The sequence below is a fragment of the Lolium perenne genome, chromosome 4 (genome assembly GCF_019359855.2).
Source record: "Lolium perenne isolate Kyuss_39 chromosome 4, Kyuss_2.0, whole genome shotgun sequence".
Taxonomy (NCBI): domain Eukaryota; kingdom Viridiplantae; phylum Streptophyta; class Magnoliopsida; order Poales; family Poaceae; genus Lolium; species Lolium perenne.
Window position 1 is genome coordinate 341124562 of NC_067247.2, and position 144179 is coordinate 341268740.

Genomic DNA, 144179 nt, shown 5'->3' on the forward strand with positions numbered 1-144179 from the left:
CACGATGTCCTTTGTTTCATTTGTTGGCTTGAATGCCGGTGAGCCCATGTTTTCACTCATTGCCGCTAAGCTCAATTGTGAGGACTGAGCCAGCGCAACAGCTGTTTGCATTCTTTTCTTTTCCTCCGCGATCACCAGCGATTCCGCTAGGTTCGATCCGGCAGATGCAGTTTCCAGTGAGACCTTATAGTTTCCCACCACAGTCAGCGGTCCACGAGGTGCCGGCATCTTCATCTTGAGGTAAGCCGTATGAGTTGTGGCCATGAAGGCTGCCAACGCCGGTCTTCCCAGCAATGCATGGTAGGGACTGTCTAGATCCACCACCTCAAACTCAACATTTTCAACCCGGCAATTGTCACGTCCTCCAAATGCCACGTCCACCCGAACTTTTCCTATCGGGGCACAGGACAAGCCAGGAACGATCCCGTGGAACGTTGTGCGCGTTGGCTGAAGCATGTTTTCTGTTATGCCCAACGTACGCATGGTGTGCTTGTACATGATGTTTATGCTGCTGCCATTATCGATCAGCACCTTGCTGAATTTTACTCGAGCTTGCGGCCCCTTCATGATTGGGTCCACAAAAAGAGCATATCCACCCGGATTCGGCATGATCTTAGGGTGATCCTTGAATGACCAGGTAATTTCCTGATTGGACCACAACATGTACTTGGGGACTGCCGGCATCACAGCATTGACCTCCATGGAGCGGCGGTGCACACTTTGCCTGTCTGTTGGCTCAGTGACAAAGACAACACAGCACATATGCGGGTCTTCGTAAACATTCCGGCCTAAAGGTGCCGGTGGAGGTGGTTGATCATCTTGCTCCACCCGGTTAACTTGCTGGTACTGCTGCCGGTTTGGCTGCACCGGTAAGGCGTTTGCCCCGGTAAGTGGCGGTGGTGGTGGTAGCTGTTGCTGCCGCGGCATGTCTTGTGGTGGCTGTGCGTCTTTTACCGTTCCCTTTTGCATCAAGTACTTGGTCCAGGTACAATCCTTCGTCAGATGATTTGACGGGTGTGCCGGATTCGGTGTGTGCCACCGGCAAGGTTGGTCCATGGCAGCTTCCATGGTGTATTTTGCGGGTTCTTGCCAGTTTCTTTTCTGGACCCAGGGTTTCTTTTCCACCCATTGTTTCTTAGGACCTGCCCATGGCTGCGATCCGGTTTTTTGCCTCTGACTGCCGCTGGCCTCAGAGTTTTCCTGCACAGCAGCAACTTGCTGCGGACCGTACCTTCGATCCGGAAAATCTTCCCTTCTTTTGTTACTCCGGTTGTCCCGGTGTTGTTCGTGGCGCAGCTGTTCCGGCTCAGGTTGCACTGCCGGCTGCGTTGGGTCTCCCAACGCATAGCTATCCGCCACACGTATCATCTCTGCCAACGTTGTCGGCATGTTGCGCTGCAACTTTTGCCACAACGGTGAACCTCTTCTGCATCCACTGCTAAACCAAGCAATGGCCTGTGCCTCGATTACTCCTTCACAGGAGTTCCTTGTGGTGTTCCACCGGGCCAGATAATCCCGGTCTGTTTCGTTCGGGCGCTGCACGCACAGAGCAAGTTGCTGCGGCCTGTTTGGCCTCTGATAGGTGCTGCTGAAATTGCTCACAAAAGCCTCCTCAAAATCCAGCCAGCCATTTATGCTTCCTGCCGGCAAGTTGTTTAGCCAGATTCTTGCCGGTCCAACCAAAAACGATGGTATGATCCTCACGGCCCAACGCCGGTTTCCTCCTCCTGCTACGGTTCCTCCACCGCCTGCGACGTATACCGCAGTCACGTAATCCGCGAGCCAATCTTCCGGCTTCGTGGTGCCATCGTATGTCTTTGTGTCACGGGGCAACATAAAGTTGCGAACTGGTGGTTTTTCTTTCATGATCCTTGGGCCAAAGCACTTTGGACCTGGAGGACCTTCCTCCTCGATCATTTCCGACAAGTACACTCTATCCAGACGGTGCCTTGCATCCCGTTCCGGTAAGTATCTTTCTCCCAAGCGTTCTCCCAATGGGTTCCGGTATGCTGCCGGTCTTGCAGAGTCAGCTTCATCATAACATTCCGGTGCCGCGGCCCTTGCCTGCCGGTACCTCGGGGGATCTATTTCCTCCTCATCGTACGCTGCCCTTGCAGCTCGATAGTTTTGCCCGGTCTCATATCTACCGGCATGATTGTTTCCGGCATAGCCGCCTCTGGCGTAGCCTCGCTCTGCCCCTTGGCCCTTTCTACCGGCATCATGTTGCCCGGCTTGTTGCTTTCCGGCAAGAACCGGATCGTACACAGTCATCTGCTGCGCATTCACTTCTTTTTCTCTTCTTCTATCCGGATGGGGGGACGAAGCCTGCCCATGGGACTTGCTACCGGCATTCTTTGTTGAACGCGCGGACTTTGAGGCCGCGGCCTTGTTCAGCTTAGCCAGCTGCTCAGCGTTCTGCTGCTCAATAGTTTCCAGCAGCTCTCTAACACGCTCTTGCTGTTTTGCCAAAGCATCTCCGGAAAGCGACTCGCACAGCTCTACCGCAGCTTTAGCAGCTTTTATAGTTTTATCCGGGCTGCTATACTTAGGCTTTTCCACGATGCTAACAGATGCAGAGGTACTTTTGCCGGCATGAATCTCTTTGCGCAAATCTTGATCTAGGTTGCGAGCTTTTAGCCGGTTTTCCGGCATCCTAGCAGCATGCGCGCTAACAGAAGCAAAGCCATGGGCAGCGTTGTACTCACGTGCGGTTAGGTTCAGCTCGCGCTGCGCCCTGACGATGTCCTTGCCGCTCTCGAGCATCTTCTGGCGCTGCGCCTCCAGCTCCGCCTGAGCCGCTGCCGGGTCGATGTTCTGCGCGATGGGGGTGGCGAGGACATTCATCGCCGCCTGGAGGGGTGTCTCCGGTGGCGCGGATGATGCTCCTGCTGCGCCTGCGCCGCGCTCCAGCGGTGGCTTAGCCGCATGGGTCGAAACCGCGTGACCAACACCTTCACCCGCAACCTCCTTTCCTGCACCAGCCACACCGGTCATCATTACCTCGACGCTGCCGGCGGCACGACCAGCACAGAGCCATCTTGGCGGGTCCGGCGCCACCAGCACCGGCGAGAGGCGCTGGCGCACGGGGACGGTGCCGAGGTAGACGCGGTGGCTGCCAAACTCGATGATGCGGCCGTTCTCGGGGAAGACGCCGCCGTTGGCGAAGCAGCTCGCGTTGTCGTTGATGAAGTCCATGGCGTAGATGCGCTGCACCAACACGGACACCGTACGCTCGCCGGAGATCTCGAGGACGCCCGCCCGAATGTGAACTCCATCAAGCGCCACTTCATGCCCCACGGTGGGCGCCAACTGTCATCGTGGTGAACGAGCAGATGCCATAGGATGGCTTAGATTGGGGCCGAATGGACGCTAGAGGATTCGGGGGAGGGTTTGCGATTAGATGGGAAGAACTTCCGGATGCTTTCCTCAAGAACACAGCCAGAGACCGGTATACAAGAAGAGAGACAAGAGGAAGAACTCTTTACTAGATCGCTAGCTTCATTGATCACAACATGGTTACAAGTTTTATTGCCTAAAACTCTCCTGTGGTCTCGCGCGTACATACATCCCCGTGAAGAAGGGCTGCCCCCTCTCCTTATATAGGGGAGAGGGTGGCTTACAGTGCAAGAAACCCTAATGGCATCTTTGACTAGACAAACTACTTTACAAGGCTACTTTAATCATGGGTGACGCCGGAGTCCTCTTTAATCAGGGATGCTGATGTCCTCCGGCTTCTTTGGACGTCACCCCTCTCTTTGGTGCCAGGGCTCTGATTAAAGCCACTTTGCTTAGCTCATCCTTGTCTTCTTGCTCAGAAGAGAATCTTTGACCAGTCCTGCCGTCAGGCCCTCCTTTTCGGTACCTTCTTTACCGGGTTCCGGCATACCCCTTTGGGGATACCGGCCTAGCTTTGCTTTCCCAAATTCCTACCAGGCTTCCGGTAAGAACATTAAACCGGTATCTTGATGGCTCAAACCATCCGGTTTGGCATGCCTTTGGCATACCGGGGGTTATTCCCCCAACACTTAATCTTCCTTTGTGTTGCTTCAATACCTTTACTTTGAATTATTGCTTTGTGAGTTAACTCTTATGCAAGACTTATTGATACTTGTTTTCAAGTACTATTCATGAAAAGTCTTTGCTTTATGATTCAATTGTTTACTCATGTCATTTACCATTGTTTCAAATCGCTGCATTCATTACATGTGCTTACAATAATATTGATCAAGATTATGTTGGTAGCATTGTCACTAAGAAATTATCTTTGTTATCGTTTACCTACTCGGGACGAGTAGGAACTAAGCTTGGGGATGCTTGATACGTCTCAAACGTATCTATAATTTCTTATGTTCCATGCTACTTTTATGATGATACTCACATGTTTTATACACTTTATATGTCATTATTATGCATTTTCCGGTAATAACCTATTAACGAGATGCCGAAGAGCCAGTTGCTGTTTTCTGCTGTTTTTGGTTTCAGAAATCCTAGTAAGGAAATATTCTCGGAATTGGACGAAATCAACGCCCAGGGGCCTATTTTCACACGAAGCTTCCAGAAGACCTAGGGGGAGACGAAGTGGGGCCACGGGGCGCCGCCACACTAGGGCGGCGCGGCCTACAGGGTGCCCGCGCAGCCCTAGCGTGTGGGGCCTCCGTGACTCCTCCGACTCTGCCCTTCCGCCTACTTAAAGCCTTCGTCGCGAAACCCCCAGTACCGAGAGCCACGATACGGAAAACCTTCCAGAGACGCCGCCGCCGCCAATCCCATCTCGGGGGATTCAGGAGATCACCTCCGGCACCATGCCGGAGAGGGGAATTATCTCCCGGAGGACTCTACACCGCCATGGTCGCCTCCGGATTGATGAGTGAGTAGTTCACCCCTGGACTATGGGTCCATAGCAGTAGCTAGATGGTCGTCTTCTCCCCATTGTGCTATCATTGTCTGATCTTGTGAGCTGCCTATCATGATCAAGATCATCTATCTGTAAAGCTACATGTGCGTTTGTTGGGATCCGATGGATAGAGAATACTATGTTATGTTGATTATCAATCTATTACCTATGTGTTGTTTATGATCTTGCATGCTCTCCGTTATTAGTAGAGGCTCTGGCCAAGTTTTTGCTCTTAACTCCAAGAGGGAGTATTTATGCTCGATAGTGGGTTCATGCCTCCATTAAATCTGGGACAGTGACAGAAAGTTCTAAGGTTGTGGATGTGCTGTTGCCACTAGGGATAAAACATTGATGCTATGTCCGAGGATGTAGTTATTGATTACATTACGCACCATACTTAATGCAATTGTCTGTTGCTTGCAACTTAATACTGGAAGGGGTTCGGATGATAACCTGAAGGTGGACTTTTTAGGCATAGATGCATGCTGGATAGCGGTCTATGTACTTTGTCGTAATGCCCAATTGAATCTCACAATACTCATCATATCATGTATGTGCATTGTCATGCTCTCTTTATTTGTCAATTGCCCAACTGTAATTTGTTCACCCAACATGCTATTTATCTTATGGGAGAGACACCTCTAGTGAACTGTGGACCCCGGTCCATTCTTTTAATCGAATACAATCTACTGCAATACTTGTTCTACTGTTTTCTGCAAACAATCATCATCCACACTATACATCTAATCCTTTGTTACAGCAAGCCGGTGAGATTGACAACCTCACTGTTTCGTTGGGGCAAAGTACTTTGGTTGTGTTGTGCAGGTTCCACGTTGGCGCCGGAATCCCTGGTATTGCGCCGCACTACATCTCGCCGCCATCAACCTTCAACGTGCTTCTTGGCTCCTATTGGTTCGATAAACCTTGGTTTCTTACTGAGGGAAAACTTGCTGCTGTACGCATCACACCTTCCTCTTGGGGTTCCCAACGGACGTGTGTATACACGCTATCAAGCACGCGGAGTGTACCATATGTCTGGTGTGCGGCGTCAGTCGGTACAAGAAGGGGAAGAAAGCTCCTCGGAAGGTGGTGTGGTACTTTCCGATCACTCCTCGTCTGCAGCGGTATTTCGCGGATCCTAAGCAAGCAAAGCTAATGCGCTGGCACGCGGAGATGAGGAAGGGAGAAGATGACGCAGATGATCCGGACAAAAATAAAAAGGACAGGATGTTGAGACACCCTTCGGATGCTAGCCAGTGGAATGCGTTGAACCTCGAGTACCCAGAATTTGGGGACGATCCTAGGAACATAAGGCTGGGCGCGAGCACCGATGGAGTCAATCCGTTTGGCAGCCAGAGCAGCACGCATAGCACCTGGCCCGTGTTTGTGTGGATGTACAACCTCCCCCCTGGTTGTGCATGAAGAGGAAGTACATTCAAATGAGTATGCTAATTGAAGGGCCGAAACAACCAAGGAACGACATCAATCTGTATATGGGGCTTCTGAAAGAGGAGCTAGCCATGCTATGGGACACGCCTGCCAATATGTGGGACGCCGCCGCGGAAGAATATTTTCCTATGAGAGCCGCACTGCTCACGACGGTGCACGACTTTCTCGGTTACGGATATGTCGCGGGGCAGGTGGTCCACAGATTCAATGCATGCGTCAGGTGCATGGACGACACAACGTACCACCAGCTAGATAGAGATCCCGGGTCCTCGAAAACGGTGTTCATGGGACATCGAAGGTGGCTTCGCGAGGACGACCCATGGAGGAAACGCAAGGATCTGTTCGATGGTCAAGACGAACCCCGAAGACGGCCACGTACGAGAAGCAGCGAGCAAATAGATGAGCTATTGAAAAATTGGAAAGAGTGCCCACCGCCGGGAAAGAAGCGAAAGGCGCCGGAGCCGCTGCTTAAGGTATGGAAGACGAGGTTTCTGGGACTTGCCGTACTGGAAGATCCTCCGTGTGCCTCATAGCCTTGATGTCATGCACATCACGAAGAACGTGTGCGAGAGTCTACTTGGTACCCTCCTCAACATGCCAGAGAAGACCAAAGATGGGCCGAAAGCAAGGTACGACTTGCAATCAATTGGGATCAGGGAGGAGCTTCACGTGGGACGCCCTAATGATGATGATGATGACGATGACGATGATGAGGCGGAGGACACGCAAAGTCATCGCAAGGGCAAAAATGCCAAAAAGATTGAATATGACTGCCCCCCGCGTGCTTCACTCTAAGTCAGAAGGAGATCGAGCAGTTTTTCGACTGTCTCCTAGGAGTAAAACTTCCTTACGGTTACGCGGGGAAGATAAGCAGGTACCTAGACAAAGCGAAGCAGAGGTTCAGCGGGATGAAGTCTCACGACTGTCACGTGCTGATGACGCAGATACTTCCGGTTGCAATCCGTGGGATCATGGACGCACACGTCCGTGAAACGCTTTTTGGCCTATGCAACTTTTTCGACGTCATCTCTCGGAAGTCTGTTGGCGTGAGGCAACTTAGAAGGCTACAAGAAGAGATCGTGGTGATACTGTGCGAGCTTGAGATGTACGTCCCGCCCGCATTCTTCGACGTTATGGTGCATCTGCTGGTACATATCGTGGAGGATATCATCCAACTGGGGCCGACGTTCCTGCACAGCATGATGCCGTTCGAAAGGATGAATGGTGTCATCAAAGGGTACGTTCGCAACAGGGCACGTCCAGACGGAAGCATAGCCAAGGGCTTTCTGACCGAAGAGTGCATCTCCTTCTGCACGAGTTATCTAGAAATCGAGAACCCCGTTGGCCTGCCCGTAAACAGGCATCTCGGGAAGCTCGCTGGATGGGGTCACCGCGACGGCAGCCGCGAAATGCATGTCGACTTCAAGGGTCGAATCGCCGACTTTGAAAGAGCAAACCTAGTCGCGCTACAACACATAGACGTGGTCGATCCTTGGGTGGTAGATCACAGAACCTTCATCGCAAAGACGTACAGTGATCAGGGCCAACAGAGGACGGACGGAGATATAATCAAAGAGCACAACTCAACCTTCACGCGGTGGTTCAAGGACAAGATGCTGACGTACCCTATAGACGAGGATTCTTCTGCGGAAGAAAAACTCATATTCTCCTTGTCACAGGGCGCCGAACACAACCTGATGACATTTCAGGCGTACGATATCAATGGCTACACATTCTACACCGAGGAAAAGGACATGAAGAGCGATTATCAGAACTCCGGGGTAACGATGGAGTCCTACACCGGTGACATCAAGCAGAGATACTACGGAAAGATCGAGGAGATCTGGGAGCTGAGCTACGCCGGAGAGAATGTGTCGATGTTCCGTGTCAGGTGGGCCAAGAACGTCGTAAAAGAAGACCGGCATTTCACCACCATGGTTATACCCGAAGCCAAATCCAAGACATCGGGCGCAAAGGTCACCGCGAAATATGAGCCATGGGTACTAGCTTCCCAAGTGGACCAATGCTTCTTCATTACCGACCCGCAAAAGCCCAGCCGTGTTGTCGTGAGGAGAGGCAAAAGGAGCATCATCGGAATGGATGGAGCCGCCAACGAGCTAGACTTTGACCAGTACGGCGATCCGAAGATGGAAGATGACGACGACGATCATACACAACAAGAAGAAGCAGGACCACCCTACCTAAAGGCCGTCCATTCAAGAGAAGAAGTCTAGGAGTTCCGGGGCTAAATTATTCAACCGCGAGAAAGAAGGGCAAGAAGATTGTGAAAAGATAATTATGTATCATTTTCTTGTATGAATAATGGATGTCATATTGTTAATCTACACATTGTACCGATCAAAATAGACATATAATTTATATTTTTGGATATTTTCTAGATTCTATAGTATTTTAAATATTCCACATAATTATAATTATTTATGCCTTTTATTTTGGTGTATTATGCTATTTATTATAGTGTTAAATCAATTTTAAAAAAAAGGGAAAAAAATGGGGCCGCCAGGGTTCGAACCTGGCCGGCAGGGTTAGGCATAAACCAACCAAGGACAGAGCCAGTGCGGTACTAATCGGGATATGTCAAACATTGGTTTGTCTTCGTTTTGACCCAAACCTAAACTGGTAGTGGCGCACCCCTAGAGGTGCGCTATTGCTAAGCCTCATAGTGGCGCACCCCGAGAGGTGCGCTATTGCTAAGGCATCGTGGGACTTAGCCAAATTTCCCCTTCTTCCTCGTCCCGACCAGATCCCACCTGTGCAACCTCCCCTTCTGCCTCGCGACGCCGCCCCGTCCCTCGATCTGCCTCGCGATGCTGCCCCGTCCGTCGATCTGCCTCGCGACGCTGCCCACCGGTGGCCGCCACCCCTCCACCGCTCCTCTACCGCTTGCCGTGCCCCCGGAGCAGGAGTAGAAGCAGCACGCCGCGGAGCAGGAGCCCCTGAGCACGCCGCGGAGCAAGAGCCCCTGAGCACGCCGCGGAGCAGGAGCCCCACCCTCCCACCGGCGCCTCTCTCCACCGACGAGCTTCGACGTCGCACTCATCTCCCCTCGGCGCCCACGTCTCCAGCCAGGTAATCCCCTCCTCTCCCGCTCGAGCCTTTCTGCTCTCCCCGCATTGGCACGAACCCTAACCCTAACCCGGCCATGACCTCCACCTCGCCCTGCAGTTTCCTTGCCGCGCCACCGCCTCATCGCACCGCTGCCTCTCGCCTCGCCGCCCACGTCCAGGACCAGGAGGAGGAGCACCACCAGGTGGAGGGGGAGCGCCAAGCACCAGGAGGAGGAGGCGACCTGCACTGCCCCGACCACCTGCACTTCCTCGACCACCTGCACACTGCCTCAAGGTGATGAGCCCAGCAACTCCCCCTGTTAATTTTTAAACTTGAACTGCTCTGTTAATTTCTTATTACATGGCCACTGTTAATTGCTCTGTTAATTGCAGCATAGTCAGCATTATTACTGATATCTGCATGATAGTACCATATGCATGCCTTTAGTGCTTTGAAGCAGATGGGTAGCTCGACAACTTTGGTCACATATTGCTTTGTTGTGTGCATAATATAATTGTTGGATTCTATATAGAAAACTAGACTTCCTTGCTGAGCCCTCTGAGTTCATGGTATGCATCCAAAGAAACATGTTTTTGATGAGGATAATCTTCCCATAGCCTATTGTTTATAAATCAAACCTGTGTCCAGATGTTCACATTTTTTGTAATTCAGTTTGCTGACATTATTAGTAGTAAAATGAAATGTTTGGTGTCGCACCACTTCACCATTCTCCTATTGGAATGGTAAATTGTGCTTATGGATACTTCGTTAGTTTAGCTGGTAGTAGAGCAACAGTCTCTCAGTTGTCTTGAAAGAAATGATTATACAATGTACTGATGTTGATCATCACTGCTGACTGCTGTAAGCCTGTAACTGAGTAGCAAAACTCTCTAATCACAATCTGTCACTTCTACAGATTTTCCAAGTTTTTTATTGGTAGCAACCATGCATTTCATGTTGGTTAGCTTATAAGTGTTCAAAATGTTCTTACATGTTGTAACCCTAAAGATCTGCTGGTAAATATGCTACATTATTTTCTTTTGGTTGAGGGATTGCTTGAAGTCTCCTCTAGATTAGTGTATGAAATCGTTATAGCTTCATCCAAGCTGGTTCTTTCTGTCCTGAAAGCACCAGGAGAGTAAGACCTCTTATAATTGATATTGCCCTATTGTACTTGTGAAGTTTTAGGCTTAATAACAGAAAGAAATAAGGAATTAATAGAGAGAACACCAAGTTAAAAACAATTTGAGATTTTTAAACCTGGGTACCTTACTCTGTCGAAAGCATACAAGTGTCTGTAGGCTTTCAAAACTAGAAGGCTGAAAAAATTGTTTGTGTTCTTGACATTTGGAGTATTTTTGTTGATGATGTGTGTTTTGATTCCAGCCTCTGTACAAGTAAAACCACAATTGTTTTCACTGAAATGAATAACCACCATTGTGTACAGTACATGTACACTCAAATATGAATAACCACCATTTTAGTTGCTAGGTTGATTGTTGTTGCTGCTAGGTTCTTAAAGTTACTAATTTGTTACTGATTTTTCTATTCATTTAATAGTTTACATCATCTTTCACACCCCTGGAACAAGAGCACCTGACCATCGCTGCCGCATCTTCCTCGACCCGGAGCAACAACTCACCTCTCGGAGACTCCACGCGACTCACGGTGAGCAACACCTCACCTCTCCTGGTCCTGATGGTGCTGATGGTGCTTGATGCTGGTGCTCCTAGTGCTTGCTGCTACTAGTGCTTGCTACTGGTGCTGATGGTGCTTGATGTTGGTGCTCCTGGTGCTTGCTGCTGGTGCTATTAGTGCTTGCTGCTGGTGCTACTAGTGCTGATGGTGCTTGCTGTTGGTGCTGATGGTGCTTGTTGCTGCTTGCTGCTGCTTGCTACTGCTGCTGGCTGCTAGCTGCTAGCTGCTTGCTGCTTTCTGCTTGATGATGCTTGCTGCTTGCTGCTTGCTGTACTGCCCATGGTTAGCTGATGCATATGGTGTATATGGAGGAACAATTGTGTATGTGCCATGGTGCTCAGCTGGTGGATTGTTTTCCTGGTGTATATGGTGTCATATTCTTGTGCAGGGATCGACAGAGTTGCCCATTATCGCCGAAATGTTGATTCATTTCCGTTTCGGCGAAAATGGGGCACTCATATGTCCATAAATTAGCATAGGTCATGCCCAATTTTTCCGTGAAATCTTGCGCTAACTTTATGCATTTTTTCCTACTTAGTTCGAACATGGCCAACAACGAAGAGGCCGGCGGCAGCGGCAGCAAGCCATTCTGGATGCTAACCGATGAAATGGAGGTGATGGAGTCACAACCTCGCCGCGACGACGGCGAGGATGATGGCACCGATCCAGAGTACCGAGCGGACGATGCCGCCGAGGATGACACCACTGATGGTGCCGGCGAGGATGACACCACGGATGGTGCCGGCGAGGATGACACCGGCGCACCGAAGAAGCTACGGAGGGAGCGTCGCCCGAATGTGCTCAGCACCGTGTGATGGCGTGTAACTCACACGTTCGTTGGGAACCCCAAGAGGAAGGTATGATGCGCACAGCAGCAAGTTTTCCCTCAGAAAGAAACCAAGGTTTATCGAACCAGGAGGAGCCAAGAAGCACGTTGAAGGTTGATGGCGGCGGGATGTAGTGCAGCGCAACACCAGGGATTCCGGCGCCAACGTGGAACCTGCACAACACAACCAAAGTACTTTGCCCCAACGAAACAGTGAGGTTGTCAATCTCACCGGCTTGCTGTAACAAAGGATTAACCGTATTGTGTGGAAGATGATTGTTTGCAGAAAACAGTAAAAAAGTATTGCAGTAGATTGTATTTCAGTAAAGAGAATTGGACCGGGGTCCACAGTTCACTAGAGGTGTCTCTCCCATAAGACAAACAGCATGTTGGGTGAACAAATTACAGTTGGGCAATTGACAAATAAAGAGAGCATGACCATGCACATACATATCATGATGAGTATAGTGAGATTTAATTGGGCATTACGACAAAGTACATAGACCGCCATCCAACTGCATCTATGCCTAAAAAGTCCACCTTCAGGTTATCATCCGAACCCCTTCCAGTATTAAGTTGCAAAGCAACAGACAATTGCATTAAGTATGGTGCGTAATGTAATCAACAACTACATCCTTAGACATAGCATCAATGTTTTATCCCTAGTGGCAACAGCACAACACAACCTTAGAACTTTTTGTCACTGTCCCAGGTGTCAATGCAGGCATGAACCCACTATCGAGCATAAATACTCCCTCTTGGAGTTACAAGCATCTACTTGGCCAGAGCATCTACTAGTAACGGAGAGCATGCAAGATCATAAACAACACATAGATATAACTTTGATAATCAACATAACAAGTATTCTCTATTCATCAGATCCCAACAAACGCAACATATAGAATTACAGATAGATGATCTTGATCATGTTAGGCAGCTCACAAGATCCGACAATGATAGCACAATGGGGAGAAGACAACCATCTAGCTACTGCTATGGACCGATAGTCCAGGGGTAGACTACTCACACATCACACTGGAGGCGACCATGGCGGCGTAGAGTCCTCCGGGAGATGAATCCCCTCTCCGGCAGGGTGCCGGAGGCGATCTCTGGATCCCAGAGATGGGATCGGCGGCGGCGGCGTCTCGGTAAGGTTTTCCGTATCGTGGCTCTCGGTGCGGGGGTTTCATCACGGAGGCTTTAAGTAGGCGGAAGGGCAAGTCGGGAGGCGGCGCGAGGGCCCGGACCATAGGGCCGCGCGGCCAGGGCAGGGGCCGCGCCGCCCTATGCTCTGGCTGCCTCGTGGCCCCTCTTCGTTTCGTCTTCGGACTTCTGGAAGCTTCGTGGAAAAATAGGCCCCTGGGCGTTGATTTCGTCCAATTCCGAGAATATTTCGTTACTAGGATTTCTGAAACCAAAAACAGCAAAATAAAGAATCGGCACTTCGTCATCTTGTTAATAGGTTAGTTCCAGAAAATGCACGAATATGACATAAAGTGTGCATAAAACATGTAGATAACATCAATAATGTGGCATGGAACATAAGAAATTATCGATACGTCGGAGACGTATCAGCATCCCCAAGCTTAGTTCTGCTCGTCCCGAGCAGGTAAAACGATAACACGAGATAATTTACGGAGTGACATGCCATCATAATCTTGATCATACTATTTGTAAAGCATATGTAGTGAATGCAGCGATCAAAACAATGTATATGACATGAGTAAACAAGTGAATCATATAGCAAAGACTTTTCATGAATAGCACTTCAAGACAAGCATCAATAAGTCTTGCATAAGAGTTAACTCATAAAGCAATAATTCAAAGTAAAAGCATTGAAGCAACACAAAAGAAGATTAGTTTCAGCGGTTGCTTTCAACTTGTAACATGTATATCTCATGGATATTGTCAACATAGAGTAATATAATAAGTGCAATAAGCAAGTATGTAGGAATCAATGCACAGTTCACACAAGTGTTTGCTTCTTGAGGTGGAGAGAAATAGGTGAACTGACTCAACAATGAAAGTAAAAGAATGGTCCTCATAGAGGAAAATCATCGATTGCTATATTTGTGCTAGAGCTTTGATTTTGAAAACATGAAACAATTTTGTCAACGGTAGTAATAAAGCATATGTATCATGTAAATTATATCTTACAAGTTGCAAGCCTCATGCATAGTGTACTAATAGTGCCCGCACCTTGTCCTAATTAGCTTGGACTACCGGATCATCACAATGCACATGTTTTGACCAAGTGTCACAAAGGGGTACCTCTATGCCGCATGTACAAAGGTCTAAGGAGAAAGCTCGCATTGGATTTCTCGCTATTGATTATTCTTCAACTTAGACATCCATACCGGGACAACATAGACAACAGATAATGGACTCCTCTTTTATGCATAAGCATGTAACAACAATTAATAATTTTCTCATTTGAGATTGAGGATATTTGTCCAAAACTGAAACTTCCACCATGGATCATGGCTTTAGTTAGCGGCCCAATGTTCTTCTCTAACAATATGCATGCTTAACCATAAGGTGGTAGATCTCTCTTACTTCAGACAAGACGGACATGCATGGCAACTCACATGAAATTCAACAAAGAGTAGTTGATGGCGTCCCCAGTGAACATGGTTATCGCACAACAAGCAACTTAATAAGAGATAAAGTGCATAATTACATATTCAATACCACAATAGTTTTTAAGCTATTTGTCCCATGAGCTATATATTGCAAAGGTGAATGATGGAATTTTAAAGGTAGCACTCAAGCAATTTACTTTGGAATGGCGGAAAATACCATGTAGTAGGTAGGTATGGTGGACACAAATGGCATAGTGGTTGGCTCAAGTATTTTGGATGCATGAGAAGTATTCCCTCTCGATACAAGGTTTAGGCTAGCAAGGCTTATTTGAAACAAACACAAGGATGAACCGGTGCAGCAAAACTCACATAAAAGACATATTGAAAACATTATAAGACTCTACACCGTCTTCCTTGTTGTTCAAACTCAATACTATAAATTATCTAGACCTTAGAGAGACCAAATATGCAAACCAAATTTAAGCATGCTCTATGTATTTCTTCATTAATGGGTGCAAAGCATATGATGCAAGAGCTTTATCATGAGCACAACAATTGCCAAGTATCACATTACCCAAGACATTTATAGCAATTACTACATGTATCATTTTCCAATTCCAACCATATAACAATTTAACGAAGGAGAAACTTCGCCATGAATACTATGAGTAGAGCCTAAGGACATACTTGTCCATATGCTACAGCGGAGCGTGTCTCTCTCCCATAAAGTGAATGCTAGGATCCATTTTATTCAAACAAAACAAAAAACAAAAACAAACCGACGCTTCAAGAAAAGCACATAAGATGTGATGGAATAAAAATATAGTTTCAGGGGAGGAACCTGATAATGTTGTCGATGAAGAAGGGGATGCCTTGGGCATCCCCAAGCAAACGCTTGAGTCTTCTTGATATATGCAGGGGTGAACCACCGGGGCATCCCCAAGCTTAGAGCTTTCACTCTCCTTGATCATGTTGCATCATACTCCTCTCTTGATCCTTGAAAACTTCCTCCACACCAAACTCGAAACAACTTATTAGAGGGTTAGTGCACAATAAAAATTAACATATTCAGAGGTGACACAATCATTCTTAACACTTCTGGACATTGCATAATGCTACTGGACATTAGTGGATCAAAGAAATTCATCCAACATAGCAAAAGAGGCAATGCGAAATAAAAGGCAGAATCTGTCAAAACAGAACAGCTCGTATTGACGAATTTTAAAATGGCACCAGACTTGCTCAAATGAAAATGCTCAAATTGAATGAAAGTTGCGTACATATCTGAGGATCATGCACGTAAATTGGCTTAATTTTCTGAGCTACCTACAGGGAGGTAGACCCAGATTCGTGACAGCAAAGAAATCTGGAACTGCGCAGTAATCCAAATCTAGTACTTACTTTTCTATCAACGGCTTTACTTGGCACAATAAAACACTAAACTAAGATAAGGAGAGGTTGCTACAGTAGTAAACAACTTCCAAGACACAAAATAAAAACAAAGTACTGTAGGTAAAAACATGGGTTGTCTCCCATAAGCGCTTTTCTTTAACGCCTTTCAGCTAGGCGCGAAAGTGTGTATCAATTATTATCTTAGGGTGGTTCATTCTCAGCGGGGTGCTGAGTTTTCTCAACCAGGCATAATATATTAGATACATAAGTTTTAGCATCTCCCTTTTCATTAGTCTTAGGCGTGCTACTCTCATCAAACAAATTTTCAGGAACAAGCCAAACATAGTTATTTTCTAGTGCATCATTCATAGCTAAGAGTTTACATGGTATTGGTGCTTTGATCTCCCCACCATCATCAATATTATTAGTGTATCTTATTCTATCCATGTCCATCTTTTCAAGGAGAATAACAAAATTAGTATGAGAACCAAGCATATTAAATTTAGCAAAGACCTTTCTAGCTTCTCTTGCTAGACCACCAAATTCTCTAAGAAGGGTTTCTAAAACAAAATCTTTCTTTTCCCCTTCTTCCATATCACCAAGTGTGAGAAACATGTGTTGGATTATAGGATTAAGATTAACAAATTTAGTTTCCAACAGGCGAACTAAATGCGCAGCAGCAATTTCATAAGTAGGCGCAAGGTCTACCAAGTGTCTATCTTCAAAATTTTCAATGGTACTAACATGATTGAAAAATTCTTCTATATTATTTCTCCCAACTATAGACCCACGTCCTACCGGTATATCTTTCGTGGTGAAATTAAAAGGAAACATGATGAAATAAGTAAAGTAAATGCAAGTAACTAATTTTTTTGTGCTTTTGATATAGCAAACAAGATAGCAAATAAAGTAAAACTAGCAACTAATTTTTTTTGTATTTTGATTTAGTGCAGCAAACAAAGTAGTAAATAAAACTAAGCAAGACAAAAACAAAGTAAAGAGATTGAGAAGTGGAGACTCCCCTTGCAGCGTGTCTTGATCTCCCGACAGCAACGGCGCGAGAGAAATCTAGCTTGATGGCGTGTAACTCACACGTTCGTTGGGAACCCCAAGAGGAAGGTATGATGCGCACAGCAGCAAGTTTTCCCTCAGAAAGAAACCAAGGTTTATCGAACCAGGAGGAGCCAAGAAGCACGTTGAAGGTTGATGGCGGCGGGATGTAGTGCGGCGCAACACCAGGGATTCCGACGCCAACGTGGAACCTGCACAACACAACCAAAGTACTTTGCCCCAACGAAACAGTGAGGTTGTCAATCTCATCGGCTTGCTGTAACAAAGGATTAACCGTATTGTGTGAAAGATGATTGTTTGCAGAAAACTTGAGTAAAAACGATATTGCAGTAGATTGTATTTCAGTAAAGAGAATTGGACCGGGGTCCACAGTTCACTAGAGGTGTCTCTCCCATAAGACAAACAGCATGTTGGGTGAACAAATTACAGTTGGGCAATTGACAAATAAAGAGAGCATGACCATGCACATACATATCATGATGAGTATAGTGAGATTTAATTGGGCATTACGACAAAGTACATAGACCGCCATCCAACTGCATCTATGCCTAAAAAGTCCACCTTCAAGTTATCATCCGAACCCCTTCCAGTATTAAGTTGCAAAGCAACAGACAATTGCATTAAGTATGGTGCGTAATGTAATCAACAACTACATCCTTAGACATAGCATCAATGTTTTATCCCTAGTGGCAACAGCACAACACAACCTTAGAACTTTTCATCACTGTCCCAGGTGTCAATGCAGGCATGAACCCACTATCGAGCATAAATACTCCCTCTTGGAGTTACAAGCATCTACTTGGCCAGAGCATCTACTAGTAACGGAGAGCATGCAAGATCATAAACAACACATAGATATAACTTTGATAATCAACATAACAAGTATTCTCTATTCATCGGATCCCAACAAACGCAACATATAGAATTACAGATAGATGATCTTGATCATGTTAGGCAGCTCACAAGATCCGACAATGATAGCACAATGGGGAGAAGACAACCATCTAGCTACTGCTATGGACCCATAGTCCAGGGGTAGACTACTCACACATCACACCGGAGGCGACCATGGTGGCGTAGAGTCCTCCGGGAGATGAATCCCCTCTCCGGCAGGGTGCCGGAGGCGATCTCCTGGATCCCCCGAGATGGGATCGGCGGCGGCGGCGTCTCAGTAAGGTTTTCCGTATCATGGATCTCGGTACTGGGGGTTTCGTCACGGAGGCTTTAAGTAGGCGGAAGGGCAAGTCAGGAGGCGGCGCGAGGGGCCCAGACCATAGGGCCGCGCGGCCAGGGCAGGGGTCGCGCCGCCCTATGCTCTGGCTGCCTCGTGGCCCCTCTTCGTTTCGTCTTCGGACTTCTGGAAGCTTCGTGGAAAAATAGGCCCCTGGGCGTTGATTTCGTCCAATTCCGAGAATATTTCGTTACTAGGATTTCTGAAACCAAAAACAGCAGAAAACAGCAACTGGCACTTCGGCATCTTGTTAATAGGTTAGTTCCAGAAAATGCACGAATATGACATAAAGTGTGCATAAAACATGTAGATAACATCAATAATGTGGCATGGAACATAAGAAATTATCGATACGTCGGAGACGTATCACCGTGAAGCAGGCATTCACCGAAGTGAACGCCAGTGGGCTTCCAACGGCGCCCCCTGATTTAGTCAAAGGGTACGCTGCCCAACTCGGGTGCATCCTCCGGAGCACGGTCTCGATCAACACCGAGAACCTCAGGCATCCTGACCGAGCGAATTTGCGCACCCTCCTCTTCAAGAAGCTGCATGAACGATACGAGTTCCCGGTGGACTGCTCAGAAAAGCGTCTCATGCGGAACAAAGTGCACAATGCCGCCCTCACGAAGATGAGCACCGCCCTCGCTAGTTGGAGGAACCGAGTGAAGAAAATGATTAATAGTGGTGAGAGTTACGAGAAGATCAAGGAGTCAAATCCCTCGATCACCGAGCAAGACTACGCTGATTTCAAGATCAAGTGCGAGAGCGAGTCAACGTCGGATTCTAGTCAGTGGGGGAATGACATGCGAAAACTGAACTTAGGCACCCACAAACTTGGTCCTGGCGGTTTTAGGGTGGCGCAACCGAAATGGGACGCCGCGGACGAGGAGCGTGTGAAGAACGGCCTCGAGCCCCTCTTCTCGCAATACAAAAACAAGCAAATCAGGATGACACCACTGATGGTGCCGGCGAGGATGACACCACGGATGGTGCCGGCGAGGATGACACCGGCGCACCGAAGAAGCTACGGAGGGAGCGTCGCCCGAATGTGCTCAGCACCGTGTGATGGCGTGTAACTCACACGTTCGTTGGGAACCCCAAGAGGAAGGTATGATGCGCACAGCAGCAAGTTTTCCCTCAGAAAGAAACCAAGGTTTATCGAACCAGGAGGAGCCAAGAAGCACGTTGAAGGTTGATGGCGGCGGGATGTAGTGCAGCGCAACACCAGGGATTCCGGCGCCAACGTGGAACCTGCACAACACAACCAAAGTACTTTGCCCCAACGAAACAGTGAGGTTGTCAATCTCACCGGCTTGCTGTAACAAAGGATTAACCGTATTGTGTGGAAGATGATTGTTTGCAGAAAACAGTAAAAAAGTATTGCAGTAGATTGTATTTCAGTAAAGAGAATTGGACCGGGGTCCACAGTTCACTAGAGGTGTCTCTCCCATAAGACAAACAGCATGTTGGGTGAACAAATTACAGTTGGGCAATTGACAAATAAAGAGAGCATGACCATGCACATACATATCATGATGAGTATAGTGAGATTTAATTGGGCATTACGACAAAGTACATAGACCGCCATCCAACTGCATCTATGCCTAAAAAGTCCACCTTCAGGTTATCATCCGAACCCCTTCCAGTATTAAGTTGCAAAGCAACAGACAATTGCATTAAGTATGGTGCGTAATGTAATCAACAACTACATCCTTAGACATAGCATCAATGTTTTATCCCTAGTGGCAACAGCACAACACAACCTTAGAACTTTCTGTCACTGTCCCAGGTGTCAATGCAGGCATGAACCCACTATCGAGCATAAATACTCCCTCTTGGAGTTACAAGCATCTACTTGGCCAGAGCATCTACTAGTAACGGAGAGCATGCAAGATCATAAACAACACATAGATATAACTTTGATAATCAACATAACAAGTATTCTCTATTCATCAGATCCCAACAAACGCAACATATAGAATTACAGATAGATGATCTTGATCATGTTAGGCAGCTCACAAGATCCGACAATGATAGCACAATGGGGAGAAGACAACCATCTAGCTACTGCTATGGACCGATAGTCCAGGGGTAGACTACTCACACATCACACTGGAGGCGACCATGGCGGCGTAGAGTCCTCCGGGAGATGAATCCCCTCTCCGGCAGGGTGCCGGAGGCGATCTCCTGGATCCCCCGAGATGGGATCGGCGGCGGCGGCGTCTCAGTAAGGTTTTCCGTATCGTGGCTCTCGGTACTGGGGGTTTCATCACGGAGGCTTTAAGTAGGCGGAAGGGCAAGTCAGGAGGCGGCGCGAGGGGCCCAGACCATAGGGCCGCGCGGCCAGGGCACTATGCTCTGGCTGCCTCGTGGCCCCTCTTCGTTTCGTCTTCGGACTTCTGGAAGCTTCGTGGAAAAATAGGCCCCTGGGCGTTGATTTCGTCCAATTCCGAGAATATTTCGTTACTAGGATTTCTGAAACCAAAAACAGCAGAAAACAGCAACTGGCACTTCGGCATCTTGTTAATAGGTTAGTTCCAGAAAATGCACGAATATGACATAAAGTGTGCATAAAACATGTAGATAACATCAATAATGTGGCATGGAACATAAGAAATTATCGATACGTCGGAGACGTATCAGCATCCCCAAGCTTAGTTCTGCTCGTCCCGAGCAGGTAAAACGATAACACAGATAATTTCTGGAGTGACATGCCATCATAATCTTGATCATACTATTTGTAAAGCATATGTAGTGAATGCAGCGATCAAAACAATGTATATGACATGAGTAAACAAGTGAATCATATAGCAAAGACTTTTCATGAATAGCACTTCAAGACAAGCATCAATAAGTCTTGCATAAGAGTTAACTCATAAAGCAATAATTCAAAGTAAAAGCATTGAAGCAACACAAAAGAAGATTAGTTTCAGCGGTTGCTTTCAACTTGTAACATGTATATCTCATGGATATTGTCAACATAGAGTAATATAATAAGTGCAATAAGCAAGTATGTAGGAATCAATGCACAGTTCACACAAGTGTTTGCTTCTTGAGGTGGAGAGAAATAGGTGAACTGACTCAACAATGAAAGTAAAAGAATGGTCCTCATAGAGGAAAATCATCGATTGCTATATTTGTGCTAGAGCTTTGATTTTGAAAACATGAAACAATTTTGTCAACGGTAGTAATAAAGCATATGTATCATGTAAATTATATCTTACAAGTTGCAAGCCTCATGCATAGTGTACTAATAGTGCCCGCACCTTGTCCTAATTAGCTTGGACTACCGGATCATCACAATGCACATGTTTTGACCAAGTGTCACAAAGGGGTACCTCTATGCCGCATGTACAAAGGTCTAAGGAGAAAGCTCGCATTGGATTTCTCGCTATTGATTATTCTTCAACTTAGACATCCATACCGGGACAACATAGACAACAGATAATGGACTCCTCTTTTATGCATAAGCATGTAACAACAATTAATAATTTTCTCATTTGAGATTGAGGATATTTGTCCAAAACTGAAACTTCCACCATGGATCATGGCTTTAGTTAGCGGCCCAATGTTCTTCTCTAACAATATGCATGCTTAACCATAAGGTGGTAGATCTCTCTTACTTCAGACAAGACGGACATGCATGGCAACTCACATGAAATTCAACAAAGAGTAGTTGATGGCGTCACCAGTGAACATGGTTATCGCACAACAAGCAACTTAATAAGAGATAAAGTGCATAATTACATATTCAATACCACAATAGTTTTTAAGCTATTTGTCCCATGAGCTATATATTGCAAAGGTGAATGATGGAATTTTAAAGGTAGCACTCAAGCAATTTACTTTGGAATGGCGGAAAATACCATGTAGTAGGTAGGTATGGTGGACACAAATGGCATAGTGGTTGGCTCAAGTATTTTGGATGCATGAGAAGTATTCCCTCTCGATACAAGGTTTAGGCTAGCAAGGCTTATTTGAAACAAACACAAGGATGAACCGGTGCAGCAAAACTCACATAAAAGACATATTGAAAACATTATAAGACTCTACACCGTCTTCCTTGTTGTTCAAACTCAATACTATAAATTATCTAGACCTTAGAGAGACCAAATATGCAAACCAAATTTAAGCATGCTCTATGTATTTCTTCATTAATGGGTGCAAAGCATATGATGCAAGAGCTTTATCATGAGCACAACAATTGCCAAGTATCACATTACCCAAGACATTTATAGCAATTACTACATGTATCATTTTCCAATTCCAACCATATAACAATTTAACGAAGGAGAAACTTCGCCATGAATACTATGAGTAGAGCCTAAGGACATACTTGTCCATATGCTACAGCGGAGCGTGTCTCTCTCCCATAAAGTGAATGCTAGGATCCATTTTATTCAAACAAAACAAAAAACAAAAACAAACCGACGCTTCAAGAAAAGCACATAAGATGTGATGGAATAAAAATATAGTTTCAGGGGAGGAACCTGATAATGTTGTCGATGAAGAAGGGGATGCCTTGGGCATCCCCAAGCTTAGACGCTTGAGTCTTCTTGATATATGCAGGGGTGAACCACCGGGGCATCCCCAAGCTTAGAGCTTTCACTCTCCTTGATCATGTTGCATCATACTCCTCTCTTGATCCTTGAAAACTTCCTCCACACCAAACTCGAAACAACTTATTAGAGGGTTAGTGCACAATAAAAATTAACATATTCAGAGGTGACACAATCATTCTTAACACTTCTGGACATTGCATAATGCTACTGGACATTAGTGGATCAAAGAAATTCATCCAACATAGCAAAAGAGGCAATGCGAAATAAAAGGCAGAATCTGTCAAAACAGAACAGCTCGTATTGACGAATTTTAAAATGGCACCAGACTTGCTCAAATGAAAATGCTCAAATTGAATGAAAGTTGCGTACATATCTGAGGATCATGCACGTAAATTGGCTTAATTTTCTGAGCTACCTACAGGGAGGTAGACCCAGATTCGTGACAGCAAAGAAATCTGGAACTGCGCAGTAATCCAAATCTAGTACTTACTTTTCTATCAACGGCTTTACTTGGCACAATAAAACACTAAACTAAGATAAGGAGAGGTTGCTACAGTAGTAAACAACTTCCAAGACACAAAATAAAAACAAAGTACTGTAGGTAAAAACATGGGTTGTCTCCCATAAGCGCTTTTCTTTAACGCCTTTCAGCTAGGCGCAGAAAGTGTGTATCAAGTATTATCAAAGGGTGGTGCATTCTCAGCGGGGTGCGGAGTTTTCTCAACCAGGCATAATATATTAGATACATAAGTTTTAGCATCTCCCTTTTCATTAGTCTTAGGCGTGCTACTCTCATCAAACAAATTTTCAGGAACAAGCCAAACATAGTTATTTTCTAGTGCATCATTCATAGCTAAGAGTTTACATGGTATTGGTGCTTTGATCTCCCCACCATCATCAATATTATTAGTGTATCTTATTCTATCCATGTCCATCTTTTCAAGGAGAATAACAAAATTAGTATGAGAACCAAGCATATTAAATTTAGCAAAGACCTTTCTAGCTTCTCTTGCTAGACCACCAAATTCTCTAAGAAGGGTTTCTAAAACAAAATCTTTCTTTTCCCCTTCTTCCATATCACCAAGTGTGAGAAACATGTGTTGGATTATAGGATTAAGATTAACAAATTTAGTTTCCAACAAAGTAACTAAATGCGCAGCAGCAATTTCATAAGTAGGCGCAAGGTCTACCAAGTGTCTATCTTCAAAATTTTCAATGGTACTAACATGATTGAAAAATTCTTCTATATTATTTCTCCCAACTATAGACCCACGTCCTACCGGTATATCTTTCGTGGTGAAATTAAAAGGAAACATGATGAAATAAGTAAAGTAAATGCAAGTAACTAATTTTTTTGTGCTTTTGATATAGCAAACAAGATAGCAAATAAAGTAAAACTAGCAACTAATTTTTTTTGTATTTTGATTTAGTGCAGCAAACAAAGTAGTAAATAAAACTAAGCAAGACAAAAACAAAGTAAAGAGATTGAGAAGTGGAGACTCCCCTGGCGGCGTGTCTTGATCTCCCCGAGCAACGGCGCTTGAGAAATCTAGCTTGATGGCGTGTAACTCACACGTTCGTTGGGAACCCCAAGAGGAAGGTATGATGCGCACAGCAGCAAGTTTTCCCTCAGAAAGAAACCAAGGTTTATCGAACCAGGAGGAGCCAAGAAGCACGTTGAAGGTTGATGGCGGCGGGATGTAGTGCGGCGCAACACCAGGGATTCCGACGCCAACGTGGAACCTGCACAACACAACCAAAGTACTTTGCCCCAACGAAACAGTGAGGTTGTCAATCTCATCGGCTTGCTGTAACAAAGGATTAACCGTATTGTGTGAAAGATGATTGTTTGCAGAAAACAGTAAAACAGTATTGCAGTAGATTGTATTTCAGTAAAGAGAATTGGACCGGGGTCCACAGTTCACTAGAGGTGTCTCTCCCATAAGACAAACAGCATGTTGGGTGAACAAATTACAGTTGGGCAATTGACAAATAAAGAGAGCATGACCATGCACATACATATCATGATGAGTATAGTGAGATTTAATTGGGCATTACGACAAAGTACATAGACCGCCATCCAACTGCATCTATGCCTAAAAAGTCCACCTTCAAGTTATCATCCGAACCCCTTCCAGTATTAAGTTGCAAAGCAACAGACAATTGCATTAAGTATGGTGCGTAATGTAATCAACAACTACATCCTTAGACATAGCATCAATGTTTTATCCCTAGTGGCAACAGCACAACACAACCTTAGAACTTTCTCATCCTTGTCCCAGGTGTCAATGCAGGCATGAACCCACTATCGAGCATAAATACTCCCTCTTGGAGTTACAAGCATCTACTTGGCCAGAGCATCTACTAGTAACGGAGAGCATGCAAGATCATAAACAACACATAGATATAACTTTGATAATCAACATAACAAGTATTCTCTATTCATCGGATCCCAACAAACGCAACATATAGAATTACAGATAGATGATCTTGATCATGTTAGGCAGCTCACAAGATCCGACAATGATAGCACAATGGGGAGAAGACAACCATCTAGCTACTGCTATGGACCCATAGTCCAGGGGTAGACTACTCACACATCACACCGGAGGCGACCATGGTGGCGTAGAGTCCTCCGGGAGATGAATCCCCTCTCCGGCAGGGTGCCGGAGGCGATCTCCTGGATCCCCCGAGATGGGATCGGCGGCGGCGGCGTCTCAGTAAGGTTTTCCGTATCATGGATCTCGGTACTGGGGGTTTCGTCACGGAGGCTTTAAGTAGGCGGAAGGGCAAGTCAGGAGGCGGCGCGAGGGGCCCAGACCATAGGGCCGCGCGGCCAGGGCAGGGGTCGCGCCGCCCTATGCTCTGGCTGCCTCGTGGCCCCTCTTCGTTTCGTCTTCGGACTTCTGGAAGCTTCGTGGAAAAATAGGCCCCTGGGCGTTGATTTCGTCCAATTCCGAGAATATTTCGTTACTAGGATTTCTGAAACCAAAAACAGCAGAAAACAGCAACTGGCACTTCGGCATCTTGTTAATAGGTTAGTTCCAGAAAATGCACGAATATGACATAAAGTGTGCATAAAACATGTAGATAACATCAATAATGTGGCATGGAACATAAGAAATTATCGATACGTCGGAGACGTATCACCGTGAAGCAGGCATTCACCGAAGTGAACGCCAGTGGGCTTCCAACGGCGCCCCCTGATTTAGTCAAAGGGTACGCTGCCCAACTCGGGTGCATCCTCCGGAGCACGGTCTCGATCAACACCGAGAACCTCAGGCATCCTGACCGAGCGAATTTGCGCACCCTCCTCTTCAAGAAGCTGCATGAACGATACGAGTTCCCGGTGGACTGCTCAGAAAAGCGTCTCATGCGGAACAAAGTGCACAATGCCGCCCTCACGAAGATGAGCACCGCCCTCGCTAGTTGGAGGAACCGAGTGAAGAAAATGATTAATAGTGGTGAGAGTTACGAGAAGATCAAGGAGTCAAATCCCTCGATCACCGAGCAAGACTACGCTGATTTCAAGATCAAGTGCGAGAGCGAGTCAACGTCGGATTCTAGTCAGTGGGGGAATGACATGCGAAAACTGAACTTAGGCACCCACAAACTTGGTCCTGGCGGTTTTAGGGTGGCGCAACCGAAATGGGACGCCGCGGACGAGGAGCGTGTGAAGAACGGCCTCGAGCCCCTCTTCTCGCAATACAAAAACAAGCAAACCAGGAACTTTCTCCTGGCCCGGTACCGTATTGACCCGGAAACAAAGGAGCTCACCACCACTCCGGAGGTGAAGCAGTTTGAGGCTCTTCTGGTAAGGAATGCACCCGCTTAATTAGCTCCTTTATGGTTGCATTCTTATTGATGAATCCAAATTTCTAAATGGTTCATGCATGTTCCTCCCGTAGGCTAAGGAGGTTGCTGCGGAAAGTGAAAATGAAGCTAGTAGCGGCGCGGGGTCCACGAGCTCCTCGCAGTGTGCCCCTTGGGACAACCCTTTAAATAGGGCATTGAATGCCCACAAGAAGAGGGATCCATTGAGTAAGCCGACGTCGGCTGGTCGTGTGGTCGGCGAAGGATGCTCTATGAAATGGCCAGAATACTATAAGTCGGGGAAAAAGGAGAAAAAGGCCACCATCGATGAGAAGGAGGTCGCACAGCTCAAGGCACAAGTTGCGCAGATCCCGACATTGGTCGAGGAGCAAGTGCGGCAACAAGTGCAACACATCGTGGAGACCCAACAGAGGACGCAACGACAGCAAGTGGAGGACCAAGTGGGCACGACGCTTAGCTCCCTCATCCCTACCTTGGTTGCCGGTCTGGACGCGTGGTATAGGGGAGGACAAAAGGGGGAACCCCCGGTTCCCAGTTTCGCGGGCAGCAACTCCCACAACGTGGAGCCATCGGTGAGTCCGCAGGCGGCAACAATGGTGTCTCCGGTGGCGCCAACCTTGGTGGCTCCCGCGGCGCCAACCGTGGTGGCTCCCGCGGCGCCAACCTTGGTGTCTCCCGCGGCGCCATTACTTCAGCTCAATGCACCCGTCGCTGCGGATAATACGCCGCCCGGCACCGCGCCAACAAGCGGCCACTCCATCAGTTGCACGCCCGCCGCCGGCGGTGCCTCGACCTTAGCCGAGCTGGACGCCATCACGGTAACCAACCCTTGGCCAATGACTTCCATATCCTTGTCTTTGACTAGCTAGCCATCCCTAACGCCCTACATGTTTTCCGCAGAGCTCCGCCGTCGATGTCCCATGCACTCTCCTGGAGTTTGTGAACGGCGAGTTGATCGATGTTGCCAAGGCCAAAATCGTTCAACCGAGCAACCGTTAGTTACACGGTAGACCCATGCAACCCGACGTGTATAGGATTCAACTAGTTCAGGTGCTTAGCGGCTACGACGACGTGCTACCTCCCTTTCAACCCCATGGTGCCGACGAAGATGAGGTCCTTACCCTCCAGCATTGCTTCAATTGGTCCATGGTTTGGCCAAAGAGCCAGATTCGTTTGGGGGCGAGGGACACCACCCCACAGACAGCACCCCCAGCCGTGCCGGCGCCAAGCCATGGCAAGACCACCCCAACGGTGCCGCCATCAGCAGATGTGGACATGCAGATGGCACAGGATCCGAACGATGGTCCGGACGAGGACAGTACGTTCGCCAACCTGGACTGCAACTTCGATTTTGGGGTGATGGACTACGATCTCAGTAGCCAACCCTCTCAAGCTGTCGCCGAGGGGAAAACCTATTGCAACAAGCGGCGCCTATTCTGTTCTCAGGAGACGCCTCCAGCTGCCGACTTCACCGAGACTCAGCCGATAGCCGAGGTGAGAAGTGTTATCAGTCCTAACACACTGAAGAAGGCTTGCGAAGAGGAGAATGCAGTCCCACCAAAAATGAAGCTGAAGGGACGGAAAAGAAAGAAGAAGGACGACAAGTCTGCCAGCCAGCCGGCACCTATCCGTGCTCAGGACGGGCCACCAGTGCCCAAGAATATAGAGGCGAGGATGCATGTGTCGGGTGAGCGGATGCTAATTCAAAGATTGTACGATGCTGTACCCGGTCCTATGCGATCTCTGGTTGACGGTATTATGTTTATGGAGGAGCGGCGTCTCAGGGAGAAAGATCATGGATACCCAGTGTATGTTGCCAAGGTGCCCTCAGGCCATGGCTTTGTCGATAGTGGCTTCGCGGAGAAGATCTTCCTGCGGTATGATGACATCTTTGCCATGCTGAACAGTTATCCGCTGCACTACACCTTCATTCGCCTATACTCGCTCAGCAAGGCGATGCAGATCATTAGACACAACATCCCGGACATCGCGATAGCCGACCCCTTCTACATGCGTGCCGTCCACTTGGCCACCGCCGGAGACCGGGCAGTCGCGAGTGGATACCTCAAAGACTTCTTTCTAGCGAACCAGAAGAAGTGTAACATCCTCCTGCCTGTATTTCCTGAGTAAGTCACCCCCTCACCGTACCGGTCTTAACTCGTGATTTTTTTAGATTTCAATCGTCATGTTCTTAAACATTATGTGTTCTACGCAGAGACAAAACCTGCACACTCATCTCCATAACCCCGAAACATTCTGTTATGACCGGCCTGACTTATTCCAGGAGGGGGCCCAATCATGGGCCCAATTAGGGGCTTAGCCCATTTAGTTTGTTCAGTTTCAGCTCATAAATACTAGATGTAATCCGTACGTGAACAATCAAGCAATAATCAGAATATTATTGCCGACTCCCAAAGGAGTCGGTCTTCTCCAAACCCTAGCCGCCGCGCCGTCCTTGGCCGCCGCCACGGCTCCCTGCCGTCGCCGATCTCTTCCCCGGCCGCGACAGCCTCCCTCCTTCCCCTACAATCTGCGCCCTAGACACGGCAGGACCCGAGCTCCTACCAACTTGGTATCAGATAGCTCTTGTTCGATCATGTCGTCGCCACCGCCAGCGTCTACTTCGTCGGCCGGCTCGCTGCCCGCTTCCACGACCGCCACCACCTCCGTCGCCGCCATCACGTCGCCGTCCGCCCCGCCATCGACCCCCGTCGTCTACACTCCCGAGCAGATGAGCGGGGTCATCAACGACCTCGTCACCGCCGTCCAGGGGATCCGGCTGTACCTGATCAGCTCCCAGGGGCCGCCAGCGCCGATGCAGCCACCCGCCGCCACCACCGCGGCGTCCGCACCCTGGCTGCCCGCGCTCCCCGGCGCGACGATGCTGCCGCCCCCGCCACCGGCCCTGCCCTGGCCGGCGTGGCCGCCTCCCATAACCACTGGGCCGGCCCCCACCTCCGCGAGCGGCGTCCCTATCCAGCAGGTGCGCTTCCCCCCGTCGCCATCACCGCTGCCGGCGTGGATCAACGCGTCGCCATCACCCTCGCCGGTCTACTCCGTAGCCGGGGACCCGCCGAGGCCCACACTCCCGGACACCGCAGCCGCAGGACACGCGGAACCCTCCGCCGGCTGCGTCGCGCCATACGTCCAGGGCGTCGCTGCACCAACACCGCCCCGCTTCGCCAAGCTCGACTTCGCCACCTTCGACGGCTCGGACCAGTGCGAGCAGTTCTTCCGGGGACAGCGCACCCTCGCCTCCGACCGCACTTGGCTGGCCTCTTACCACCTCCGGGGCGCCGCGCAGACGTGGTACTATTCCCTCGAGCAGGACGAGGGCAGCATGCCCCCATGGGACCGCTTCCGGGAACTCTGTCTTCTCCGCTTTGGGCCGCCAATTCGCGGGAGCCGGTTGGCGGAGCTTGGGCGACTGCCCTTCACGACCACGGTCCAGGACTTCGCGGAGCGCTTCCAGGCTCTCGCTTGCCACGCCCCGGGCGTGACAGGCCAGCAACGTGCGGAGCTCTTCATCGGTGGACTGCCGGACCATATCCGGGTGGACGTGGAGCTTCAGGCTCCCCAGGACCTCCAGACGGCGATGCACTACGCCCGCGCCTACGAGCGTCGCGCCCTGGCAATGCCGCCCGGCCCACCGAGCCGCGGAGGCCGTCCGGCCGCTCGACCACCGCCACCGGCCGCGCGGCCAGACCGGCCGAACCCGACCGCGCCACCGGCCCCTGCCCCGGCTGCGACACGGACGTTCAGGAGGCTCACCCTGGCTGAGCAGCTCGAGCGCCGCCGCCTCGGCCTGTGCTTCAACTGCGACGAGCCCTATGCACCCGGCCACATCTGCCCCCGCCTCTTCTACTTGGAGACGGTCGACGACTTCGAGGCAGACACACTTGCCGAGCCACCGGCGCCGCCCGAGCCTGCCACCACGACCGAGCCTGCCACCGCCTTCGTGGTCTCGCTCCACGCCCTGGCGGGTATCCGCCACGAGCGCACTACTGGTGACAATCCGCGGCGAGAAACTGGTGGCTCTCTTGGATACGAGCTCCACGCATAACTTCCTGCCGGCGACTACCATGCGCCGCTTAGCCCTCCAGCCATCGGGCGGTGCTCATCTCCGCGTCACAGTGGCTAACGGTGACCGCCTGCAGTGCCATGGTCTGGCACAGCATGTGCCTCTCACCATCGGCGACGAGCACTTCACCATCACATGCGCCGGCATCGACTTGGGCTGCTTCGACTTCATCCTCGGCGTCGACTTCCTCCGGACCCTCGGCCCCATCCTATGGGACTTCGACACCCTCACGATGACCTTCTGGCGCCAGGGCCGCCGCGTCCAGTGGGAGGGTATTGGGGGCACCGCTCCGGCCCCGCAGCTTCAGCTCGCCACGACCGACTCCGAGGCCGAGCATCCCCTCCTGACACACCTCCTGCAGCAGCATAGCGACCTCTTCGACGAGCCGCAGGGGCTACCGCCGGTCCGGGTGTACGATCATCGTATCCACCTCCTCCCGGACATGGCGCCGGTCGCGGTGCGGCCCTATCGCTACCCTCAGCTGCAGAAGGACGAGTTGGAGCGGCAGTGCGCACTCATGCTAGCCGCTGGTATCATTCGGATCTCCACGTCACCATTCTCGGCGCCGGTCCTTCTCGTCCGCAAGTCGGACGGTACGTGGCGCTTCTGCATCGACTACCGCGCCCTCAACGCGCTGACGCTGAAGGATAAGTTCCCAATTCCGGTGGTGGACGAGCTCTTCGACGAGCTCCACGGGGCGCGCTTCTTCACCAAGCTCGACTTGCGGTCAGGCTACCATCAGGTGCGCATGCACCCGGAGGATATCGCCAAGACGGCGTTCCGGACTCACCACGGCCACTTCGAGTTCTTGGTGATGCCTTTCGGCCTCACCAACGCCCCCGCAACGTTCCAGGCTCTCATGAACGATGTCCTTCGCCCCTACTTACGCCGGTTTGTGCTTGTTTTTTTTGATGACATCCTCATCTACAGCACCTCTTGGGCGGAGCACCTGCAGCATATCGCCATCGTCTTCAACGAGCTTCGAGCGCACCATCCACCTTAAGCGCTCGAAGTGCTCGTTCGGGACGTCATCGGTCGCCTACCTCGGTCACGTCATCTCCGCCGAGGGGGTGGCCATGGATGCGGACAAGGTGGCCGCCGTCGCGGCCTGGCCGGTACCGCACTCGCCGCGCGCCTTGCGCGGCTTCCTGGGCCTCGCCGGCTACTACCGGAAGTTTATCCGGGACTACGGCCTCATCGCGGCACCGCTCACGCGCCTGCTGCGTCACGACGGTTTCGCTTGGGACGACGAGGCTACTGCGGCATTCGAGGCCCTTAAGGGGGCTCTCACGACGGGCCCCGTTCTACAGATGCCGGACTTCACCCGCCCCTTCGTCCTGGACTGCGACGCCTCCGGGGTGGGGTTCGGCGCTGTGCTACACCAGGGCGATGGGCCCCTCGCCTATTTCAGCCGCCCCTTCGCCGCGCGCCATCTCAAGCTCGCCGCTTACGAGCAGGAGCTCATCGGTTTGGTGCAGGCAGTGCGCCACTGGCGTCCATATCTTTGGGGGCGGTCGTTCCGGATTCGCACGGATCATTACAGCCTCAAGTTCCTATTGGACCAGCGGCTATCGACGGTGCCGCAACATCAGTGGATCAGCAAGCTCTTCGGCTTCGACTTCACCGTCGAGTACAGGCCTGGCCGCCTCAACACGGTGTCGGATGCCCTGTCCCGACGCGACGCGAACCAGGATGAGGGGGACGGCGTTCCCGACGGGGCGGTGATGTGCCTCCGCTCGAAACCCTCATTCGCCCTCTTCGACGCCATTCACCGGGCAACTGAGGTGGCGGCCGACGCCCAGCTCCTGCGGCAGCAGTTGGAGACGGGCGAGTTGGCCGCGCCATGGCGCGTGGCAGATGGCCTGCTTGTGCATGGGCGCCGCATATTCGTGCCCGACCACGATGACCTCCGCCATCAGGTGCTGTTGATGGCCCATTCTGCAGGCCACGAGGGCATTCAGAAGACCCTCCATCGTCTCCGCGCCGACTTTTATATCCCCGGTGATCGTACCTTGGTCCAGGATTGGGTGCGTTCTTGTGTGACGTGTCAGCGCAACAAGACTGAGACCCTGCGGCCGGCTGGGATGTTGCAGCCACTGGAGGTGCCTTCCCAGGTTTGGTTCGATATTTCTATGGACTTCATTGAGGGCCTCCCCAAGGTGGGCGGCAAGTCGGTGATTCTCACGGTGGTTGACCGCTTCTCCAAGTATGCCCACTTCATCGCGCTTGGTCACCCATACACTGCGGCGTCCGTGGCTCGTGCCTTCTTTGACGGCATCGTCCGCCTCCACGGATATCCAGCGTCGATTGTCAGTGATCGTGACCCGGTATTCACAGGGCATGTGTGGCGCGACCTCTTTCGGCTGGCAGGGGTGAAACTTCGGTTTAGCACCGCCTTCCACCCTCAGACAGACGGCCAGTCGGAGGTGGTCAACAAGGTCATCGCCATGTACCTACGCTGTGTCACCGGGGACCGTCCGCGCGCATGGGTGGATTGGCTGTCCTGAGCGGAGTACTGCTACAACACCTCCTACCACTCAGCCTTGCGTGCCACGCCATTCGAGGTGGTCTACGGCCGTCCAGCGCCGCCCATTCTACCGGTGGATTTGGCGACAGCCCGGACGGAGATAGCGGGCGAGCTCATCCGCACCCGCGATGAGGTTTTGGCCGAGGTGCGGCAACGCCTCGTGCAGGCCCAGCAGTTGGCCAAGCACTACTACGATGGACATCATCGCAAGGTGGAGTATGCAGTCGGTGATTGGGTGTGGCTGCGTCTCCTGCATCGTTCCACTCAGTCCTTGGACCCGCGTGCGAAGCGCAAGCTGGGCCCCCGCTACGCTGGGCCCTTCGTCATCTTGGAGCGCGTGGGGACGCTCGCGTATCATCTTCAGCTTCCGGCCAGATCCCGCATCCACGATGTCTTCCATGTGGGGTTGTTGAAGCCTTACCGCGGACATCCTCCTGCTGCGCCACCAGCCCTTCCTCCTACTGCGGATGGCCATCTTCTTCCGAGTCCTGCAAAGGTGTTGCGGGCTCAGCTACGTCGCGGTGTTTGGTACTTGCTGGTTCAGTGGGAGGGACTGCCAGAGGAGGAGGCCACGTGGGAGCAGCGCGATGACTTCTCCCTCCACTATCCAGACTACCAGCTCGAGGACGAGCTGTTTGCGCAGGCGGGGAGAGATGTTATGACCGGCCTGACTTATTCCAGGAGGGGGCCCAATCATGGGCCCAATTAGGGGCTTAGCGCATTTAGTTTGTTTAGTTTCAGCTCATAAATACTAGATGTAATCCGTACGTGAACAATCAAGCAATAATCAGAATATTATTGCCGACTCCCAAAGGAGTCGGTCTTCTCCAAACCCTAGCCGCCGCGTCGTCCTTGGCCGCCGCCACGGCTCCCTGCCACCGCCGATCTCTTCCCCGGCCGCGACAGCCTCCCTCCTTCCCCTACAATCTGCGCCCTAGACACGGCAGGACCCGAGCTCCTACCACATTCCGTGGCCACATACCTCGATGCGGACGGTAAGTCAACCACGGACTACACGAATGTCAAGGCCGTACTTGATGATGCTCTCAATGGCTACGTCAAAGCGAAAGGCAACATGCAGAGGCCAAATGTTAGGTATGGGAAGCATGTGTTCAAGCACCAAACAAAGTTTCCCTGCGTCAAGAAGCCGCCTTCTAGTAACAAGGATGCCTACTACGCCCTCTATCACATGGATAAGTTCATACGGGACCAGCAGCAGCTTACGCTACCTGAGCATCTCAGAGACTGGGCCAACAAATTGTCGCGGGTCCCTGACGACGGCATCAAGCAAGACTTCTTCCGCATTCAAGTAGAGTTTTGTGAAATCATCCATCAAGATGTCGCTAGAAGCGCGGGGGAGTTCTACGCCGGCTATCAGCCGTCAAACAGTGACATAGACACAATGCTCCAAATGCAGGGTGACGACTACCGCTCATGGATGTGCTTGAAGAAAGGCGACGGTTTTATCCACGCTCCGAGAAAGTCTTGATGTGCGAGCCTAGTTATGTAGTTGTGAACTAAAGACGAGCTTCTGTTGTAATAAACTTTATCCAGCACTTTACTTGCTATTAATTACTAGTTCGGCTATGTTTGTGAACTTATATATCTGGCTCTGTCGTTTTCCGCACTTGATTTGGTCGTTAATTTTGTTTGCATATGCCGATGATTAGAATGGTTGGTCACTTGTACACTTGGGGGTGGAGCAAGCGAGCCTGGTGTGATGGCACAAATATCCATGTCTTGTGCATCCTACCTGGCCTCGCTTACTCCATCCCTGAATGTTAAAATTTGTTTTGACCAACAATGTATGAGGCCCTCATCATTCCATTTGCTTTGGTTTTTCAGAATGCCGATGATTAGAATGGTTGGTCACCTGTACACTCCGTGAAGGCATCAGCGAGCCTGGTGTGATGGCACAAATATCAATCTCTTGTGCATCCTACCTGGTCTCGCTGACTCCTTCACGGAATATTAATATTTGTTTTGACAAACAATGTATGAGGCATATGCTCTTTCTTCCATTTTAGTGCCGATGATTAGAATGTTCGGTCAACTGTACACTCCGGGGTGTCGCTAGTGAGCCTGGTGTGATGGCACAAATATCAATCTCTTGTGCATCCTACCTGGCCTCACTAACGCCATCCCGGGATGTTCATATTTGTTTCGACCAACAATGTATGAGGCCCTTGTCATTCCATTTGCTTTGGTATCTCAAAATGCCGATGACTAGAATGTTTGGTCACCTATACACTTGGGGGAGGGGTCAGTGAACCTGGTGCGATGACACAAGTATCAATCTCTTGTGCATCCTTCTTGGTTTCGCTGACCCCTTCCCTAAATGTTAATATTTGTTCCGACCAACAAAGTATGAGGCATTCTATTTAATTCATACTAGCGACTTATCTCTTATTTGAGTTGGCACTTCTTAATTGCATTGGCCGATTATTAGAATGGTTGGTCACTTGTACACTCCGTGGTGACGTAAGTGAGCCTGGTGTGATGGCACAAATATCAATCTCTTGTGCATCCTACCTGGCCTCACTTACGCCATCACGGAATGTTAATATTTGTTTTGACCGACAAAGTATGAGGCATTCCATTTAGTTCATACTAGCGACTTATCTCTTATTTGAGTTGGCACTTCTTAATTGCATTGGCCGATGATTAGAATGTTTGGTCACTTGTACACTCGGGGGAGGGGCTAGTGAACCTGGTGCGATGACACAAGTTCAATCTCTTGTGCATCCTACTTGGTTTCACTAACCCCTTCCCTGAATGTTGATATTTGTTCCGACCAACAATGTATGAGGCATGCCTTTTAGTTCATACTACTTGGATTGTTTTTGAGTTTGCTCTTATTCGTTGCAAACATCTATGAGCGTGCACTAATGTTTCTTTGGCTTGTGCATATGTACGCAGATATGACGTGGTATGTCGTGTACAAGGGCAAGGTTCCCGGAATCTACAACGACTGGGTGGAGTGTCGGAGACAGGTTCACCGTTTTAGCGGTAACAGCTACAAAGGGTACACCACTAGAGCGGAGGCCGAAGATAGATACGCACGCTATTTGGCGGGAGAGAGTAGGGAGCAGAGGAGGAACCGGATGAAGACCACTATCATCGGGATGGTGCTAGTACTGACTCTAGCTCTCTTCTATGTGATTGTACTTTAGATGATCGATCTTGTGTAATCATTTGCGACTTTGTAACCCCGTAACTTGCATTGTAACCTCGTAACTTCTCTAATGTGAAATCTTGTGAATCATGTGGGGCTAATGTGAAGAACTATGTATGGATGAGCTGTGCTGTTGTGTATATGTGTTATATATCCTGTATTGTGTTATTGTACCATATACAACCTGTATAAATACCTGCCAGGATAGAAAAAAAATCGAAATTGTAGCAGTGGCGCACTGGTCGCCCATCAGTGGCGCACTGCCACTAAGTAGCAGTGGCGCACTGCCCTGGCTCCAGTGGCGCACTGCCCTGTGATCCCCTACGATTCTAGCAGTGGCGCACCAGGCACTTCAGCAGTGGTGCACGTCCACACGCAGCAGTGGCGCACGTCCACATGCAGCAGTGGCGCAGCACCTCGCTGAAGCAGTGGCGCACCCCAAAATCTAGCAGTGGCGCACCTTGGCTAGACAGTAGTGGCGCACTGCAGCTGACCAACAGTGGCGCACCAATTTGGAGTAATAGTGGCGCACTGCTGGACATGTCAATGGCGCACCACGTAGTGCGCCACTATTATCAAGGCTGGTGCGCCACTACTAGGAGTTAGAAGTGGCGTGATAACAGTGGCGCACCACTAGTGCTCCACTGATGGCTATATGTGGTGCGCCACTGAATGCCTTTTTCCTAGTAGTGCAAGTAAAACCCTAAACTATACCTCAACTCTAGATTGTGCATCACTTAGGTGATCACCATTAAAACATTGGCCACATTGAAGTTTCAACTCATGTGTCAACAGGAAAATATGAATAGAACCCTATAATTGCACTCTAATTAAATCATATGTTTAATTATGGAGCATAAGATGAACCTAGTACTAAATCCTATAATTAAAACCCTGTGTGGTGATCCACCACTCATCTCTGGAACCAAGACCAAGCCATTATAGGAACAATATCTATTTTGGATATAATCTAACAATAATAAAAGTGTGGTCTTGAAAAGGTGTTATAATAGAACTTCCAAGACCTTAATACATAAGTGATCTCCTAAAATAATATGCAAGTGAGCAACACTCTCAAATAAGAAACCAAGACTTCATAATGATCCTCAAATGCTTTGGAGTAGAAATCCTCAACTCTAATAATTCAAACGGATTTGATTCCACAAGAAAAAGGGAAAATAAAATGAGTGCATAAAATCATGCTTAATGAAAATTGTAACAAAACTTGATATGATAAACATTTATTTAGAACAACAAGACCATGTAAATACCATTTATATTAAGTCCTAATTAAAATGGGTAGAAACTCCTACAAAGCAGAATCGAATTCAAATTAGAATTCAACAAATTAGAATTGAAAACCAGAAATAAAAACAGAAAAGAAAAGAGAGGAGAAGAGGCTTACCTGGCCGCAGCAGCCCAGCTGCCGAGCCCAACACTAGCCCATCACCAGCCCATCAACGCCGGCCCAATGCCAGCCCGTACCCCTTCGTCTCAGATATTTTGGAGGAGGGACGAAGTCGTCGTCCACCTCTGTCCGACCAACACCGCGGTGAGCCACGTCCCGCGCCACCGTTGTGGACCGCCAGTGCCGTCGTCGACCAGCCCATCGCGTTGATCTAATCTTGACGAGACCGAAAGTACCCTTAAGCGCCACGATTCGTGCCCGAATCTTGCTCGCCGACATCGCCGCATCCCGGCCGTCTCCGACGACGTGCCGTCGCTGCTGTCATTGCCCTAGCCTATAAATAAGCGGAGCCGATCACCGAAACCCTAGCTACCCCAAACGCCCCTTAATTCTCTCCAAATCCTTCTCTACCGCTCGATTTCGTCCGGAGACTGTCGCCGGCATCGGAGGAGAAGACGAGGATTGGAGTCTCCCCAGACTCCGGCAAGGGGCCGTGGAGATGCGCTCAACCATTCTACGCAGCTGTGCGTGGGGAATTGGTCCGGGGTGGTCTCAGTTGGGAGAATTCCGTCGATTTCGTCCGCAGCAACTCACCGGAAACCGCGACCGTGAGCTCGTCTCCGGCCGTCACTGCCTCCGTCGACCACGCCAATACAACCAGGGTATCAACGCGCATCTCTATAGCTCGTATTTTCATCGTTTCATAGTCTGTAGCTCGCCGTAGCTAGTTCGCCCGAGTGCACCGCCGCAGGTCCTGCTCGCCGGCGTGGTTCTGACGCTCCTAAACCTATTCCGCCACCACCAGATGGTTCACCATCATCTCCTCATTCGATTGGAACAAACCGCTCATCCGCGGGAGCCCCGTAGCAACCGCGCCGCTATCTCCTGCCCGCCGGCGTTGAGCCACCGGCAAGGCCGACGTGGCCGCCCTTTCGCGTTCTTTGACCGGTCGTTGCCTACGTGGCAAATGACCTGGTCAATGACCCCACCGGTCAGCCCCTGTAGATTGATATGAACCGGTACACTTAGTCTTTTTCTTAAAAATCCAGAAAAATTGCTGCAACTTCAAATAAATATAGAAAATTCATAATAGCTCAGAAAAATAAAAATAAGGTATCAAAATTCTTATAAAGATAAACTCTACCCAATAAAAATATAAAATGAAATTTTTATTTTTAATAAAAATTCAATTATTTATTACTTGTTATTTAAGCCTTTAATTTTAATTCTAAATTCAATTAAAATTCAATAATTAGTAAAAAAATCCAAAATTAAATAAAAACCAGTAAATAAATAAAGAAAACATTAAAACTAATTTTCTTTATTTGTTATTTTGTTAAATCATTATTAGAGAGATGTAAATCCTGATTAATAATTACCCTAATTATTAATTGTTTAAAAATAATAAAATGCCAAATGCAATATTATTTTTATTCTTAAGTTATTAATAGCTTCAACTTTATAATAAAGTTACTAACCAAGAACTAAGTAGTAATTATGAAACCCTAGTTCCAATAAAACTAACATTGTGGTTTCATAATTTCATGTGTAATCCTAAAACCCTAATGCCATTTAGACCTTAGCTCCATTACTACATGTGAACCCTAATTTGCTTCTAACCTAAACCCTAGGTTAGAACCTGTGATCATGGTACTTTCTTTCAAATCATAGAGCCATGATTAGCAACTAAAGACATACCTATGTCCACATAAAATGTAGAACCCTATCACTAGCAATGTAGTATTCCATGTATGGATACCCTTAAACCAAAAGGATCAAATAGGATCAACCAAGTATAAACCCTAGACCCTATTACCAAGGCCATCATCCTTATTTATCCCTATTTAGCATCACACCATTGTGATGAACTCTATATAGCAACCATGCTTAATATTTGGCATCAATTGCCATACACCCTAAATCCTATTAGTGTGAGATAATTATTAAACATCCTATTTAAGAAACCACCATTCCTTACTTAGTGAATCCAATAACAAACCCTAGACAACCTCAACCCTAATTGCAATACTTCTTATTACCTAAGAAGTATGTTCTTCAAAAGTTATTCTTTTGAAGAAAACTAAGAGTAGCCAGCAACCCTGCCTTATAGGACCTATAAACCCTATCTATCTATCACCAATCAAGTATACCAACCCTGATAGCAATCATATACTAGTAATTTCTTAAGATACTTATGCTTCACTAAAACCATACAAGCCCTATTGATTGATGAATCAAACATCTTTAGGATCCCTCTACTCCTTACCCTAGAAACTAGTTGGAACCCATAATAAACCATAGAACTCCACAACCCTGATTATTATACTTGTTCTTTATTAAAGAACATGTTCTTCAAAAGTTATTCTTTTGAAGTATATAATAGTCAATCATTAACCATGGCATATAGTACTAAAACCAACCACTACTCATTACATGTTAGGATTACACCAAATCTTATTGTTGTGTGCTATTAATGCTATTGTTATGATATATTGCAGCACATGTTTATGATACCAAGTAATCACACCTGAATAAGAACCTTGTTTGTGAATCACTCTAAAAGTGCAACACACCCTAAACCAATCATTACAACTCACCGATCCTAAATCACCAGGGTTAGGTCACGCTTAGAGTGATTGCATCTCATACTTAAGCATTATTGCATCCTTGCCAATCTTTTAAACATCGTCCTTATCGGACGATGATGCTATTTCAGAATTGGAGTTATTGCGTATCGAAGACCTTGCCTGCATACTCTTGCAGTCAAGAAGGCAAGTTCATCGCTTGCTCATGTCATTTGAGTATTTTTACCAAATTACTTACAAAGTACTATGTTTATCACTATTGCATAAAAAGCAAAACCACTATTTTCATAACTATGAATATGACTATGTGGTGGGCAATGGAACCATGGATTGTGTTGATATGGTGGAGGTTCCATTGCAAGGGTTTATATCCATCTAGGATTAAACAACAAATGTCGTCCAGTGATTCTTGTGCCGTAATACCCGTGTTAACCATAAGATCTGGAGTGGGACGGAATAGTCAATTGTATTTCCACCTCTTGTACATCAACGGATGCGCTTTACCGTAGACACTTGTATTCCAAGGGGGCAAGCGGTGGGCTGGGGAAGCCTAAAGTCCCCACGGTATTGCGGTCTATGATGGGTTGCAGCTACCGGTGAAGGAGTTTGGTTAACGAGTCCCAGACTGTCGTCGTGGTCGGGGTCCATCCTTAATTGGTATAAGAGGACCGGCGAGGACCCAGGGTCGGGGTATGCAATAAAGGGTGGGTGTGCGAGGTAGCGGAGGAATATGATTGGCTATGACCTTATACCGGGCCTCACACCAAAGGAAGTGTGGACGGGAAAGTACGCCCGGTTGGCACCAAGGTTAAGATCTCTTATGGGTAAAGCAGCACACCTCTGCAGAGTGTAATGAATCGTGACCTGTCACTCCCTGTTCCGGGTTTGGAACTGCGAACGCTGCCGGAAAGGAACTCCATGAAGTTCTAGTAAACCGGTGAAGAGTGATGGACATAGTTCTTCTGAATAAAAGCAACCTTTTTAAGAAATGATTATGAAAATCTGCATTGGTATTAGACTTTCTGGTCTAATGCCGTAGCTAGTGCATTAAACACCTCTTTCCTCTAATGAACTTGTTGAGTACGCACGTACTCATCCCACTCTTAAATCCCCTGCTTAGATAAGGAGGCATCGAAGGAGGATCTACAGTGCAACTCGAAGGTCGAGGAGTCAACAACTACTTCAAGAGATATGACCCTGTCAGAGGAGTCAGATACCACATCCAACAAGGAGAAAACCTAGTTTAGCCATAGAAGGGAACTAGCTTCCTAAAACTAGCTCCTATTTAGCTAGAATCTATTCTTAGCCTCTATAGCTAGTTAAATACTCTTCAAATAGAGTTCGTGATAGGATTAGACCACGAGTCGTTCTTCTGGAGTTTATTTGCAGTTTTACCTCATTGTAAAGTAGGAGGCTGTGTGGATCCTTTGTAAAGAATCTGTGTTGTAATTCTATAGACATGCCTTGGACCCGCATATGTTTCTGTTGTACCACTCTGAGCGATATAATACTAGTGGAACGGTGTTTCATTGGTGTTATATCAGACTTGCATACTACACCATGCAGTGGTATGTCGGGTCACCACAATTGGCGCCTCCGTCCTTCACCTCCACCTCACTCGGCGTGGAGGCAGGGTCGCTGGCCGTGGAGACCGGATCGCTTGACGTCGCAGGGGATTCCCACCAATGCAGCCATCCGGGCGGCTTGCCCTCGCTCTCCGAGTCCGACGGTAGGGTGTAGTCGCTCATGGTGTGCCGGTGTTGGAGAAGAAGAATAAGAAGAAGGAGGCGGTTCGACGTGAATTACAGTAAACGCAGGGGTTATATTCCGCGGGGATTAACGGCGTCACATATAACGAAGAGGCTGGCAGTTGCTCTTCCGCGGTGGCTTGCCGCTCCATTCCGGCGGTTGGCGGGTTGATCGGCGCGGTTGCCACATCTGCGGTTGACATTAGAGCGCTTGCTATGCTTTAATTCGAGGCCGATCGAACCAGATCGCTGCCAGGAGGGGCCATGGAGAAGCGAGCGGACGCTAGGCGCGACCGCACAATATTCGCGGAGACGCAAACGTGACGTATATTTGTGTTGCGTTTGCGTCGTTGCGACCGCCCCGAACACGATAGGTCGCTCCACTGGAACAGGGTGCAGACACTGCTCTAATGTTTAGGGACTCGTCACAGCAGGTTTGCCCTGCCTTGGATCCGCCGATTTAATAAAATGCGTGGAGCTCCCGACAGCAACGTGTGTAGCCCGATCGATGCAGCCGTGTGCACGAGTTGCAGTCTGCACAAGCCGCCAGGCACGTCGGTGTCAGTAACTCTGCACCCTCGTCCGTGTGTGAAGCGAAGGTACGAGTGTACAAGCCAAAGCAACAGGTCACCGACATTTGGTGTATTGGTTTCTCCATTCATGCGTGTCTAAATTAATATAAGTTATTATTCTTCCAAACTATCGTGGTATTAGAGTCCTAGGTTTCCGCATCTATATGGCTCCGTCTACTCCGCCATCGCTGCTGACGCGTCCACTGTGGACCGCGGCCGAGGCGCGCGCCGGCGCTGGCGCCGATCTATCTTCTTCCTCTACATCTACTGTCTACCAAAATTCCCAACAAAATTCACAGCCCCCACAACTTACCCTAGCCGACACGATCGCCGACGTCTCTCTGTTCGTCCCGATCGTCCTCGATCTCTCCAAGCATAACTTTTACCATTGGCGCCACCTCTTCCACGTCCATCTCGGTCGCTGCGGCCTCCGCGATCAAATAAACCTCGCTTCGACACCACGGCCAACCGATCCACGCTGGGTCAAGGACGACCTCACCGTCATTCAATGGATCTACACCAGGATCTCCACCGAGCTCTTCAACCTGGTCTCCACCGACGATGTCACAGCTGCCCAACTATGGGCCGCCCTTCAGCAGCTCTTTCAGGATAACTCCGACTCGCGCGTCAACGCTCTTCACATCGAGCTCCACACCAGCACGGTCCTCGCTCGTTACAATAGTTCGGGCGATTTCTATCCTCTCCATGGCGCACCCACCTCCACACATCAAGCCATGATTGCCTCCGTCGACCTATGGCATCGTCGTCTCGGTCACCCCAATAAAACTACCGTGTCATCCATGCTGCAGGAGTTTAGCATCCCTAGTTCTAGTTCTTCTCATGATCCCTCTATTTTTAATGCTTATCAATGCGGCAAACATATTAGATTACCTTTTGGCACATCAACTACATCTAGTACTTTTCCGTTTGAATTATTACATTGTGATTTATGACCTCTCCCGTCCCAAGTGTTTCAGGGTACAAATATTATCTTGTTATTTAAGATGATTACTCTCACTATGTTTGGACATTCCCTCTTCGTGCCAAATCTGATGTTAACAAACTTTTCATTAACTTTAGGAAATATGTTCTAACTCACTTTGGTCTCCCAATTCGTTTTATCCAATGTGACAAAGGAAATGAATTTGATAATAACCAAAATCGAAATTTCTTTCTCTCACAAGGCATCCTCTTTCGTTTTTCCTGCCCATACACATCTCCTCAAAACGGTAAGCCTGAACGTTCTATCAACGACATCTTACGCACCCTACTAATTCAAGCATCTCTTCCACCACGTTTTTGGGCAGAGGCTCTACGGATAGCAACATATCTTTTAAACATACGACCAACTAAAACATGCCCTCTTTATTCTTCCTTTCAATCTCTCTTTCTATCTCATCCCAATTATTCTGATTTGCGTGTTTTTGGCCGTCTATGTTTTCCTAACACCTCCTCTACAGCCGCCCGTAAACTACCTCCAAGATCTTTGCCAAGCATATACTTAGGTCCATCCGATGATCACAAAGGATCACGATGTTTTGATCCTTCCTCTGGTCATGTTCTTATACCCTGTCATGTCACCTTCGATGAAAATACTTTTCCCTTTTCAGTCGTTCAGTCTCCGCCGATCCCTAACTCTATTTCACCGTCACCTACCCCCATAGTGTGTCATCTTTTAGTGCCTACCGAAACTCCCGCCGTGACAGCCGAGACCCCTGCCGCGGCAGCACCACCTCCTGCCGAGAGCTCGCGGTAGCCTGCCGTGAGCCCGCGGCAGCCCGCCGCGTCACCTTCTCATGCCGCGGCAGACTTTCCTGTCAGCACGTCCTCTAGCTCAGTCTCTCCCGCATCCACTACACATTCTTCTTCAGCAACTACTCCACTTCCTACTAATGTCATTCCCATACCTATCTCTACCAATGATCATGTCATGTGTACTCGTGGTAAAAAGGGTTTTCATATTCCCCGAGGTTTTCTCAATCTCTCACCTACTCCATCGATCTCACCTATCCCAAGTTCCTAAAAACGTGCTCTTCTTGATCCATTCTGGCACTCGGCCATGAAAGATGAATTCGATGCTCTTATTCAAAATAATACATGGACTCTTGTTCCTAAACCATCCGGTGCCAATATTGTCTCGGGGAAGGGGTGTTTCGTCATAAGTATAACTCCGATGGGTCTTTGGCTCGCTACAAGGCTCGTTGGGTTTGCAGAGGTTTTCCTCAACAACAAGGAATTGATTTTGATGAAACCTTCTCCCATGTTGTCAAGCCAAGCACTAATCGCATCATCCTCAGTCTTGCAATTTCTTCATCCTGGCCTATTCACCAACTTGATATTAAAATACCTTTCTTAATGGTACTCTCAATGAATCGTTTATTGTCAACAACCATCTGGATTTGAAGATCCCTCTAATCCAAATCTTGTTTGTCTTCTCAAGAAATCCCTCTATGGTTTTAAACAAGCTCCTCGTGCTTGATTTCCACGATTTGCTACATTCATTTAAACTATTGGTTTCATCCCTTCTAAATCTGACACATCTCTCTTTATTTTCCCATCTTCCTCTCACACGACATATCTTCTTTTATACGTAGATGATATTGTTCTTACAGCTTCCTCTGATTCTTTTCTTAAACATATCATCACTCTTCTTAACAAAGAATTTTCTATGACTGATTTAGGATCACTTCATCATTTTCTTGGTGTCACCGCCACTAGAACATCTTCTACCCTTTTTCTTTCTCAACGACAATATATTATTGATCTCTTAAACCGAGCTGGCATGATTGACTGTCAACCCTATCGTACACCGACTGATGTTGCCATCAAACTCTCGGTTGACGGTGATCCTGTTCCAGATCCAACCTTATATCGTAGTCTCACTGGTGCTTTACAATATAATATGCTACTCTCACCCGACCCAACATCTCTTATTCTGTTCAGCAAGCATGTCTCTATATGCTTGATCCTCGTTTACCTCATCTCTCTCATGTCAAAAAGATTCTTCGCTACTTATAAGGAACTCTTGATCATGGCCTATTACTTAACTCATCTTCCCCAACAAGCTTGACAGTTTATTCTGATGCAGACTGGGCAGGATGTTCAGACACTCGACGATCCACATCCGGCTTTTGTGTTTATTTGGGTGATAATCTTGTTTCTTGGTCATTGAAAAGACAGGTTACGATATCCCGGTCTTCGGCTGAAGCGGAATTCAGGGCGGTTGAGCATGTTGTTGCTAAAGCAGTTTGGATATGCCAACTACTTGTGGAACTCTAGCGCCCCGTCGAGCACGCCACTATTTTCTACTGCGACAACATATCATCCGTCTGTATGGCCTCTAATCATGTGCAGTATCGCCGTACCAAGCACATCGAGATCGACATTCACTTTGTTCGGGAAAAGGTTGCTGTTGGAGAAGTTCGTGTTCCGCATGTTTCAACAAGTGCACAATTTGCAGATATTTTTACCAAAGGACTCCATCCTACGTCTTTCATCGACATACGCTCCAGTCTCAACATTGTGGCGCCCGATGTTAACAGGGGGGGGTATTAGAGTTTGTTTTGTGTTATGTTAGGACTCTAGCCTAAGTCGCGGGTCTAACCCTAGGCCGGCCGACCACCCTCCTCTCTTCTATATAAACATTATAATATTGTCTAAATCAATATAAGTTATTATTCTCCCAAACTATCATGTTGCATGTAATGTTTGTTTGGGTTGCGGTACGTACCCAGCGGGACGAGGCATTTTATGTACACCCAGCTAAAGATTCAATATTGGAAAAAATCACAACAAGCCGTACAAACAATAAAAATAGTAGTCTCAAAGTCATATAATTTTAATCAATCACGAAGTGCACGCACGTACAAACTAGGCAAGTTGCAAAAGGGGGACAAGAATATGTAGGATAGACATGTGAGTCATGATTCGCGGATGATGGCTCGTTTCTTCTCGAACCATGCTCTTTGCTTCGGATCCATGAAACATAGGTCGGCAAACATGATCCGGTTCTCCTCCGCAAACAAGCAACTTGGCCGCGGCCTCCTTCTTCTAGTCCTCTATGGCCTGCTTGGTGAGGTCGATGAAGGTGGCGGCGGTGGCCTCCTTCTCTAGGCACCGCTTCTCGTCCCTCTTGGCCAGGGCCTCTTGTGTCTCGTTCATCATGTTCTAAAGGGTCTCACTTAACACCTGGGCCGACGCCCCACGCGTCAGATCAGCCTTGGTGGCCTTGTGGCCCCTTCACCGAGATGGAAGGGCATTTTGGCCCGGGGCTTCCTCTTCGCCATCCATGGCCACCACCACACCGACTCCGCCATTCTTGATGATGACCAGGTAGGTCACGTAGCCTACCTTCCATTTTGAAGAGTTCTCCACCACATGCCAATAGTACGTGGACCATGTGGTAGCCCTTTCCCAAAGTTGCCTTAAAGCATTCCAAGGCCCACAACATCGTGGCCGCTCACTTTGCGCAAAACGACATGGTCGATCGCCATGCAAAACTTGTTTGTCCCTTGTTGGATGTATCCCCACCTATTTTGGAGAGAAGTCTGGTGCAGGTACTACGAATCCGTTAGGGAGAAAGTTGCCGGAGATAATGGAATTCTTGGGTGACCTTCCTCCAATATGCTTGGCCTTTTTGCTTGGCCCCGCATATAGGATCTTGGTTAATGAAGATCCAAGAATGGCAGAGCATGATGTCCTCTTTGTCGCTGTAGCCAAAGTCCTTTGGCTCGTGCCCTTCTACTTTCCATCGCCGGCTATCTCGCCCTCGGCCCTGGCACCGGCCTTAGTGTCACCCTCCTCGAAGCCATTGCATTCGACATGGTAGAACATGGGTGTGTGTTGCTCCAATTATTGGCCAAATTGGGAGGACAACGACACCTCGTCGATGTCACAACCTCGGCTTTGGGTTTCGGTCCCAAGGCCACTTGGGATGAAGCCACCACCATGGATCATATCCTCCATGCAAGCCTCTTTGTGGTCGTCGTAGTAGTCTTATGGATCACCGGGCATTGGTGGCCTATAGCACATGAGAAAGGGGTCAAGATTGCACGAGCTTACTTACTCCATCAGCATCAGTAGGGGTCGTGGCATTTCCTCGAACAGGTTGTGGGGAACGGCCATGTTCTCCGTCGGGATGCCCGAGCCTTCCTGGAGGAGGGTCCGGATCCCGGATCCCCGCCAGGCGTGCGGTTCAGGTCCAGGTGAGGGCCCCCGACGAAACTCTCACTGAACGGGTCGTCCGACGGTGATGAACGCGAGTTGGCGAGGCGGGATAGCGGCGCCTTGACAAGCACTACGGGGCTCGATGTAGCTGATAGCAGATATGATGGTCGTGGATGTAGGGGGATGTGTGGCCTGGGAACTTACAGAGCTCGTCGACGAGGCCTAGGTGTAGCCGATGAACGCCTCTTGCTTCAACATGAGCATGGACTCAACCATGGACGGCAAGATCTTTGGCTGCGCCTTGGCGTGTGTTTGCATCTCCAAGGACATCTCGGTGGCGACCCTATCGGCGGCTTTGGTAACTTGATGGGCTTTCCTCACCCGCAAGACGGAGCGGCGGTCCTTGCATTTCTTTGTCTGCACAACCCTCTCCTCCGGTGTATACTCCTTCTTCGGCACCTTGGACTTCCCGCCATGGCCGGGTGCGGCAACCCGCTTCGGGGTTGGCTTTGGAGAGGCCTCTATGACCGCGGGGGCTCCAGTTGGGGCAGCTAAGTTGACATTCATGGTGGCGGCATCCATCGCATGCAAGGGTTTGGCGCCGGCCAAATACGAGTTTTCGGGTGGCGGGAGTGTGAGTGGCTACTGTGCCACTAGCGGACAGGCCATGTTTTATACAAGGAGGACAAGCAGCGCATGCGGACTCGTATGTTATCCCCGCCGACACATTTATTTGAGTGGCAAATTCATCGGCGCGGACAAAGCGATCAGTTTGCGTTGGCCTCTAGACTAGGGTTTCTCTGATTCTATCCGTCTTGACAAAAATGAACACTTTTGATCCGTTTACATTAGCCATTAAAGACGCACTCTCCAAAAGAAATTGGTAAACATGTTTAATTCTGCACAAATAGGACAGAATGACAGACACGGTCGATCTTTGATTCACGCATGCCAAAATGCCAAATCGCAATGATCCTGAGGCTGCTTAAAGTATTCTTACTGCTCGTCCTTGCCTCATTGGGCGTTATCATATTCCTAGCCGTCCAGCTGCAAGGAAATGGGTCAACCGGGCCATAGCCTACGCCTAGATGTTTTCTAATTACAGTCTACGATAATCACTTAATTGCACCTGAGAGGTGGATTAGTAACTCCTTTGCACGCGGCACTGACCGCACCACGTGCCAGCATGCCCCCATACTCATCAGTAGCGTCTCCTCCCCACGATTTAGTCACACATAATTTTTCCATTTCTAATCTTCTGCAATCTGCACGACCTTACCACTTTGCCAGTAATTAATATGCCTCATGTATTTTTCTTTTAAAACACCATGACTCAAGTACCAAGAGAGTAATTTACGACTAAAAACTTGTTTTACTAACGTAGATATCAACTCTCTCATCTTCTTAGACCGCTCATAGTGGGAGTAACATAACTAGTAACATCACACATCTCAAAGCATTTTGGTGACATGGCATGCGAATAAATGAAGAAAGAGAGTGAGGTGGTAACTAGCTATGTTACCATAACATCACACACCCCAAGGCAAAATGAATCTACAACATAATAAATGACACAATGCATGACACCACATATAAGTTACTACCCACTATGAAGGTAGTAACCTAGACTAGAACCGTGGCATATGTTACTAGTCTAAGTTACTCCCCACTATGAGCAGCCTTAAAAACTAGTACTCTATAACAAAATTCATGATAGTTCTCCCATGTGAAAGTGCTCATGGAATATGCAACGGGCCAGTGGGGCCTAGGTTTATCCCAAATGGTAATGGTGCACGAAAATTCTGACTTGAGTTCGGATAAATTCATTTATCAATTCCGTAAATAATTGTAAACTTGCAACCCAATTCGGCATAAGCAATAAGTAACATGAAACTGAAAGATTTAATTGGAAAGTTGCATAAATAGTTCAAACACCATACTGAAATTCAAAATATGCATGCAATAAATTTACAATGCCACTTGTTTGACTTGTTTGGCCTATGCTACCTTAGACTACCCACAATGGAAGTATCATAGGTAGTATCATGCATTCCATGCATGCAAAATGCTGATGTGGCAGTGCTATTAAGGAGGAGAGAGAGGATACTAGTATCATAGGTAGATACAATATCATAGCACATATTACTAGAAAAATTAATATCAAATAAATCTTGTACATCTATTTGCATTGAGATTCTACAAAATAATTAATATATGAAGACTATGATACTAGTATATGATACCATGCATTGTAGAGATAGTAACATGTAGTAGTATCATATGCATGATACTTCTATATGATACTATGCATTGTGACTAGTCTTAGGAACATGAAAGTCTCCATTGTATCATCTCCATCCACTTGTTTGACTAGACAATCGTCTAAGACTATCACCCTTCTAATGTTTTTTCACTAAAGTCATTGCAAAAAGTACTTTCAACACTTCTTGTCACCGCCAGGAGAAGAATTACCGATTTTAGAAGCAAGAAAATCAAATCATACACTTTATGCCTTTGTGTTTCAACAAGCTTGACTGAGAGGTCAGCATGGTTCTCTACACCTTGGAAGCTATCACCCCGTCTCTTGTCATAGTATAATTATCAAGGTGTAATTCATTTTTTTAGCAAATAATTGCCCAAGATCCTATTAGAGTAGAACTCGTCTAGTCCAGGGTCTTTCTATGCATCAAAATAAGCAAGCAAGTCTGAATGATTTAAGGAAGACATACAAGAGAATACCTCATATTAACCGCATCAAACCAATTATCAATCTCTCGAACAATTTGATCAATGACACCAATGTATACTTCTTTCTGAAGTGGTCATCATTCGTTTGGTTTCGGACACACTCATACCTATTGTTTTTCAATAAGGCACATCCATAGCAGGAACTTCAACACTTGTTTATCTTAAAATATAGTTGATCCACACAAGGGATTGAACCCAACCATCAGACCTCCACTGTTGCATTCTGCTCTTTGACACATTAACATGTGAGATTGCATTATTAACAATATCTTGCTCCATTATTACAAACACTCAGAAAATTTGCTTGCATATCCAAGAAAAACAAACATTATGTGTGCAAAGATATCAAACTCAATAGTCTTAGATGCTCCAAGCACATAATGTATTTTTATCACCCATCCTTATATGAAGTATCATCTCTAGATTTGGGGTGTGTACATCATTGGGGAAAAAATAGCAATGATGTTGCATACAATTTTGTAATAAGATCCCCACCAAGTCTCACAGGGCCTAGGCAAACACATCTCTTGATTTAACCCACTCACAATATAAAGCTCACCACAATCAAGTGGTTTCCATAATATCCTCAATCCTATTATATCAAGCATTTGACGAAACTTAGAAACTCCAACAAAAGATATACTTGATAAAAAAAAAACTCAAACAATGAGTATTGCCTTTGCAACTACAAGAATAAGTAGTACGAGTTTTTTTTATAGAATTTCTCTGCATTCATACCACGGAAAGATACAAAGTTGTTGACCCTTACAAGCACGGAGAAACACAAACACAAAGGACCAAGAACACCTAGAACACCCTAAGACTACCATAACCCATGAAGATCTCCGGAGCCCTGTGTCATCATCCCATAAACTTGAGAGAAGACCCCTGCAGCAGAAAGAACTACAACCAAGCGCAAGCAGGTCATCATCTTCGACCACGGTGCAATTGCCATCAAATAGTAGGATTTGATGTGCAAAACAATGGATATGATAAGCAAAACGTGACTTGCATGATCATTGTTTTCAATCCTTGAATAACTCCATTCATGTTGCCCCGGTTTATAGGTCCTACGTGTATCACAAGATCATAAATTTGACAAAATTAATACAAGTTATATATTACAAAAAATATCGTTAGAAAATTCACATGTTCTACTTTTTTGTTTGATTAAAGGAAATTATATAGGAATTTTGTAGGATTTTCATCCTTAGGAATTTTTTATATGTGCACTTTTTGATTTGTAGGATTGAATCCATAGGAATATATAGGATTTTTTTCCCTATAAGATTGCATTGCACTATGTTTTGGAGGAAAATTTGCAACCACTCAAGCCTTATGTTACAGTTTCTTTGATTTTCTTGTGAATCAAACGCTAATTGATTTTTTTCCGGTATGTTCCAAATCGTGTAGGATTCAACTAGACGTGACATTCTAATCCTGCAGTTTTCCTATTCATGTGGTATAAGAATCCTACGAATCAAACAAGCCCATTCTTTGATTTGTATGACTCAATCTCATGCGATTATTTTATCTAAATAATCCATCGCACTATAGAAAATCAAGATTCCGTTCAAACTTCTTTATGAGAATTATCTGTCTTTCCTATGACCGAATCAAGTAAACTTCAGTGTATACGAAACATGTAGGAAGGAAATGCGCATGACATTACCATCATGATTTTGCATTTATGATTTTTTTTGAATCCTCAGAATCAAACAAGGCCCATCTAAAAATAAATAAAGAAAATCCTATAAAATTTCCGTGTTGTTGACCGTTGGCGGGAGCGGGACTTCCGGATTATAAAAACAAGCGTAAATAGACGATGCTTGGCGCCGCGCTCCGGGATCGGCCCGCTTTCCACGTGACAGACAGGACCCAAAGCAGATGATGATGCTTGCCGTGAGAAATTATAGAAATCCACATGCAGACCCAGGCCCAGGCCATCACCATTAACGACGAAGCACACACGATCTCTTTGTTTAATCCCGTCCTCCAGCATCCCATGTACAGTACGTGTGATGATTCATTTTTTTTTATTCATGGCGGACACACAGCAGAAGGCACTCATCCCCACCGTAAGACGCTTTCGACTAAAGCTAATAATGATCAGTAAGCGAGCACTACGGAAATACTGTCAAGAGGAAAGCAATGCAGTTAAGCAAAGCATTCGAAGATCCCATGTATCCCCAGCTAGGGAATGAATAATGGACGTCGTACACGACCGACCGGCGTCGAGCATATATATACACGCGAGAGAAAGTGTAGATACGTAAAGAGGAAAAGAAGCAGCACTGATTAAAGCACGAATTTCCGCAGAGCGGTGTTTCAAGGGATGCAAATTAAGCAGGCACCCGATCCGCCCTACTTCGTAGTCAAAATTGGTTAGGCTAATTGTAACTTTTTTAATAAATTAGTCTGGTTTGCAATAGATAATGATTTCACGGGTTTATGCGGGATGTCTCTTGCAACCCTGGTTTCAATCTCATATGCAACGCCACATACAACTCTCTGTTTGGGCGCGGTGTTGGGTTCTTTGTATTGTTTCAGCAAGTGCTAATAAAGTTCAGTCACTTGGAGAAAAGAATGTTAGACATATAATAGACAGGAGTCAAAGATGAGGATACGACAAAAAGCTTGTGCCTAAGGGCATGGGCAGACATCTGCATGAAAAAGAAAATTGGAGGACTAGGCGTTAGGAATTTGCAGGCAATGAACCAAAGTCTTATTCTCTCGGCGGCCTGGAGATTAGCAAAAGAACCTCATAGTCAACTAGCCTTGATACTGAAAGCAAAATACCATCACGACACTTCCATCTGGAGAGCCAAACCAGATAAGCCCAAGTCTGCATTTTGGACTGCTATACTCAAGGTAAAACCTCTTTTAATTTCAGCAGCTTTTTATCAAATCTTTGATGGAAACAGTTCAATCTGGAGCACCCCCTGGTTCTCAGAGTGGGAAACTATTTATGATAATCTTAATATTCAAACTCCGCCTTTTGTATACCCAGCTGTTGTCAAAGATTTATGGTTACCTAACCAAAAGGCTTGGAATGCAGAATTGATTTGTTCTCTTTTTACTCCTAATACTGCCAATGCCATTCTTCAAACTCCGATCATAAATGCAAATGAGCGAGATACTTTAGTATGGAAATTAACTCCTGCCGGCCAGTGTACTCCTAAGAGCGCCTACAAGTTTTGTTTCAATAATCTCTCACTCCCTGTTAACCAGCAGCCCAAAGAAGTATCCCAGCAGATCATCTCTTTGCTCAATCAGGTTTGGCGAACTAATACGATGGTACCTCGAGTCCAAACATTTGCTTGGAGACTCCTTCGTAAGGCGCTAGCCACAGGTAAACGGGCAAGCAGATTATCAAGGCATATTAAACCTGAATGTTCTAGATGTGGTTGTGTAGAAGATGACATGCACCTTTTTTTCCTATGCCCTTTCTCCAAAGCAGCTTGGTATTCTCATCCTTGGTATCTTAGAACTGAAGTCCTAGCTGCTTCTCATAGTAATATTCCTGACATGATTCAAGTTTTATTATCATCTGGGCATCCTGATGGCGTGTATTTCACACGTTCGTTGGGAACCCCAAGAGGAAGGTATGATGCGCACAGCAGCAAGTTTTCCCTCAGAAAGAAACCAAGGTTTATCGAACCAGGAGGAGCCAAGAAGCACGTTGAAGGTTGATGGCGGTGGGATGTAGTGCGGCGCAACACCAGGGATTCCGGCGCCAACGTGGAACCTGCACAACACAACCAAAGTACTTTTCCCCAACGAAACAGTGAGGTTGTCAATCTCACCGGCTTGCTATAACAAAGGATTAACCGTATTGTGTGGAAGATGATTGTTTGCAGAAAACAGTAGAACAAGTATTGCAGTAGATTGTATTTCAGTAAAGAGAATTGGACCGGGGTCCACAGTTCACTAGAGGTGTCTCTCCCATAAGACGAACAGCATGTTGGGTGAACAAATTACAGTTGGGCAATTGACAAATAAAGAGAGCATGACCATGCACATACATATCATGATGAGTATAGTGAGATTTAATTGGGCATTACGACAAAGTACATAGACCGCCATCCAACTGCATCTATGCCTAAAAAGTCCACCTTCAGGTTATCATCCGAACCCCCTCCAGTATTAAGTTGCAAAGCAACAGACAATTGCATTAAGTATGGTGCGTAATGTAATCAACAACTACATCCTTAGACATAGCATCAATGTTTTATCCCTAGTGGCAACAGCACAACACAACCTTAGAACTTTCATCACTTTGTCCCGGTGTCAATGCAGGCATGAACCCACTATCGAGCATAAGTACTCCCTCTTGGAGTTACAAGCATCTACTTGGCCAGAGCATCTACTAGTAATGGAAAGCATGCAAGATCATAAACAACACGTAGATATAACTTTGATAATCAACATAACAAGTATTCTCTATTCATCGGATCCCAACAAACGCAACATATAGAATTACAGATAGATGATCTTGATCATGTTAGGCAGCTCACAAGATCCGATAATGATAGCACAATGGGGAGAAGACAACCATCTAGCTACTGCTATGGACCCATAGTCCAGGGGTAGACTACTCACACATCACACCGGAGGCGACCATGGCGGCGTAGAGTCCTCCGGGAGATGATTCCCCTCTCCGGCAGGGTGCCGGAGGCGATCTCCTGGATCCCCCGAGATGGGATCGGCGTTGGCGGCGTCTCTGGAAGGTTTTCCGTATCGTGGCTCTCGGTACTGGGGGTTTCGTCACGAAGGCTTTAAGTAGGCGGAAGGGTAGGTCAAGAGGCGGCGCGAGGGGCCCAGACCATAGGGCCGCGCAGCCAGGGCAGGGGCCGCGCCGCCCTATGCTCTGGCTGCCTCGTGGCCCCTCTTCGTTTCGTCTTCGGTCTTCTGGAAGCTTCGTGGAAAAATAGGCCCCTGGGCTTTGATTTCGTCCAATTCCGAGAATATTTCCTTACTAGGATTTCTAAAACCAAAAACAGCAGAAACGACAATCGGCACTTCGGCATCTTGTTAATAGGTTAGTTCCAGAAAATGCACGAATATGACATAAAGTGTGCATAAAACATGTAGATAACATCAATAATGTGGCATGGAACATAAGAAATTATCGATACGTCGGAGACGTATCACATCCCCAGGTCAATATAGCAAGCTTATACACTTTCCTCTGGTGTTTGTGGAAGGCAAGAAATGACTGTCTTTTTAACAGGATACATTCTAGCCCTGGCCATATTTTTGCTGTTTCAAATGCTATAATGCAGGGTATGAAGCTTGAAGGACCAAAACCCTCTGCGGGTAAACCGAGCTTACAACAACTCAACTCTTCGGGGCCTGTAATACACACTACTTCCAATCTCGAAGGGGTAACCATTTTTTGTGATGCAGCCTGGAAGTTACAGCAAGACGCCCGAACAGCTCAAGCAGGCATAGGTATATTTATCAAAACAGAGCACATTGGACACTGCAATCAGCTATACATATCGGCCAGGTCCCCTCCGGCGTCTTCACCTTTGCAGGCAGAAGCTTTTGGCCTTTTGCTGGCCACTAAGGTTGCTGAAATACTTCAGTTACAGCAACCACACTTCTATACCGATAGTTCTATCTTGGCGACTGCAGCAGCTGCAACAAATATCGTCACGGCTCCAGGACATTGGACAATCAGGCCACTCATTGCAGCTATTCAAGCAAGCTCTTCCTTCCAATCTAGCAGGATTACTCATCTGCAGAGAAGCTACAATACTAAAGCACATCATCATGCTAGATTAGCAACTAGAATTCAAACGAATGTTGTATCCATCAGGTGTATATGCTCTGAGTTAGGTCAATGTCCAACTCAGGCCATCTTCTCTGCAAATAGCGTGGCTCCCTTCACGCTACTCTCTGTAAAATGTGCTTAAGTAATAAAAATTTCTTTCTGTTCAAAAAAAAAAAAAGTTCAGTCACTTATTTTTAAATGGAGGTTGTATCTGATGTGGCCGCTTGTGGACACATGGCTCGGTTATACTGGTCCTGGACACTGTCATATGTGCAAGTAAATGTACAATAGTACTCCCTCCTTCACAGTTTATTAGGCGCGCGCGTACCCCTAGGTCATCAATTTAACCTATATAATTTAAATTATATAATACAAAAATTATATCATTAGAAAATAGAACATCTGAACTTTCTAATGATATAATTTTTATAACATATAACTAATGCTAACTTGATCAAATTTACAACCTAGGGGTACGCGCGTGTCTTATAAACTGTGAGAGAGGGAGTATTATCTTAACAATGCAATGGGCCCACGTTGAATGATATATTGTAGTGATGAATTAGAGAGAAATGTAAAAATGCTCTTAGCTATAAGAGGTGATCTCTTAGTAAGAAAGATTATACAGTTTATTTCCATCGTACGCGAGGATTTATCATAGTTACTCCCTCCGTTTTAATGAAATAAAACTTATACTTTTTCTCAAAAGTCAAGCCAAGTTAAGCTTAATTAATTTTTTAGAAAAATATCTCAGCAAATACGATATTCTATAGACACCATATGAAATATATTTCATCATGTATCCAATAATATCGATTTTTGTAGTTTAGATAGTAATATTTTTTATAAAAACTTGGATAAACTTTACATGGTTTGTTTTTTCAAAAATAATATAAAACTTATTGTTTGAAACAGAGGTAGTAAATGTTTATATTATATTGATAATCACCCATAATTTTAAAATCATATAAGCATTAATTTTTAGAGATAACTTTTATTTTAAACCCTAAGCAAAAGTTTTAACTTTCCATTGATTAAAAAAAAGAGAGTTGCCCGATTAATTACGAAAAATGAGCGACAACCAAAGATAGATAACATTATTCCATTGCCCTCAATATCCCAACAGTACTACTGAGGTAATTTTAAGAGATAATCTATTGCACTCCTCACTCCCATATTACATTGCGTACTATTTTTGAACAAAGTTTATTTTATAAAGTTTGACCAAAGTATATAAATAAAATTCAACATCTAGAATGCCAACTCAATGTTAATCAAACAATCATGAATTATTTTTGATAAAGGCTGCTTCACTACTTACAGATGTTTAAGCATTACACCTAGTCTCTGCATAACTAAGATGCACATAGTCGTTCAAAATCCAAACTACAAACGCAAAACATAAAAAACTTGATGAACGATAGCAGCATGAAACTATATCGACTCCTAAGGCGGTAGAGGTCCAAAGCTGCCACCCATATTGGGTAATTAACTCCCCTGACGTGCCCTCCAACCGTGTAGACACATCCGTAAAAAGGTCATGGTTCTCCACACTGAAGAGATGACCATGAACGGAGCAAACATGTGCAATGTAGATAACCTGCATAAGAGATGAATTTTTATCACTAAAACCCTTCTCATTTCTACATACCCAAAGCAAGCAAATAATGGCAAGCGCTTCCACCCTAATAAGTATTTTGAATCTATGATCCACCCCATTAAGCCAATTGCCAAATATATTAGCAATACTATGCGGAAGATATAAGGTAGAACCTATTTGGATAATTGAGCATATAGATTTTGCAAACTGACATTGAAAGAACAAGTGTTTTATTGTCTCATCGTGAGGATAAAAGTCATACTATTTTCTTCCCTGTCAATTCCAGTTTGCAAGGTTGTCTTTAGTGAGAATAATACCATGGCGAAGATACCACGCAAAAACCTTCGTCTTCAACGCTATCTTCATCTTCCAAATCATCTTATTATTAACTATCATCTCAATCGGTTGGATCATTGCTCTATACATGGAATCCACAGAGAATTTACCATTCTCATTAAGGTTCCAATGAAATTCGCCCAGCTCTTATGTTAAACGGACAAAATCCAAATGTTGTAGGAATGCATTCCAAGATGCAAGTGGGGGCCCAACAAGGTCTTTTCTGAATGTCACACTCGGAGGGGAGGACCCAACACATTATCAAAGGTATCACATTTGTGTCGCGTAACATTGTACATAATTAGATATTGTTCCTAGACTGTGGTATTTCCTAACTATTTATCCTCCCATAATCTTATCTACCATCCATCCTTAATAGAGAAGAACCATATGGGAAGAAGTACTTCTTCATCATCATAAGGCCAGCCTAGAAGTGTGAATCCCTAGGTTTTCATGACACTCGAAATATCGCACTTGAGTCAACATATTTTCTCTTCTGAATTGTTTGCCACACTCAATCCTCGGTGAGTAGCTTGGCCAACCATTTACCCAGAAGAGCCCTGTTCTTAACCTCGAGGTCATAAACAGCAAGGTCTCCTCGATCTTCACGTCAAACAACACTCCATTTAGTAAGCCAGTATTTCTTCTTCTCACTATCTCCTTGCTAAAAGATTCTTAACCAGAAATAATCCAACCGACGCAAGACTCCTTTGGGTAACTGGAAGAATGATATCATATAAAATACCATATTTGTTAGTAATGATTTAATAAGGACCAATCTTCCACCCAAAGATAGTAATTTTCCTTTCTAGCTACTCATACATTCTTTAAATCTCTCTTTGATGTATTTCCATTTAGCATTTGTAAGCCTCCGAAAATGAATCGGAATGCATAAATAGCAAATTAGAAACTGACTAAGCCCAGGGCCAAAAATCTCGGCATATAGGTTGGCGTCGTCTTGGGCATTGCCGAAATATAATATTTCACTTTTATGGAAATTAATCTTTAGATCTGATAATTGCTCGAAAGCTGATACAATTAATTTCATGTTTCTCACCATAAAAGGGATTGTATCATCAGCGTTTCGAAGACTAGATAGTCCTCCATCAACAAGGTGAGGAACCACCCCTTCAATTTGCTCATCATTCTTGGTGCGCTCAATAATGTGGAAAGCATATCATCCACTATATTAAATACCATGGGTGATAATGGATTCCCTTGCCTTAAAACTTTTTCGTCTGGAAGTATCTACCAACGTCATCATTAACTTTTATGGCTACACTTTCTCTGAAAATAAAGTTATGCATTAAAGCACGCCACATATCAGAAAACCCATTCATTCCGAGTGTCTGCTGAAGAAAAGACCATTTAATTTTATCATAGGCTTTCTGAAAGTCGATCTTTTAGGATGACATCGTTCATCCTTTTACGATGTAACTCGTGGACTGTATCACGCAAGGTAACAACTCCATCTAGGATATATCTTCCTTGCATGAAAGCGGACTAAGTTGGATGAACCACATGATCAACCACTGAATTAAGCTTAATAGTAGCAGCTTTAGTGAATATCTTAAAGCAAACACTAAGAAGGCAGATCGTTCTATATTGTTGAATCATTTCCGCTTCATTAAAATTTGGCAACAAAATGATCTCACAAAAATTAATGGGAAAAAGTTCAAGTTGTCCGATATGGAAAGCACCGAAAAGCTCCAAGAAGTCTGCTTTGATTATCTCCCTGAAATGATAGAACTCTGCAGGAGAACCATCCGAACCTAGCGTTTTATTGTGCTCGATCTGAAAAACCGTATTCTTTACTTCCTCCTCCAAATAAAAGGAAGTAAGAAAATAATTTTCCTCGTGGTGGGGTATGTCATCAATCTAGGTTTGAACCATCCTCAGATTACTGTCCTCAAGATCTTCAACAAACTTTTATAATAATTTTTAATATATAACTTGAGCTGCTCGTGTCATTCAATGGTACCCTCATCCTGTACAGGAAATGAATGAATAATCATGACTTATGCAACATATTTCCAAATTATATGCATTGGTAGTAGTTAAGAAATTTTATAACTTTTATCAAAACTAACAGGCAATGTAATTTGCAAGGGAGGGTGCATAACATGTTTTTGGTCTTCTCTAGATGACATGCAATGTACCGAGTATCTTATCAACCCAACCCGACTAAACCCGGCCTCGAGCACTTGCTGGAATCATATGTCGGCCCTTTAATCAGGGTCAAACACGCTAATTTGCAGCGAGCAACCTTAATGAGCAAGGTCCCACGTGGATATGGACATAATCATATCGATCCTACGAGTACTACTATCACTGCAGTTCGTACAGAAAAGAGAATGCATAGCTTGACGATGTAGATGGAGGTTGTTGGTACGCAAAGTATCGTGTTCCAATTACCTGAGCATGTGTTTTGTGCGGAATATTTTCCTTTGCCTCCGCTTTGTACCAACCTACAAACAACTCTGTATTTTAATCCACTCCAATTTCTGTTAAAAAACACAGCGAGAAATCTCCGACCCGATCAAAGTTCTTGTACAGTCGTATCTGTACACTAATCTTTGTCCATCAAAAGAGGCTATTCACTGACTAGATCCAGCACCGTTTTCGAAAGCGGGATGCCAAAGCAGAGAGCCGAGGAAAAAGAAAAGAGAAGCGGCAGACGGAACGGAAAGCAAGCAGATTCGGAGGTGCCACGTGTGACCCAGACCGTCGATCTCCATCCATGGTGGCAATGGTACATCTCCGAGCCCGAAAATGGCGGCTTCCTCTCTCTCTTCCTGTCTTTCTCTCACTCTAGAAAGCAGAGCCGAAGCTGCACTCTAGCTTTGGCTTTTATCTTCTTCTGCATGCTCTGCTCCGCTCGCCCCGCCAGATGCCTCCCGCCATCGCGCTGCTCCTCGCGCAGCTGGTGCTGTGCAGCTGCGTCTCTCCGGCGGTGTCCGGCGATGTCGTCGGCGCCAGGCGCGTGCTGCACCAGCCGCTCTTCCCCATTGAGTGGACTCCGCCCCCGTCGCCGCCGCCTCCACCAGCTCCAGACTTCACTTCCGACCCCAGTCCTCCCGCAGTGACGCCTGGTGCCCCTCCCGGCGACTTCTTTCCTCCGGCACCGCCCGCAGCTGGTGGAGGTGTCGGTGTCGGTGGCGGTAGCGGTAGCGGTACGACGACCTCCCCCACCACCATCGCCGCCGACGTCTCCAACCCGCCGTCCGCCTCTGCTGCCGGCAGCGGCCCCAAGAAGGCGACCATAGTGGCGGCCGGGGCAGCCGCCGCCGCCGGTGTCGCGCTGCTCGGCTTCGCGTGCGCGTTCCTCATCACCGGCCGCGCCCGCCGCCGATGCGAGTCGCAGAAGCTGCTCGGCCCCGACGGAGGGCCGGCGCACCGCCGCACGGCTCCCGCCGCCACCGACTTCCTCTACGTCGGCACGATGGAGCCCGCCACGCCCGCGCACCAACACCGCGGGCCCACCAGCGCCGACCTCGCCGGGTCACCGTACCGCAAGCTGCGGAACGAGCGCGCGCGGCGCGGCGTGTGCCTCGACGAGGCCACCGACCACCCGAGCCCGGAGCTCCGCCCGCTCCCGCCGCTGCGGCGCGCGCCCACCATGGGCTCCTCCGACGAGGAGGCCGCGTACTACACGCCACGGCAGCGCTCGGGGGGCTCTGGCTCCGGCGGAGCCGGCGGCGTGTGCGGCGAGACGTGGAGCGAGGCGAGCGCGTCCAGCCCGCCCACCACCACCACCGCGTCCCGCCGCAGCCTTCCCAGCATGACCAGCGACTTCTTTCCCCCGGTCACCGCGCTCCCGCCGCCCCCTGCACGATCCCGCCGCACGCGCACACCCCCGCGCACGCGCTTCTCCACTGGCTCCACTCCCGACGTCAAGCAGGTCATCTCGCCATCCCCGCGGCCGCTGCAACCCACCAACCCGCCTCCACGGCCACCACCACCACCTCCTCCTCCTCCACCACCACCAGCGCCGGCAAAGTCTCACACAGCTCCAAAACCCCCTCCTCCACCGCCGCCACCGATGGCGTCAACAAACAGAATTCCCCCAAAGACAGCCGAGCCGACATCGAGGCGCCGGTTGATGAAGCCGCTGCCGCCGGAAGGTCCCCGCATTGCCATGTCGATGCCGATCACGGCGTCGACAACCTCGGATAACAACGGGAGCACGTCGATGCCGGAAGCGGACGACTCCGCCGGCGGTCTGCCGAAGCTGAAGCCGCTGCACTGGGACAAGGTGCGGGCGACCTCCGACCGCGCCATGGTCTGGGACCAGCTCAAGTCAAGCTCATTCCAGTTGAGAACCGGTGCACAATTACTGCGTGATCCCTACTTTTCTCTCCCAACTATGCATCATGTTTCAGCCGTTTCTTTCAGGTTGGACGAGGACATGATCGAGGCGCTCTTCATGAACAACTCGATGCCCGCCGCGCCGCCGAGGGACGCCGGGAGGAAGCCCGGCATGCCGCCGTTCCGGCAGGAGGAGAGGGTGCTCGACCCCAAGAAAGCACAGAACATCGCCATCCTGCTTCGTGCCTTGAATGTCACGCGCGAGGAGGTCTCGGATGCGCTCTTGGATGGTGAGTGATCGTACAATACTGATTGTCCAACTGCTGTGACGAACTTGCTTCCATTGGACAAAATTGTCGGCTCAATTTTCCTGCTAGCAGTAATCCCTGCACATGACCGAGTCAGCTCTCGACTGTTCTTTAGTTAAAAGAATACTCCGTACGCTATTCTGTCAGCAAATCTTCAGTTGGAGGCGTTCTTTAGTTCTTTTCATCTGATTCTGCGATTTTGCTTTCAATGAGATTCGAGTTTGGACCTTGGTGGGCATGCAGTTCAATAGTGATAGGTGCTTTAGAATTAACAGGAAATTTTGATTCTTGATAGTAAGACCTCAACAGAATTTACAGTGACTTGAGATCTTCAAAGGAAGATGGCTCGATCAATCCTTTTCTAGTAGGAAGGCTGTGAACATCCTGATGGAACAAACATCCACCAACTGTTACACTGATCTTTTTTCCCTTCTCTCATTATGGACGATGCCATGGTCGTACCACTTCATGCTCCAAAGTCCAACACTCATAATTTGCTCTGCATCAAACTCCCACCCTGATCTCTACCCTTGCTCACTTTTATGTTTTTCAATGGAGTGTTCTGCTGTTATATGTAGTATGTCATTTTTACACAGCAGTGACCACTGACTATGCATTATCTGCACTCCATTTTTGAACAGGCAATGCCGAATGTTTGGGCAGTGAACTTTTGGAAACGTTGGTCAAGATGGCACCTACTAAAGAGGAGGAAGTCAAACTACGAGATTACAGTGGCGACTTATCGAAGCTGGGAACCGCAGAACGTTTTCTCAAGACTGTACTGGATATACCTTTTGCCTTCAAAAGAGTTGATGCGATGCTGTACCGAGCGAATTTTGAGACAGAGACCAATTACCTAAGGAAATCGTTTGAAACACTAGAGGTATGCGAGATCGTACATTCTTACTGCACAAATTCTTGCCAATTTTGGTACTACAAACTGCACGTCATAGACTTGAATATCAAAGATCATTTTCCTACATTTTCAGCTGTCACACATGCTGTTAGTTGACATTTATCCACTTGTTTTCAGGCTGCTTGTGAAGATCTTAGAGGTAGCAGGCTGTTCCTAAAACTCCTTGAGGCTGTGCTGAGAACTGGAAACCGGATGAATGTCGGCACAAACAGGGGTGAGGCTAAAGCCTTTAAGCTCGACACCCTACTAAAGCTTGCGGACGTCAAGGGAGCAGATGGTAAAACCACGCTGCTGCATTTTGTTGTCCAAGAAATGATTCGATCAGAAGACGCAAAATCTGAAAAGGAAACCGCCAGCTCTAACGAGCACTTCCATAAGCAAGGCCTGAAAGTCGTGTCGGGGCTGAGCAGCGAGCTCGGAAACGTGAAGAAGGCAGCCTCCATGGACTTCGATGTTCTGCACAGCTATGTCAGTAAGCTTGAAACAGGCCTTGAGAAGATCAAGTCCGTGTTGCAGCTCGAAAGGCAATGCACCCAGGGCCAGAGATTCTTCATAGCAATGCAGGGCTTTCTGAAGGAAGCCGAGAAGGAAATCGAGCGAGTGAGAGGCGAGGAGAAGAGGGCTCTGGGGAGAGTGAAAGACATCACCGACTACTTCCACGGCGACGCCTCAAAGGAGGAGGCTCACCCCCTGAGAATATTCATGGTGGTGAGGGACTTCCTGTCGACGCTGGATCATGTCTGTAGGGAGGTTGGCCGGATGCAGCAGGACAGAACCGTCGTCGGGTCCGCAAGGTCGTTCCGTATTTCAGCGACAACCTCACTGCCAGTTCTAAGTCTGTACGGCCAACGACGGGAGAACAAGTCCGACGACGATGATAGTATGTCGTCGTAGGAGTGGGCTATCAAGGATCAGGCTGGATTTTGGAATGCACATAGCACACACGAACTTTGACAGCTTTGGCAGCTGCAGGAAATGTTACTATGATAGTTTCAAGGAAGCACATATTCAGTGTTGGGATGGCCAAGGTTAGGAGAGATCGGGGTCGACGGGGTGTATACGTTAGGATTATTCTGATTTTTTGTGTACAAAAGGAGAACGGTGATAAGATCTTTCTCTTTCTATTGGGTAATTTGCCATGTAGAGGCTTAGAAAATAGGCTCTCTTTACTACTCCCTCCGTTCCCAAATGCAAGACGTTTTGGGCAGTTCAATCTGAAATTCTGAACTGCCAAAACTTCTTATATTAAGGAGCTGAGGTAGTGGTAGTATAGCAGTTTATTGGAAGATTGTTACACTTTTTTTTTCTTATGTAATTAGTATAAACTGGAAATCACTTTTCACGGTAACTAAACTTCTATCTGGCCAAATGATCAGGAACAATTCAAGATTTAACTATTTTTTTACAAAAGAGACTGAGCAATTTTTGTTTTATCTAATCTGTGCAATTTCTTCTGCCAGCAAAATTTCTCTTGTAAGCTTGGAGAAACCTATCATCTTTAGGCCATACCTTGGACTTTATTGGAAGAACATGCTTTATATCACATTATCACTAGAAGAGCACTACTACTAGGTAGCAGAGGCCATCCTTCCAGATATCTGCAAGCAACAGAAAGGTGAAAAAGGGGAGCCATCAGTATGTTTACGATCAAATGTAAAGCATACTAGCCAAGAGCGAAAGGACGGCATAGCTGCCACGCCATGCCAGCACCAATACCATCATCTCCTCCATTGCCGGCAGCAGCCTTTCTCTCTGTACAGGTGATCGATCACTCGAGCATGCGTTCTTTGCGTACAGATAAAGAAAGCACCGGGCATAGCTACGGCGAAAGTTATGTCGCTAACCTTTTCTCTCTCGAGCAAATGATGATTCCAAGCTTCATGAGCCTTCCTTCCGTCCTGTAGTATGCTGGAGTTAGCCGCTGCATGTGAGAGAAAGCTGAGCAGAGCGAAGCAGAGAGACTTCGTTCTAAAGGGTGGCATCCTGACGTGGAGGTTTGATGGGTCTTTAGTGGCGCCATGATTGCCCTTGCCTTCATAATCTTCTTCTGCAAGCACCTCTGAAAACACTGAGATGACATGTAATCATGCAAATTATAGACAACGTTATGCGGGTCAGTGTGCACATTTACAAGAAAACATTCCGTTTTAGCAGAGTAGTTGGATTGCACAAAAGGAACTCTCATCTTTCACCATGGCATTGCAGTCACACATTCGCACACTAAACAACACAAAATTTGTTCCAAACTCACACAGTACTAGGATACACAGGTTTGCACTGAATCATAAGCCATAGAATTACCAAAACGGCAGCATGTTCCTGACGGGACCAAGCACGAGTAGAGAACATTACTTGACGCCAATTCACCTTTACGAATTCTCTCATTTCATACATTGTCACTTTTTAACAAAACAAACAATAATCTATGTGGGTTGTTTTGTCGTATGAATGTAACTGGAACAACCAAGCACAAGCTTGGCTTGGGAACATCGTCTGTCCCTCACCAACTTAGCCACATTTACATCTCCCGATGCACTTCAAAAGGTGGTGCTATGGTGGCAAGAGCTAAAGCCCTGTCATTCCCTGCATATGCTTCCTCAGCGCCTGATCCCTCCGGTTATGATTCCGGCCGCCGCCTCTCCTTCCACCACCTCCACGAGGGCCTGGTCCTCCTCGGGCGAATCCTTGTGCTGGATTATGATCTTCATTGTCCTCCACTGGATCTTCATGGATCCTACCCCCTCTTCGTGCACCACGACCAAAACCTTGCTCGCCATTAGGGCGGTTGTTAACTTCCGGCCGGTTGTCCTCATCCCTGGCCCCTCTTCTTGCACCACGACCAAAACCTTGATGGCCATCAGCGTGGTTGTTCACTTCCGGCCGGTTGTCCTCATCCCTGGCACCTCTTCTTGCACCATGACCAAAACCTTGCTGGCCATCAGAGTGGTTATTCACTTCAGGACGGTTGTCCCTTCTTGCACCACGGCCAAAACCTTGCTGGCCATCAGAGTGGTTATTCCCTTCAGGCCGGTTATCCCTTCTTGCACCACGACCAAAACCTTGCTGGCCATCATTTGCCTCTGCCAGGTTGCTATGGTTCCTGCCCCCTCTTCTCCCTCCACGGCCACCTCGAGGGGCACTAGCATTCCTGTTGTCCTCCGATGGGTTGCTCTGATCCCAGCCACCTCTTCTGCCTTGAACATGGGGAACTGAGCCCCCTCTGCTGAAGCCGTCTGCATGACCACCCTCCTCTTCCTCCATAACTCTATGTTGCTGCCTGTTGGGAACTCCCATAGGTACATTTCCACCACGGCCAAGACCATGAATTGTATCCTTTTGAGTCTGGTTTAAGACTGCCGCTTCTCGAGCATTTGAGACCGCAACTGAACCAGTAACCTTGTAGCTGTAGTTCTTCCCGTCCTTAACATAAAACTGTGGCTTCTTCTGTGATGCCCAACGCGGGCCACTCGAGGAACTCTCAACATCATTGGCACCGTCAGTTTCCTCATAACTTGACTCTACCACGCTGAAGCCAAGATCATCGAATGAGTCATCATACTCATCCTCATATTCATACTGGGATTCAAGAACCGCTGACTTAACAGCATCTTTAGCTTTTCGCGAGTCTAGAATTGTAGAGTCTGGCAAATCGTCATTGCTCTTTCTTGTAAATCTACCTTGTGGAACTGATGATACAGAAGAGGTAGGAGCCTTCGATGATAATGAAACTAAAGCTACAGACGAGGTAGGGGCCTTGGATGCTGATGAAACTGAAGAAGATTGGGCTTCGAGTGTATAGGGTTTATTTGTAATATTGGGCATAGTTTCCACAAGTATGCCCTTTCCTTTATCTTTCCCAACACTAGGTGCATGTTTTTGTTGTGGCATCTCTTCTAAGGAAGTATCTAAAGCTAGAAGATCTTGATGAAGTGTTCCGTCTAATATTCTTTGGATAACTTCCTCAGGGTTCTGGTTGTAGGCTTCCAAGCAAACGGCAAGGAATCCTTTCCCACAATGAGGCAATAGGTCCCTTATCTGACTAATCTTAGACTCAATGACAGCCGCTTCCTCATCCTTCTGCTGTAGTTCACCACCATGGGAAGATACTGGCAAATCAGAGATACTATTCCAAGAAGTGACAGTGGATCCACACAAACGTGATATGAACTGGAAATCCTCATGTTCCATGTATATCCATTCTGTTAAGGATCAAAACAAGGAATACATGAATAAAACGATTTGACATCAAAACAAATACGACAACTGAATTCTTAGATGATAAGAAATGTGGTATGTAGATAGATAGAACGATGCTGCCAGCTTTTAAATTTTTCCACAGAACAGAATACAAAAGAAACGAAATGAGATCATAGCTCAAGTACAAAAATAAATAGGAACACAAACAGAAGTGCCCCTGCACTTGATTATTATGTAAATACAGTTGGTGCATTAAATAGGGCAAAGCAGTAGAGGCCACCAGAAACTGGGAAGGCATTACAAACTCCTACAGGATATGATGATACTCCAACAAGCTTGAAAAACACACCGTTTTAACATTGAATTCTGGTCTACCATATTTTGGCATGGATTGACAACGTTCGACTACCTCAAACTAGAACAGCACTGAGCCATAAGACTATTTACTTTGTTAACTCACACAGACTGTGAGGAAGTATTGTCACAATACGAGGCAATTAAACCTTGATTACTTCTAAAAAAAGATCTACAAGAACACATGCTATTTCTGAATAAAAAGAGGACTAATGTTGGACTGACAATTAGGCATAATAAGGGGGAAAATGCTGTGTGAAACCTTTACAAAATTAAGGAGCTAAGTAAGCATTCATTGAGAATTTCGATAATTTACCTTTGTTCCGAATATCACCAATCCGGCTTATCAATTGAAAATCCTTTTGAAGGGCTTGAAGAAATGTCTTTCCAGGATTCACTTGAGAAGAATAAGTGGCTTCTTCATTGATATCCTTGAGTTTTTGGATTATGATCTCTCCCCTGATCATCGGATCTTCGACTTTAGCTGGAAACATCTTAGTAGAAGAAGTTTGGATATGATGCTCCTTAAGTTGATCATTTAAATAGCAGAACTCCAATAATCTCCAACCAAATACAACAGCTCTCTTTGACAGCATTCTTATGCCAAGAACTATATCAGTAACTATACTGTCAGATGAAGTCTCTCCATTGCTTTGGGAACTGGACATAACTTGGAAGCCCTGAAGCAAAGATGGTAACAAAAAATCATGCAATCTTGCAAGGATGTTCAGTAATTCCTCAACTCCATCACTGCAAATAAAGAAGTGTATATCCATCAATCCCTAGTTAAGAAACATTCACCAATCACTGGGATGAACGAGAGAAGCTTACCCTGCTTCAAAAGAAGTACATAATAATAAAGCAGCAGGCTGATAAGCATCAACAAAGGCATCCAGAGAGATAATTGCATCATTCACAAAATCCAGCACCTGAAGGGAATTAAATTTAGAACTACGCATAAAACTTAGGCACAAGGACAGTTGATATATCAGAAATAATCCAGTATAGGTAAAAACTTACCTCCGAAAAATCCTTCTGAAGCTGGGTATATCCACTGTCATTTGGTTCAGGTGAGCTGAGGTCCTATAAATCAATCAATTACAGTTAAGTTGTGTTCATGCATAATTCTGTAAGATCTGTCATAAAATGTCCTTGGATTGCCAAAAATGCATGACCATTCTTTAATTATATCGTGTGTCGTTGATTTTTCATCATATTAAATTAAATATATCATTAATTTGAACATGAAGTTTTTTCCAAAGACCCCGCCCCCCCCCCCCCCCCCTCCCTCCCAGCGCTTTAGAAGGCCTTACCGCTTTGAAAACCATGTCACCAAGATAATTTCTAACAGAGGTTCTGACATACCAGGAATGGTAAAAGGATAATACATGTCATATTTAGCTGGAAATGTATGGGATTAGCACTAGAAAAGGATCCAAGACCAATACAGTGATATGTTACACCAAATGGTAGAATGAGCTTGTAGCTAAAGGAGTCAATCCAGTATTGCAGTACGTGATTAAAACAAATAGAACACCCTCATCCAGTCATCCATGCACCTATGAGGGCTAATTCCCTCATAGGATGAATGAACAAACTATCTTTTTACGAACAGTGCAAATGTGCATTTCTCCAAAAATTTGATTGGAATGAAAAAAAAGCATTAGCTAAAGGAAAATTCAGTGGTTCTATAGCAGTCACATAGGATTTCTCCACACTGAGATCATCAAGTTTATTCTCTAGATGTTGCTACCAAAAAAATGAACAAAAAAGACTTTAGATGGCATGCACCATTAACAAGTTGCACAAAACACATGCAAGAAGATGACCTGTAATGACTTCATGCACCTCTCCTGCATCGTGTGAAAAATGTCCAGGAACTGGCGAAGTACAATATTGATGTCATCAAGAACATTGGGCTGCACAGTGATAGCATTTATAACCTGGAGATACAGAACCATTATTAACTGGAGCGTTCAGAGTTCATAAAATGAAAAGAAATAGCTGAAATTAAAATGAATTTGAATTTAAGTTGCATCTATGCACAAGAAAAAAGAAAATAATAATAGCACCAACATCAGTAAAAAATGCCTCGGGAACCAACCAGCGAACTTGTCAACTTCCCATTGTCATGCCCATAAATAGCACATATATCCAATAACTTTGGTAGATCAAGCAATCTTTTCTCCTGTAAAAGGGCTAAAGGGGAACAAATTATTCGACTCCATTCTGCACTAGACTCAATGAATGCACATAGGATCAAACAAGTAGTCCTAATCTCACCTGCATGCTCCTTCATGCTAAGGGACTCACCCACACCTGTTCCAGGGTCCTTGTTTGAAGATCTAATACATGAACAAGAGACACATCATAACATTTATATGCAACTCTTACCAGCGTACACTATCTTATGAAAATGGTTTAATAGAAACTGAACAGAAAGTTGTGAAATGATAGAAATCTCACATGCGGTAAAGAACCATGAAGACACGGCGGCAAAGCTCAAGCTCCCCAACCACCAAGCCAGCAACTGTTCCTTTGGGGCTCCTATGTGGCAAATCATACCACCTGTGTCTGAATTGTAGGTAACTATCTAGGAATGCATGCAGAGAGGTATCCTGTGCCACTGGGTAAAGAAGTAACTATAAGCATTAGGTGTCACTAACAAAGTTCGGATACATGCAGCTCTGAGCTCTCTTCGCAAGTTCTAACTCTAGGAGCAAAAACATTTTGAACAAATAACAAAACAATAACAAATTTCATCTCCCGGTTTCTCTGGTTTGCTTATTTAGTGATTATAAATCATTGTTTATTAATATCAGTTCTAATTAACTATGCTTTTTAAGGCGGAGGGGGGGGGGGGGGGGGGAGCGCTCTGACGCTTAAACGAACGCTTTAGGCACCTCCTAAAGCGGTCCATTTTCTGATGCATGCAGCTCTGAACTCTCCACGCAGATTCTAACCCGAGGAGTAAAAACATTGCAGAAAACACAAAGCAAGAACAATCTCCCAGTTTCTCTTATCGACTTGCCCAGTCGTTGAACTATTGTTTATCAAGATCAGTTCTACTTAACAATTCCAAAACACAACAGACAGCGCTGTAGAGTTAAGTATCGGTAACCAATACATACATGTACTCATTAGATTTTCTTTGTTACTCTAGATACCTATTCGGGGAAGATGCAAGGACCTACATGCACATCCTAGTGTTTGATAGTGGAAAAAAAATCAGAAATTATTAAGCTGATTAGTAAACTTGACAACTTGAGCCAGTACAGCTCATAAGTGCAAGTAGAGTTATATATGCACGGCAGACAGAAATGTTGCTGATATATTCACGTTGAAGGAAAGAACGGATGCAACTAAGAAGGCAAACGAACTTCCTAACCAAGTAACCAGTAACGCTAGGACTTTCAACAGCTTAGCAGATATATTCACTAGATTCCAGACATAATCGGACTACCACTGAATAAATAACTAATCAGTCAACATATGTGTAAGCCCATAAACCAGTCAGTAGAATTGACTACAGCAGTTCTCCAAATCGCAACTCGTTGAGAAGCTTGATATGCGCTTTTACAGATAGGCAGGAAGATGCCAATATATCATAACAACACAGGCAGTATTTAGAAATAGCAATCAATTTGCTAAGCATGCCATGAAGCTATACTCACACTTACTCTGCAGGGTGTAATGCTCATGTATATAAACTAGGTATGAGTTCAACCATGAACTACTCCTCAATCTAAGCCACCGTATACAGCATAATACATTCTAGGTTATGGAAGGTAAACTAAACTACTAATGTGATAAGAAACGTCTTTAAATCCCAAGTATGAAGCACTTGGTCATCTTTAGTGATCAAACCCACCTGAACGAGTCGATATCCGCTAGAGCATAGCTTTAGCAAATTACACAAACAACAAAAGTATGAATAAGAATTTGCACTAAATGTATTCGAACGACTCTGCTACCAAACAAGCAAACCGAAATTTAACAGGTCAAGCTCCCAAGTTTCCTACTCAGGGTCCCAAACTCAGAACTAAGGTTTCTGGTTTTCAACTAATGTAACATAGGAGTTCTGTGGTTACCCTGGCGCCAGAATTCCCGAGGTTTGGCACGGAGGAGCGACGCGAGCGCGTCGTTGCACATACTAGTGTTTGATAGTGAAACACATTGGAGAAAACACAAAACAAGAACGGATTTTCATCTCCCAGTTTCCCTTATCGACTTACCTAGTCGTTAAATTATTGTTTATCGAGATCAGTTCTAGTTAACAATTCCAAAACACAACAGAGAGCCCTGTAGAGTTAAGTATCGGTAACCAATACATACATGTACTCATCAGCTTTTCTTTGTTACTCTAGATACCTATTCGGAGAAGATGCAAGGAGCTACAAGCACATACTAGTGTTGGATAGTAAAAAAAAATCAGAAATTATTAAGCATCTAATTAGTAAACTTGACTGCTTGAGCCAGTACAACTCATAAGTGCAGAAGTAGAGTTATATATGCACGGAAGACAGAAATTTTGCTGATATATTCACGTTGAAGAAAACAACGGATGCAATTAAGAAGGCAAACGAACTTCCTAACCAAGTAACCAGTAACGCTAGGATTTTTAACAGCTTAGCAGATATATTCACTAGATTCCAGACATAATCGGACTACCACTGAATAAATAACTAATCAGTCAAAATATGTGTAAGCCATAAACCAGTCAGTAGAATTGACTACAGCAGTTCTCCAAATCGCAACTCGTTCAGAAGCTTGATGTGCGCTTTTACACATAGGCAGGAAGATACCAATATATCATAACAGTGCGGTCAGTATTTAGAAATAGCAATCAAATTGTTAAGCAAGCCATGAAGCTAAACTCAGCGAAGGGTATAGCACTCCTGTATATAAACTAGGTTTGAGTTCAAGCATGAACGAATCTGCGTATCCTGTATACAACACAGCACATTCATAGGTTATGGAGGGTGACTTTAAATCCCAACTAGTAGGCACTAAATCACTTTTAGTGAATCAAACCCGTCTGAATGATTCGATATGTGTAGACCATGGCTTACCAAATTACACAAACAATAAAATAATGCTTAAGAATTCGCACTAAATTCATTCGAGCGATTCTGCTAAATCAAACAAGCAAACCGAAAATTAACAGGTTGTGTTAAGCTCCCAGGTTTCCTACTCAGGGTCCCAATCCAAGTACTAGGGTTTCTGGTTTTCGACTAATGTAACATAGGAGGAGTTGTGTGGGTTACCCTGGCGCCAGAACTCGCGAGGCTTGGCGCGGAGGAGCGACGCGAGCGCGTCGTTGAGGAGGTCGACGACGGCCTGCGACTCCTGGGCGTCGAGGCCGCCGAGCCCGGCCGCGACCGCCTCGTCGTGCGGCAGGTACGCCACGAACCCATCGGCGCCAGATGCGGACGGGGCGGCCGACGATCGGAGGGCGGTGGTGAGCGATGGCGGGGGCGAGGGTTTAGGGGCGGGAGGGGCGGCGGATTTGGGGACGTAGCGCTGCTGTTGCTGCTGCTGCTGCTGCTGCCTCGGGCCGGAGTTGGGGTGGCGGCGGTGGTATGAGGGCTTGGATTGCTGGGCGGGCGGCGCCGACGACATGGCTGGATCGGGGGAGGCGGCTCAGGAGAGGAAAAGTCAGTAGCCTTCTTCTACTCCCTGAATTTTGGAATCGACAAGCTCTTCGCGACGATATATTGAATTTAAAGTATTTCTCAAATATTTAAAAAAAAAATGGCTGCATTTTTTTTTCGGTATACTAACCAAAAAAACTAGCCAGAATTGAAAACGAGTTAGCCGGGATTGGTTTTCGTGGCTAAGTACTGTCCCAAAATATAAGGTGCGGTATATTTTTGGAAAATGATTCGTTGCCCCCGGGGATAAGGCTCTCCCAGCCCCCGGGTCCCTAGCCGTCGGATCAACCATTTTGATGTTTAGATTTGGATGTAGAAAAAAAACACCTTCGGCAGCAAAAAATCACCCCCGACAGCAAATGACTGAAGCAAAAAACGGTTCGTTTAGAAAAAGAAAAATAAAAAGGCTGGGCTCGCTGAAGACCTCCCCGGAGACCACGTAGCAAAAAAATGTGATAATGTAGCAAAGATGAAAATCTTCAGAGACATCGCCGGAGACAACGTAGCAAACATATTATCACGATGTGATGCTATTTTTTTGCTATAATTGTTTTGTTGTTTTGCTACTTTAATTTAAAAAATTTGCTACGAGCTCTCCGGCGAGATCTCCGGCGAGCTCAGCCTTTTTATTTGATTTCGTAACTGAACCGTTTTTTGCTACAATGTAGCAAAAGCGGGTTATGTTTTTGCTGTCGGGAGGTATTTTTTGCTACATTCAGTAGAAGCAGATCTGACCGTTCAAGATAGTCGATCCGACGGCTGGCGACCCGGGGGCTGGGAAATCAGATCCCCCGGGGGATGCCCACAGTCTCCTATATTTTTTTGCAGGTCACACACAATTTTAACCACTACTAGTTGAATGCCCGTGCGTTGCTACGGCTGTCAAAATTTTCTCCATCTATCTATATGCAAAATATATTTTTGGAGCAACATGTCTTTTCATGTAGAAAAGGGAAATCCACACACTATGCATAGCAGGCATGGTTCTGAATGGAACATTCCAAAACCATCGCAAAGCAAGATCATGAACGCAAAAATCTGAATTAGCTGAGATAGGTGGCGCATAGACAAAGGGAAAGCTCGTTCCGCTGCCAAATGTCCTCTTTGGCAATTGTTGCCACCTCGATGAACGTGAGCATACGACTAATGACAAACCAACGATTCCTTTCTCCCCAAGCGTTCTAGAGAACATAGAGAAGACGACCGCTGGTTGCCCCTGCTCCTTCCTCGGATTCCCCTCGATGAGTTTGTCCCATCACTCTCCGATGCTTGGTAAGCTATGCCTGTGCACTTGATGAGACTCCAAACGACCGTGGTGAAGAGGCAGTCTTTACATAAGTGCATCGTCGTCTCCTGGCCGTTTAGGCACATTTGGAAAATAGGGTAATGGGGGCCAACCTCTTATAGCCACATATTAGGCATCAACAGCTTACCGTGGAGGTCCAACCAAGCGAACATCTTGCATTTCGGCTTGGTAGATGCATTCCATATTTTTTGAGAAAGGAAACAAGGGTGGCAAGCTAGGAATTACGCCGGGTACCCCGACTTGCGGTGTAGATTCCATCGTTGGTCAAAAACCAAGAGAAATCAGGGATCTCAGGAGCAAGCTGCGTTGTATGAATGGTGTCCTAGACCTCAATGTAGTGCGACAACTGGACCAACGTGTTGAGATGCGCAATCAAACGAATCCAGTTATCGTCTTCGATCTCCTTTGCGATGCAGCGGTTCTTCCTAGTTGCAATCTTGAAAATATCATGGCCCCAAAGCCAAAGGGGGCTTCCCAAATGTCATGCCAGAAGGAAGTTGTTTCACCATCGCCGAGAAAGACCTTGGTGGAAACCCTGAAGAGGGCCATGTCTGAGTCGTTGCAGGGGAGCTCCGAGCCAACCCAAGGCCAACATGATCCATGCCAAGCATCCCGAGTCGTCCTAGGTTAGTGCAACAGCTAACAATCGAGAATTTCCCAGCTCCTCCTTCAAGATGATGCTAGTATCTTTGTATGTGAACATAATGAATGCAAAGACACCTTTTTAGTCAATAATTTAATGACACCACCATCCAATTTCATATGTTTTTATTTCACATTGCTCTCTCTCCCACTCTCTTGTTATCTACGCCTTCTAAGTACAACATAACGAAAGGTCGATTGAGGAAATATAGATAAATAGAAAAATGGTCACGGATTTAGGGCCATATAGCTCTGAACACCTATCACAGATTTACGGTATATATAGGCTAAAATATATCTAGATTCATTGAACATGTGAGAAATATTTAGGGCAAGAGGGAGTAGTAGGTTTTAAACAAACACTATGTGTTTTTGGATTTTTATTTTCATCTCCTTCCCATGTTCCATGTATACGTGCCTCTAGTTACTCATGGGAGATAACTGGCGCATACTTTCAAACCTAATTTTGTAGTTCTAACACATGCTTGAGATGAGCATATATAATTGGCATACATAAACTGTTGTGATCAAATTTATATAAGATGGAAAGGTAGACACCTTACGAAATAACATATCAAGGGCAGTCCACATAAGCGCCGAAACACAAGCTCGAACATCTCAGTGTGATGTTGTGACTTGAGCACAAACAAGAAATTATCTTACAATCAAATAGTTGTCAGGGATTTGTCTTTCCAAATCGCAACATATATTAGAGAACCACGAGTTACACTCAATGTAATAAGGCAATAGCTTAAGATTTTAAAAAATAGTAACCGAATTACACGTATCAAAGATCAACACCGATGGGCTATGTTAATACGATAAGCCAATCAATAACCAGTCATTCTAGAAATCAAAAGGAAACTACCATCTTAATAAATAAGAATACAAATGCAATGTTAATCAATTACATGAAAACCTTCTATCACGCAAACACAAATACAAATGCTCTACGTAGAAAGAACAACACATCATGTCTTCTCTCATCAGAAGACTTCATGGCTTCTCTCTAATTAATCATTTCATGATTCAGCTATGATATCAAAAACTCATTCGTTTCATTTTAAGTTGAACAACTGAACCATCGCTCCTTACATGTTGTTGAGAACCACCATTTGAGCCTTCTGTAATATCGTCAAATCCTTTGCTCTTTTTTGTGACTGCATTTCTATTTTTAGTCGCTAACTTTCACCATGCGACAGCCCCATATACATCGTGAGCTCACTCGATTAGAACTCAATGCAAGCACAACTTCCCTTTTTGCTCGAAAGAATTCGCCTACGGCTGGAAACAAATGTAATTTAACTTACAGAACACTGGGGATAAGAAGTACTAACAATGATTCTTTGATCTATCATAAAACATGCCTACTACTCTTCTTAGCATACGTATGGTGATGTATTTTGCAGATGATGCAAGGATATAAACCTTGGAGAATTTCTAGCATATGCTATTACATACTACTATGTATTACCTATTATATATACCAGGTCATTTTTTCATGATAAACAATAGATAATAATTAGTTTTATCCCTGACTAAGATCACTAAAAACTCTCAATACAATACTTCTAAGACAGGAGCGGATGTAGCCTTTATAATGATTGCATCTGTGGTGGAAAATAGAGTGGTACATGATAACTGAAAAAGCAAGAGAAATGTCAGGTCTAGATGATGTCAAGCAGATTGTTTATCGTTTTTATTTCAACAGTAGTACCATAAGTTGCATCACCTTGTTTTCTCCAATGACATGATCTCTCTTTCTAACTGCCAAAAAAATAGAAAGCACATACATAATGTTATAAGTTGATCATAAGGTGAGCACACATAAAACAATATAGATATAACAATAAAGTAAGCATACAGAAAGAAGCATAGATGCAGCACGCCAGCCCATGGTAGCCAATCGGCTCTTAATTTTTTTCAGATAATGTCTGAATGGTCACATACGTGCTCAAACAGAAATCTTACCTACAAAATCTCCCAGTGGTTGACTAACAGAAAAAGAAGTGAAATCACGTAGATCTTTATGTAGAAAGGACATTAAAATGTAGGTGTTCAGTGACATGACATGCGAAGTTTATATGGAATTTTGGAAGAGCTAGGTGGTGTGGTTGTCAATTGTTACGACAATATGTTCATACGTCTATGCAAAGTTACTGAAGATAGTCAACTGATGTCTACGCACACTCCTTTTCCTGTAGACAGTTGATACGTCTCCGACGTATCGATAATTTCTTATGTTCCATGCCACATTATTGATGTTATCTACATGTTTTATGCACACTTTATGTCATATTCGTGCATTTTCTGGAACTAACCTATTAACAAGATGCCGAAGTGCCGATTCTTTGTTTTCTGCTGTTTTTGGTTTCAGAAATCCTAGTAAGGAAATATTCTCGGAATTGGACGAAATCAAAGCCCAGGGGCCTATTTTCTCACGAAGCTTCCAGAAGTCCGAAGGAGAGACGAAGAGGGGCCACGGAGGGGCCACACCATAGGGCGGCGCGGCCCCCCCCTTGGCCGCGCCGGCCTGTAGTGTGGGGCCCCCGTGCCGCCTCTTGACCTGCCCTTCCGCCTATAAAAAGTCTCCGTGACGAAACCCCCAGTACCGAGAACCACGATACGGAAAACCTTCCAGAGACGCCGCCGCCGCCGATCCCATCTCGGGGGATCCAGGAGATCGCCTCCGGCACCCTGCCGGAGAGGGGAATCATCTCCCGGAGGACTCTACGCCGCCATGGTCGCCTCCGGTGTGATGTGTGAGTAGTCTACCCCTGGACTATGGGTCCATAGCAGTAGCTAGATGGTTGTCTTCTCCCCATTGTGCTATCATTGTCGGATCTTGTGAGCTGCCTAACATGATCAAGATCATCTATCTGTAATTCTATATGTTGCGTTTGTTGGGATCCGATGAATAGAGAATACTTGTTATGTTGATTATCAAAGTTATGCTTATGTGTTGTTTATGATCTTGCATGCTCTCCGTTACTAGTAGATGCTCTGGCCAAGTAGATGCTTGTAACTCCAAGAGGGAGTACTTATGCTCGATAGTGGGTTCATGCCTGCATTGACACAGGGACGTGTGATGAAAGTTCTAAGGTTGTGTTGTGCTGTTGCCACTAGGGATAAAACATTGATGCTATGTCTAAGGATGTAGTTGTTGATTACATTACGCACCATACTTAATGCAATTGTCTATTGCTTTGCAACTTAATACTGGAGGGGGTTCGGATGATAACCTGAAGGTGGACTTTTTAGGCATAGATGCAGTTGGATGGCGGTCTATGTACTTTGTCGTAATGCCCAATTAAATCTCACTATACTCATCATGATATGTATGTGCATGGTCATGCTCTCTTTATTTGTCAATTGCCCAACTGTAATTTGTTCACCCAACATGCTGTTCGTCTTATGGGAGAGACACCTCTAGTGAACTGTGGACCCCGGTCCAATTCTCTTTACTGAAATACAATCTACTGCAATACTTGTTCTACTGTTTTCTGCAAACAATCATCTTCCACACAATACGGTTAATCCTTTGTTACAGCAAGCCGGTGAGATTGACAACCTCACTGTTTCGTTGGGGCAAAGTACTTTGGTTGTGTTGTGCAGGTTCCACGTTGGCGCCGGAATCCCTGGTGTTGCGCCGCACTACATCCCGCCGCCATCAACCTTCAACGTGCTTCTTGGCTCCTCCTGGTTCGATAAACCTTGGTTTCTTTACGAGGAAAACTTGCTGCTGTGCGCATCATACCTTCCTCTTGGGGTTGCCCAACGAACGTGTGAAATACACGCCATCAAGCTCTTTTTCTGGCGCCGTTGCCGGGGAACTGAAGAAAAGCTACACCACAGAGAATTGCCTCCCACGGCAACAGCTCTTTTTCTGGCGCCGTTGCCGGGGAGATCAAGACACGCTGCAAGGGGAGTCTCCACTTCTCAATCTCTTTACTTTGTTTTTGTCTTGCTTAGCTTTATTTACTATCTTGTTTGCACTCTATATCAAAAACACAAAAAAATTAGTTACTTGCATTTACTTTACTTAATATCATGCATGTTTTTATTTCACTAGTTAAGCATAATGGAAAACAACAAAAATATGAGAGACCTTTATGAACTTTATCTTGAATTAGGACATGATGTGTTTGAAGAGAGAATTAAAAAACCCATGGAACTTTATATGCATGCTAATGGGAATGTTATTACTATGAATGCTTTGAACACCATTGTTGCTAATGCTATGGAAAATTCTAAGCTTGGGGAAGTTGGCTCTGATGAGCATGATCTTTTTAGTCCCCCAAGCATTGAGGAGAAAATTTTCTTTTATGATTACAATATGCCTCCTATATATGATGATAGCCACTTTGTTGAATTTGCTCCCACTACAACTAATAAAATTGATTATGCTTATGTGGAGAGTAATAATTTTATGCATGAGACTCATGATAAGAATGCTTTATGTGATAGTTATATTGTTGAGTTTGCTCATGATACTACTGAAAGTTATTATGAGAGAGGAAAATATGGTTGTAGAAATTTTCATGTTACTAAAATGCCTCTCTATATGCTGAAATTTTTGAAGCTACACTTGTTTTATCTTCCTATGCTTGTCACTTTGCTCTTCATGAACTTGTTTATTTACAAGATTCCTATGCATAGGAAGCATGTTAGACTTAAATGTGTTTTGAATTTGCCTCTTGATGCTCTCTTTTGCTTCAAATACTATTTGTTGCGAGTGCATCATTAAAACTGCTGAGCCCATCTTAATGGCTATAAAGAAAGAACTTCTTGGGAGATAACCCATGTGTTATTTTGCTACAGTACTTTGTTTTTATTTTGTGTCTTGGAAGTTGTTTACTACTGTAGCAACCTCTCCTTATCTTAGTTTAGTGTTTTATTGTGCCAAGTTAAGCCGTTGATAGAAAAGTAAGTACTAGATTTGGATTACTGCACAGTTCCAGATTTCTTTGCTGTCACGAATCTGGGTCCACCTCCCTGTAGGTAGCTCAGAAAATTAAGCCAATTTACGTGCATGATCCTCAGATATGTACGCAACTTTCATTCAATTTGGGCATTTTCATTTGAGCAAGTCTGGTGCCATTTTAAAATTCGTCAATACGAACTGTTCTGTTTTGACAGATTCTGCCTTTTATTTCGCATTGCCTCTTTTGCTATGTTGGATGAATTTCTTTGATCCACTAATGTCCAGTAGCATTATGCAATGTCCAGAAGTGTTAAGAATGATTGTGTCACCTCTGAATATGTCAATTTATATTGTGCACTAACCCTCTAATGAGTTGTTTCGAGTTTGGTGTGGAGGAAGTTTTCAAGGATCAAGAGAGGAGTATGATGCAACATGATCAAGGAGAGTGAAAGCTCTAAGCTTGGGGATGCACCCGGTGGTTCACCCCTGCATATATCAAGAAGACTCAAGCGTCTAAGCTTGGGGATGCCCAAGGCATCCCCTTCTTCATCGACAACATTATCAGGTTCCTCCCCTGAAACTATATTTTTATTCCATCACATCTTATGTGCTTTTTCTTGGAGCGTCGGTTTGTTTTTGTTTTTTGTTTTGTTTGAATAAAATGGATCCTAGCATTCACTTTATGGGAGAGAGACACGCTCCGCTGTAGCATATGGACAAGTATGTCCTTGGTTTCTACTCATAGTATTCATGGCGAAGTTTCTCCTTCGTTAAATTGTTATATGGTTGGAATTGGAAAATGATACATGTAGTAATTGCTATAAATGTCTTGGGTAATGTGATACTTGGCAATTGTTGTGCTCATGATTAAGCTCTTGCATCATATGCTTTGCACCCATTAATGAAGAAATACATAGAGCATGCTAAAATTTGGTTTGCATATTTGGTTTCTCTAAGGTCTAGATAATTTCTAGTTTTGAGTTTGAACAACAAGGAAGACGGTGTAGAGTCTTATAATGTTTTCAATATGTCTTTTATGTGAGTTTTGCTGCACCGGTTCATCCTTGTGTTTGTTTCAAATAAGCCTTGCTAGCCTAAACCTTGTATCGAGAGGGAATACTTCTCATGCATCCAAAATACTTGAGCCAACCACTATGTCATTTGTGTCCACCATACCTACCTATACTACATGGTATTTTCCGCCATTCCAAAGTAAATTGCTTGAGTGCTACCTTTAAAATTCCATCATTCACCTTTGCAATATATAGCTCATGGGACAAATAGCTTAAAAACTATTGTGGTATTGAATATGTAATTATGCACTTTATCTCTTATTAAGTTGCTTGTTGTGCGATAACCATGTTCACTGGGGACGCCATCAACTATTCATTGTTGAATTTCATGTGAGTTGCTATGCATGTTCGTCTTGTCTGAAGTAAGAGAGATCTACCACCATAGGGTTAAGCATGCATATGTTAGAGAAGAACATTGGGCCGCTAACTAAAGCCATGTTCCATGGTGGAAGTTTCAGTTTTGGACAACAATCCTCAAATCTCAAATGAGAAAATTATTAATTGTTGTTATATGCTTATGCATAAAAGAGGAGTCCATTATCTGTTGTCTATGTTGTCCCGGTATGGATGTCTAAGTTGAAGAATAATCAATAGCGAGAAATCCAATGCGAGCTTTCTCCTTAGACCTTTGTACAGGCGGCATAGAGGTACCCCTTTGTGACACTTGGTAAAAACAATGCATTGTGATGACCCGGTAGTCCAAGCTAATTAGGACAAGGTGCGGGCACTATTAGTACGCTATGCATGAGGCTTGCAACTTATAAGATATAATTTACATGATGCATATGCTTTATTACTACCGTTGACAAAATTGTTTCATGTTTTCAAAATCAAAGCTCTAGCACAAATATAGCAATCGATGCTTTTCCTCTATGGAGGACCATTCTTTTACTTTCAATGTTGAGTCAGTTCACCTATTTCTCTCCACCTCAAGAAGCAAACACTTGTGTGAACTGTGCATTGATTCCTACATACTTGCTTATTGCACTTATTATATTACTCTATGTTGACAATATCCATGAGATATACATGTTACAAGTTGAAAGCAACCGCTGAAACTTAATCTTCTTTTGTGTTGCTTCAATGCCTTTACTTTGAATTATTGCTTTATGAGTTAACTCTTATGCAAGACTTATTGATGCTTGTCTTGAAGTGCTATTCATGAAAAGTCTTTGCTATATGATTCACTTGTTTACTCATGTCATATACATTGTTTCGATCGCTGCATTCACTACATATGCTTTACAAATAGTATGATCAAGATTATGATGGCATGTCACTCCAGAAATTATCTGTGTTATCGTTTTACCTGTCGGGACGAGCAGAACTAAGCTTGGGGATGCTGATACGTCTCCGACGTATCGATAATTTCTTATGTTCCATGCCACATTATTGATGTTATCTACATGTTTTATGCACACTTTATGTCATATTCGTGCATTTTCTGGAACTAACCTATTAACAAGATGCAGAAGTGCCGATTCTTTGTTTTTCTGCTGTTTTTGGTTTCAGAAATCCTAGTAAGGAAATATTCTCGGAATTGGACGAAATCAAAGCCCGGGGGCCTATTTTCTCACGAAGCTTCCCGAAGTCCGAAGGAGAGACGAAGAGGGGCCACGGAGGGGCCACACCATAGGGCGGCGCGGCCCCCTTGGCCGCGCCGGCCTGTAGTGTGGGGCCCCGTGCCGCCTCTTGACCTGCCCTTCCGCCTATAAAAAGTCTCCGTGACGAAACCCCCAGTACCGAGAACCACGATACGGAAAACCTTCCAGAGACGCCGCCGCCGCCGATCCCATCTCGGGGGATCCAGGAGATCGCCTCCGGCACCCTGCCGGAGGGGAATCATCTCCCGGAGGACTCTACGCCGCCATGGTCGCCTCCGGTGTGATGTGTGAGTAGTCTACCCCTGGACTATGGGTCCATAGCAGTAGCTAGATGGTTGTCTTCTCCCCATTGTGCTATCATTGTCGGATCTTGTGAGCTGCCTAACATGATCAAGGTCATCTATCTGTAATTCTATATGTTGCGTTTGTTGGGATCCGATGAATAGAGAATACTTGTTATGTTGATTATCAAAGTTATGCTTATGTGTTGTTTATGATCTTGCATGCTCTCCGTTACTAGTAGATGCTCTGGCCAAGTAGATGCTTGTAACTCCAAGAGGGAGTACTTATGCTCGATAGTGGGTTCATGCCTGCATTGACACAGGACGGATGAAAGGTTCTAAGGTTGTGTTGTCTTGTTGCCACTAGGGATAAAACATTGATGCTATGTCTAAGGATGTAGTTGTTGATTACATTACGCACCATACTTAATGCAATTGTCTGTTGTTTGCAACTTAATACTGGAGGGGGTTCGGATGATAACCTGAAGGTGGACTTTTTAGGCATAGATGCAGTTGGATGGCGGTCTATGTACTTTGTCGTAATGCCCAATTAAATCTCACTATACTCATCATGATATGTATGTGCATGGTCATGCTCTCTTTATTTGTCAATTGCCCAACTGTAATTTGTTCACCCAACATGCTGTTCGTCTTATGGGAGAGACACCTCTAGTGAACTGTGGACCCCGGTCCAATTCTCTTTACTGAAATACAATCTACTGCAATACTTGTTCTACTGTTTTCTGCAAACAATCATCTTCCACACAATACGGTTAATCCTTTGTTACAGCAAGCCGGTGAGATTGACAACCTCACTGTTTCGTTGGGGCAAAGTACTTTGGTTGTGTTGTGCAGGTTCCACGTTGGTGTCGGAATCCCTGGTGTTGCGCTGCACTACATCCCGCCGCCATCAACCTTCAACGTGCTTCTTGGCTCCTCCTGGTTCGATAAACCTTGGTTTCTTTCTGAGGGAAAACTTGCTGCTGTGCGCATCATACCTTCCTCTTGGGGTTGCCCAACGAACGTGTGAAATACACGCCATCAACAGTGTTGGGCCTCCAAGAGCAGAGGTTTGTAGAACAGCAGCAAGTTTCCCTTAAGTGAATCACCCAAGGTTTATCGAACTCAGGGAGGAAGAGGTCAAAGATATCTCTCTCAAGCAACCCTGCGATCACAATGCAAGAAGTCTCTTGTGTCCCCAATACACCTAATACACTTGTCAGATGTATATGTGCACTAGTTCGGCGAAGAGATAGTGAGATGCAAATGATATTGATGAATATGAGTGGCAATAGCAATCTGAATAAAATATGGCAGCGAGTAAACATGCAACGGAACAGTAAACAAACGGAGATTCGATGTTTGGAAACAAGGCCTAGGGATCCTACTTTCACTAGTGGACACTCTCAACATTGATCACATAATAAAACCACTCTACACTCTCTTGTTGGATGATGAATACCATTAATTGTGTAGGGCTACAAGAGCACCTCAATGCCGGAGTTAACAAGCTCCACAATATTCGATGTTCATATTTAAATAACCTTAGAGTGCATGATAGACCAACGCAATTATACCGAGTACTAACATAGCATGCACACTGTCAACATCAGCTATGAAAGGGGGAGTAGATCACATCAATACTATCATTGTAATAGTTAACTTCATAATCTACAAGAGATCACAATCATAGCATATACCAAGTACTTCATGATGCACACACTGTCAACATTACATCATGGAGGAGGAATAGACTACTTTAATAACATCACTAGAGTAGCACATAGATGATATTCAACTAGATCACAAAGAGAGAGATGAACCACATAGCTACAGCAGAGCCCTCAGCCCCGGGGGTGAATTACTCCCTCCTCATCATGGAGACAGCGATGGCGGTGAAGATGGCGGTGGAGATGGCTTCCGGGGGCAATTCCCCGTCCCGGCAGGGTGCCGGAACAGAGACTTATGTCCCCCGAATTGGAGTTTTGCGATGGCGGCGGCGTCCCTGGAGTCTTTCTGGAGTTTCGTCAATCCGTATCGCGTTTTTAGGTCGAAGGGCTTATATAGGCGAAGAGGCGGCGCAGGAGGGGCAACAGGGCGCCCCCACACTAGGCCGGCGCGGCCAGGGTGGAGCCCGCGCAGCCCTGGCGTGTGGTGGCCCCCTGGCCCGCCTCCGACTCTCCTTCGGTGTTCTGGGGTCCTCCGGGAAAAATAAGATACTGGGTCTTTGTTTCGTCGAATTCCGAGAATATTGCCCGAACAGCCTTTCTGGAACCAAAAACAACAGAAAACAGGAACTGGCACTGTGGCATCTTGTTAATAGGTTAGTTCCGGAAAACGCATAAAAATATTATAAAGTGCAATCAAAACATGTAAGTATTGTCATAAAACAAGCATGGAACATCAGAAATTATAGATACGTTGGAGACGTATCAGCATCCCTAAGCTTAGTTCCTACTCGTCCTCGAGTAGGTAAACGATAAAAAGAATAATTTCTGTAGTGACATGCTACTTACATAACCTTGATCATACTATTGTAAAGCATATGAGATGAATGCAGTGACTCAAGGCAATGATCTATAGTTGCTAACAAATAGATAACATATAGCAAAACTTTTCATGAATAATACTTTCAAGACAAGCATCAAAAGTCTTGCATAAGAGTTAACTCATAAGGCAATAGATTCAAAATAAAAGCATCGAAGCAACACAAAGGAAGATATAAGTTTCAGCATGCATATCTCATGGATAATTGTCAACACAAAGTAGAATAATAAGTGCAATAAGCAAGTATGTAAGAATCAATGCACAGTTGACACAAGTGTTTGCTTCTAAGGTGGAAGGAAGTAGGTAAACTGACTCAACATAAAGTAAAAGAAAGGCCCTTCGCAGAGGGGAGCAGGGATTAAATCATGTGCTAGAGCTTTTTAAGTTTTGAAATCATATAGAGAGCATAAAAGTAAAGTTTTGAGAGGTGTTTGTTGTTGTCAACGAATGGTAGTGGGCACTCTAACCCCCTTGCCAGACAGACCTTGAAAGAGCGGCTCCCATGAAACATTTTTATTTTTGGGTGGCACTCCTTCCAACCTTGCTTTCACAAACCATGGCTAACCGAATCCTCGGGTGCCTGCCAACAATCTCATACCATGAAGGAGTGCCTTTTTATTTTAGTTTTATTTAGATGACACTCCTCTCCACCTTTGCTTTCTCAAGCCATGGCTAACCGAATCCTCGGGTGCCATCCAACAATCACATACCATGGAGGAGTGTCTATTTTTTTGTAAAATTATGAAAGTTAATTAATTGGACTGGGAACCCCATTGCCAGCTCTTTTTGCAAAATTATTGGATAAGCGGATGAAGCCACTAGTCCATTGGTGAAAGTTGCCCAACAAGATTGAAAGATAAACACCACATACTTCCTCATGAGCTATAAAACATTGACACAAATAAGAGGTAATAACTTTTGAAGTGTTTAAAGATAGCACTCAAGCAATTTACTTTGGAATGGCAGAGAAATACCATGTAGTAGGTAGGTATGGTGGACACAAATGGCATAGTTATTGGCTCAAGGATTTGGATGCATGAGAAGTAATCCCTCTCAATACAAGGATTAGGCTAGCAAGGTTGTTTGAAGCAAACACAAGTATGAACTAGTACAGCAAAACTTACATAAGAACATATTGCAAGCATTATAAGACTCTACATTGTCTTCCTTGTTATTTAAACACTTTACTAGAAAAATATCTAGACCTTAGAGAGACCAATCATGCAAACCAAATTTTAGCAAGCTCTATGTATTTCTTCACTAATAGGTGCAAAGTATATGATGCAAGAGCTTAAACATGATCCATATGAGTACAACAATTGCCAAGTATCAAATTATTCGAGACATCATACCAATTACTACATGTAGCATTTCCCGTTTCAAACCATACAACAATTAACGAAGCAGTTTCAACCTTCGCCATGAACATTAAAAGCTAAGAGCACATGTGTTCATACGAACCAGCGGAGCGTGTCTCTCTCCCACACAAGCATTTATTCAGAGAATGAAAATAACAAAAACGAAAATAAAAGCACACAGACGCTCCAAGTAAAGTACATAAGATGTGACGGAATAAAAATATAGTTTCAATAGAAGAAACCTGATAAGTTGTTGATGAAGAAGGGGATGCCCAAGGCATCCCCAAGCTTAGATGCTTGAGTCTTCTCGAAATATGCAGGGATGAACCACCGGGGCATCCCCAAGCTTAGACTTTTCACTCTTCTTGATCGTAGTATATCATCCTCCTCTCTTGACCCTTGAAAACTTCCTCCACACCAAACTCAAAACAAACTCATTATAGGGTTAGTGCTAAGAAAAAATTCACATGTTCAGAGGTGACACAATCATTCTTAACACTTATGGACATTGCTCAAAGCTACTGGAAGTTAATGGAACAAAGAAATCCATCCCACACAGCAAAAGAGGCAATGCGAAATAAAAGGCAGAATCTGTCAAAACAGAACAGTCCGCAAAGACGAATTTTTTAGAGGCACCAGACTTGCTCAGATGAAAATGCTCAAATTGAATGAAAGTTGCGTACATATCTGAGGATCACACACAAAAATTGGCAGATTTTTCTGAGTTACCTTCAGAGAACACTGCCCAAATTCGTGACAGACAGAAATCTGTTTCTGCGCAGTAATCCAAATCTAGTATCAACCTTGCTATCAAAGACTTTACTTGGCACAACAATGCAATAAAGTAAGATAAGGAGAGGTTGCTACAGTAGTAACAACTTCCAAGACTCAAATATAAAACAAAAGTAATGTAGTAAAATAAAAATATGGGTTATCTCCCAAGAAGTGCTTTCTTTATAGCCATTAAGATGGGCTCAGTAATTTTAATGATGCACTCGCAAGAAATAGTAGTTGAAGCAAAAGAGAGCATCAAAAAGCAAATTCAAAACACATTTAAGTCTAACCCACTTCCTATGAAAAGGAATCTTGTAAATAAACAAGTTCATGAAGAGCAAAGTGACAAGCATAGGAAGATAAAACAAGTGTAAATTCAAAATTTTCAGCATAAAGAGGGGAAACTTAATATTATTAAGATGCATATAACCATGTTTCCCTCTCTCATAATAACTTTCAGTAGCATCATTGATGAAATCCACAATATACCCATCACTTAAAACATTCTTATCATGGTTCATATGCATAGAAGTATCATTAATTTTGGCATAAGAAGAGTTCTTCTCATTAATAGTAATTGGAGCAAGATTATTATCAAGAATTTGAACATGGTAAACAAGTTGCATATTAAGAGAATTGTTTTTGGCAATCCAATCATAACTATGACACGTTTCATAAGGATAGTTATAACCTATATCATAGCATTCTTTATAATAATTATCAAAGATTGAAGGCATAGTGTCATCATAAGAAATAGAATAGTTATCCTTCACAGTATGTTCATCTGCAACCTTACCATCGTTGTTACTAGAAGGAGATGTATCAAACATATAATGATCAGTAGCAAAAGGATTTTCAAACACCTCATCCCCAAGCTTAGAGCTTTCTATATCATTATGGGAGGAAGCATGGATAGTACTGATACTATGGCAATTATTAACATCATCATTTTCAGAATTAGTTTCCCAGAGATTTGCAATATCAAAAGTAGTGTGCTCTTTCAAATCATGATCACTAATGTATGTAAAGGGCATAGGAAGATCATTGTATTCAGATTCATTATCATAATAATCATTAGGAGCAACGTACTTATGGTTACCTATCGTTATCTCTTTCTCTTTATTCCCCTTCTTCTTCTTCTTCTTCTTCTTCTTCTTCTCCGTTCCCTTCTTCTTCTCCGTTCCCTTCTTCTTCTTCTCTTCCTTCTCCTCGTTCCCTTCTTTAGGAGGAAGAGGCTTGAAGGGAGGCTTCTCCACATAACCTGATTTATTTGCAGAAACAATAGAAGAAACTTGGGAGGATTCCCCCTTTTCATTAATAAGTTCAAAACACATAGCGGTCCTATCATATTTTGGCAAGGTGTCATCTTCTAAAATATTTTGTATGTAAGTATTTGTGTGGCAATTATCAATGCAATAAGAAAAACACCCATGCAGGACATCATCAATATCAAGATCACTCATATGTAACAAAGAGATTTTTCTTGATAACTCTTCACACCACAAAAATAAAGTAAGTTCATCATGCTGATTAGGAGTAATTTCATCATCACGATACAAATTTGAAGCACTCATGGGGTTCAAATTATCATTGGAGGAGCATTGAAAATTAAAATGACCCACTCTATGGCAAAGTTCACAAATAAAAGGATAGAGGGCACAAACTTTTTTACCAAGATCATCTAGAGCCCTAAACCACTTTCTAGTTTTTTCATTAATATGATGGATACAATATTCATCTTTGTTTTGATTAATTCCACAAGGTCTATGCATTCCACAAAAATTAACATGCTTATAGGAAATAGCATTCTTAGGAGTTTGAGCATGTTTATTGCAATCATTAACAACAATTTCATCCTTCATGCAAGCCTCTTTAAAAGGTTCATGATACTTATCAAAATTCTTCCTAGGCAATTCAAAATGAGAGGCAAAAGCTTTATAAAGATTTGCAGCAACTTGAGAGTCAAGACCATAGGTAGCACTCATATTTCGAAATTTACCAGTATCCATAAAAGTTCCAATGCATTCATAATCATAATTTATACCTGACTCTTTACCTTTGTCGTTCTCCCAATCTTCAGCATTCTCCTCAATCCGGTCAAGAAGATCCCACCTAGCTTCAACCTCCTTGCTTGTGAAAGATCCCTCCGAACAGGCATCTAGATAGTCCTTGTGATGTCCTGAAAGCCTTGCATAAAAATTGTTAATAATAACATTACGGGGGAGCTCATGAATGGGACATTTGAGCATTAGTGACTTCAATCTCCCCCATGCTTGAGAAATACTCTCTCCATCACGAGGATAAAAGTTATAAATGTAATTCCTATCAATATGCACTTCATGAGGAGGATAAAATTTAGAATAAAAGAGATACAATTTCCTCCCAACCAAGAGAATGACTATTCTTCAGCAATTTATACCAATGCGCCGCTTTACCAGACATCGAAATAGAGAATAGTTTCTTCCTCACTTCATCCATAGAGATACCTGCACACTTGAATAACCCGCATAATTCATGCAAAAACAGTAAATGATCTCCAGGATGGACAGTTCCATCCCCTTCATAGCGGTTATCCATAACACGTTCAATAATTTTCATGGGTATCTCGAAAGCAGTACTTGCAGTTGGTGGATTTAAAATATCACAAGCATCATTATAGTTATCGCATATGGGAGATAAATTATTATCAGAGCAATTTTTCTCCCCTAAAGATGGGAAGCTAAAAAGATCATAAAAACTAGCTTCCCCAAGCTTAGACTTCTCCATAGCATTAGCAGTGATTGCGTTCATACTAATAACATTGCTACTAGCATGCAAATGAGGTTCCATAGGTTCTTTAATTTTCGCATCACACAATTCATGTCTTAACTTAGGAAATAAATTAAAAAGCTCATAGTTGTTTTCCATTATGCCTTACTAGTGTAAAACAAGAAACAAAAAGATGCAATTGCAGGATCTAAAGGAAATAGCTTCGAGCACTTACAACGGTGCTGGAAAATAGCTTAGTAGCCGAGATCCGGAGTGTGAGTACCTTTTACCTTTCCTCCCGGCAACGGCGCCAGAAAATAGCTTGATGTCTACGCACACTCCTTTTCCTGTAGACAGTGTTGGGCCTCCAAGAGCAGATGTTTGTAGAACAGCAGCAAGTTTCCCTTAAGTGAATCACCCAAGGTTTATCGAACTCAGGGAGGAAGAGGTCAAAGATATCCCTCTCAAGCAACCCTGCGATCACAATGCAAGAGGTCTCTTGTGTCCCCAACACACCTAATACACTTGTCAGATGTATAGGTGCACTAGTTCGGCGAAGAGATAGTGAGATGCAAATGATATGGATGAACATGAGTGGCAATAGCAATCTAAATAAAATATGGCAGCGAGTAAACATGCAACGGAAATGTAAACAAACGGAGATTTGATGTTTGGAAACAAGGCCTAGGGATCCTACTTTCACTAGTGGACACTCTCAACATTGATCACATAATAAAACCACTCTACACTCTCTTGTTGGATGATGAACACCATTAATTGTGTAGGGCTACAAGAGCACCTCAATGCCGGAGTTAACAAGCTCCACAATATTCGATGTTCATATTTAAATAACCTTAGAGTGCATGATAGACCAACGCAATTATACCGAGTACTAACATAGCATGCACACTGTCAACATCAGCCATGAAAGGGGGAGTAGATCACATCAATACTATCATAGTAATAGTTAACTTCATAATCTACAAGAGATCACAATCATAGCATATACCAAGTACTTCATGATGCACACACTGTCAACATTACATCATGGAGGAGGAATAGACTACTTTAATAACATCACTAGAGTAGCACATAGATGATATTCAACTAGATCACAAAGAGAGAGATGGACCACATAGCTATGATGCGTGTGGTTGGCACGTCCGTTGGGAACCCCAAGAGGAAGGTGTGATGCGCACAGCGGCAAGTTTCCCTCAGTAAGAAACCAAGGTTTAATCGGACCAGTAGGAGTCAAGAAGCACGTTGAAGGTTGATGGCGGCGAGATGTAGTGCGGCGCAACACCAGTGATTCCGGCGCCAACGTGGAACCTGCAAAACACAACCAAAGTACTTTGCCCCAACGAAACAGTGAGGTTGTCAATCTCACCGGCTTGCTGTAACAAAGAGTTAACCGTATTGTGTGGAAGATGATTGTTTGCAGAAAACAGTAGAACAAGTATTGCAGTAGATTGTATTTCAGTAAAGAGAATTGGACCGGGGTCCACAGTTCACTAGAGGTGTCTCTCCCATAAGACGAACAGCATGTTGGGTGAACAAATTACAGTTGGGCAATTGACAAATAAAGAGAGCATGACCATGCACATACATATCATGATGAGTACAGTGAGATTTAATTGGGCATTACGACAAAGTACATAGACCGTCATCCAACTGCATCTATGCCTAAAAAGTCCACCTTCAGGTTATCATCCGAACCCCCTCCAGTATTAAGTTGCAAACAACAGACAATTGCATTAAGTATGGTGCGTAATGTAACTAGTGACTACATCCTTGAACATAGCACTAATGTTTTATCCCTAGTGGCAACAGCACAACACAACCTTAGAACTTTACATCCTTTGTCCCGGTGTCAATGCAGGCATGAACCCACTATCGAGCATAAGTACTCCCTCTTGGAGTTAATAGCAAAAACTTGGCCAGAGTATCTACTAGTAACGGAGAGCATGCAAGATCATAAACAACACATAGATATAACTTTGATAATCAACATAACAAGTATTCTCTATTCATCGGATCCCAACAAACGCAACATATAGAATTACGGATAGATGATCTTGATCATGTTAGGCAGCTCACAAGATCCGACAATGATAGCACAATGGGGAGAAGACAACCATCTAGCTACTGCTATGGACCCATAGTCCAGGGGTAGACTACTCACACATCACACCGGAGGCGACCATGGCGGCGTAGAGTCCTCCGGGAGATGATTCCCCTCTCCGGTAGGGTGCCGGAGGCGATCTCCTGGATCCCCGAGATGGGATCGGCGTTGGCGGCGTCTACGGAAGGTTTTCCGTATCGTGGCTCCCGGTGCGGGGGTTTCGTCACGGAGACTTTTTATAGGCGGAAGGGCAGGTCAAGAGGCGGCACGGGGCCCCACACCACGGGGCCGCGCGGCCAAGGGGGGCCGCGCCGCCCTAGGGTGTGGCCCCTCCGTGGCCCCTCTTCGTCTCTCCTTCGGACTTACGGAAGCTTCGTGAGAAAATAGGCCCCTGGGCTTTGATTTCGTCCAATTCCGAGAATATTTCCTTACTAGGATTTCTGAAACCAAAAACAGCAGAAACAAAGAATCGGCACTTCGGCATCTTGTTAATAGGTTAGTTCCAGAAAATGCACGAATATGACATAAAGTGTGCATAAAACATGTAGATAACATCAATAATGTGGCATGGAACATAAGAAATTATCGATACGTCGGAGACGTATCAGCATCCCCAAGCTTAGTTCTGCTCGTCCCGAAGCGGTAAAACGATAACACGAGATAATTTACGGAGTGACATGCCATCATAATCTTGATCATACTATTTGTAAAGCATATGTAGTGAATGCAGCGATCGAAACAATGTATATGACATGAGTAAACAAGTGAATCATATAGCAAAGACTTTTCATGAATAGCACTTCAAGACAAGCATCAATAAGTCTTGCATAAGAGTTAACTCATAAAGCAATAATTCAAAGTAAAGGCATTGAAGCAACACAAAAGAAGATTAAGTTTCAGCGGTTGCTTTCAACTTGTAACATGTATATCTCATGGATATTGTCAACATAGAGTAATATAATAAGTGCAATAAGCAAGTATGTAGGAATCAATGCACAGTTCACACAAGTGTTTGCTTCTTGAGGTGGAGAGAAATAGGTGAACTGACTCAACATTGAAAGTAAAAGAATGGTCCTCCATAGAGGAAAAGCATCGATTGCTATATTTGTGCTAGAGCTTTGATTTTGAAAACATGAAACAATTTTGTCAACGGTAGTAATAAAGCATATGCATCATGTAAATTATATCTTATAAGTTGCAAGCCTCATGCATAGTGTACTAATAGTGCCCGCACCTTGTCCTAATTAGCTTGGACTACCGGATCATCACAATGCATTGTTTTTACCAAGTGTCACAAAGGGGTACCTCTATGCCGCTTTGTACAAAGGTCTAAGGAGAAAGCTCGCATTGGATTTCTCGCTATTGATTATTCTTCAACTTAGACATCCATACCGGGACAACATAGACAACAGATAATGGACTCCTCTTTTATGCATAAGCATATACCAACAATTAATAATTTTCTCATTTGAGATTTGAGGATTGTTGTCCAAAACTGAAACTTCCACCATGGAGCATGGCTTTAGTTAGCGGCCCAATGTTCTTCTCTAACATATGCATGCTTAACCATATGGTGGTAGATCTCTCTTACTTCAGACAAGACGGACATGCATAGCAACTCACATGAAATTCAACAATGAATAGTTGATGGCGTCCCCGGTGAACATGGTTATCGCACAACAAGCAACTTAATAAGAGATAAAGTGCATAATTACATATTCAATACCACAATAGTTTTTAAGCTATTTGTCCCATGAGCTATATATTGCAAAGGTGAATGATGGAATTTTAAAGGTAGCACTCAAGCAATTTACTTTGGAATGGCGAAAAATACCATGTAGTAGGTAGGTATGGTGGACACAAATGGCATAGTGGTTGGCTCAAGTATTTGGATGCATGAGAAGTATTCCCTCTCGATACAAGGTTTAGGCTAGCAAGGCTTATTTGAAACAAACACAAGGATGAACCGGTGCAGCAAAACTCACATAAAAGACATATTGAAAACATTATAAGACTCTACACCGTCTTCCTTGTTGTTCAAACTCAATACTAGAAATTATCTAGACCTTAGAGAAACCAAATATGCAAACCAAATTTTAGCATGCTCTATGTATTTCTTCATTAATGGGTGCAAAGCATATGATGCAAGAGCTTAATCATGAGCACAACAATTGCCAAGTATCACATTACCCAAGACATTTATAGCAATTACTACATGTATCATTTTCCAATTCCAACCATATAACAATTTAACGAAGGAGAAACTTCGCCATGAATACTATGAGTAGAAACCAAGGACATACTTGTCCATATGCTACAGCGGAGCGTGTCTCTCTCCCATAAAGTGAATGCTAGGATCCATTTTATTCAAACAAAACAAAAAACAAAAACAAACCGACGCTCCAAGAAAAAGCACATAAGATGTGATGGAATAAAAATATAGTTTCAGGGGAGGAACCTGATAATGTTGTCGATGAAGAAGGGGATGCCTTGGGCATCCCCAAGCTTAGACGCTTGAGTCTTCTTGATATATGCAGGGGTGAACCGCCGGGTGCATCCCCAAGCTTAGAGCTTTCACTCTCCTTGATCATGTTGCATCATACTCCTCTCTTGATCCTTGAAAACTTCCTCCACACCAAACTCGAAACAACTCATTAGAGGGTTAGTGCACAATATAAATTGACATATTCAGAGGTGACACAATCATTCTTAACACTTCTGGACATTGCATAATGCTACTGGACATTAATGGATCAAAGAAATTCATCCAACATAGCGAAAGAGGCAATGCGAAATAAAAGGCAGAATCTGTCAAAACATAACAGTTCGTATTGACGAATTTTAAAATGGCACCAGACTTGCTCAAATGAAAATGCTCAAATTGAATGAAAGTTGCGTACATATCTGAGGATCATGCACGTAAATTGGCTTAATTTTCTGAGCTACCTACAGGGAGTTGGACTCAGATTCGTGACAGCAAAGAAATCTGGAACTGTGCAGTAATCCAAATCTAGTACTTACTTTTCTATCAACGGCTTAACTTGGCACAACAAAACACAAAACTAAGATAAGGAGAGGTTGCTACAGTAGTAAACAACTTCCAAGACACAAAATAAAAACAAAGTACTGTAGGTAAAAACATGGGTTGTCTCCCATAAGCGCTTTTCTTTAACGCCTTTCAGCTAGGCGCAGAAAGTGTGTATCAAGTATTATCAAGAGACGAAGTGTCAACATCATAATTTGTTCTCATAATGAAATCAAAAGGTACCTTCATTCTCTTTCTAGGGAAGTGTTCCATACCTTTCTTGAGAGGAAATTGATATTTTGTATTACCTTCCTTCATATCAATAACAGCACCAACAGTTCGAAGAAAAGGTCTTCCCAATATAATGGGACAAGATGCATTGCATTCAATATCCAAGACAACAAAATCAACGGGAACAAGGTTATTGTTAACGGTAATGCGAACATTATCAACTTTACCCAAAGGTTTCTTTGTAGAATGATCAGCAAGATTAACATCCAAATAACAATTTTTCAGCGGTGGCAAGTCAAGCATATTATAAATTTTCTTAGGCATAACAGAAATACTTGCACCAAGATCACATAAAGCATTACAATCAAAATCTTTAACCTTTATCTTAATGATGGGCTCCCAACCATCCTCTAGCTTTTTAGGAATAGAGGCTTCGTGCTCTAGTTTCTCTTCTCTAGCTTTTATAAGAGCATTTGTAATATGATGTGCAAAGGCCAAATTTATAGCACTAGCATTAGGACTTTTAGCAAGTTTTTGCAAGAACTTTATAACTTCAGAGATGTGGCAATCATCAAAATTCAAATCATTATAATCTAAAGCAATGGGATCATCATCCCCAATGTTGGAAAAAATTTCAGCGACTTTATCAAAGGCAGTTTCAATGATTTTAGCAGTTTTAGGCAGTTTTCGCGCTTTGCATTAGAAGTGGAAACATTGCTAACACCAATTCTTTTATTAGTATGAGTAGGAGGTGCAGCAACATGTGTAGCATTAGCATTACTAGTGGTGGTAATAGTCCAAACTTTAGCTATATTCTTTTCTTTAGCTAGTTTTTCATTTTCTTCTCTATCCCACCTAGCACGCAGTTCAGCCATTAATCTTATATTCTCATTAATTCTAACTTGAATGGCATTTGCTGTAGTAGTAATTTTATCATCTAAATCCTCAGGTTTAGCAGCCATTTTATTAATTAAAGAAGATTGTGATGCAGACATATATGAGATTCGGGTTTCAGCACTAGCAAGTTTAGTTTGCAACCCCGAGATCTCCCTATTCAGATTTTCAAGTTGATTCCCTATATTCTTCAACAAGGTAGATTGCTCATTCAAAGTTTTAGTAAACAATTTATTTTGCTCATATTGTGATTGCATAAAGCTCTTGGTGGATCTTTCAATTTCTAGCATCTTTTCTTCATTAGATGAAGCATATCTACCATAAAAATTACCATTAGCAGGGTATGGCCTAGAATCATTGTGATTGTTATTTTTAATGAAATTCACATCAACATATTCTTTTTGAGCAACTAATGACGCTAGCGGAACATTATTAGAATTAACATTAGGCCTACCATTCACAAGCATAGACATAATAGCATCAATCTTATCACTCAAGGAAGAGGTTTCTTCGTGAATTTACCTTCTTACCTTGTGGAGCTCTTTCCGTGTGCCATTCAGAGTAGTTGATCATCATATTATCAAGAAGCTTTGTTGCTTCACCAAGAGTGATGGACATAAAGGTACCTCCAGCAGCTGAATCCAATAAATTCCGCGAAGAAAAATTTAGTCTGCATAGAAGGTTTGGATGATCATCCAAGTAGTCAGTCCATGGGTTGGGCAATTTTTAACCAAAGATTTCATTCTTTCCCAAGCTTGAGCAACATGTTCAGTATCTAATTGTTTAAAATTCATTATGCTACTCCTCAAAGATATAATTTTAGCAGGGGGATAATATCTACCAATAAAAGCATCCTTGCATTTAGTCCATGAATCAATACTATTCTTAGGCAGAGATAGCAACCAATTTTTAGCTCTTCCTCTTAATGAGAAAGGGAACAATTTTAGTTTAATAATATCACCATCTACATCTTTATATTTTTGCATTTCACATAATTCAACAAAATTATTAAGATGGGCATGACATCATCGAGAACTAACACGAGAAAATTGCTCTCGCATAACAAGATTGATAAAGCAGGTTTAATTTCAAAGAATTCTGCTGTAGTAGCAGGTGGAGCAATAGGTGTGCATAAGAAATCATTATTATTTGTGGTTGTGAAGTCACACAACTTAGTGTTTTCGGCGTTGGCCATTTTAGCAACAGTAAATAAAACAAACTAGATAAAGTAAATGCAAGTAAACTATTTTTTGTGTTTCGATATAGCAAACAAGATAGCAAATAAAGTAAAACTAGCAACTAATTTTTTTGTATTTTGATTTAGTGCAGCAAACAAAGTAGTAAATAAAACTAAGCAAGACAAAAACAAAGTAAAGAGATTGAGAAGTGGAGACTCCTTGCAGCGTGTCTTGATCTCCCGAAGCAACGGCGCCCGAGAAATTTGCTTGATGCGTGTGGTTGGCACGTCCGTTGGGAACCCCAAGAGGAAGGTGTGATGCGCACAGCGGCAAGTTTCCCTCAGTAAGAAACCAAGGTTTAATCGGCCCAGACGGAGTCAAGAAGCACGTTGAAGGTTGATGGCGGCGAGATGTAGTGCGGCGCAACACCAGTGATTCCGGCGCCAACGTGGAACCTGCAAAACACAACCAAAGTACTTTGCCCCAACGAAACAGTGAGGTTGTCAATCTCACCGGCTTGCTGTAACAAAGAGTTAACCGTATTGTGTGGAAGATGATTGTTTGCAGAAAACAGTAGAACAAGTATTGCAGTAGATTGTATTTCAAGAAAGAGAATTGGACCGGGGTCCACAGTTCACTAGAGGTGTCTCTCCCATAAGACGAACAGCATGTTGGGTGAACAAATTACAGTTGGGCAATTGACAAATAAAGAGAGCATGACCATGCACATACATATCATGATGAGTACAGTGAGATTTAATTGGGCATTACGACAAAGTACATAGACCGTCATCCAACCGCATCTATGCCTAAAAAGTCCACCTTCAGGTTATCATCCGAACCCCTTCCAGTATTAAGTTGCAAACAACAGACAATTGCATTAAGTATGGTGCGTAATGTAACTAGTGACTACATCCTTGAACATAGCACTAATGTTTTATCCCTAGTGGCAACAGCACAACACAACCTTAGAACTTTCTCATCCTTGTCCCGGTGTCAATGCAGGCATGAACCCACTATCGAGCATAAGTACTCCCTCTTGGAGTTAATAGCAAAAACTTGGCCAGAGTATCTACTAGTAACGGAGAGCATGCAAGATCATAAACAACACATAGATATAACTTTGATAATCAACATAACAAGTATTCTCTATTCATCGGATCCCAACAAACGCAACATATAGAATTACAGATAGATGATCTTGATCATGTTAGGCAGCTCACAAGATCCGACAATGATAGCACAATGGGGAGAAGACAACCATCTAGCTACTGCTATGGACCCATAGTCCAGGGGTAGACTACTCACACATCACACCGGAGGCGACCATGGCGGCGTAGAGTCCTCCGGGAGATGATTCCCCTCTCCGGCAGGGTGCGGAGGCGATCTCTGGATCCCCGAGATGGGATCGGCGTTGGCGGCGTCTCGGAAGGTTTTCCATATCGTGGCTCCCGGTGCGGGGGTTTCGTCACGGAGACTTTTATAGGCGGAAGGGCAGGTCAAGAGGCGGCACGGGGCCCCACACCACGGGCCGCGCGGCCAAGGGGGGCCGCGCCGCCCTAGGGTGTGGCCCCTCCGTGGCCCCTCTTCGTCTCTCCTTCGGACTTCTGGAAGCTTCGTGAGAAAATAGGCCCCTGGGCTTTGATTTCGTCCAATTCCGAGAATATTTCCTTACTAGGATTTCTGAAACCAAAAACAGCAGAAAACAAAGAATCGGCACTTCGGCATCTTGTTAATAGGTTAGTTCCAGAAAATGCACGAATATGACATAAAGTGTGCATAAAACATGTAGATAACATCAATAATGTGGCATGGAACATAAGAAATTATCGATACGTCGGAGACGTATCAAGCTACAGCAGATCCCTCAGCCCCGGGGGTGAATTACTCCCTCCTCATCATGGAGACAGCGATGGCGGTGAAGATGGCGGTGGAGATGGCTTCCGGGGGCAATTCCCCGTCCCGGCAGGGTACCGGAACAGAGACTTCTGTCCCCCGAATTGGAGTTTCGCGATGGCGGCGGCGTCCCTGGAGTCTTTCTGGAGTTTCGTCAATCCGTATCGCGTTTTTAGGTCGAAAGGGCTTATATAGGCGAAGAGGCGGCGTAGGAGGGGCAACAGGGCGCCCCCACACTAGGCCGGCGCGGCCAGGGTGGAGCCCGCGCGGCCCTGGCGTGTGGTGGCCCCCTGGCCCGCCTCCGACTCTCCTTCGGTGCTCTGGGGTCCTCCGGGAAAAATAAGATACTGGGTCTTTGTTTCGTCGAATTCCGAGAATATTGCCCAAACAGCTTTTCTGGAACCAAAAACAACAGAAAACAGGAACTGGCACTGGGGCATCTTGTTAATAGGTTAGTTCCGGAAAACGCATAAAAACATTATAAAGTGCGAGCAAAACATGTAAGTATTGTCATAAAACAAGCATGGAACATCAGAAATTATAGATACGTTGAAGACGTATCATCAACCAACCAGCAACAACAAGCTCGTACACCATGCCTTATTATCTTGAGCAACATTTTGGGAAAAATAAAGTACAAGTATCTGCTCCGTATTTGCGGAGCCACGAAAGCTGTAGACGACTACACATCTGCCACAATCTTCTTTGTACGATGCCTGGCGTTCATAGGAAGATTAGAATCTCAGAATACAAACCAACAAGCGAGAAGTTATAGATACTTGCACCCACGACGAACATTGGATTAACATGGAACCAAATGGGAATTATTTATCTGTACCTTCATCTCCTAGACGTGCCTGGAGATCTTCTTGATCACCTTCTTATACTCCATCTCGGCCTCCTTTGCGAGCTGCAGGCGACTCTACGTATGCATCTGAAGTTCTGAACAACACACACACAATATTAGGCGATCCATTACATCGCATCATATAATGCACTCAGGGGAAGAGATTGACGTGACGACGACCTGGAACTCATCGATGATCACCTTGGTGTGCTTGCAAGTGTGGGAGTGGAGGCCTCGAGGTCACGGACATGGTCACCATGGAGCGCGTGGAGGCGGCGCTTGAGTGAGTCACGGATTAACCAAGCGAGGCTCCACATGTCGTCGATGATTGGGCATGGATACATGGGTGGACGGAATCGAGCGGACATGGGACTCGTCGGCGTCTTGTTGTCAGCCCCATCGGACCATGCCATGCACACGCCGCCTCCTAGCATCTGCATCGACAACAACTCCTTGCGAGGAGGTGTGACGGAGACCACGTGAAGGCCCTACGGTGGCCAGCGATGGTAACGTGCGAGGAGGCGGCGACGCCACGGTGGAGGCCCGACGACGGCAGATGCGAATGGAGCAAGAGAACGAGCTTGTAACTCCTATTATTCCAGATCGAGCGAGAGAAAAAAATGGCCAGAAAGAACACGGTCAAACGCTGTGAAGAGTGAATGGTGAGGAAAGCGGATTCACATGTATAGGTAGGAAATACGGATAGTTTTGATTCATGATTGATTTTTAATTCATTGAGTAATTAGTGGGATATATGCAAAATGGAAACTACTACACATAAGGATATTTCTTTCCATCTGCGTTAGAGAAAGAAAGGCTGAGCGCAAGCATAAAAAGATTTTTGTCAAGTATTTTAATGCCCCCGGATTGATTGATACCGATGATTGTTTCCTAATTAGATCGGGCAAAGCGAAGACCGTGCGATTAGATTGGACGGACGTGATGCTTCCAATGACGACCACCAAAGTGCATTGAGTGTCAAACGACCAACTCCCATTTAATAGTAAAGATAATGTGTACTCCCCCATTCCATAATTCATTCGAGGGAGTAAATTGTACTGTGAATTTGGAATGTATAAATGCTATCATAATTCATTTCATTTCATACTTCTATATAAATTTGGTAATTTTAGAACATACTGTATTGTAAGGGCATCTCCAGCGGGCCGACGCATTTCGGACGTCCGAAATGTCCGTTCGTGTCGGCCCGCGGACGCGATGTGGCACAGGGCGACCGTTTACGTCTGGGGTACCTCCAGCGACGCAGACACATTTTTTAACCGGGGACAGCGTCAAGCTCGCTAATGGTGTTTTACGTCCCGTCGACGACTGCCGCCAGCGATTAGATGTTCCCGCGCGACGACGATCGTTCCCGCGCTTGCCCAATACATTGGCAAGTTTCGCCGGTGTTTCGCGCGCGCGGGAAACGCCCTGCAGGCCAACGCCGTTTCCCGCCCCGCCGTGGCTATATATGGTGGACACCGACGGGGGCGACCGGCACACCTCAAGCTACCATCCATCCATGGCCGACCACATGAATTGGGAGCACGTTGTTCACATGTGCCGCCAGCTCCACCCGGAGGAGGAGGAGGAGGAGGAGGTAGGCGCCGCCGGCGTTGAGGCCCAGCAGCTGGACCTGGAGGTGGCGGCGGCAGAGGCGGAGGTCGCGGAGGCGGCAGAGCGCGCGGAAGGGCGCCTCGCGGCGACCAGGGCGGAGATCGCCAACGCCATGGCCGAGCTCGCGGAGGCGCGGACGGCCATCGCGGCCCCTCCGGCCGAGGCCCTCGAACGGCCCAGGCGAACGAGGACGCGGCGGCGCTCCAGGCGGCGGCGGCGGCGGAGGAGGCGCAGGCGGCGGAGACGGCGGCTGCCAAGGTGGCGGAGGCCCAAGCGGTGGCCATGTGGGGTAGCACCCTGGCTGAGGCCCTCGAACGGCGCAGGCGGCAGGACGAGATTTTCCGTTCGCCGCCGTGTGCGGCGTGCGGAGTGTGCGAAGCGCTCCCGCTTCGACGACGGCGCCGGCCCTTCCGGCGGCCAGTAATAGGGCACGCGACTGCGAGTAACCGAGGCCGGTGTAGGCCGCGTGACGGCGAGTAGGTACGGTCGTTGTAGTTTTAGGTTAACTCGACTAACCATCTCTGTAAAGATGGTCCTTTTGGCCAATCAATAGTAATGAAAAATCTTTTGCTTACCTACTCACTGCCGACCGAACCCGGATGCACCCAAGACGCATATTTGGGACAGGTTTGCATCTCCGCGGACAGCCCGGTCACTATGCGTCGCCCCGCTGGAGCAGGGCCCAGACGCATTTCAAGTCACAGCGGACGAAAACGGTCGCTCAGCGTCTATTTGCGTCGCGCCGCTGGAGATGCCCTAAGTACAAGTTAGTTGAAACTCACTGAGGAGAAAAAAATCAAGGACCCCTTTAACCTCCAAAAAAAATCAGCGACCTATTCTGTTTTGGGATGGAGAAGGTAAACTGAATACATATGTGAAAAGTGACCATGAGAATCAGGCGTTCTTAAACTATCCCTATGATTTCCTTCTCTCTCCGAAGCCAGCGGCCACTACCTAGACGCATGTTGGATGAGATATCGAGCCTCCACCATTGTCAGATCCGAAAGAGCACCATTATCAACAAGGCTTTATGAGTTGATGAACATGCCCGCTATAAGAGTGATGCACCTAGCGTTGTGGCATGGGGACGTCCTCGTTCTACCTTGGACCAAGATCCGTCGAACCCCATCGATGAAGTCGAGGAATAATGACAAATCCACCACCTCCAGACCAATATTTTCACTCCAAAGCATCCACCTCGCCCCGCCACCCAGTGCCGCCATGGATAACGACGAATGCTAATACACGTCGAGAAACAAATCTCACCAGATCTAAAGAAAAACAAGAAGACCAAGCCATCGATCTGAAGGATTGACAAGCACACGATGTCATCAACTCCGAGACAACGCCGTGAAGGTCGGCGTCAGTGTAGTAGGAAGCACAAAGCATTCATGCGCTTAACTACTCCGGCCAAAAGCCCACTACACCACAACCCAAGATGGCCGCATGTCTAGACGTTTCCATTCCCATATTGTCACTCCCATTGCTCCTTTTATTCTCTCTAAGAGAACCCTAGTTGTTGCTCTCTTGACTTTGACTCTCAGCCACATGAGCTAGAAGCCGCTATAGTCACCCTTTGAAGATTGGTTTAAAATTAAACACTGAACAAAAAGAATGATTAACTAAGATGTTTGTTAACCAATAAATCGATGAAGCCTTCAAGGCCATTTCTCAGAGTTTTTAAAATGCCAAAAGCGAATTGAAAGTTTAGTTGAAATCGGATGCCCAGGATTGTGACCCTGGTTGCTTCGGCATGGTCCCATCTCTCCACCCCTCCTCCATAGTTGATTGCTGCTTCCACTATATGTGGCTTTGCCTGTCATTATCTTTTGTAGTGGTAGCTATTTCAAATCAGTGCAATATATGTTCATGTGTACGTTTGCGGTGTTTCGTACATGTATCATTATGTATACAAGTTGTTTACAGTTTCCCTTGACATATATGTATTTTAAATGCGCTCGAATATATATACTATACCAAAAGACTGACATGTAACCCAATTAAGAAACTTCTTTAATGAGTTTTACAACAAAAGCGGGCGCACCTAGGTTATGCTAAGGGCCCACATGGCAGCAGGTTAAAAAAATTCTCATGGAGTACATATTTAGTGTGACACCTATATTTTAAGTGGGAAATATGTGTGATTTATATTGGGATAACCGGTTAATTTTGCCCCAGATCCACCCCTTAGATTTTGGCAAAGAGCACGGAGTTACTGGCGTGCTAAAATGAGTTTTCACTGTCCACCTTCCAGGACATTTTCTTCCCCCATATACCGTACCAGTTGAAGTGCTTTGTGTGCAAGAACGAAAGAAGTTCATGACCTTTTTTTATACTCCAGAACTGAAATACAGCCAGAAACCGGGTAAGTACAATACTCTACTTATTTAAATTTAAAGTACGCATGCAAAATCATTTACATTCAAACCTCATTCGGGATTCTTTCAACAAAAAAGGTCAGTTTCAGCTTGGGGATTGCAAGGAATTCAGCAGGAATGCATTATGCACAGCAACAAGAATTAAGGGAAAAACCAGAATAAATGTTGTCTGAACTCTGAATAGAAAGTCAAAACCTAATTGAAAATGTTACAAGAAAAAAACAAATTAATAAAGAACCAAAAAAAATATCAGAGCCAGGTTTCGATCCTGGGACCTGTGGGTTATGGGCCCACCACGCTTCCGCTGCGCCACTCTGATTCTTGTTGCATTGGATGGGAAATGCAGCTTATTATAGACAGTAGTCTACTCTCTCCTTCCCAAATGGTAATTTTGTTCGTGCATTGATCAATCTTAGGCTTCAACTACTTGCTACAACGTGTAGCCAATGACTCAGTGCTGGTTCGTCAGGAACTACTGTGCTTTATTTTGTGCTCTCCAGAGGCGAACCACAGGTAAAATGGAGATTCTGCTTCCAACTTCAGGTTTAGAAACTGAAACAATGCATACCCGCTAATCTGCACTATAGTTTCAGTACGAGCGTATCTGCAAACGCCATTCGATTGCGCCGGTGAAGAATATCAACATGTCGCCCTGTCGGCGGCGACGACTGACAGAGCATTGGCAATTGGATTGGTCCCTTTTTTAATGGCCTTGCACGATGATGGAGCTGCAGACCTATAGTGGGATCTTTACAAACCATCCTTGTACAGGCTACTGATGGTCTCGGTCTATGTTGCTTCAACTCAAACAGCCACATTGTATACTCTGTTTTCAAACTTCTATCTACTCTTTCAGTGACCTCTTCCGAAATTCCATTGCAGAAAGTAGTAAACGAGGTGCTATGTAGGGGACAGAGCATCTACATTAAAATTCAATTGTAGACAATTTCCCCCTTTGTTCGTGATACTTCTTCTAGACCGCACATGAAACATGATTTGTTCATGAGGTCACTCTCATGTAGGGGACAGAGCATCTACATTAAAATCAAATTTTCCAATTGAACAATACAATCACACATAGTCTGGAAAGAAGTCAATTGCTTTGCAATTCGATTCTGCCTAAACAGTGAATCGTTTCCCAATTGAACAATACAACATTTAGGCCATATGAACATAATAGATCTATTACTCCTACTTTCTCCCAAATAAACAGCACAATCACACACAATACTATTCTGCATAAAGCAGTCATATCGTTTCTTTACAACTCGATCAAGGAATTACATGGATCGATCATCCAAGCACAACTTCAAGTTTTACACCTGTTGTGCTTTCAATGCCGCCGCTAGTGCAACCAAGAAGCCTGGCGTCTTCTTTCTCCGCAACGGCAAAGCTTCAGCCTTTGCAGCGGCGACAGAGGGACGAGGAGCCGTGAACCATGGGTGCTTGAGCGCCTTGGCCGCCGTGAGTCGCTTGTCGGGATTGCAGGTGAGAAGCCCTTGCAACACCTGGAATCCTTGCTCTGACAGCCTCTCTTCAGGGAACATATCCCGCAGCCTGTTGTGATTGAGCCCCCCGGGTAGCAGCTGCTGAAACTTGGCGGTGAGCGGCAGGGACTTGAACTCCGGCCACGTCCGGTCGTCGGGCATGCCGAGCACTCGGAAGATACTCCAGAGCTGGACTATGTGAGTTGTATCGTCGAACTTGTCCTGGTGGCTGTCGTCATCGTCGTCGTCGTGGAACAGAGTCTTGCCGGTGAGCATCTCGGCCATGACGCACCCGAGCGACCAGGTGTCCACGAGCGCGTCGTAGTCCGGCTTGTGCAGCAGCATTTCCGGCGCCATGTAGGGGACGGTGCCGACCTGGGAGTACGGCGGCGAGTCGGACATGTGGAGCGCGAGCCCGAGGTCGCACATCTTCACGAGTTCGCCGTCTTGGCCGACGAGGATGTTGGCCGGCTTGATGTCGCGGTGGACCACGTGGCGGTCGTGCATCATCTTGGTCCCGGTCAGGAGCTTCCACATGAAGGCGCGCACCTTTGGTTCCGGTAGCGGCGGTTGGTGGCGCCTCTCCCACAAGAAGGCATGGAGGCTCGGCGCGGCCACGTACTCCATGGCGAGGCAGTGACCGCCGGTGGCGTGGTCGCGCATCAGGCCCTCGAAGCCGACCACGTACGGGTTACCGCTGCAGGCCTCCAGGAAGCTGGCCTCCTGCTCCAGCTCGGCGGCGTACTTGATGGCGACGGTCTTGCCGGTGACGCGGTGGCGCGCCTGGACGACAACGCCGAAGCCGCCCTTGCCGAGGCGGGCCACCACCTCGTACTCATCCGAGCTTCTGACGCTGTGACGGCTCCTCTTGCAGGCGGCCGATGATCCTTGGGTGGTCGTCGCGTGGCCGGCGTCGAGTACGGCGGCGGGACGCTTGCAAGCGGCCATGGCGCTCGATCGACGGACGGCTTGGCTTGTGGAGACGGGGATGGGCAGGGTGGAGATGGTGGAAGCAGGGAGGAGGGGATGGTATGGGCAAAGGTGGAGATGGCATGGATCGGCGACCATATATATAGCTTAGGGAGAGCGCGACTTCAGCTCGAAGTCGGATTCATCACTCTGATACGCGCAAACCGTCGATGGATGAGTTTTCTTCCGCGGGTTGAGCTGCTCTCGGATTCAGTTAAGTTAAAGTGTGGCTGCCAAGTGGGTCCCAGAGCTATTTCTTTTTTGGCGGTTGCGTTTTTTTGTTGGACGTTGCTACCTGGCGGCGCCACATATAGGTGAATCCGTGCGGCGGCTGCTACTAGTAAGCCGCAGAACGCGCTGCCCCCTAAACACGTTTTGGATGTACACCACTTCTCTTTACACGGACATGCAGTGGCAGCAGGCAAAGTTATTAATAAAATATAAGAACACGAGAAAGGATGAGCTGCACTAGAATACTCCATTTCATTGCCTGACATTTTGCAGAACCATTTACTACATGGCATAGCTGCCAGGTTTAATTCGACATAGCTGCCAGGTTTACATAGGACGATGTAAAAAAACACACGCTCTCTCCTCTGTATAATTGCCTGATTAATTCGACATAGCTGCCAGGTTTGCTAGTAATGTTACTGATTACTCCATATTATGTAGTTCATCGCTACCAGATTAATTAGCCCTAATTGCTAGGTTTAACCATCAAATAATGATCATGTTAACTGGATCCTAAATTGCCGGATTAATTACAAACAGCTGCCAAGTTTACGTTTGACTAATTGCCAGATTAAATTATTTTCCAATCGTAATTAGTGCCTCCGCTTCTCTCCAGCTCCTTTGGTTCACTGCAACACACAGCCTATGGCGTCGCAAATGCAGAAGGCCATTGAGGAGAGGAGAAAAAGAGATGGCCATGGAGAAGACCAGAGAAGCCAGTGGGCGTCTCCTCCTTGCAGGAATGGCTTCATGCGCTCTCGGCGCGAAGCTCCGGCTCGGCGCCGACGTTCCTCCTCCTCTTGACTCTTGAGTCTACAGTCGTCGTGTTCCTCCACCTCCCGGGACCGGGGCGCAGCTCTTGCCCACGGTAGTGCTTGGCGGCGGCGGCCTCCCTGCGGAGGTGCTCGGCGCCCGGCGGCGGCCTCCCGCGGAGGTGCTCGGCGGCGGCGACCTCTCCCGGCGGCGGCTGATGCGTGTGGTTGGCACGTCCGTTGGGAACCCCAAGAGGAAGGTGTGATGCGCACAGCGGCAAGTTTCCCTCAGTAAGAAACCAAGGTTTAATCGGACCAGTAGGAGTCAAGAAGCACGTTGAAGGTTGATGGCGGCGAGATGTAGTGCGGCGCAACACCAGTGATTCCGGCGCCAACGTGGAACCTGCAAAACACAACCAAAGTACTTTGCCCCAACGAAACAGTGAGGTTGTCAATCTCACCGGCTTGCTGTAACAAAGAGTTAACCGTATTGTGTGGAAGATGATTGTTTGCAGAAAACAGTAGAACAAGTATTGCAGTAGATTGTATTTCAGTAAAGAGAATTGGACCGGGGTCCACAGTTCACTAGAGGTGTCTCTCCCATAAGACGAACAGCATGTTGGGTGAACAAATTACAGTTGGGCAATTGACAAATAAAGAGAGCATGACCATGCACATACATATCATGATGAGTATAGTGAGATTTAATTGGGCATTATGACAAAGTACATAGACCATCATCCAACTGCATCTATGCCTAAAAAGTCCACCTTCAGGTTATCATCCGAACCCCCTCCAGTATTAAGTTGCTAACAACAGACAATTGCATTAAGTATGGTGCGTAATGTAACTAGTGATTACATCCTTGAACATAGCGCTAATGTTTTATCCCTAGTGGCAACAGCACAACACAACCTTAGAACTTTCTGTCACTGTCCCAGGTGTCAATGCAGGCATGAACCCACTATCGAGCATAAGTACTCCCTCTTGGAGTTAATAGCAAAAACTTGGCCAGAGTATCTACTAGTAACGGAGAGCATGCAAGATCATAAACAACACATAGATATAACTTTGATAATCAACATAACAAGTATTCTCTATTCATCGGATCCCAACAAACGCAACATATAGAATTACAGATAGATGATCTTGATCATGTTAGGCAGCTCACAAGATCCGACAATGATAGCACAATGGGGAGAAGACAACCATCTAGCTACTGCTATGGACCCATAGTCCAGGGGTAGACTACTCACACATCACACCGGAGGCGACCATGGCGGCGTAGAGTCCTCCGGGAGATGATTCCCCTCTCCGGCAGGGTGCCGGAGGCGATCTCCTGGATCCCCCGAGATGGGATCGGCGTTGGCGGCGTCTCTGGAAGGTTTTCCGTATCGTGGCTCTCGACCGGGGGTTTCGTCACGGAGACTTTTTATAGGCGGAAGGGCAGGTCAAGAGGCGGCACGGGGCCCCACACCACGGGCCGCGCGGCCAAGGGGGCGCGCCGCCCTAGGGTGTGGCCCCTCCGTGGCCCCTCTTCGTCTCTCCTTCGGACTTGGAAGCTTCGTGAGAAAATAGGCCCTGGGCTTTGATTTCGTCCAATTCCGAGAATATTTCCTTACTAGGATTTACGAAACCAAAACAAGCAGAACAAAGAATCGGCACTTCGGCATCTTGTTAATAGGTTAGTTCCAGAAAATGCACGAATATGACATAAAGTGTGCATAAAACATGTAGATAACATCAATAATGTGGCATGGAACATAAGAAATTATCGATACGTCGGAGGCGTATCAGCATCCCCAAGCTTAGTTTTGCTCGTCCAGCGAGGTAAAACGATAACACAGATAATTTCTGGAGTGACATGCCATCATAATCTTGATCATACTATTTGTAAAGCATATGTAGTGAATGCAGCGATCAAAACAATGTATATGACATGAGTAAACAAGTGAATCATATAGCAAAGAATTTTCATGAATAGCACTTCAAGACAAGCATCAATAAGTCTTGCATAAGAGTTAACTCATAAAGCAATAATTCAAAGTAAAGGCATTGAAGCAACACAAAAGAAGATTAAGTTTCAGCGGTTGCTTTCAACTTGTAACATGTATATCTCATGGATATTGTCAACATAGAGTAATATAATAAGTGCAATAAGCAAGTATGTAGGAATCAATGCACAGTTCACACAAGTGTTTGCTTCTTGAGGTGGGGAGAAATAGGTGAACTGACTCAACATTGAAAGTAAAAGAATGGTCCTCCATAGAGGAAAAGCATCGATTGCTATATTTGTGCTAGAGCTTCGATTTTGAAAACATGAAACAATTTTGTCAACGGTAGTAATAAAGCATATGCATCATGTAAATTATATCTTATAAGTTGCAAGCCTCATGCATAGTGTACTAATAGTGCCCGCACCTTGTCCTAATTAGCTTGGACTACCGGATCATCACAATGCATTGTTTTTACCAAGTGTCACAAAGGGGTACCTCTATGCCACTGTACAAAGGTCTAAGGAGAAAGCTCGCATTGGATTTCTCGCTATTGATTATTCTTCAACTTAGACATCCATACCGGGACAACATAGACAACAGATAATGGACTCCTCTTTTATGCATAAGCATATACCAACAATTAATAATTTTCTCATTTGAGATTTGAGGATTGTTGTCCAAAACTGAAACTTCCACCATGGAGCATGGCTTTAGTTAGTGGCCCAATGTTCTTCTCTAACATATGCATGCTTAACCATATGGTGGTAGATCTCTCTTACTTCAGACAAGACAGACATGCATAGCAACTCACATGAAATTCAACAATGAATAGTTGATGGCGTCCCCAGTGAACATGGTTATCGCACAACAAGCAACTTAATAAGAGATAAAGTGCATAATTACATATTCAATACCACAATAGTTTTTAAGCTATTTGTCCCATAAGCTATATATTGCAAAGGTGAATGATGGAATTTTAAAGGTAGCACTCAAGCAATTTACTTTGGAATGGCGGAAAATACCATGTAGTAGGTAGGTATGGTGGACACAAATGGCATAGTGGTTGGCTCAAGTATTTTGGATGCATGAGAAGTATTCCCTCTCGATACAAGGTTTAGGCTAGCAAGGCTTATTTGAAACAAACACAAGGATGAACCGGTGCAGCAAAACTCACATAAAAGACATATTGAAAACATTATAAGACTCTACACCGTCTTCCTTGTTGTTCAAACTCAATACTAGAAATTATCTAGACCTTAGAGAAACCAAATATGCAAACCAAATTTTAGCATGCTCTATGTATTTCTTCATTAATGGGTGCAAAGCATATGATGCAAGAGCTTAATCATGAGCACAACAATTGCCAAGTATCACATTACCCAAGACATTTATAGCAATTACTACATGTATCATTTTCCAATTCCAACCATATAACAATTTAACGAAGGAGAAACTTCGCCATGAATACTATGAGTAGAAACCAAGGACATACTTGTCCATATGCTACAGCGGAGCGTGTCTCTCTCCCATAAAGTGAATGCTAGGATCCATTTTATTCAAACAAAACAAAAAACAAAAACAAACCGACGCTCCAAGCAAAAGCACATAAGATGTCATGGAATAAAAATATAGTTTCAGGGGAGGAACCTGATAATGTTGTCGATGAAGAAGGGGATGCCTTGGGCATCCCCAAGCTTAGACGCTTGAGTCTTCTTAGAATATGCAGGGGGGAACCACCGGGTGCATCCCCAAGCTTAGAGCTTTCACTCTCCTTGATCATGTTGCATCATACTCCTCTCTTGATCCTTGAAAACTTCCTCCACACCAAACTCGAAACAACTCATTAGAGGGTTAGTGCACAATATAAATTGACATATTCAGAGGTGACACAATCATTCTTAACACTTCTGGACATTGCATAATGCTACTGGACATTAATGGATCAAAGAAATTCATCCAACATAGCGAAAGGGGCAATGCGAAATAAAAGGCAGAATCTGTCAAAACAGAACAGTTCGTATTGACGAATTTTAAAATGGCACCAGACTTGCTCAAATGAAAATGCTCAAATTGAATGAAAGTTGCGTACATATCTGAGGATCATGCACGTAAATTGGCTTAATTTTCTGAGCTACCTACAGGGAGGTGGACTCAGATTCGTGACAGCAAAGAAATCTGGAACTGTGCAGTAATCCAAATCTAGTACTTACTTTTCTATCAACGGCTTAACTTGGCACAACAAAACACAAAACTAAGATAAGGAGAGGTTGCTACAGTAGTAAACAACTTCCAAGACACAAAATAAAAACAAAGTACTGTAGCAAAATAACACATGGGTTATCTCCCAAGAAGTTCTTTCTTTATAGCCATTAAGATGGGCTCAGCAGTTTTAATGATGCACTCGGAAGAAATAGTATTTGAAGCAAATGAGAGCATCAAGAGACAAATTCAAAACACATTTAAGTCTAAAATGCTTCCTATGCATAGGAATCTTGTAAATAAACAAGTTTATGAAGAGCAAAGTAACAAGCATAGGAAGATAAAACAAGTGTAGCTTCAAAAATTTCAGCACATAGAGAGGTGTTTTAGTAACATGAAAATTTCTACAACTATATTTTCCTCTCTCATAATAATTTTCAGTAGCATCATGAGCAAACTCAACAATGTAACTATCACATAAAGCATTCTTATCATGAGTCTCATGCATAAAATTATTACTCTCCACGTAAGCATAATCAATTTTATTAGTTGTAGTGGGAGCAAATTCAGCAAAGTGGCTATCATCATATTTAGGAGGCATATTGTAATCATAAAACAAAATTTTCTCCTCAATGCTTGGGGGACTAAAAAGATCATGCTCATCAGAGCCAGCTTCCCCAAGCTTAGAATTTTCCATAGCATTAGCAACAATGGTGTTCAAAGCATCCATAGTAATAGCATTCCCATTAGCATGCATATAAAGTTCCATGGGTTTTTTAATTCTCTCTTCAAACACATCATGTTCTAGTTCAAGATAAAGTTCATAAAGATCTCTCATATTTTTGTTGTTTTCCATTATGCTTAACTAGTGAAATAAAAACATGCATGATATTAAGTAAAGTAAAACAAGAAACTAATTTTTTTTTGTGTTTTTGATATAGCAAACAAGATAGCAAATAAAGTAAAACTAGCAACTAATTTTTTTGTATTTTGATTTAGTGCAGCAAACAAAGTAGTAAATAAAACTAAGCAAGACAAAAACAAAGTAAAGAGATTGAGAAGTGGAGACTCCCCTTGCAGCGTGTCTTGATCTCCCCGGCAACGGCGCCAGAAATTTGCTTGATGCGTGTGGTTGGCACGTCCGTTGGGAACCCCAAGAGGAAGGTGTGATGCGCACAGCGGCAAGTTTCCCTCAGTAAGAAACCAAGGTTTAATCGGACCAGTAGGAGTCAAGAAGCACGTTGAAGGTTGATGGCGGCGAGATGTAGTGCGGCGCAACACCAGTGATTCCGGCGCCAACGTGGAACCTGCAAAACACAACCAAAGTACTTTGCCCCAACGAAACAGTGAGGTTGTCAATCTCACCGGCTTGCTGTAACAAAGAGTTAACCGTATTGTGTGGAAGATGATTGTTTGCAGAAAACAGTAGAACAAGTATTGCAGTAGATTGTATTTCAGTAAAGAGAATTGGACCGGGGTCCACAGTTCACTAGAGGTGTCTCTCCCATAAGACGAACAGCATGTTGGGTGAACAAATTACAGTTGGGCAATTGACAAATAAAGAGAGCATGACCATGCACATACATATCATGATGAGTATAGTGAGATTTAATTGGGCATTACGACAAAGTACATAGACCGTCATCCAACTGCATCTATGCCTAAAAAGTCCACCTTCAGGTTATCATCCGAACCCCCTCCAGTATTAAGTTGCTAACAACAGACAATTGCATTAAGTATGGTGCGTAATGTAACTAGTGACTACATCCTTAAACATAGCACTAATGTTTTATCCCTAGTGGCAACAGCACAACACAACCTTAGAACTTTCATCACTTGTCCTGTGTCAATGCGAGGCATGAACCCACTATCGAGCATAAGTACTCCCTCTTGGAGTTAATAGCAAAAACTTGGCCAGAGTATCTACTAGTAACGGAGAGCATGCAAGATCATAAACAACACATAGATATAACTTTGATAATCAACATAACAAGTATTCTCTATTCATCGGATCCCAACAAACGCAACATATAGAATTACAGATAGATGATCTTGATCATGTTAGGCAGCTCACAAGATCCGACACTGATAGCACAATGGGGAGAAGACAACCATCTAGCTACTGCTATGGACCCATAGTCCAGGGGTAGACTACTCACACATCACACCGGAGGCGACCATGGCGGCGTAGAGTCCTCCGGGAGATGATTCCCCTCTCCGGCAGGGTGCCGGAGGCGATCTCTGGATCCCCGAGATGGGATCGGCGTTGGCGGCGTCTCCGGAAGGTTTTCCGTATCGTGGCTCTCAGATCGGGGGTTTCGTCACGGAGACTTTTTATAGGCGGAAGGGCAGGTCAAGAGGCGGCACGGGGGCCCCACACCACAGGGCCGCGCGGCCAAGGGGGGGGGCCGCGCCGCCCTATGGTGTGGCCCCTCCGTGGCCCCTCTTCGTCTCTCCTTCGGACTTCTGGAAGCTTCGTGAGAAAATAGGCCCCTGGGCTTTGATTTCGTCCAATTCCGAGAATATTTCCTTACTAGGATTTCTGAAACCAAAAACAGCAGAAAAACAGCAACTGGCACTTCGGCATCTTGTTAATAGGTTAGTTCCAGAAAATGCACGAATATGACATAAAGTGTGCATAAAACATGTAGATAACATCAATAATGTGGCATGGAACATAAGAAATTATCGATACGTCGGAGGCGTATCAGCGGCCTCCCTGCGGAGGTGCTCGGTGACGACGCCCTCTCCCGGCGGCGGCCTCCCGCGGAGGTGCTCGACGGCGGCCACCCCACGGCGGATTCCCCCGCGGAGGTGCTCGGCGGCGGCCTCCCCGCGGAGATGCTCAGCGGCGGCGACCTCCTCCGGTGTCGGCCTCCACGCGGTGCTGCTCGGTGGCGGTGACCTCTCCGGTGGTGACATCGTGTGCTGCTTCCCATGGTGGTCTGAGAGGGATTGCGTGTGTGTCTCGTGGGGAAGAGATAAGGTGCGCCCGGGTCAGCTTCAGTGCCTATAAGGACGTGATGCGTTTCACCAATCGTAAGGCACCGCCGCACGCGGGAGGGAATCGTGCGGCGCTTCTCCCTAGATTTTCCCTTTTTTGTTTGCACAGGACAGTCTCGGATTCCAGTCGATCATCGTACCCTGGGCATACGCGTACTACTCTACGCGTCTTTCTTACTCGGGGAGACGGATTGCGTCATGTGGCAATGGCGGTGGAAAACTGCAGTCAGGAGGAGTACTAGTAAGTACTAGTAACTAGCTTCAGTAGCTTGGCCGGTGCCTGGTAATGGTCAGGCAGTCATGGATGAGCTTATGTGTTGGGTGTTTATAGCTTGTGTTCTGCCCATTAGCTTTATTTTAACGGTTTTGCTATTTCTCAGTCAACTGAGATTTTCTTAAGTCTAAGTCAATTACAAAAATGTGCTTTGAGTTGCACTTTTCTGTTAAAAAAGTGCAATTGCACTTTTCTGATAGAAATGTGCAACTGAACCGAGTTGCACTTTTCTTTGAACTCTAGTTGCACTTTTCTGAGTTGACTGAGACTTAAGAAAATCTCAGTCAACTGAGACATAGGCACACCCTTATTTTAAACATAAAGTCATAGGCCCAGCTTTATATAAATAAAGCCACACGGCAACCACAAGATTTAGGTAGCTTACAAACCGGTCCCTAGTCTGGACTCACAACACATGGTAACACCACACATCATCAGTCTACAGGATACAAGAAGCCAACCCACACAAACAACAACACGGCGGTCAGGTAGATCGCTGGCTTCCTCCAGCTTGTGCTCGCGTCGTCGTCTGGAGCCTCCTAACCCCTTCCATCACCACGTCCAAAGTCGCACGGTCCTTCGGTCTGATCAGAACCCTCCAACGCTGCATATACGAGTGCATGTGGAAGAAGATATCAGCGGGGTTATTGATAAGTTTTCCTTCCATAGCTAGTTTGTTCCTAATATTCCAAAGCGCCCAACTTTGGGCCGCAAAGGTGAACCAAGCTAGCCTACGTAGGGACCCCGAAAAACTCTGGACTAACGTGATGAGCTGCCCAGCCCTTGCTGGGTTCCAATCACATTGCAAGAGCTCCCTAGCTCCTGCCTATGCCAGTTTGGCAAGATGACACGAGAAAAAGATATGGTTACAGTCCTCCTCTTCCCCGCAGAAGGCACACGCCCCTGTGGATGGTCCGTTCCTCTTAGCAACCTGCACTCCCGACGGGAGCCGGCTCCTGATGAGTTGCCACAGGAAGACTCTAATCCTGGGCGGGACCCTTGTTTTCCAGACCTCTCTAAAGTGCGTCACAACCGCCCCTTGCGACATGCGCCTGTAGATGGACCTGGTGGAAAAGATCCCAGAAGGCTCGAGAGCCCATGACACCTCGTCCTCCCCTTCCGAGAAAGGGTGGAGGTCGAAGATCCTACAGAGGTTCTCCCATTCCACGACCTCCGCGGTGCCAAAAGTCCTCCGAAACCTGATGAGCCACCCATTGGCGTCCCACACTCCCGCAACTGTGGCAAAGTGGTTGTCACAGCACTAAAAGAGACGGGGAAGCAACAATCTCAGAGGACCCTTCCCCGTCCACCAGTCAAGCCAGAAGTACGTGCGTTTCCCGTACGCAACCTTGTGCCTCGCTCCCAGCTTGAAGTAACATTTGATCTTCTGTATGGCATTCCAAAACTGGGAGCCCTTCGTTGGCACAAGCGGGGAGAAGATATCATTCCCCCCAGGTACTTGGCTTGGAGCAGGTCAACCCAAAGACCCTCCGCTCCCTGGTAGAGCTTCCAGACCCACTTCAACATCAGCGCAATGTTCATCAGCTTCGTGTTGAGGATTCCCAATCCTCCAAGCTCCTTAGGCTTGCACACCGTCGCCCAATCGACCATATGGTACTTCCTCTTATTCCCGGCTCCTTCCCAAAAGAAGCGGGCTCTGGACTTATTCATTTCCCCGTGTGTCGCCTCATGGAGAAGGTAAATCCCCGTTGCGAACATCGGAAGGCTCGACAAACATGAGTTAGTCAGCTCAAGCCTCCCTGCAGAAGCCAGAAAGAGTCCCTGCCATGGGTCCACCCTATGGCCCACTTTCTCCGTCAAGAAGTACCAGTCTGCGACTGATAAGGTCTTGTCCGAGACCGGGAGGTCCAGATAAGTCATGGGCAGGCCCCCAAGGTTGCAATTAAGCAAGTCTGCGATCCTACGCCTCTCCGCATCATCAACCCCTGTGACAATCGCCTCGCTCTTTGTAAAGTTGATCTTGAGACCCGACATATTCTCGAAGCAGAGCAAGGGGAGCTTCAGGTTCGCAATCCCAATGTCAGAGGGTTCAATCATGATCATCGTGTCGTCAGCATATTGTAGGTGTGTGATACCCCCTGGAATCAGGTGTGACACAACCCCCTGGATGTGTCCGCTCTCCTTGGCCCTGGTCAGGATAGCCGCCAGAGCATCTACCATGAAGTCAAAGAGAATGGGGGATAGGGGGTCCCCCTGTCTTACCCCCCGAGCATTACGGAAATATTGTCCCACCTCACCGTTAATGTTGATCGTTGTTTGTCCACCCGAGACAAGTTGCATCAACCTGTGAACCACCCCAGCTGAGAAACCCTTCCTCAGTAGGACTTCACGGAGGAACTCCCAGTTCACTCGATCATAAGCCTTTTCAAAGTCCAGCTTAAGCAGCAGGCCCTTGAGCTTCTTAACACGTAGCTCATGGGCAATCTCGTGAAGTGCCAGCACCCCCTCGTGCAGGCAGCGGCCTCTAATGAAGGCCGTTTGGCTCCTGTCAATCGCCTGATGAGCAATCGGGGTCAATCTAGTCGCATACGCTTTAGCTACGAATTTAAAAATCACATTAATCAACGCAATAGGTCTGTAGTGTCTAATCTCGTCCGCCCCTCTAATCTTCGGAATTAAAGATATGATACCATGGTTAAGGCACGCAATGTCTACTCTCCCTAGAGCAAAATCGTTCAAGATGCTGAGTATAGGTCCTTTGAGTCTTGATGACCCACAAGTATAGGGGATCGCAACAGTCTTCGAGGGAAGTAAAACCCAATTTATTGATTCGACACAAGGGGGGACAAAGAATACTTGAAAGCCTTAACAGCGGAGTTGTCAATTCAGCTGCACCTGGAAACAGACTTGCTCGCAAGAGTTTATTAGTAGTAACAGTTTTATAGTAGCAGCAGTAGTGAAATAACAGCAGCAGTGGAACAAAGACAGCAGTAGCGATTATAGTAAACAACAGGATTAAAATACTGTACGCACAGGGATGGATGACGGGCGTTGCATGGATGAGAGAAACTCATGTAACAATCAAAGCAGGGCATTTGCAGATAATAATAAAACGGTATCCAAGTACTAAGCAATCCATAGGCATGTGTTCCGTATATAGTCGTACGTGCTCGCAATGAGAAACTTGCACAACATCTTTTGTCCTACCAGCCGGTGGCAGCCGGGCCTCTAGGGAATCTACTGGAAATTAAGGTACTCCTTTTAATAGAGCACCGGAGCAAAGCATTAACACTCCGTGAACACATGTGATCCTCACATCACTGCCTTCCCCTCCGGTTGTCCCAATTTCTGTCACTTTGGGGCCTCGGGTTCCGGACAGCGACATGTGTATACAACTTGCAGGTAAGATCATAAAACAATGCATATCATCATGAAACAATAACATGTTCAGATCTGAGATCATGGCACTCGGGCCCTAGTGACAAGCATTAAGCATAACAAGTTGCAACAATATCATCAAAGTACCAATTACGGACACTAGGCACTATGCCCTAACAATCTTATGCTATTACATGACCAATCTCATCCAATCCCTACCATCCCCTTCAGCCTACAGCGGGGGAATTACTCACACATGGATGGGGGAAACATTGCTGGTCGATGGAGAGGCGTCGGTGGTGATGATGGCGATGATCTCCTCCAATTCCCCGTCCCGGCGGAGTGCCAGAACGGAGTTTCTGGTCCCGAGACGGAGTTTCGCGACGGTGGCAGCGTACTAGATGGTTTCTGGCGACTTCGACTTCTCCCCTCGCGTTTTTAGATCGAAACCCTTAAGTAGTCCAGAGGGGGGCGTCAGAGGCTGGCCGAGGGGGCCACACGCTAGGGCGGCGCGCCCCCCTCCAGTCCGCGCCGGCCTGTTGTCTGGGGGGCCTGGGCCTCCCCCAGGTCTGCCCTTCTGGCTCCGTGATTCTTCTGGAAAAATAGGCCCTTCGACATAAATTCCGGGGATTTTCCTGAAAGTTGAATTTCTGCACAAAAACGAGACACCAGGGCAATTCTGCTGAAAACAGCGTTAGTCCGTGTTAGTTGTATCCAAAATACACAAATTAGAGGCAAAACAATAGCAAAAGTGTTCAGGAAAGTAGATACGTTTTGGATGTATCAACCCCCCAAGCTTAGCTAATTGCTTGTCCTCAAGCAATTCAGTTAACAACTGACTGCGATAAAAGAACTTTCACGAACACATTTGTTCATATGATGTAAATATTCTCATGATATGGACAAGTACTTAGACAATTCATAATAAGATACATGCAAATAAGATCATCTAATAGCTATGTCAATCATGGAAAGGTACCAACAAATTAATAATAAGCGTCATGAATCATGTCTATCAGCAGGATTGCAACGTTCATAAAAGGATATGATAAAGTGGTATCTCGCTTGCCTATTTTTGAACAGCAAAACATAAATGCTCAGGCACCTCTGAAGTTCATGGAAAGACTAGAAATAGAGATTGTCAAAGATAAAAGCATCAAAGTTATACCACAGTCAATCACATTTTGGGACAAGCATATTATACTAAGAATGACAGTTGTGCTCTCAAGAAAGTGCTCAAAGAAAAGATGGTAACACAACATGAAAGTAAAAGATTGACCCTTCACAGAGGGAAGCAGGGATTAACATGCGCTACAGCTTTTCATTTTTAAAATAGGAGTAAAATTATTCTGAGAGGTGTTTGTTGTTGTCAACGAATGGTAATGGGTACACCAACTACCTCGTCAACCAGACTTTCAAGAGCGGCTCCCATGAAGGACGTTATTTCTACCAGCAAGGTAGATCATCCCTCTTCTCTTTTGTTTACACACGCACTTTAGTTTTATTATGGGTGACACTCCCCCCAACCTTTGCTTACACAATCCATGGCTAACCGAATCCTCGGGTGCCTTCCATCAATCTCATACCATGGAGGAGTGTCTATTTGCAAAATTAAGTTGCTTACTGATGAATCAGAGCAAAACGTGTGAAGAGAATTATTAATGAAGTTATTAGTTGGGGCTGGGCACCCCGTTGCCAGCTCTTATTATGCAAGTCTGTCAAAAGTAAATGACAAGGTCGAAAGATAAACACCACATACTTCCTCATGAGCTATAAAACATTAACACAAATTTAGAAGCATTTTGAAGGTTTAAAGGTAGCGCATGAGAATTTACTTGGAATAGTTTAAAATGCCATGCATAGGTATTTATGGTGGACACTTTGGAATAATTTGGTTTTCAGGGGTTTGGAAGCACGAGCAGCGTTCCCGCTTAGTACAAGTGAAGGCTAGCAATAGACTGGGGAGCGACAATCAAGAGAGCAGTCACTGTCATAATCATGCTTGCGGCAAAATAAATTAACGGAGGCATAAAAGTGATACAAGAACTCTGAGGCAAAGTAAATCATCGAGGCTTAATTGAATTTTGTTCAGTCATATGCATGCGTGAGCATGTGCCAAGTCAATTCAAATGAATTATTCAGAGGAGGATACCACAATGTCATACCTATTTATGAATAAAACAATGCAAGCAAACATCCATGACATGCTACTCATATTAATAAACTGGAGCTAAACATGAGAAATCATGAACTACTAGACTTTCTTAAATGACATATACCTCACATGAACCAACTAAGCATGCTCACATGGATGAGTATATGTACAAAAATGAAAACAAATAGAGTTCATACCAGCCTCTCACCACAGTCGAATTATCGTAGATCATCATTATTGCCTTTCACTTGTGTAGCTTGAATAATATGAAATGAAAACCATGCTCCAGCCACCGAAGACCATTGAACTTCATAATGAACTTTACAAAACCAAAGAAGAACATCAAATATTTTTGGTGTTTTCGAATTGGGAAACAAGAACAAAAGGAAACAAGCAAACAAAGCAAAATCTTTTTGGATTTTCTTATAGCAAACCAACGATAGCAAATAAAGCAAAATAAGAGCAAGAAACCAAAATAAACAAATGATGAAGAGAAACAACAGAAATATTTTTGGTCTTTTTGTGTTTTAGGAAGGAAACAAAGCAAAAATAAGAAAATCAAAACTAGAAGAGTCACATAAACACAAAGCAGCAGGAATTCGTCAAACTTGACAGTAGTACAGTAATCGATTTTTACGAAATTCTTCCGCTGCCCAGCTCGAAAAGTGTTCAACTAATGAAAGTTAGATAACAACCTGGGGAACATGCGCAAAAATTGGCTTCGCAAAATAACGTTCTGGCTGTTTTTGAGAATTTTTTTGGTATCAGTCCAGAACCTGTTTTCAGGCAGCACTTCCCCAAATATCATCTCCCTCTTATTAGAAAACCACTCAAAGAAGCTAAAAAATTATATAAAAGTATCCAGCAACCATAATATGCAAGGAATGAGTGATGCCGGTATACCTCCCCCCAAGCTTAGGCTTTTGGCCTAAGTGGAGATCAACCCCAGTGAGGGTCAGTGTTCCACGCCGGTGGATCATACATGGCGTAGTCATAATAAGGTCCCGGTGCAGAAGAAAAGGGTGAAGGCTCCACATGCCCAAAATGTTGATGCGAAAAACTTGCTGCATCGGATGATGAGTCGAGGTGTTCCTCGGCCTCCTCCGCGCCGTCTCTTGCATGATGGCCATCTCCCTCTATGTATGCATTCAGTTCACCTTCCGTGACTGACCAATCCCTCCTGGAATCAAGGTTAAACAGAATAGGTGCAGGCAATCATACTAATTTTTCAGTTTTCTTAGTTGTTCTCCAAGTTTTCTTGTAAAATGTTATCTTGTAAGACAGGTTACTCAAATTAGATGAATCAGAAACAAATTCATGTTTAATCATGGAGCCTATGTCAAGTTTCTCTACAGAAAGCTGAATATCAAGATGGCGAGGTTCTACACCATGCATAGCTACTAAACGAGAGGCGATGAGATCTCCGCAAATTCCTCCCTTCTCACGGTTAGTAGCAAGTCTATAGGCTATCAAAGCATCCAAGTTTTAAGTCCTATCACCTTGTAATGCAGCAGCTAGAAAAGCCAAATCCTGGATAGATAACTTACTTGCATTCTTTCTAGCAAGAACGCACTTGGTGATGAAATAAGCAAAGTAACGAATAGCTGGGAGTTGGATACTACTGATTTTACCACCATCCTCTGAGAAGCTTCTTCCTTGACAAATCATCTTGTAGAGATTCAAGAGCTCTTGCCACGATCCCCTTATCTTCTCGCATGATCCCCATTGCGGCACTCTAATTGCTGCACAAAAATCATCGAAAGGCAAGTTGACAGTTTTATTATAAATTTTGTACCGAACCATGGGGTTAGATTGCGTCCAATTGAATTCAAAATCCTGCACTACAGACATAGTCAATTTTGCATATTTCCATGGTTCACCAACAACAAAACCATCCAACCCTGCACTGGAAATCAGATTTTGAACATCTTGCAAGATTCCTGCACTTCTCATGAAATCTGTGCACGGGTAGTAAGAGGGGTATACTCCCTCTTTGCGGTTAACTCTCATAACTTGTTGCACCTCCAATTCTTGTTGATTTAGTTGATGGCTATTCCACTCCATTTTCTGAAATTTTTCAAAAAACAATATAAAATTTGATTTGGTGACATATAATTGAGGGAAGCTACTATAGGAACTTGCTAGAGTACTAATCATGCATCAAAACTAGTTTTTACAACTTAGAACAAGCATGCAAGCTCACTAAACATGTTACCTACAGCAGCAAAATATTCAAGATATACTCAACCAAACAAAATTCTACTTGGATAATCGGAGGAGTCACATACCGGAGAGCAAATGTGCCAAATTTCAGACAAAAATCTGGGCTGAGCAAAGAGATCGAGAAATCTTGAGCTCTTGAGCAGAAACGCGAGTGAGAGAAAGCTGGTGCGAGTTTTTTTGGGAGAGAGAAGAGAATGGGAGGAAGAGATGAAGTGGTGGGGCAAGGAGGGGCCCACACACCAGGGTGGCGCGCCCCCCTTGCTGGCCGCGCCGGCCTGTGGGGTGCCACCCTGGGGTGCCCCACTGGTCATCCCCAGGTGCTCCCAGGTGCCTCTTCGAAAAATAAAACCAACGGTATAATTTTTGTGAATTTTTGAAAACTTTGAAAAATGCACATTTCTGGGTATTAAATTTATTATTACTGGGCAGAAAAAGATTTTGAAATCTCTAATTGACTAAAGAACTTTGCAAAACAAAAATGCTACAGCAAGTAGAACAAGTGGAGAAAGAAAGAAATGTTATTTAGCTCCTCTATGCATATAAAAAGTATTTGTTAACAAGGTTGATCAAGTCTTACCACCAAATAAATTTTACATAGCATAAGAAGAAATAAACCCCAAATCAATCATGTTACCTTGAATTGTATTGATATGGATCCAATCATGATATTTTGATATCCTTCTTTAGGTTCATATATAGGACAATCAATAGCTCCAATTTTGATAGTTCTCACATTAGAAATGGTATTAACTCCACATACTTTATCAATCTTCTTGGGGAAATAAACGGTATGCTCCTTGTCATCAACATTGAAAGTAACTTTTCCTTTATTGCAATCAATAACAGCCCCTGTGGTGTTAAGAAAAGGTCTCCCAAGAATAATAGACATATTATCATCTTCAGGCATTTCCAACACAACAAAATCAGTTAATACCAAGCAGTTATTAGTAACTTGAACAGGAACATCCTCACATATACCAACAGGAATAGCAGTAGATTTATCAGCCATTTGCAAAGATATATCAGTCGGTATCTGATACGTCTCCGACGTATCGATAATTTCTTGTGTTCCATGCCACATTATTGATGATATCTACATGTTTTATGCACACTTTATGTCATATTCGTGCATTTTCTGGAACTAACCTATTAACAAGATGCCAAAGAGCCAGTTGCTGTTTTCTGCTGTTTTTGGTTTCAGAAATCCTAGTAACGAAATATTCTCGGAATTGGACGAAATCAACGCCCAGGGTCCTATTTTGCCACGAAGCTTTCAGAAGACCGAAGGAGAGTCGAAGTGGGGCCACGAGGTGGCCAGACAACAGGGCGGCGCGGCCCAGGCCCTGGCCGCGCCGGCCTGTCGTCTGGGCCCCTCGTGCCGCCTCTTTACCTGCCCTTTCGCCTACTTAAAGCCTCCGTCGCGAAACCCCCAGTACCGAGAGCCACGATACGGAAAACCTTACTGAGACGCCGCCGCCGCCAATCCCATCTCGGGGGATTCTGGAGATCTCCTCCGGCACCCTGCCGGAGAGGGGATTCATCTCCCGGAGGACTCTTCACCGCCATGGTCGCCTCCGGAGTGATGAGTGAGTAGTTCACCCCTGGACTATGGGTCCATAGCAGTAGCTAGATGGTTGTCTTCTCCTCATTGTGCTTCATTGTTGGATCTTGTGAGCTGCCTAACATGATCAAGATCATCTATCTGTAATACTATATGTTGTGTTTGTCGGGATCCGATGGATAGAGAATATTATGTTATGTTAATTATCAAGTTATTACCTATGTGTTGTTTATGATCTTGCATGCTCTCCGTTATTAGTAGAGGCTCTGGCCAAGTTTTTGCTCTTAACTCCAAGAGGGAGTATTTATGCTCGATAGTGGGTTCATGCCTCCATTGAATCTGGGACGGATGAAAGTTCTAAGGTTGTGGATGTCTGTTGCTACTAGGGATAAAACATTGATGCTATGTCTAAGGATGTAGTTATTGATTACATTACGCACCATACTTAATGCAATTGTCTGTTGTTTTGCAACTTAATACCGGAAGGGGTTCGGATGATAACTTTGAAGGTGGACTTTTTAGGCATAGATGCATCTTTGGATAGCGGTCGATGTACTTTGTCGTAATGCCCAATTAAATCTCACTATATTTATCATGACATGTATGTGCATTGTTATGCCCTCTCTATTTGTCAATTGCCCGACTGTAATTTGTTCACCCAACATGCTTTTATCTTATGGGAGAGACACCTCTAGTGAACTGTGGACCCCGGTCCTATTCTCTACATCGTATACAATCTACTGCAATACTTGTTTTACTGTTTTCTGCAAACAATCATCTTCCACACAATACGGTTAATCCTTTGTTACAGCAAGCCGGTGAGATTGACAACCTCACTGTTTCGTTGGGGCAAAGTACTTTGGTTGTGTTGTGCAGGTTCCACGTTGGCGCCGGAATCTCTGGTGTTGCGCCGCACTACATCCCGCCGCCATCAACCTTCAACGTGCTTCTTGACTCCTACTGGTTCGATTAAACCTTGGTTTCTTACTGAGGGAAACTTGCCGCTGTGCGCATCACACCTTCCTCTTGGGGTTCCCAACGGACGTGTCAACTACACGCATCAAGCAAATTTCTGGCGCCGTTGCCGGGGAGATCAAGACACGCTGCAAGGGGAGTCTCCACTTCCCAATCTCTTTACTTTGTTTTTGTCTTGCTTTATTTTATTTACTACTTTGTTTGCTGCATTATATCAAAACACAAAAAAATTAGTTGCTAGATTTACTTTATTTACTGTCTTGCACTCTATATCAAAAACACAAAAAAATTAGTTACTTGCATTTACTTTATCTAGTTTGCTTTATTTACTACTGCTAAAATGGCCACCCCTGAAAATAGTAAGTTGTGTGATTTCACAACCACAAATAATAATGATTTCTTATGCACACCTATTGCTCCACCTGCTACTGCAGCAGAATTCTTTGAAATTAAACCTGCTTTACTGAATCTTGTTATGCGAGAGCAATTTTCTGGTGTTAGTTCTGATGATGCTGCTGCCCATCTTAATAATTTTGTTGAACTATGTGAAATGCAAAAGTATAAGGATGTAGATGGTGATATTATTAAATTGAAATTGTTTCCTTTCTCATTAAGAGGAAGAGCTAAAGATTGGTTGCTATCTCTGCCTAAGAATAGTATTGATTCCTGGACTAAATGCAAGGATGCTTTTATTGGTAGATATTATCCCCCTGCTAAAATTATATCTTTGAGAAGTAGCATAATGAATTTTAAACAATTGGATAGTGAACATGTTGCTCAAGCTTGGGAAAGAATGAAATCTTTGGTTAAAAATTGCCCAACACATGGACTGACTACTTGGATGATCATCCAAACCTTCTATGCAGGACTAAATTTTTCTTCGCGGAATTTATTGGATTCAGCTGCTGGAGGTACCTTTATGTCCATCACTCTTGGTGAGGCTACAAAGCTTCTTGATGATATGATGATTAATTACTCTGAATGGCACACGGAAAGAGCTCCATAAGGTAAGAAGGTAAATTCTGTTGAAGAATCCTCTTCCTTGAATGATAAGATTGATGCTATTATGTCTATGCTTGTGAATGATAGGACTAATGTTAATCCTAATAATGTTCCGTTAGCTTCATTGGTTGCCCAAGAAAAACATGTTGATATAAACTTCATTAAAAATAATAATTTCAACAACAATGCTTATCGGAACAATTCTAGTAATAACTATAGGCCATATCCTTATAATAATGGTAACGGTTATGCTAATTCTTATGGGAATTCTTACAATAATAATAGGAATACACCCCCTAGACTTGAAGCTATGCTTAAAGAATTTATTAACTAGATGATACCCCGCGCGTTGCTGCGGTAATCTATGGTACACAACATAAGTTATTAAGCACCAATTAGAAACAAATGGAAATCGTTCTTTTAGTCATGTAACATTACATTTGGAAAATCTATTTTTGGAAAAAAAAAGGATGAGGCCGATATGTAATTCCTAATTGTCATGTATAAAATCCACTTTCCTTTGAAGCTAAAAGAAAATTGAGAACTACATGTTAAACCGGTGATCACATTGAAGATCCGGGAATCCAAACTTTGTTAGTTATACATTTGGTAGTGTGAAGTGCCGGTTCCATCTGGAAGTAAAATACATGCATATTTGTCTTGGGCACAAAGGTAGCAACGTGATACGATATCACAATTCATCTTTCAAAAAGACAGCTGGCGGATGACATGTGAAAAAAATTCCATTACCAGATGGCACATGTGAAGAAGCTATAGGTGGCTAAGTATGTAGGAGGGAGAACACATAAAATATTTTAACAAATGGACATTATTTGTAAACAATAATATCTGACCATGTAAAGTCATGTAATAGGAGGATTACATATCTTACACGAATCCCTCAAACGACCAAATTACTGTGAGCAAACAAAGTTTGTTGGCCCAATCATATATTTAGTCTGAACATTATAAGAAGCATTAGAGGATGTTGCCGAAATTTCAGATGTGTAAAAAATAACTGAATGTTATCAGCAACATATACAGAGGAAGAAATGATTAGCATGTACCTGAAATCAAAGCTTCCTTGCTGCCACTTGTGTGTCCTTATGTTCTCTCATATTGCTCAATGCTGTATATATCTGTTGCAAATAAAAAAAGAAAATTATTAATGCTATGATATTACAGGCCATACTGGTGTCACAGTTGGTGAAATGGAATTTCATTAACCTGAACAAAGCATATCTTAATCTAGCTGACAGAATTATAATTGAATAGAGAATTAGAGATACAGGGAATTAACCTGAGGATAGAAGAGAGAAGTTTTTACCCATTTCATGAATTATCTGTTAGGCAATCTAGCCAACTTCAACCGGACGAGTTAAAAACAAAAACAAAAAAAAACGGATTAGTTCAAACCAATTAGTAGATACTAAATTAATCAAAATAAAATATAGATTGGCTTTGTAAAAGTAAATCCATGTCAACTGATGCCCAGTCGTACATAGCATGTACATTGAAAAGGAAATCAGCATTGCATCATCACAGGAAAACACATGTGCAGGCAGGATGTCGTTGCCGTAGTGGAGGAAGAAAGAAGCAATCTGCTACTGGCTCACCTTGTTGATGCACTTCACGCGCTCACCTCATTGTGGTGTCTCGGATAATATTGTGGCAGTGAACTCGCAATCTCCCTACATTGATGACCTGACTCTACGCGCTTGTCTCCGTAACATGTTCCCTCTACGTCGCCTTTCGTCTTGTCGTGGCGGTCCCCAAGACAACCTCCGTCGTTCCTTTAGTTTAAAATCCTATGAGAAAATATGAACACATTCTCAACAGAGAAAACCAACTCTGCGCCAGATCTTGCAATAACAGAGTGGAAAAATATAAGGTCAACCTCAAATCCTATGAATAATTGGCAGGATGAGCTCACCGATGGTTGAGGTTTGGCGACAATGTACATCGCAAGCTGGGGGCAGTTTGCCGGTACAGAAAGCCTAGGCGGCTAGCAGGGTGTGAGGATCTCTGAGGTTGCTCATACTTAGATTTGGATCAAGCAAATAAAAATCCAGAAATAAGGTTGGATATGTACCAATAGTAGTCCTCAATTTTAGGCTCATGCGTATGCAGCAACGAAGGATCAGCAAACAGGAGGGCTTTGGCATCCAAGCTAGTTGTGCAGCACCTAAAAAACTGAAAAGTTGCGATATAGTAAGAAGCAATATTCGTAGGGGAGAAGAAAGGAATGAAAGGCTCACCAGATGCACTAGTATGAGCTGTGGTGTAGGACGAAATCCTTTTGAGGAAGAGCATGGCATAGAAACAGGATAAATATAGACGAAGTTCTCATATGCCTCCATTCATCTTCCGTGCAACTGTTCTTCACGGAGATAGTGGGGAAAGGAAGCGGATGCGTCGTCTTTAATGGAGAAGATAAATCCCCAGTGAATCTGTCCTTTGGATACCTGAGCAGCACAGATCGATGGGGGGAGCGTCCGCGCGCGTCGTCCTCGCGAGGAAGGGCAGCAGGCGGCCAGGCGATCGATGTCCGTTCGGGGCTAGCGCCTGGAGGGGAAGGGCGACGCGAGCGTGTTGATCTGGGCCTCCGTTCGGGGAGCCTCCGTTCGGGCGTGGCGTGGAGGGGAAGGGCGACGGGGCGTGTCCGTTCGGGCGTGGAGTCTGGAGAGGAAGGGCGACGGGGCGTGTTGGGGCGTGTCGATCTGGCCACAATTTTAAAGCAGTGACATGGCTCGCTGTGAGACCAGTAAAATGGGACCAACTATTAAGAAAGAGAAGATACACAAACTGCCTTTAACAAATCTGTTGAGGAAAAACTCAATAAAATTGATATTCTCGCTTCTAAGGTTGATAGTCTTGCCTCTGATGTTGATCTTTTGAAATCGAAAGTTATGCCTAATAGGGATATTGAAAATAAAATTGTTACTACAGCAAATGCCATCCAAGTTAGAATTAATGAGAATATAAGATTAATGGCTGAATTGCGTGCTAGGTGGGATAGAGAAGAAAATGAAAAACTAGCTAAAGAGAAAAATGTAGCTAAAGTTTGGACTATTACCACCACAAGTAATGTTGATTCTTCACATGTTGCTGCACCTCCTGCTATTAATGGTAAAATAATTGGTGTTGGCAATGTTTCTACTCCTAGTGCAAAGCGTACAAAACTGCCTGAAATTGCTAAAACTGCTGAAATTGCTTGTAATAAAACTGCTGAAATTTTTTCCAACCTTGGGGATGATGATCCCATTGCTGTAGCTCATAATGATTTATATTTTGATGATTGCCACATCTCTGAAGTTATAAAGTTCTTACAAAAACTTGCTAAGAGTCCCAATGCTAGCGCTGTAAACTTGGCTTTCACAAAACATATTACAAATGCTCTCATAAAAGCTAGAGAAGAGAAACTAAAACTTGAAACTTCTATTCCTAGAAAGCTAGAGGATGGTTGGGAACCCATCATTAAAATGAGGGTCAATGATTTTGATTGTAATGCTTTATGTGATCTTGGTGCAAGTATTTCTGTTATGCCTAAGAAAGTCTATGATATGCTTGACTTGCCACCATTGAAAAATTGTTATTTGGATGTTAATCTCGCTGATAATGCTAAAAAGAAACCTTTGGGGAGAGTTGATAATGTTCATATTATGGTTAACAATAACCTTGTCCCCGTTGATTTTGTTGTCTTGGATATTGAATGCAATGCATCTTGCCCCATTATATTGGGAAGACCTTTTCTTCGAACCGTTGGTGCTACTATTGATATGAAGGAAGGTAATATTAAATATCAATTTCCTCTCAAGAAAGGTATGGAACACTTCCCTAGAAAGAGAATGAAGTTACCTTATGATTCTATTATTAGAACAAATTATGATGTTGATGCTTCGTCTCTTGATGTTACTTGATTTACACTTTCTGCGCCTAGCTGAAAGGCGTTAAAGAAAAGCGCTTATGGGAGACAACCCATGTTTTTACTACAGTATTTTTGTTTTATATTTGAGTCTTGGAAGTTGTTTACTACTGTAGCAACCTCTCCTTATCTTAGTTTTGTGTTTTGTTGTACCAAGTAAAGTCTTTGATAGTAAAGTTCATACTAGATTTGGATTACTGCGCAGTTTCAGATTTCTTTGCTGTCACGAATTCCGACCTGCCTCCCTGTAGGTAGCTCAGAAAATTAAACCAATTTACGTGCGTGATCCTCAGATATGTACGCAACTTTCATTCAATTTGGGCATTTTCATTTGAGCAATTCTGGTGCCTCAATAAAATCCATCTTTACGGACTGTTCTGTTTTGACAGATTCTGCCTTTTATTTCGCATTGCCTCTTTTGCTATGTTGGATGAATTTCTTTGATCCATTAATGTCCAGTAGCTTTATGCAATGTCCAGAAGTGTTAAGAATGATTGTGTCACCTCTGAACAAGTTAATTTTTATTGTCCACTAACCCTCTAATGAGTTGTTTCGAGTTTGGTGTGGAGGAAGTTTTCAAGGATCAAGAGAGGAGTATGATGCAATATGATCAAGGAGAGTGAAAGCTCTAAGCTTGGGGATGCCCCGGTGGTTCACCCCTGCATATTCTAAGAAGACTCAAGCGTCTAAGCTTGGGGATGCCCAAGGCATCCCCTTCTTCATCGACAACATTATCAGGTTCCTCCCCTGAAACTATATTTTTATTCCGTCACATCTTATGTGCTTTTCTTGGAGCATCGGTTTGTTTTTGTTTTTTGTTTTGTTTGAATAAAATGGATCCTAGCATTCATTGTATGGGAGAGAGACACGCTCCGCTGTTGCATATGGACAAGTATGTCCTTAGGCTTTACTCATAGTATTCATGGCGAAGTTTCTTCTTCGCTAAATTGTTATATGGTTGGAATTGGAAAATGCTACATGTAGTAATTCTAAAATATCTTGAATAATTTGATACTTGGCAATTGTTGTGCTCATGTTTAAGCTCTGGTATCATATACTTTGCACCCATTAATGAAGAAACACCTAGAGCTTGCTAATTTGGTTTGCATATTTGGTCTCTCTAAAGTCTAGATAATTTCTAGTATTGAGTTTTGAACAACAAGGAAGACGGTGTAGAGTCTTATAATGTTTACAATATGTCTTTTATGTGAGTTTTGCTGCACCCGTTCATCCTTGTGTTTGTTTCAAATAACCTTGCTAGCCTAAACCTTGTATCGAGAGGGAATACTTCTCATGCATCCAAAATCCTTGAGCCAACCACTATGCCATTTGTGTCCACCATATCTACCTACTACATGGTATTTCTCCGCCATTCCAAAGTAAATTGCTTGAGTGCTACCTTTAAAATTCCATCATTCGCCTTTGCAATATATAGCTCATGGGACAAATAGCTTAAAAACTATTGTGGTATTGAATATGTACTTATGCACTTTATCTCTTATTAAGTTGCTTGTTGTGCGATAACCATGTTTCTGGGGACGCCATCAACTATTCTTTGTTGAATATCATGTGAGTTGCTATGCATGTCCGTCTTGTCTGAAGTAAGAGAGATCTACCACCTTAATGGTTGGAGCATACATATTGTTAGAGAAGAACATTGGGCCGCTAACTAAAGCCATGATTCATGGTGGAAGTTTCAGTTTTGGACATATATCCTCAATCTCATATGAGAATAATAATTGTTGCCACATGCTTATGCATTAAAGAGGAGTCCATTATCTGTTGTCCATGTTGTCCCGGTATGGATGTCTAAGTTGAGAATAATCAAAAGCGAGAAATCCAAAATGCGAGCTTTCTCCTTAGACCTTTGTACAGGCGGCATGGAGGTACCCCATTGTGACACTTGGTTAAAACATGTGTATTGCGATGATCCGGTAGTCCAAGCTAATTAGGACAAGGTGCGGGCACTATTAGTATACTATGCATGAGGCTTGCAACTTGTAAGATATAATTTACATAACTCATATGCTTTATTACTACCGTTGACAAAATTGTTTCATGTTTTCAAAATAAGAGCTCTAGCACAAATATAGCAATCGATGCTTTCCTCTTTGAAGGACCATTCTTTTTTACTTTTATGTTGAGTCAGTTCACCTATTTCTCTCCACCTCAAGAAGCAAACACTTGTGTGAACTGTGCATTGATTCCTACATACTTGCATATTGCACTTATTATATTACTCTATGTTGACGATTATCCATGAGATATACATGTTATAAGTTGAAAGCAACCGCTGAAACTTAATCTTCCTTTGTGTTGCTTCAATACCTTTACTTTGATTTATTGCTTTATGAGTTAACTCTTATGCAAGACTTATTGATGCTTGTCTTGAAGTGCTATTCATGAAAAGTCTTTGCTTTATGATTCACTTGTTTACTCATGTCATTACCATTGTTTTGATCGCTGCATTCATTACATATGTTTACAAATAGTATGATCAAGGTTATGATGGCATGTCACTCAGAAATTATCTTTGTTATCGTTTTACCCGCCGGGACGAGCAGAACTAAGCTTGGGGATGCTGATACGCCTCCGACGTATCGATAATTTCTTGTGTTCCATGCCACATTATTGATGATATCTACATGTTTTATGCACACTTTATGTCATATTCGTGCATTTTCTCGGAACTAACCTATTAACAAGATGCCGAAGAGCCAGCTTGTCATTTTCATTGCTGTTTTTGGTTTCAGAAATCCTAGTAACGAAATATTCTCGGAATTGGACGAAATCAACGCCCAGGGTCCTATTTTGCCACGAAGCTTTCAGAAGACCGAAGGAGAGTCAAAGTGGGGCCACGAGGTGGCCAGACAACAGGGCGGCGCGGCCCAGGCCCTGGCCGCGCCGGCCTGTCGTCTGGGCCCCTCGTGCCGCCTCTTTACCTGCCCTTCCGCCTACTTAAAGCCTCCGTCGCGAAACCCCCAGTACCGAGAGCCACGATACGGAAAACCTTACTGAGACGCCGCCGCCGCCAATCCCATCTCGGGGGATTCTGGAGATCTCCTCCGGCACCCTGCCGGAGAGGGGATTCATCTCCCGGAGGACTCTTCACCGCCATGGTCGCCTCCGGAGTGATGAGTGAGTAGTTCACCCCTGGACTATGGGTCCATAGTAGTAGCTAGATGGTTGTCTTCTCCTCATTGTGCTTCATTGTTGGATCTTGTGAGCTGCCTAACATGATCAAGATCATCTATCTGTAATACTATATGTTGTGTTTGTCGGGATCCGATGGATAGAGAATATTATGTTATGTTAATTATCAAGTTATTACCTATGTGTTGTTTATGATGTTGCATGCTCTCCGTTATTAGTAGAGGCTCTGGCCAAGTTTTTGCTCTTAACTCCAAGAGGGAGTATTTATGCTCGATAGTGGGTTCATGCCTCCATTGAATGCGGGACGATGTGAGAAAGTTCTAAGGTTGTGGATGTGCTGTTGCTACTAGGGATAAAACATTGATGCTATGTCTAAGGATGTAGTTATTGATTACATTACGCACCATACTTAATGCAATTGTCTGTTGTTTTGCAACTTAATACTGGAAGGGGTTCGGATGATAACCTGAAGGTGGACTTTTTAGGCATAGATGCATGCTGGATAGCGGTCTATGTACTTTGTCGTAATGCCCAATTAAATCTCACTATATTTATCATGACATGTATGTGCATTGTTATGCCCTCTCTATTTGTCAATTGCCCGACTGTAATTTGTTCACCCAACATGCTTTTATCTTATGGGAGAGACACCTCTAGTGAACTGTGGACCCCGGTCCTATTCTCTACATCATATACAATCTACTGCAATACTTGTTTTACTGTTTTTTGCAAACAATCATCTTCCACACAATACGGTTAATCCTTTGTTACAGCAAGCCGGTGAGATTGACAACCTCACTGTTTCGTTGGGGCAAAGTACTTTGGTTGTGTTGTGCAGGTTCCACGTTGGCGCCGGAATCTGGTGTTGCGCCGCACTACATCCCGCCGCCATCAACCTTCAACGTGCTTCTTGACTCCTACTGGTTCGATTAAACCTTGCTTTCTTACTGAGGGAAACTTGCCGCTGTGCGCATCACACCTTCCTCTTGGGGTTCCCAACGGACGTGTCAACTACACGCATCAGTATCAACTTATCTAAATAAAGTCTCTTGTAAAGAGAAAAAGGCATAACACTAACACCTGCTCCCAAATCACATAGAGCAGTTCTAACATAATTATTCTTACAAGAGACTTCTTTGGAACTTTGCCATTGAAAGAGTAATTGGCAAGCATAGTGGAAATCTCCTCATTAGGAATTTTCCTTTTGTTAGAGACAATATCTTTCATATACTTTGAATAAGGAGGCAATTTAATAGCATCAGTCAAAGGGATTTGCAAGAATAAAGGTTTCATCCAATCGCAAAATTTATTATAATGTTCTTCTTCCTTTGATTTTAGTTTCTTAGCAGGAAAAGGCATTTGCTTTTGAACCCACGGTTCCCTTTCATTACCATGTCTCTTAGCAGTAAAATCTTCTTTACTATACTTTTTATTTTTAGCATGCTTTTTAGGTTCATCTTCAACCTTTTCTTTATCAGAATCATCATTCTTATCATTATCTTTATCATGTTCATTACCACTTTCAGTTTCAGCATCAGAAATAGAAATACTATTAGGATCATTAACAGGTTCAGAGGATTCTACAACATTTTTATGTTTCTTCTTCTTTTTCTTAGAAGGAGCACTAGGTTCAATTCGTTGAGAATCTTGTTCAACTCTTTTGGGGTGCCCTTCAGGATATAGAGGATCCTGGGTAGAAACACCGCCTCTAGTTGTTACTTCATAAGCATGTTTCTCTTTAGAACTATTTTTTAACAAGTCATTTTGCACTTTAGTGAGTTGATCAATTTGAGTTTGCACCATTTGAAAATGTTTAACAAGCATCTTAACATCATTGGAGGTTCTCTCCACAATATCATGCAAATTACTAATAGCTTGAGAATTTTCCATTAAATGATTCTCTACTCTCATATTAAAATTTTCTTGCTTAACAATATAATTATCAAACTCATCTAAGCATTGAGCAGGAGGTTTTGAATACGGAATATCTTCCCTAGGAAAGTGTTGAAGAGAGTTTACCTCAATCATGGATGAAGGGGGAATTATCTTACATAAATCTTCTGTGGGAGGTAAGTTCTTCACATCTTCAAATTTAATACCCTTCTCCTTAAGAGATTTCTTGGCTTCCCTCATATCTTCATCATTTAATTTAATTAAACCCCTCTTCTTCAATATCGGCATCGGAGTTGGTTCAGGTGTAGTCCAATCATCATGATTCCGGCCTATTTTAGCCAATAATTCTTCAGCTTCTTCCGGAGTTCTTTTCCTGAAAACACAACCAGCACAACTATCCAAATATGCTCTAGACTCAATGGTTAGTCCACTATAAAATATATCAAGTAAATCATGCTTTTCCAGATCATGTCCAGGTCGAGCTCTGATAAGAGAACAAAATCTTGCCCAAGCTTCAGGCAATTTCTCTCCATCTTCCTGGTCAAAGCTATAAATTTTCTGCAAAGCAATATGTTGAGCACTAGCAAGAAAGTATTTCCAAAAGAAAACATCAAGCAAACCACTTGGACTATCAATAGAACCAGGAGGTAAACTATTATACCAAGTTTTAGCATCATCCTTTAATGAGAAAGGAAAAAATTTAGCAACAAAATAAGTACGCATCTTGACATCATCAGAAAACAAGCTACTCAAAGTAGAAAGTTCATTCATGTGTTCTACAATACTTTCTTTTTCAGTACCACAAAAGGGTGTTTTCTCAACAATAGCTATATGAGATAAATCAAGAGAAAAATCATAATCTTTATCCTTAATGTTTATAGGAGATGTGGCAAATTTAGGATCAGGAGACAGCTTATATCTAACAGTATGTTGTGCAAGCATCTTTTTAATTTTTCTTGCATCAGTGGTAGCATTGCATTTATCAATAAAATCATCATCAAGTTCCACATAATCCTCATCAGGATCATCACTAGAATATTCAACAGACTCAGGTGAATTAACAGGTGTAGCAGTATTTTCATTAGGAGTTTCAGTATTTTCAATTTGTCTAGACCTAGCAATTGTAGCATCTAGAAAAGATCCCAATGAACCACTATCATCAAGCACAACAGAAACATTATCAATATTATAAGAGTTTTCAGATTCAGCAGAAGTACCAGCAAGTGAAGCTTGCGGTGGTGAAACAAGTTGACTTATCACAGATGGTGAATCAAGAGCAGCAGAGGTACTCAGAGTTGTACCTTTTCTTGTAGTGGATGGTAATATGGCGACTTTAGGATTGCGAGATTTACCCATGATGGAGAATTTGCAGCGAACAATATCAATCCAAGTGAACTTCCAAATAAAGCTATGCTCCCCGTGTTGCGGTCAGAAACCCACCGGCGAGCAGCAACGGGCAACACAGGAGAGCCGGGAGCAACTTAGGGCTGCGGCTGGCCCTGGTCCCTCCGAGCGACGGCCCGCAAAGACTCCGGCACGCACGTCCGATGCTGGTGCAAGGGCGTGCCACCTGACCTATACCTGGTCAGGAAGGTGATGGAGATGCCTTGCTTAGTTTCCTGCATGGCATACACGTAAACATTAAATACGAGCCTCGATCGGCTCTCAGGTTATCCTGTGAATCGGCTCAAAGAGCCGATCCACCCATGATTCGCACGAGGTGTACGAATATATGGTGGTCCTGCTTGATCAAGATGAAGCTAAAACGATCTACGACGATTTAGGGTTTTCACCACATAATCGGAACGTCCTACTCGTGATTGGGCCTCGCGGCCGCGCACGGTGATCGTAAGCCGATCCTAGACAGGGCCTAAAAACCAACACGAGGTTGATCCCCGGAACATCCTGTCTAGGGCTAGCAAACTACACCCTACGCGCCGCTGGATCCTCCAACCCTTTGTAAGGCCTAACTATGCAGATATTAAACTAATCCTTGAAGAACAAGGAGCAACCATAACGGATCGGATCTACTAAATAATGATCAAGCGGGGTGCCGCCCCTACGCCTAAGATAGGCGTAAGGGCGGCTAGATGTCTAAGGGTTGCACGACGACAGCATATGATACGAAGAACAATGCTAACCCTAACACATCTAAGATAACTACGTTGCTCGCCATCAAAAAGGCTTCAGTACGAGCAACGCATGAACGACGAATAAACTTGTACTGCCTAGATAGCAAGATGCGATCTAGGCAGCATGATGCTTACACGGAAGAAACCCTCGAGACAAGGGAGTTGGCGATGCGCCTAGATTGGTTTGTGGTGAACGTGATTGTTGTTTATTTCATAAACCCTAGATACATATTTATAGTCCGTAGACTTTCTAACGTGGGAATAATCCCAACCGTGCACGAGACAAACTCTAACTAACCGACACGTATCCTACTATATTACAGATACACGGGCAAACTAGCCCAAACTTTGCATAACAGGCCGATTCACGTATTTCTTCCATGTATATTCTTCAAGCCCATCTTGATCGCGGCCCACCTCTGACTCGGCCAAATTCTGGTGATAACACATGCCCCCCTGGTTTTGGAATTGATAATTCCAAAATCACTTTGATTCTCTTCGTCGGGTCATGTCGTGGCAGAGCAGAACCGTCGCAGCACCCTTCATCATGATGCCCTGCCTTCTCAATTTCTCCGCGTGATTTGACCGTTGTTTTCTTTTCTTCCTTTTTGGGCACCGCCTCCTCGGAAACTGCTGTGGCATTGAATCTCTACTATATCCTCTTTATTTAACTGCTCTGAACAGTTCGCCACTTCATCCCCTTGCTCTGTTCTGTCCATCGGCACCCAAAAATCCTTCATCTCCCGTAGCCATGTCTTCTTCTTCTTCCTCCTCCGCCTCGTCGGATCTTTCTTCCCAGTCCTTTTCCTCTTCGTCCTCCTCCACCTCGTCAGTCTTCTCCGACTCTTCCTCATCTCGCGAGCCGACGCCGGAGTGGGGCTCGCTGGCGGCGCACGACATCCTCGCCGCATCGGAGTGGGACAAGGAGGAACACGATTCCTCCATCTGGTCCGAGGATGACAAATCCTTGACCGACGGAGAGGACGACCTTCAATTCCTCGTCGAGGGGGAGGAGGAGGCGGAGAGCGAGGATGACCGCTTCTCCTGGGACGATTTCACCTCCTCCGAAGAAGAGGCGGAGGAGGACGACGACGAATCCCTCAAAGGCTACCCACCGGCGAAGCGCCTCCGCGCCTGGTGGGACGACGACAGCGATGACGACGAGGAGGAAGATGAGGCTCCCGTAGAAGGCTACGGGAGCTCCGATGAGGAGCCTATCAGCAGCTGCGCCGGCGGCAGCGACGACGACGACGAGGGCAGCAACGGCCCTTAGATTAGGGAATAGTAGTAGTAGTCGGCTTTTGTTCTTTCTTCCCTGAGCAATCGGCTCTTTCTTTGTAAGAAATACCGCTATTAATGAAGAAAATATTCCTCAATTAATTTTGCTTTCTTGTCAATTTCACCGATCGTCGAACGAAGTCACTGTACAGAGAGCCGATGGCAGGGCATCGGCTTGCACTATAAACGCGATTTGATGTCAAGCTGTTGCCTATTCACGCGGACCAACAGGTCCAACTCACATCCAAACCATCCTCCAACCTTAAAACGCGCAGACTGAACTCCTCAGCAACTCACTAGGAGATTCATCCCAAATATCATGATTTCTGGTCTGAACCGATTCCGTTAACCTGCTTAATTGAGCTTATTCCTCTAGAGTCGATAGCAATGTATCGGCTTTATTATTCTGAAGTCGATGCCCGTGCATCGGCTGTACTCGCATACTGTTGTCTCCGCATGTTTTCTCAAGTCGATGTCTGCGCATCGGCTATGATCGTTTTTTTTAACTGGCCGATTTAAAATCGGCCTCCATACCTCACTGCCCATCATCCCACATGCTTGGGAAATACTTCTTGAGGTGTTGACCATTGACGGCTACTGGGAACTTAACGCCGTCCAACTGCTCCAGCATGTATGCATTACCTTTCAAGGCCTGGACAACTTTGTACGGACCGTGCCAATTAGGAGACCATTTGCCATATGCTTTGTCCTTGGTTCCTAATGGCAACACAGCTTCCCATACTAGATCACCAACTTGAAACTCCTTTGGTCTAACCTTCTTATTGTATGCACGAGCTACCCTGGCTTTGTTCTCTTTAATCTTCTCCAACGACCAAAGTCTAAGTTCTGTTGCGTCCTCAATAGTGTCACTCATCAAAGCTGCATATTCTTCAGCTGTTAGATCATCCTGAAACGTGACACGTCTTGATCCAGCCGTAATTTCCCAAGGTAATACGGCTTCCTGTCCATAGACGAGTTGGTACGGCGAAGTTTTTATAGCTTCGTGGCATGACATGCGGTAGGCCCACAAAGCTTCTGACAATGTTTCATGCCAATCCCTAGGGTTCTCGTCAATTTTTCTCTTAATCAGCTTGATCAGGCTCTGATTGGACGCTTCAGCTTGCCCATTGGCTTGAGCATAGTATGGAGATGATCGGATCAGCTTAATCCCCATGTCATCGCAGAACTTTATGAATTCTTTAGAAATAAAGACCGAACCTGCATCGGTCATGATAGTTTGGGGAATCCCGAACCTATGAATGACGTGTTCTTTCACAAACTTAATCACATCTTCTGATTTCACCTTCTTCATAGGGACGGCCTCCACCCACTTGGTGAAGTAATCTGTGATAACCAAAATCCATTCATGTTTTTTACTCGACGCCGGATGGATTTTGCCGATCATATCCATGCCCCACCCTCGAAACGGCCAAGGCTTGATGATAGGGTTCATTGCTGGCGGGTACCATCTGAATCTTCCCGAACATCTGGCACGCTTGGCACCCCTTGTAGTACTTGAAGCAATCTTCAAGCATGGTGGGCCAATAAAACCCTGATCTTCTAATTAGCCACTTCATCTTATGAGCCGACTGATGAGTTCCACAGGCGCCTTCATGCACCTCATGTAAGAGCCGATTGGACTCAGTTGGTCCCAGGCACTTGAGTAGTAACCCCTCCAACGTCCTGTAGAACATGTCGTCTCCTATGAGGACATACTTCATGGCTTTGTATCTTATCCGTTTAGGTGCCCCCCGAGCCGAATCTTTTAAGTAATTGAAGATTTCGGCTCTCCAATCATCCTGTTCCAGGAACTGCACCTGAACTTCTGACCCGTCTGATATGTCTATATAGCCTGACGCCATTTGTGCGAGATTGTTGGCCTCGGTGTTCTGGGATCTTGGGCCCCAATTAAAGTTGATGTACCGAAACTGTGTCATCAACTCACGGCATTCCATCCAATATGGGAAAAGCGATTCACTCTCGCACTTATATTCATCCGTGAGCTGGTTAATTACCAACTTGGAGTCTCCAAAAAGCTCTACTGCTTCTGCCCCGGTGATACGTCTCCAACGTATCTATAATTTCCGATGTTCCATGCTTGTTTTATGACAATACCAACATGTTTTGTTCACACTTTATATCATTTTCATGCATTTTCCGGAACTAACCTATTAACAAGATGCCACAAGTGCAGTTCTGTTTTCTGCTGTTTTTGGTTCCAGAAAGGCTGTTCGGGCAATATTCTCGGAATTGGACGAAATCAACGCCAAACCTCCTATTTTTCCCGGAAGCGTCCAGAACACCGAAGAAGAGTCGGAGAGGGGCCAGGGGGCCACCACACCACATGGCGGCGCGGGCCAGGCCTAGGCCGCGCCGGCCTAGGGTGTGGCGCCCCAGTGTGCCCCCTGCGCCGCCTCTTCGCCTATAAAAGCCCTTTCGACCTAAAAACGCAGTACCAATTGACGAAACTCCAGAAAGACTCCAGGGGCGCCACCACCGTCGCGAAACTCCAATTCGGGGGACAGAACTCTCTGTTCCGGCACCCTACCGGACGGGGAATTGCCCCCGGAGCCATCTCCACCGCCGTCTTCACCGCCATCTTCACCGCCATCGCTGCTTCCATGATGAGGAGGGAGTAATCCACCTCCGAGGCTGAGGGCTCCGCTGTAGCTATGTGGTTCATCTCTCTCCCATGTACCTCAATACAATAATCTCATGAGCTGCTTTACATGATTGAGATTCATATGAGTTTGTATCACAATTTATCTATGTGCTACTCTAGCAAAGTTATTAAAGTAGTTCTATTCCTCCTGCACGTGTGTAAAGGTGACAGTGTGTGCACCGTGTCAGTACTTGGTTTATGCTATGATCATGATCTCTTGTAGATTGCGAAGTTAACTATTGCTATGATAATATTGATGTGATCTATTCCTCCTACATATGCATGAAGGTGACAGTGTGCATGCTATGTTAGTACTTGGTTTAGTCTGTTGATCTATCTTACACTATAAGGTTACTTAAATATGAGCATTATTGTGGAGCTTGTTAACTCCGGCATTGAGGGTTCGTGTAATCCTACGCAATGTGTTCATCATCCAACAAAAGTGTAGAGTATGCATTTATCTATTCTGTTATGTGATCAATGTTGAGAGTGTCCACTAGTGAAAGTGTAATCCCTAGGCCTTGTTCCTAAATACTGCTGCGTTACTACTGCTTGTTTCTTGTTTCTTTGCGTTACTACTACTGCAATACTACCACCATCAACTACACGCCCGACAAGCTATTTTACGGCACCGTTGCTCTTGCTCATATATATTCATACCACCTGTATTTCACTATCTCTTCGCCGAACTAGTGCACCTATTAGGTGTGTTGGGGACACAAGAGACTTCTTGCTTTGTGGTTGCAGGGTTGCATGAGAGGGATATCTTTGACCTCTTCCTCCCTGAGTTCGATAAACCTTGGGTGATCCACTTAAGGGAAAACTTGCTGCTGTTCTACAAACCTCTGCTCTTGGAGGCCCAACATCTCTACAGGAAAAGGAGGGGAAGTAGACATCAAGCTATTTTCTCGGCGCCGTTGCCGGAGGAAAGGTAAAAGGTACTCACACTCCGGACCTCGGCTACCAAGCTATTTTCCGTCGTTGTAAGTACTCAAAGCTATTTCCTTTAGATCCTGCAATTGCATCTTTTTGTTTCTTGTTTACACTAGTTTGGCATAATGGACAAGAATGAGCTTCTATTTCTGTTTCCTGATTTAAAACATGAATGGTTTAATCTGAAAATTAAAAAACCCATGGAACATATTAGCATGAACACATTGAACACCATTGTTGCTAATGATATGGAAAATTCTAAGCTTGGGGAAGCTGGTTTTGATGAGCATGATCTTTTTAGTCCCCCGGGCATGGAGGAGAAAATTTACTTTGATGATACTTTGCCTCCTATTTATGATGATTATAATGATAGTAGTCTTTTAGTACCGCCTGTTATGGAGGATACATTTGATTATGATTACAATATGCCTCCTATATTTGATGATGAGAATAATAATGATAGCTACTTTGTTGAATTTGCTCCCACTACAATTAATAAGAATGACTATGCTTGTGTTGGG

The 144179-nt window shown here is 44.8% G+C and overlaps 4 protein-coding genes and 1 non-coding gene across 5 annotated transcripts; 2 read left to right on the top strand and 3 right to left on the bottom strand.

Annotated features, from left to right (window-relative positions):
* The first annotated feature begins 53330 nt into the window (after positions 1 to 53330).
* On the top strand, positions 53331 to 56539 carry LOC139830259 (uncharacterized). The gene is made up of 2 exons (XM_071818268.1): positions 53331 to 54198; positions 55791 to 56539. Exons 1-2 carry the CDS (start codon positions 53331 to 53333, stop codon positions 56537 to 56539), a joined length of 1617 nt encoding a protein of 538 aa, XP_071674369.1.
* A 4527-nt stretch (positions 56540 to 61066) lies between these two features.
* On the top strand, positions 61067 to 64989 carry LOC127296624 (formin-like protein 8). The gene is made up of 4 exons (XM_051326796.2): positions 61067 to 62647; positions 62729 to 62931; positions 63591 to 63832; positions 63983 to 64989. The coding sequence occupies exons 1-4, from the start codon at positions 61224 to 61226 to the stop codon at positions 64757 to 64759; spliced, it is 2646 nt and encodes an 881-aa protein (XP_051182756.1). The 5' UTR covers positions 61067 to 61223; the 3' UTR covers positions 64760 to 64989.
* Positions 64990 to 66136: 1147 nt separating this feature from the next.
* LOC127296623 (uncharacterized) lies at positions 66137 to 74111 on the bottom strand. The gene is made up of 9 exons (XM_051326793.2): positions 73684 to 74111; positions 70883 to 71042; positions 70700 to 70761; positions 70521 to 70615; positions 70246 to 70359; positions 69437 to 69499; positions 69248 to 69345; positions 68733 to 69166; positions 66137 to 68064 (listed from the first exon to the last, which is right to left on the bottom strand). The coding sequence occupies exons 1-9, from the start codon at positions 74036 to 74038 to the stop codon at positions 66431 to 66433; spliced, it is 3015 nt and encodes a 1004-aa protein (XP_051182753.1). The 5' UTR covers positions 74039 to 74111; the 3' UTR covers positions 66137 to 66430.
* Positions 74112 to 105762: 31651 nt separating this feature from the next.
* TRNAM-CAU (transfer RNA methionine (anticodon CAU)) lies at positions 105763 to 105834 on the bottom strand. The gene has a single exon. It is a non-coding gene; the product is annotated as a tRNA-Met (tRNA).
* A 786-nt stretch (positions 105835 to 106620) lies between these two features.
* On the bottom strand, positions 106621 to 108030 carry LOC127349128 (putative cyclin-dependent kinase F-2). Its single transcript, XM_071829384.1, has one exon. The coding sequence runs from the start codon at positions 107948 to 107950 to the stop codon at positions 106832 to 106834; it is 1119 nt and encodes a 372-aa protein (XP_071685485.1). The 5' UTR covers positions 107951 to 108030; the 3' UTR covers positions 106621 to 106831.
* Positions 108031 to 144179: the final 36149 nt, after the last annotated feature.

Coding starts and splice junctions, on each gene's coding strand:
- LOC127296624 (XM_051326796.2), top strand. CDS start 61,224: ATGCCTCCCGCCATCGCGCTGCTCCTCGCGCAGCTGGTGCTGTGCAGC. Junction 62,932..63,590: donor CTCGGATGCGCTCTTGGATG/GTGAGTGATCGT, acceptor ATTTTTGAACAG/GCAATGCCGAATGTTTGGGC. Junction 63,833..63,982: donor AATCGTTTGAAACACTAGAG/GTATGCGAGATC, acceptor ACTTGTTTTCAG/GCTGCTTGTGAAGATCTTAG.
- LOC139830259 (XM_071818268.1), top strand. CDS start 53,331: ATGAACCAAAGTCTTATTCTCTCGGCGGCCTGGAGATTAGCAAAAGAA. Junction 54,199..55,790: donor TGATGGCGTGTATTTCACAC/GTTCGTTGGGAA, acceptor AGGTCAATATAG/CAAGCTTATACACTTTCCTC.
- LOC127349128 (XM_071829384.1), bottom strand. CDS start 107,950: ATGGCCGCTTGCAAGCGTCCCGCCGCCGTACTCGACGCCGGCCACGCG.
- LOC127296623 (XM_051326793.2), bottom strand. CDS start 74,038: ATGTCGTCGGCGCCGCCCGCCCAGCAATCCAAGCCCTCATACCACCGC. Junction 71,043..73,683: donor TCGCGAGTTCTGGCGCCAGG/GTAACCCACACA, acceptor TTCTTTACCCAG/TGGCACAGGATACCTCTCTG. Junction 70,762..70,882: donor TTCATGGTTCTTTACCGCAT/GTGAGATTTCTA, acceptor TTCATGTATTAG/ATCTTCAAACAAGGACCCTG.